The following is a 119,606-nucleotide window of genomic DNA, read 5'->3' as shown; positions in this document are numbered from 1 at the left end:
TACTCAGTTTCAGAGCTTTACAGTGTAGGCTGCTCTTGTCTGTTAATAAATGTTATAATGTGAAATATATGTAATTCCTGAGTTACTGAAAAAGTGGGTAGTTATCGAAAAAAATTATATAATATCAGGATATTTCTATTATTTTTTAAACAGATGTTTCAGTGAACAGAACAAAACTCATATGTTTGCCCATGCTTTTAACATTCAGGTATTTAGATTATAATTAGTCATATAAACTCTCAGGAAATGCTATTCTGTTAATCTGAAATAAGAAAAACATTGCATTCTAATACTTTTCTTTCAATCACTTACAGAGCATTCAAATTTGGAGCAAAATGGCCATGAGGTGCTGGATTTTAAGCACCACTGCCGTTCTTCTGGGCATTCTTGCCATCCCCATCCATGGAGGGCTGCTTTTGAAAGCCACCAGAGTCAGGAGGGACACGACCGAGGCGGAAGGCCGTCTTGCCAATCAAAGCATCTCCATGAAGGAGCAGCCGGTTATTTTTAACCACGTGTACAACATCAACGTGCCTCTGGAGTCCCTGTGCTCGGTGGACCTGGAGTCAGCGCCCAGCCGTGGAGTGAAGGTGGAGGAGCAGGAGGGGGCCTCGCAATACACCGAGCAGACAGGAGATCGAGAGAACCAGGTCACCTTCACCCACCGCATCAACATCCCCAAGCAGGCCTGTGCCTGTCCCGGTGCCTCCGCCGTGCAACAGCTGGCTGACCGCATCGAGATGCTTGAGAGGGAGGTGTCTCTCCTGAGAGCACAGTGCTCCTCAAGTTGTTGTGGAGAGAGTGCAGCTGTAGGTAAGGAAACAGGTCGATGGCAAAAGCAGGAATGATCATTGATGATGTATTATTTATTTTCCTTATTTTATGTTATTATTTTACCTCTACTCTTGGAGGACTCCTGTATCCCATGAATCAGATTGTATCTTAGATCAATGCTACCACCAATAGTTCAGATGTTCTTCTGCATTGTGTGCTTTGAGATTTTCAAAAAGTTAAATTGGGTATCACTTTACATTGTGTCCATAATTACTGTGTATTTACACTGTAATTACTTGGTAACTACCAGTGTAATTATGCCTGTTTACAATGTATTTACACTGTAATTGTGCATGGTTACAATGTTTTTACTGTGCTAGGGTAAGACTTGGTAGTTACCATGTAATTACAATGTAAATACACAGTTATTTGGGACACAATGTAAAGTGTTACCCATTACTTTGTTAGACATTCATTGTTGTGTGCCTGGGAATTAAGTAAATAAATGTGTACTCCTCCTGTAGTGGACTTGGTTATTTGTTTCCCACAGGTCGGCTAGACTATGTGCCACACTGCAGTGGGCATGGAAACTTCAGCATGGATGCCTGCAGCTGTCTCTGTGAGGAGGGCTGGACGGGCAAGAACTGCTCTGAGCTGCGCTGCCCCGGAGACTGCTCTGGCCAGGGTGTGTGCATAGAGGGCGAGTGCGTGTGCGACGGGGACTTCGCCGGCGATGACTGCGCAGAGGCCCGCTGTCCGGGAGATTGCAACGGCCGGGGGCTGTGCATTGACGGGGAGTGCGTGTGCGAGGAGGCCTTCTCTGGGGAGGACTGCTCTGCCACCCGCTGCCTCAATGACTGCTCTGACCAAGGCGTCTGCATCAACGGGTCTTGCCAGTGCCAGCCGGGCTATGTCGGGGAAGACTGCTCTCAGGTCACCTGCCTCAACAACTGCAGCCAGAAGGGAAACTGCAAACAGGGGATGTGTGCGTGTGAAACTGGGTACATGGGTGAGGATTGTTCTGCAGGTAAGAGTCCCTTTTTTTACCATTTCTGCTGAGTGATTCATTTTATTTTGTCTGTTAAAAGAGAGTCTTACTGTGTGAGTAAAATACATCTATTTGCTATAAACAAATGCATAAAGACTTTGATAGAGAAGGTATACGTTGAATTTGACGAATTTCAAGTCTCCTGCTTGTACAGTAGATTTAAGAAATATGTGTTGGCAAGATATGGGTACTATACTTACTGTTTTATATACATATTGACAGTGCTTTTAAGTTCTAGTTAAAGGTTTTTTTCTACAAAACAAACCCACTGAAAGTGCTTTATATAACCTGCTATTCCTAAGAACGCCTTTGAGTTTGTGTATTCATGTAAAGGTCTGTCTTTTCACAAAAAGAGGAAATGGACCAGTTGGTAATGGTCTGAGAATTACAAGAGATAAAGGAATGTACTGTACAATTTCTTTGGAGTGACATTTATTTGATAATATTTCCCTTATGGGTAAAGATGCCTTACATTGGCAGGTAGCATCTTATGTCACATAAGCACAAACTGTAGACAATCCCTGAATCAATCTTCAGTGGGGTCCGTGTGTCATCTTAAAGAGATTCTTTCTTTAGGTTGTTTGGCATGAGAAGGATGAATTGCATTACTACTAAAGCTCACTCACTCTAATTTGAGTGTGCTCCTAGCGGGGCTGGTACTGCTTATGCACTGCAATTATGGCGAAGAGTTCCAAGAAAATGGAGAGTGGAGGAGGCTATCAGAAAAATAAACAATTTTTTTATGCACTTATTTGGCAGTAAACAGTTTTACTATGGCTGTTTTTGAATGAGATCATTTATGACCAGGATATAGAGAAGGGTTATAGGAAGGGCTGTATCCTGCTCAGAAACAGAGGACTCTTTTCATAATATTCTGCATTAACATCTACTTCTTTATTTAAAAAATATCTGCATGGATTTCTCGGTTCTTGGCACTGTCCTGCTTTATGTAGTTCAGTTTTAACCTTATTTGTTGTGATTGAGCTTAAATTGATTATGCTCTGTTCTGAGGTTCCATTAAAACAATGTATCTATGAAAATAATATTATATATGTCTAATGGGCACAGATTCTGGACAAGGCACAGATGTGTATTTATCAGCTTGATCAATACACATTATTCACTGTGCTTCTTGCCTAGAATATAACACTGATAGGAATATTTTATTTTATGTTATTATTTTTTGTAAGGTAAAGTGTTTGCTGTGTTAGTCCATTATGAATCTGAACATTCTTGGCTAGCTCAACTGCATAGGAAGTTAGGGTTGCAATACGACGTATAATAGCTTTATTCACATTTTGTAGCCAATGAATGAACATTTATTTTTTTATTGACATAACTTTTTTCTGTAATATGCTTAAGTTTATTTCTGTAAATTGGGCTCAATTATTTCTGTGCCTGCCATTCACAGTCAGTCTAGACATCAGCTTTCCTTTTCCTACTGCTGTAGTCTGTCAGCTTTGTGTAGTATCATTCTGACAAGAATACATGGCAGAAAGAAAAGCACAGACAGCAGGCACAATTAAGCAAGCATTTTATATATATATAAAAAGATAGATATAGATAGGTGTCTATATATAGAGATAGATAGAAACAAATTGATTCATGTATACCTGACACATACACTTATTGATAAAGATCTAAGGGGATCATAAGAGTTTGTATGGCAAGCCAAATTGCCATTTAAAAATACCTCATAATACAATTTAAGATTTTGTACATTGAATTACAGATATCTCAAACTAAATCCATCTGAAGATATCTCAAATAGGACAGGATGTAAAATCGAGATATCTTGAAATAGACAGGAAGTCCATTCAAAACATACAGCATTTTCACATGATATCTCAAACTGTTTTATCAAATTGAATTTGAGAAAGTTTGAGATATCTGCAATTCAATTTAATATCTCTCTCTCTCTATATATATATATATATATATATATATATATATATATATATATATATATATATACACTCACCTAAATGATTATTAGGAACACCTGTTCAATTTCTCATTAATGCAATTATCTAACCAACCAATCACATGGCAGTTGCTTCAATGCATTTAGGGGTGTGGTCCTGGTCAAGACAATCTCCTGAACTCCAAACTGAATGTCTGAATGGGAAAGAAAGGTGATTTAAGCAATTTTGAGCGTGGCATGGTTGTTGGTGCCAGACGGGCCGGTCTGAGTATTTCACAATCTGCTCAGTTACTGGGATTTTCACGCACAACCATTTCTAGGGTTTACAAAGAATGGTGTGAAAAGGGAAAAACATCCATTATGCGGCAGTCCTGTGGGCGAAAATGCCTTGTTGATGCTAGAGGTCAGAGGAGAATGGGCCGACTGATTCAAGCTGATAGAAGAGCAACTTTGACTGAAATAACCACTCGTTACAACCGAGGTATGCAGCAAAGCATTTGTGAAGCCACAACACGTACAACCTTGAGGCGGATGGGCTACAACAGCAGAAGACCCCACCAGGTACCACTCATCTCCACTACAAATAGGAAAAAGAGGCTACAATTTGCACAAGCTCACCAAAATTGGACAGTTGAAGACTGGAAAAATGTTGCCTGGTCTGATGAGTCTCGATTTCTGTTGAGACATTCAGATGGTAGAGTCAGAATTTGGCGTAAACAGAATGAGAACATGGATCCATCATGCCTTGTTACCACTGTGCAGGCTGGTGGTGGTGGTGTAATGGTGTGGGGGATGTTTTCTTGGCACACTTTAGGCCCCTTAGTGCCAATTGGGCATCGTTTAAATGCCACGGCCTACCTGAGCATTGTTTCTGACCATGTCCATCCCTTTATGACCCTTTATGACTTTATGACCCAGCATCCTCTGGTGGCTACATCCAGCAGGATAATGCACCATGTCACAAAGGTCGAATCATTTCAAATTGGTTTCTTGAACATGACAATGAGTTCACTGTACTAAACTGGCCCCCACAGTCACCAGATCTCAACCCAATAGAGCATCTTTGGGATGTGGTGGAACAGGAGCTTCGTGCCCTGGATGTGCATCCCACAAATCTCCATCAACTGCAAGATGCTATCCTATCAATATGGGCCAACATTTCTAAAGAATGCTTTCAGCACCTTGTTGAATCAATGCCACGTAGAATTAAGGCAGTTCTGAAGGCGAAAGGGGGTCAAACACAGTATTAGTATGGTGTTCCTAATAATAGTGTATATATATATATATATATATATATAGACAGAGACAAATTATATATATAATTTGGCCTGTCTAGAATCTTTAAAAAAGCCTGCAAAGTTTATGTATACAGAAATAAATAAATATATATCATGGAACAGCTAAACCTACCGTGCACATGACACACACAAGTGATCAGTGGAAGAAGTAATTCCCTTGCCCAGAAGAAGATTAAAGCACTGACCCAACACCATGAGGTTGAATTGGCTGAAAATCATTTTACTGTACAGGACCTGATGAAGCACGCCTGCCAGGATTCCTGTCTCCTTGTTTTCTATGGCTGCTTGAGAACGAGATCATGTATGACCTCAGAGGTCAGGATACAGAGAAGGGCTTTAGGAAAACGTATCCTGCTCAGTTTGATTCTGAAACACGTAGAACTCTTTTCATAATATTCTGCATTAACATCTAATTATTTATTTAAAAAATATCTGAATTACTGTGCTTTGAATTATGTATATATTTTGTACATACTTGTATACTAATATCCAGTCACCTTCAAAATCATTGGAATTACATAAACAACACAGGTAATGAGGTTGAGAATTAAAATTTTCCAACATGTATAATATATTGTACTTTATTCATGATTAAAGGGAATCAACCAAAATTACACATTTCCAAAACAATTAAGTGTTACAATTATTTGCACCCTTGTTTTCAGTACTTTGTGCACCCTCCTCTTTCAAGCATTGTTTATGAGATTGTAGAACACAGTGGAAGGGATCTTAGACCCTTCCTTCACACAGAACCTTCCCAGATCCTTCATATCCTTCAGTCTGTGCTAATTCAAGCCACAATGGGATTTAAGTCCAGAGAGTGAGATGGCCATAGCTAAACCCACCACTGGTGTGTGCGGTGAAAGAACTCTATTTTCATGTCATCTGACCATTGCACCCATTTCTGACTGAAGTTCAAATGCTGTTTAGACAGACACACCCATTTGTTGGTTGCTCTCAATAAAGGCATTTTTCCAGAAACCCTTCCATTTAAGCTATTGGCATTGAGGTGGCATCTAATTGTAGATTTAGACACTTGTTGACCCCGAGATTAAGTTCTGAAATTATCCAAGTGTGGCCCTTGAAAAGCAATTTTTTTGTACTGAAGGTCAACAAACATATGTCTCCTTTCAATTGTGAGTAATTTGCTTTTCCCATTGGTGATGGAAAATAAAGGAATTTTACATGTGTGTTATCTCATTTTTATACCCCAGTAAAACAGGAAGCCATGGAAGGCCACAATGCAGTTCCTTAATACTGGGATTAGTTAAAAAAGAGTAGAATGTTAATGCAGATTTAATTTTGTTTTAATTTTATTTATAAAAACCTTTAGGGGTTGCCAATAAATTCGGCACTGTTTTGAGAGAAAACAAAAGTTAAATATAAATGTTTTAGAACAATTGTATTAATATTATAAAAAGAGTTGGCCCATATTTATGAGCATAAAATATATCTCATTGCCTGTGAAGTGCCAATCATTTTGGAGGTGACTGTAATACTTACATTAGAAATATTCATATGACTTTCACACACAGATTTTGATCTATTCTTATGTATGTACCAGGTTATTGTAATTAAATCATATTGTACAAAAGCTATGTTTTCATTCTACTCTTAATGCTTTATTTTAGGTTATAGTCTGAAAAATTGTCTTGTGACCAATATTGTATTCCATATTGTACATATCAGGATTATGATACTGCTATATTACAATTTCCTTGCAGAAAATGTGTCAAATCATGTAACCAAATTTGAAAGATATCCTGTTATTACCATGTAAAATTAGGCTCACTTCTGTTCCCTCTTGTTGCTCAGCAGTAAAAGGTTAACTGCTCTTCAGTTAGCCTCCAATCTCATCAATTCAAAGCATCAGTTTCTTTTAAGTAAACTTTATGTATCCTGATATTCCCTTTTTCTCACTTTAACAACACAATGCCTTCTCTTGGATGTATAGTTTTTGACATTCCATGGACCTTTGAACTGTTTTGGTTTGTCTCATCTGTATAAAATGCAGTCTTTAAACAGTTCAAATCATCTGACTTTTAAATAACGACTTCCGTGACTTGTTAAAATGTACCTTTCTTGGCTCAGAGAGGGTCCTGTTTTGTGACTGCAGCTTCTGGCTGCATGCCTAGATACTGACCCTAAACCTCCAAGTGCATGTGCTTCCAGTTCTTCACTGTTTCATTTATGATTAATGGACAGCAGATACTCTAACTTTGTCCAAGGGCATTTGAGCAGTATGCCTATATCAGAGAAGTATAATTTTGTTCCAGCACTTTAGCCTTCTGTATTTTTCATGTATTTTAAGGCAGTCGTTTTCTTTTTCATAAAATGTTCCTGATATCAATTTCGTTCTGGTGTTGGATGTAACACCTGGTCTGGAAATTGTCTTGCTGTGTAGTCTCACTGGTAGCATCCTGTGGACAATTCCAGAATCAATATACATTCATTCCATTTGCATTGTTGTATGTTGTATTTCCACTTTTAAACACATTTCAATAATTCAAAAGACTTAAACAAAATCGCTTAGACAAAGGCGATAATAAAGTGCATGATAAAATGCAAATTAACTATTTAGACACATTTACAAAGCAATTTTTAATAAAGAGGTATAAATAAACATTTTAGTAAAATAACAAGAACAAGTAAAATATTTATTAAATTTGTATAGGAAATTGTTAAAGAGTTAATCTGAAGTGGGTATTCATTGATAAATATAGTAATTGGAGCTGATTTTACTGTGGGTCTTGTATTGAAACTTGACTATATACCCAATGTGTGGGTATTGTTTTAAAATATATACATCTATGTATTCAGTTTATTGTTCTTTTCTTCTGAATTATGTCAAGAAATGTATTTAGTAGAGCATTTTCTGATTCATAAACTTGATATTATCCCTTGGTTTCCATGTCAGTCTGCAATGTATGCAAAATACTTTTGAAAGCATCTTTGATGTTACTTTCTTTTCATTCAAGTAACTAGGGATGTTTTATGTCTGATAACTTTCTTGTAAAATTAAGTTATTTATAAGATTGTATCAGAGTTTTCACAGTGTAAGCACACACAGTATTACTTTAATCCTCAGAAATGATGCACATGGCTTCACTGATGTCATTTTTCTTTGTTAATTGTCTTGACTGATTCATGCTTTATTAGCTGTCTGCAAACTGAATGGTGTCCTGGCTTTGCTCACTTGGCTGTGCTCAAGTTTGCCCTTGGAAAAAAACAATGTGCATATCTTATGTAACCGTTTCTGTACTTCTAAATGAGTTAACATTTGTCGTTGCAGTTGCCCCACCTACAAACCTCAGAGTAGTGGGAATCACAGAACAAACCATTGATCTGGAATGGGTTGGCTCCTTTATAGTGACTGACTATTTTGTCACCTATGCACCGACCAGCCCCGGGGGGGTCCAGTTGGAGATTAGGGTGCTAGGAAACATCACCAACTGCACCATCAGGGAGCTGGAGCCTGGCATTGAATACAACATCAATGTGTATGCTGTGCTCAACAAAGTTCTCAGTGTCCCAGTCAGTGCCGTGGTCTTGACATGTAAGCAATCACTTCCATTGTAATCTTTCATAGCATTCGCTCGACCTCCACCTTCTCCGTGCAGTTGTATTTTCCAAGATACATTGTTCATTGTGTTGTTGTTGTTTTCCAAGAGAAAGCTATCCTACTTTCTCATGTTACTTTATATTTGCAGAAGCTGTTTAGTTGTTCGATTGTACACCAAATTTTCCTAGATTAGTTTGATCAGTTCTCATTCCCAGCTTTTACAAACATAGAGGAATACCTGTACCCTTGGAATAACATTTAAAACCGCAGAATTCAGCATTTCTGATTAAACATCCTTTATGGATGGTATACTTCAGCTTAGCTAATGTTGTTAGAAAACAGCAGTAGGCACATGACTTCCAAGCTCTAATTATGAAAAAGTTGCAAACTGCATCAGCATACTATAACCTTTGTTAAGTACTGATGTGTTGATTTAATTTCCATGTAACCTAATATTGGTAATTCTTTGTTCTTGCAATATGTGAAATCTAAAAATGTATAAACTAATTTGATTCATTATGAAGAACTGTAGGAATGTTATGAAAATACATACTTCTAGCTTTTTTGATCAAGGTTGAAGCATTTTACCACAAATGTCACACAAATGAACTGTGACGGCACTCTGCACCTCAAAGGGATATGGCCTAGGTCTGCCAACCGTGAAGTGAGGAGACATCAGACACCTGGTGTGTGACATACCAGCTTGGAAATCTGGCACATAGACATCCTTGTGGGCAAGGCTTTCTAAACTAACCCCTCCGCCATTGGCGATATGCAGACGTGATGTACTGGAAAAGGAAATTTTCATTTAACTACAAATGTTTAACTGTTCCATATGGGCCATTTGGGCATTTTGTCAAAATTACACTGCGCCGTCGGCCTCAATTACAAGTCATCAGCAGTCTGATTCCTGAGATTGCAACTAATTGAAAAATAATAAAGAAGAATGGAAACAGATTACAAGTTGCACCAGACGCATTACTTAACAAGTGAAAATGTATGTGTCAAAACATGTACGCAGCTGTCAAACATTTCTGTGAAGTGTACTGCAAAGGCCTTTATACTATCTGCAAAAGGTCCTTACAGAACATCTGAGCAAGACACAATCAATTTGTTTAACTGTCATTACAATTAAATTCTTTGGTGAGTTAATAAGATGAAACTACATGCAGCCAAACTGTGATTAGGAGATCCAGAACCCGAGATAGAGAAAGCTGTTGTATTGACATGTTCACTGGAAATTATCTGAAATTAAAAGCTCTTCGACTTTAGCATGTAATTTAATCCTTTCATAACAGACAACTCAATTAAGTGTTTTGAATATGCCATTTGGAAAGCTTTTAAGAAAACAAAGCTTCTCTTTTTATTTAACACACCCTTTCAGCCTCATTAATAATGTTGAACTTCATTTAAACAGAAAACGAACTTCTTGGTGCCTAGACAACAGATTAAACTGAAAAACTGATCCAAAATACCAGGGCAGCTGATGTAAAACAGCACGTGGTTTGGAATTCTCCTGTTGCTGACGACCTACATCCCCCTGGGAAAATGATGGGCCTAGCAGCCAAGCTGATGATTGATTGAACATATAGAAGATGGAGACCGATGATATATCTCTCGTTGCCTTATAGATCTCTCCACTCCAGAAGGTTTACTTTTCAAATCCATCACTGAGACATCAGTGGAAGTGCAGTGGGAGCCGTTTTCATACTCTTTTGATGGCTGGGAAATTAGCTTCATTCCAAAGGTAAGAATTACTGATGTGGTAAAACAAAGATGTATGTGGCACAACTTAAAACTTCATTACAGGGACAGCATAAATATATATAAAGACACTAATATTATATGTAATGCGTGCGTGCTCTCCCTCCCTGTGTTCACCACATTGTTGCTTTTATTGGCTTTTTGGATTTTTAATTGGATTCCAGAAAGCTTGTTTTTCCTCCCATATCATGCACGCATGTTTTCTTTCTCTGTGGGTTTGTATCTGTTTTAAAATGGAGTTCAAATGTATAGATTATGCTATAATTCCAATAGTCTTGCTAGCTTTATGTTTGATCATTGCTTTACTACTGTATATTTGGAAGTGGCAGCACAATTGATGATATCAATGTGACACCACCAGCCTTGAGAAATTAAATAATTTTCCTATGCATCACACTAAGAAATACTATCTGCTTCTCAAATGACAATTAAAAGCCCTGAGAGAACTGTAAACTACAACTATGGTCATTTATTTGTATTTCAATGTGTTTAATCATACATGTTTATGACTGTATGGAAAGAGATTGTTTCTTTAAATGAATCTATCTAAGGAAATTAATGATTGGGACATACATAGACTGGATTTGATTAAAATCTAATTGTGTTTTTTAAAGATATTTTTGCGAATTAATGTTGGTGTTTCCATGGTATCCAAAATGTTGATCGTATCTATTCTGTTGAATACAATATGAAATCCAGCTTGAGCACGTGATTTGTCTCCATTAAGCTCTTGTTAAAAAGGACATCAAGCCATTATTACCAGACTGTTGTGCTTGAGGCACAATGACTGTTGACAGGTAGCTTTCAGAGCTCAGGTTTAGTTTAATAAAAGTGATTATAAGATGTTTGTAATTTGTTAAAACCAAGGTCATATGTATTGAATCCCCCAAAATATTTGTTCACTCATTAAGTTACACTCCACAGAAAAAACATATTCTGTAATCAAAAAAATCTTAAAATAACTCTTACAGTGAATACCAAATATATAGTAGGTGCCTGTAATGTCTGTAGCAGAAAAACAAAGATAATAAAAGTGGTACCAGCACCTACTAAAGATTTTTACTATAACACAGTAACATAGAAAACATTGAAATATAATTTTGTTTTTATATTATGGAAGGAGTTAAGTAAAAAATGCAATAACTTGATAAACACTAGAAACCTCAGGGGTACGCAAACGTATTTGTCTAATTGTAAAGACTGGAATCCCTGCTTTACCTTAGGGAAGTTCAACAATTTAGTCTTGACTAAGTGTCATTACCTGCCCTATTCATATTTTTAATACATTTTCTATCTGTTTCTCACTGGAATGCTCTCAGGATGAAATGAAACATTAATACCACAGCCCACTGGCTCTCTCTGTTAAGCCACTCGTGCTTCAAAAGGAAACCTTCCAATTTCCACTATCTTTCCCTCTCAGACTGCCATAGTAGCAGCACCCTCTTCAGTCCCTTATAGGGCTGCGCTGCCAGCTGCCTCTTCCTCAGCTGGAATACCTTCCGAGTCTCGAATCACTGAGCTTCCACAGGTTGTTTTTATTAGAAATGATCACAGACATCTTCTGTTCATATAGAGCAATAATATTTGTTTCCCCTTTCTTGATTACCTGAAGATATCATTATTTAGAACCATGTTATTGTATTTATTGATTTTACATTTCTATAAATATGACATTGAATCACACTAGGAATGCAGACCCATAAAATGCATTTTATTGTTGACCCCACTTCAAGAAGTTATGATGAATGGCAATGAATTGCAATGTCCAACTGCAAGAATCTGACAGAGATATATATACATACACATATGTGTGTGTGTGTGTGTGTGTGTGTGTGTGTGTGTGTGTGTGTGTTTACAGTAAAATGCCTGGTCTGTGTGACTTAAAGAAATCCTGTCATGGAATTAATTTACATAAAAGGAACAATGCTTTTCTTTCCTGAAAAATCATTTGAGTGTTTTGCTACAGACATTGATATTGATTCTAGCTGTGTACTCTGTGATCTTTCATGTTAATACGAAGTTGGGTTTCAAGCGCAACTGTTTAACGTACAATGAATAGGTGCACTGTTCTCTGTGAAATTATCCAAAGTGCAGGTGCTTACGTTCTGATAAATAAGGATAATTCATCACTAATTGCCTTGATGCTAAGCACGTGTCTACGCTATAAATAATTGAGTGGAAACAACCTTTAGTGAGAGAACACTTCCCACTTGTCATTACTACATTTTATTTATGTATGTATTTATTTATTTATTTATTTAGCAGAAGATTGTTCATGCAAGCTTAACCTATTTTGTCAATCAGTGCTGAAGTCCTCATATTGTCTTTTAGCTCATTAAAGGTCACAGGAAAGAAGATGATTTAAGTGCAATAAAAACTCAAACCCTTAACTTTCCTGACAAAGGAGGAGTAATGCTTTTGTCCCCTCTATCATTAATATTATAATGTGTGTCTAGGGAGATAGTGGGCCCAATTAAATCAATAATATACACATATCCCTAATTTGAAAGAGTTGCAGCTTTAATTTTAATTTCACTTTCTGTTGGTAACTGTAATCATTCTGTATTTTAAGTGCATACCCAAGAGCCAAGTGTTTGTATGCCTGTATCTCTTGTGAGAGTTTTTGCAGCTTGTTTTCTCGCAAGTATTTTCTTGATTTAATACCTCTACAATGTGACCACTCCCATGGCATTATTGTGCACAACAAGATCTGTGAGAAGGTCATTTGGCACAGCAAATCATTTTAGAACTGACATGGCGAAATCCATTTGCAGTAATGGCGCTTCGCAGTAGGAACATTTTTTATTTCATCGGGCCTGTGTCTAAGTACTCCTTGCTAAATAAGAGATACAAATAACCTTAAAGCTTTTATAAATGCCTTTCTGTTACAAGTGGGGTTTATTACTTGTTCAAAGTCAAATTATGCAAAATGTATACTCTTAATATGGTTAATGTACACTTTGAAAATCCTTGTGAAATATGCCTTTTAGTTTGTATTCATTCTTGTTCTTCAAAATGTAACAATCTATTGAAAGACCTTTGAGGTTAAAAAGGTGATTCATGAAAATAAATGTTATGTAAAAGAAACATAAAAGGTATGTTGAAGTCAAGGTCCAGTTTACCACAGAACAGCAGGATATACAGTAAATGTGAAGCAAACAGAGATGATGTTATAGGGAGAGCGAGGCTAATGTTAAAGGAAATATTGAATATGGTAGGCAATGGATTTACATTGTCTTAGATGTCTTCTGACAACCTTTTAAAGATTAAGATGAATTAAGGAGAAGGCCATGTTCCTCTCATTTTCAAGCTTTCCTGCGCATGTAATTTATGGAAAGATGAAGATGTCAGAAATAATTTTGTACACGATGAAGCGGATGCAGTAGAATGCAAATGCTCCATGTAAAGTGCTTTTTTTTTCTTGCTATTTCAGGATAATGAAGGTGGAATGACTGCCCAGCTGCCGAGCACCATAACCTCATTCAACCAGACTGGTCTAAAGCCAGGGGAAGAGTACACTGTGAATTTGGTGGCTCTGAAGGACCAAGCTAGGAGCCAGCCTGCATCAGCAACTGTGACAACTTGTGAGTGACTCAGAAATCGTCAAATGGCTCATCATTTTGATATAATGAGCATAAACATTTATAGCCTTCATTAATGTAATTATGTAATTATTTCTAACTATTAGAAAACAACAATATGTTATCAAATACTAGCAGCTTTTTGTGTAATTTGTGAGGTTAAATGTTATTTAGCACAGGTCTTTATGAAATTATGAAATTGCTTTTGAAAAACATTATATTTGCGTTTTTCAGTCAACTTTTACAGTTAGAAATGTAGGAATTTTAATGATGCCACAAATGCTTGACAGATATGTCAAGGATTATAAAGAAGGCTGTAGTACAACTATTAAATAGGAAATGTCATAGTGATTAATGGGTCAGTCTTTCCACAATTATGCAATTAATGTAAACTTCATCCAGGTATTTCCTCAGAGTGTCAGAAAAAAAGAGGGATTAGATTTCAATGAACTGTTTTATAACACTTCAAACTAAGTGTGCACAGTGAGAAATGCATTTAAATGAATATGAATCACTGCTGGCTGTAATTAACATAATTGTAATTATTTATAGACAGTAGTTAATATGTAATACACATTCAATAGATAGAGATACTCTGTTTTTAGTTAAAGTCCTGTGTAAGAAGATGTATATGAACAATGGGTCAAAGACCAAGCTCAGAGGTTAAGCAAATAATAATTCAGAAAGGTCCAAAAACTGGTATATTATGTTAGACACTGTTAGTTTTAAGTATCAGGGTTCACACAGAACTAATCCCAGATGAATAAGCAACCATTTCAAAGTAAAATAAAATACCTGCTTGTAAGATAGTTATACAGAAAGAAAGAGTACATTATTTAAATCTGATTCTCCAGCTGTCCGAACTCATGAACTCTGTATTTACACTGACTTGTAACATCAAGTCAAGTCAATATATGGTCCACATAATATCTCTTTTCTTTGGGCAGTTCACTCACAACTGATTAGTAAACATTTTCCACCGGTGTTTCACCCCAAGAGAAGGTTTGTTTTGTAGCCGTAAGCAAAGTACTAATCTTAAAGCAATCCAGCAGACAAATGAAAAGTCAACAAGCTATCCATTATATTAATATATATATATATATATATATATATATATATATATATATATATATATATATATATATATATATGAAGATTTCTACAACTTTACATAATATAAAGTTTTATTTTACCTTGAGAGACACTTGTTCATCTGTGGGTTTCTTAAAAAAGTTTTTGAGGTGGAGCAAAGGTCCTTCCTCATTCTCCCAACCTCCGAACGCCCACACCACCAGACATATTGCATGAGCAGTGGGGAAGAAAACACAAGAAAATAACCCCAGGCTGGTAATTAGGTAGAACTAAAACTTCTGCTGTTTCATAAGTGGGCACTTTTAGGTACCATAGTTTTATATTAGTGACCTCATCGGTTTAAATTCTGTAAAACTCCTGCAGCCACCCTCTATAAAGAACAGATTTCCATCAGGGTACATAAAATAGCTAGATTTACATGTATACCCTTGTCCTGTTCCACAGTGCACCTTCACGAACAAGAAAATAAAAAACTCACTAGTCACCGTTAAGTTTTATATTGCCTATTTCAACAGTGTCCTGTGGCACCAATAGATGGTTATTAAAATGTGCAAATTGTAAATCTTTCTACTTTGAGGACCTAGATTTCTATTTAACCAATATCCTGCTTCTGAGACATTTTCCCCGTTTGTACTTCCTGCAGTCCTTTGAACTCAACCTAATGGTTCTCTGCATAACTGTCTGTAATTCTTATCTTGGAACTGCTAATGTGCATTTTAAAATCACTGTCAGCTCTTGTGTTGGGATCGTGGCTCATTGTTCCATGTGGAGCTCTCTTTGGTAGCAGGCATACAAAACGGAGACAAAAATCATTGATACTTTCATCTCAATAACTGTAGCACAACTAAATGCCTTCACGCATTGTAACCAATCTCATACACATGTGAAATGAAGACATGTTCTATTGAGGGTTAGAATAATGTTCAGTCCTGTTAGATTTCAAATTAATCAAAACGATGCTTGCAATAAAAATGACCTCATAAGAGCCTGTAATTTATTATGATGCTCTTCTTCACAGTGATTGATGGTCCGAGTCAGCTGATGGTCCGAGATGTCTCAGACACGGTGGCCTTTGTTGAGTGGACTCCTCCGAAGGCAAAGGTTGATCAGATTGTGTTGCGGTGCAGGCTGATTAATGGCGAGGGCCCCAGGACCACCTTCAGGCTGCAGCCCACCTTGAGTCAGTACTCTCTGCAGGTCCTGCGGCCAGGCTCTCGCTACGAGGTGTCAGTGAGTGGCGTCCGGAAGGGGAACGAGAGCGATGCCATTTCAGCTGAATTTAATACTGGTAAGGAGGGAGATCTCTACATTTTATTTGGAACGGTGTCCCACTGAATTGAAGAAGTAACGCCAGAAAAGAGACCTCAGGAACAAAGTCAGCTGAAGAATACTTACATGTTTCTAGCTGTTAGTCCACTGCTGAGGTGATGTCTGTAAATTGCACCTTCATTTATGTTTCTTCACAGAAATTGACGCCCCAAAGAATTTGCGTGTTGTCTCCAAGACTTCCAGGGTTCTGGACCTGGAGTGGGACAACAGCGAGGCGGAGGTGGAGAGCTACAAGGTGGTGTACAGCACACTGGCAGGAGACCAGTACCATGAGGTCATTGTGCCAAGGAATGATGGATTGACAACCAAGGCAACCCTAACAGGTGGGCATAGCATGGGATCTACGGTCTTTGTCAACTCAGCAAAGTCTCTGCTGGTGGTGGTGACTGTTCTTCTTCATTTAGTTGAAATGACACCAGTGTTATAGATTTTGACTTGATTAGTGCATGAGCACCTCCCAAAGCATTGCTAGGTGCTTGATTCAGACCAGTTAGAATATAGTTGTTAAAATCAGGTATACAGTGTTAAAATCGAGAATAAAACTGAGAAGAGGTGATTTAAATCATTTGACGTGAATATAGTGCTTTTCATTTTAATGCAATAGGATCTTCATTTCTTCATACTGCATGGTGCTTCCTCCATTTGTAAGAAGCATTTTTGGTATTTCAGCAGTTATATTTGCAATGTTGAAATTTGCAGTGTCTGGTTTTCCTTTATGCAGTTTCGAAAGAAAAAAAAAGATTAATGAAGACCATTCTCTCCTTCTTTTCCATGTAAAGCTTGCTTTCAAAGCTACTGTATTGGAATGTATCCAGGTTTTGAAATGCCCTGTCAACAGAACTGCAGAAATCAATGCCTGCTTTCTCTGTTTCTGTTAACTGATGTGGTCAGATTGATTTTAGTTTTAAATAATAATTGAAAAAATATATACTTTGCTCAACTCTTAACAAAATGCTTCGGACTTGTTGTGTTGCAAGCTTTCATTATTGCGGCGTATTTAACAAATCTTTACCGAAACGTTTCTTGGAATGCAAGCATTTCTTTTACCTTTCATATTACTACTTCAAAGGCTGTAGAAGTCTACTATGTGTGAATTTTTCTCACACCAGCTGAAAAACAAATGTTTGAGTTTGTATCACGATTGACTGATTTTATTGATTATTTCCCTCTCAGATGCCACCTTCACATAGAGTTATGTCTCTTTATTGTGTATGATCTACAGAATGAATACACATTACTTTGCAAATCACATTTGTTTTGAGCAGTGAGGACAAGCATTCATCAGCAGTAGACTAGATGGTTTCATTAGTATTTAATGTTAATTTCTTCTCCAGATTTGGTGCCAGGAACCGAGTATGGCATTGGAATATCAGCCACTCTGGGGGGCAATCAAAGTGATCCAGCAACAATGAATGCCAGAACAGGTTGGATATCTCTTTTATGATCTTTGTGATGCCAGGACTAATTATTTTTCCCCATGTACACAAGGTTCTAGGTCTGTGATGCAGTCTTAAGAAAAATCATTATGACAACAAGCTGGGGCAATACAAGATGTAATACATTTCAATATAAAGTAAAGGCTTTCAATAATTATTGTCTGCAACGTTCTACTTTTTAACTACTTTTTTGATCCTTCTACAAGGACTCGACAGTCCTATGGACTTGGCAGTGACAGCCTCCACAGACAACACCATCTCGCTGCTCTGGGGGAAAGTCCACGGGCCCATCGAAAACTACAGAGTGATGTATACCTCGTCTACAGGCGTGACATCGGAGGTGACTGTCCCCAAAGACAAGTCAGTGGTCACCCTGACTGACCTAGAGCCCGGGACAGAATACTCCATAACACTGACAGCACAGCGGGGCCGCCAGCAGAGCGCAGCCGCAACTATCGATGCTTTCACAGGTACGAGGAACACTCTTTCCCTGTGGGAGCTCACAGGACTCCTAAAGCCAACAGCATTATCTATTGTAATTTGTTTCGGTTAAGCCTCCTATAAACTACTGAAAGCATAATCTTTCAGCTGGATCTTTAAAGAATTGATCTGAATTTTAACTATTACATTATTCTGTGTGTCAAAGACCTGATAAAAGATAACTGAAACAACAGATTGCACATGCTGAATTGTGATACACACAGCTCCCTGCAGGTTACAGTGATGCAAAGCATACTGATGCTTAAACCCACAATTTTATTTGTACTCTGACTGACAGCAATTGCTTTTGGAAGTTTCAGAGCCTTCTCTGTATAGTCCTTCTTTGAGTTGTAAACATACTTTTATGGTAATGATACTCCCAAACGATGTGTTCTCACATAATTAGCTTTTTTTAGGTTAGAAATATATTCAGCATCTGTCACACATTAAAATGAAAAGAAGGTTCTTGATGAGCTCTTCTTTTCGGGGAGGAGTAAGCCATAAAACTGTTAACCTCATCATATACTTTCATTCTGTGTTCTCTTTCACCTGCTCTCAGAAAACCACATTGTTTTATTTCAGTTTTCTTTATTATATTATGTATTATGCAGTAAGTCTGTGTGATATCTTCTGTAATATATATCTAGACATGTTTTCTATACTGTATTACTTGAGCATTGTATGCAAATATCTCAGCTTTAATTTGCATGAATACAAAGTACCTTGATCCACGAATTTCTAGCAAACAGGGATTGCTTTCTACTCCTGAAACATCACAGAATCCCCCTGAAATTGTCATCCTTGCGTGTGGCCTTGGTTTCCATCATCATCCTATCACCATTCGTACTGAAACATTACTCTTTCTCACTAATTCTGGTGCAAGCTGCATTTCATTTCCTGCTCTTCTGCTTCTTGGTGTCGCTGCTCTTCTACATCAAGCCTTTTCCTTCTGCTGATGGACACCCTTTTGCATCTCACTCACTTTTGGCTCTCAGCACATTGCTTACGTCACAGAATTCACCCCCCATGCGCCCAATGCATTCAAAGCTTGGTGTCTGCCCATTTGCTCATCACCTCCATTGCTTTCTGCGACACATTGCGGTGAAATGGCTTGCGAATGGAATGCTGTATCTCCTGAAGTGGTTATCTCTGGGATTATCTGTGCGCGCTGTTCCCAGAGCACTGTCCTTGACCAAACACTTTGGGTTCCAGGCTTCCGACCGGTTACACAGCTCTACTTCTCCGACATCACTTCCTCTACAGTGACAGTGGCCTGGAGTGCCCCCGCCCCACCTGCCGACATGTTTATCTTAAACTACAACCCGCAGGACCACGGCGAGACCCTAGAGGTCACACTGGAAGGCTCTAAGACCCAAGCAACCCTCACCGGCCTACAGCCTTCCACAGAGTATATTGTCACATTGGTGACCGTACAGGGGACTATACCCTTTGAACCAGTAGTGGGGTCGGTTATCACAGGTACACCTTCAATCACAATAGTATATGCAGGATGATTTGGTACGTCTGTGTATTGTACAGTATAAGTAAACATATCTCTTCATTTAGTGCCACAAGAACCAAAGTTATCACATAAAGACTGTTTCATAAAACACAATTGTCCCTAATCCCTCTCTTCATTCAGAAGATGAAGATTAGGTTTTCCTAGGTTGGTTCTAATTGGGGTCTGCAGATGCAGTGATCAGATGAGAGAACACTACATTTTGCAGACTTTTCTTGGCACATTGTTAATTAAGAATTTCATACACAGCTGCATTGCAGTTTTTTTGTCGTCGTCCCCCCACCCCCCCATTTGATGTTTTCATTCTAATGAATACTTTTGTATGTAATCTTCTCTTAATTATTGCTGCTGGAATATAGAAGTGATTAAAATATTTAACCAAGGCAAGCTGTTGTTTGCAGCTGCCACACTAAGAATAACACATATTATCTTAAAGCTTATTCAGATTCCTGCAATACAGAGATCTTTCTTTTGTACAAAACCACCTGCATAGTACTAGTTGTCTAAAGCCTGCCAACAGAGAGACCTATGTCACCATTTTAGAAAGCTGCCAATCACCCAGAAGCATGAGGATTGGGTGTTCTGCATGCAGTGATGCCATACATGTTGTGTATATGTGTGTCTTATTCTTATACCTTTGAAACAAAAGTACGAAATGCCATGATTATTTATGATTTCTCATTATTATATTTGCATTTCAAATCACATTGTCAATAAGGCTGTGATGCACATTTACGCTGAATAATGAAATGAACGTTTCAATTAGTATTGGTCACATTTTAAAGAGATAAAGGTCTACACCAGGAAAGATTATAAAAAAATGTGTTTGTATGATTTATTACCACAGGGAGAACTTTTATGTATTATATTCAAATATGGCACATAAATACTATTTTGTAACAATTCATTGCTGCTATATGTTGTTGCAGTCTATCATCATATTTAACTTTTAAGGAATACTTCAATATTCCGACAAAACTCAGTGCAATCCCTGTGATTGACAGTTACATTGAATAGAAATATTGGAAATATGCATACATGAATAATTACAACTGAATTGCACTGGGATGCTATATTCCATCAGAATTTAAATGAAGCTCAAGACATTACTTTAAATTGTTAGCCTACTTCATAAATTACAGCTGCCATAATGACATTACACAATGGCAGCTGCTTTTTCTTTGTTTATTTTTTTCATTCTCTTTTCCCTAACCTCTGATTCAGATTATCTGGAAATATGACAGATAAACTCAATCTCAAGTGTTGTCTTTAAATTATTATTCTCTGTTCCTCAAATTATTTCATAATTCTTTTGTTTTCTCCCAGATTAAACCATTAACATTTACATAGTTTTTTTTTTTCCTTTATAACCTTCCCTGTCAAGTTGCTTCATTCAATCCTCAGGGAGAGAAGAATAAAAAGCCAGGTTCTGGTCCTAAATATTCCCCAGTGGTCAGAAACACTCAATAACAATGCAAATAGCCAGCTCTTTTTCTCATTGTTTGCTTTAACCCATCGAAATACTAAGCACTCACTTTTAATATGCCTCCACTAATTTAATCATGCCGTTTTTGTACTGGTTCTGAATCATTTGGGAATAAAATGTTTTCGATGTAGATTCTAATCAGGCAAAATTATGGGTTTTCTCTAGCAGCATTTAAAAACTGACAAAAAGGAGGAATCTTTACATACCAATTGTATATTTGTATGCTCCAGTACAAAAGCCATTTATTTGAACTGAATGCATGTGATAATGTTGGTCGATGTGAATTATTCTCTTTTGAAAGCAAGCTCTTCTGTTCCAGTCTGAAAGTAAAAGAACTGCGCTCAAATATTGTTTGTAATTCATATGCATCAGACATAGAGTACTGTGCAATGGTTTTAGGCAGGTGTGAAAAAACGCTGTAAATAAGAATGCTTTCAAAAATAGACATGTTAATAGATTGTATTTATCATTTAACTAAATGCAAAGTGAGTGAACAGAAGAAAAATCTACATCAAATCTATATTTGATGTGACCACCCTTTGCCTTCAAAACAGCATCAATTCTTCCAGGTACACTTGCACACAGTCAGGGATTTTGTAGGCATATAGTCAGGTGTATGATTAAACAATTATACCAAACAGGTGCTAATGATCATCAATTCAATATGTAGGTTGAAACACCATCATTAACTGAAACAGAAACAGCTGTGCAGGAGGAATAAAACTGGGTGAGGAACAGCCAAACTCAGCTAACAAGGTGAGGTTGCTGAAGACAGTTTACTGTCAAAAGTCAAACACCATGGCAAGACTGAGCACAGCAACAAGACACAAGGTAGTTCTACTGCATCAGCAAGGTCTCTCCCAGGCAGTCAGGGGTTTCCAGATGTGCTGCCCAAGCTCTTTTGAAGAAGCACAGAGAAATGGGCAATGTTGAGGATCGTAGACGCAGTGATCGGCCAAGGAAACATACTGCAGCAGATGAAAGACACATCATGCTTACTTCCCTTCACAATCGGAAGATGTCCAGCAGTGCCATCAGCTCAGAATTGGCAGAAAACAGTGGGACCCTGGTACACCCATCTACTGTCCGGAGAAGTCTGGTCAGAAGTGGCCTTCATCGAAGACTTGCAACTTGGCAGCAGGTGCTCTGGACTGATGAGTCAAAAATTGACATATTTGGCTGTAGCAGAAAGCAGTTTGTTCGCCGAGGGGCTGGAGAGCGGTACACGAATGAGTGTCTGCAGGCAACAGTGAAGCATGGTGGAGGTTCCTTGCAAGTTCGGGGCTGCATTTGTGCAAATGGAGTTGGGGATTTGTTCAGAATTAATGGTCTCCTCAATGCTGAGAAGTACAGGCAGATACTTATCCATCATGCAATACCATCAGGGAGGCATCTGATTGGCCCCAAATTTATTCTGCAGCATGACAACGACCCCAAACATACAGCGACAGTCATTAAGAATGATCTTCAGTATAAAGAAGAACAAAGAGTCCTGGAAGTGACGGTATGGCCCCCACAGAGCCCTGATCTCAACATCATCGAGTCTGTCTGGGATTACATGAAGATAGAGAAGCAACTGAGGCACCTAAATCCACAGAAGAACTGTGGTTCGTTCTCCAAGATGTTTGGGCCAACCTACCTGCCGAGTTCCTTCAAAAACTATGTGCAAGTGAACCTAGAAGAATTGATGCTGTTTTGAAGGCAAAGGGTGGTCACTCCAAATACTGATTTGATGTAGATTTTTCTTCTGTTCACTCACTTTGCATTTAGTTAATTGATAAATATAATCTAACATGTCTATTTTTGAAAGCATTCTTACTTTTTTTCACACCTGCCTAAAACGTTTGCACATTACTGTAAATACAACCAGTCTGGGTCTTTTTGGAGAGCTGTTGGTTTATACATTTCAATCACTTGGAAGAAACATTTTCTTCTAATAAATTAAAGCTGAAAATATGATTACAAACAAGATACAAACACTGCAGGGTTTTCCTGTCTTAATGTTGTCTTCTAACTGGCCATTAAAGCTAATTTGTAAGCTTAAAGCAATATAATGGATACCAGCTCGAAGAACATTTTCTGGACTTTCAAATTATGTCATCAAAGGGAATGGTGTCCTCATTACTGTCATCCATTGTTGTCCAGGTATGGATCCTCCCAGAGAGATTGCTGTGTCTTACGTCACTGAGGACTCGGTCACAATTTCTTGGATCCCCCCGATTGCAATATTTGACTACTACAAGATGTCCTACCAGTCATCTCGAGGTGCTTTGTTATTACACAAATCATATTTTATTCTACCTTTCATAGAGTATTACATAAAACAAAAAGACATGAAAGAAAATCTCTTTCTTGCCTCCCACTTAAGATTATTTTTCCGATTTTATGTTAATTAAATAAAAAATGAAGAAAGACTTCTGTAAGAAAAAAAAAAAGTGGGATTATGATGATAATGTGACTAAACGCAATCTGCAAATGTAATGCTTTAATACATATACAGGTAACACTTATTAAGCAGTGATTAATAGTTAATCGTTCATAAACCAGTTAGAAACCATTAATCAATTTATAAATTATCAATAAACCATTGTAAGATATTAAACTGTTTTGGGAGCTTTGTAAACACTATTTTGATTCAAAACTGTATTAATGATAAATTATATCTTATACATGTTTATTGATAATTTATACATTTAATTAATAATGGTTCCTAAGTGTTTTATAAACTATTTACCAAATCATTTATTAATGAGACTGTAATAAGAAGTGTTACCCATATATGTAGAAAGATTTATATATTTTATTAAAGTGATTTACTTAGTATTAGCTTGTGTAAATTTTTGAAACCGTGTTACATTTTAAAGTCTCACTATTGTTTTTGTTGTTAAACATGACAGGGAGAGTGGACAGTCAGGTGATTGACAATGATGTGACCAATTACACCCTGCACAACCTGCACCCAGCCACAGAGTATGAGATCAGCCTGAATGCGATGCGAGGGAGCCAGGAGAGTGAGGTCATGAGCGTCAGCGTGCACACAGGTCTGTCGTCCGCACCGCAGAACCGACTGGGCATTGCTGTGCTGGAGACTCATGCAGATTTATAGAGGTCCGCAGCACTGCAGCATTCTAGAACAGGAGGCTTGAAAGAGACCGTGCATTACTTCTTGGGAGTGAATTATCATTTTCTGGGGGCATTGAACAACATGTTATTCAGTTCAGACCAGTGCAGCAGGTAGGACAGTGACTCCTAGTGCTGCTAACTGTAGTAACATGGAGGTGTTTTCATATAGAAGGTTTAACATATTACAGGGATAACCATTAAGTCACCTTTGTTACATGCCTTCATTCTAGAGTTTAGTGACCTACCCTGCTGTTACACACTTACTCTTCAGGTATTTCTGTAGGGTGGCGAGGTGGCTATGATGCATAGTCCACATATCACATTTTTGTTGAACATAAACTATGTGATGGAGTCATGTTTTCCAGGGTTAATGATTAATAGTTTGAAGCTGAAGAAATAGCACTCCTATTCATGTAGCGTACAATATTATAGTTTATTTGGCCTTTTTAACACATTTGCCCACGTTTGTTCCTTGTTCTCTTTGACCTCTACTGTGCCCTGTTTGCAGCTTTCATGTAGTATTGAACTACAAATTAATGAGTACCACATCAAAAGGGAAAAGGTATTGAAAAAGCACTTATTTTGTAAATATTGACTAGAAATAAAGGCAACTTAATCTCTTTGTTGTTCACATAGTGGGCAGATGGCTTACTGCCATATTACTTGGGCTCAGGAATATTAAATATGATTCTCTGAGTAATTAAACCTTCACCAGAGAATACACAGTTTCCCCAACAATTTTGTTAGAAGGTTCTACATCTGAGCCAGATAATTCTTCTATTGATTTGGATGTTATTTTATACAGTAGAGTGCTCCCATTGAAATTATAGCATTTCAGTGCTGATTTGCCTCTGGGGTGACTTAGTAAGGAGTTTTAAACATCCCAGACAACATTATGTTTTCAACCCATCCACCCCCAAATAAATCACACGAAATGTGGGGGATGTTAAAGTCTGGGTTTATTTTGTAAGGAATAAAAACCCAAGTATCCCTGGTTTTTATGTTCAGTTGGATGAGTCAAGACACTACCAAGAGAAACTGTAGTATAAGTGACTTAAAGTCATAAGGAGTAGTGGGATACACACAGCACGAAAGCACCTAAGCCTGCCAAATTAGAGGATGAATGGGGTAAAAATGTAAAGTGTCATATGGGATGTGATCATTGCAGGAATCCATCTGCTTGGTCCCTCGACTAACCACCGATGATTGCAGCCTGGATAATTAACTATCACACCATCGTTCTCTTGATTGTGAAGTGCAGCACAGGGAACAATGAAGCTTTGGGTATCTTACAGTGATTGTGTAGTGTCTCTATGAAACAGGCCTACTATATACAATACTCAGCAAGATATTAAATAGTAAATAAAAAGCCTTGTCCCACAGCTACTGTTTCAATAACCTTGTGATATTCTAGCTGTTAGATACAGTAAAGAAAAAACAGTTGACTAAGAAAATTAAAAGCAATATTAATTTCAAACTGTACAGTTAATTAACGACTTACCGGCGGCTTATTGGCATCCATACTGTAATTACATTATCAGTGTCTTTTATGTGATAGTTTTAATAAAATACCATGTCATGAAATGTGGCTGTTTAATTGGCAGTAATAAATACTAAGCTCCTCAGCCAATAGAAAGTGACACGGAGGCTAGTAATTAACATAATCTGAGGAATCAGCGGGTGCCTGACAGAACGTGTCACATGGTCAGAGCACTTAAGTAGCTTAGCAATAGAAGATTTAGAGGGAGATTACAATGAGCAAAATACCTACACTGATACAATTGTAAAACTTAAATTCAATGTATAAAAGACTAAGTGTATTGATCTCAATCTCTGTAAATACACACACACACATTATATATTAATTATGCATTCAGCATCTTTTGTTTTGTTGAAATCCTAAAACCAAGAAACTAGGAGCTAGGAGCCCTGCTGTTAGAGTAATGAAGTGTTGAGGCTCGTTCCAAAGTTGGCAATGCAGTAAATGCATCCACATCATCCTTAGTTTCGAAGAACACACTGAGCTGAAAGCATGATGCTTATGCTAATGGTGAATCTAGAAATTGATTTTATCGGAAGGTTGATTTCACCTTTACTAGACCAAAACCGGTGAACCTGATGTGTGTAAGTGTTTTCCTTAGCCTCGTCAGTTTAAGGGCCATTATGCTATGCCCAAGCTTCGGCAGAGTTAGAGTTCAAAGCAGAATTAGACTGCAGACAAATGCCAATAACCATTACAGCAAATTAATCCTGATGCTTTCTTTTTAAATTACCGAAAATACAGTGAAAAGATCATTTCTATTCATGTTTAGTATAATAGTAAGTATACTACACCACCACCCTGATATAACATTATCCGATATTATGCGAATTCGTATATAACGCGGTAAAGCAAAAATGGTTTTGAAAGTCGAAAACACAAAGCAGAGCAGAGCATATTTAAAGCATTTTTAAACTTTCACTCCGATCTCCATTGCATTAAAAATAGCCTTGGTTGCAAGTGTTAATTAAAGTTATAATGTTGACCGTTAAAATCCGTTAATTTCTTAACCTTTTTTAACTTTATTTGAACCTTTTCTATAAGTAAAAACCTCCAAAATGTTTTCAATGTATTTAATAGTTAACAGTTCATATTACTTAACATTCTATGTTTCATGTAGTTTTCTAATTGGCATTTTGTAGGAATGTGTAATTAAAAGCATTTTCAGATATTTTATGTGAATTTAGCATTTTCCTAAGCAATACACACAGATTGATGTTGATGAAACCAAGCCCACATGGTTCCATTTAGCAGTGTTTAGTACCTGTGTTGTTAATACACTATCTTAAGTAAATAAGTAAGAGCGGATTTATTTCCTGCATACACCATGTTAGTTATAACAAAAATGTTTTGCTGACTATTAATAACGGAAATGCTCGAGGCCAAAGCAAGTTCGATGTAAACCGGTTTCACCTATAACACGGGAAAGAAATGTGTCCCCCGCAGACTATTATATCAGGGTAGAGGTGTACAATAAAAAGGACTGGCATTATTAGACTCTTTTGTTGCAAAATGTAGGACAGACACTGAAAGTATTTTTTAATATATTTTATGCTCATCATTGTCAACACAATCTGTTTTACACAGCGGGGCCCACGTTGCCCGTAATATAAGACCTAAAGACTTCTGTGACAGTGTTAGCTATTGTTACATTCTGTGAGTTAAATGCTAATTTAATGTATTAGTTTTGGTTCAATGGGAGGAATTAGGATCAGGTGTGCCCCTGTTAATGTTGCCCACAGGCCATCCTTCCCACAGCTGAGCTCGATGGGGAACTGCATATTAAGCCACAGTGGCAGTTGGAGAGATAGACTACTGCATTCACTTGTCATCTTGAATTGATTGTGTAGCAGCAGACCTATATTTTCTTTGTCTGATTTAAAATGCATATTACAGAATTTGCTTGCGTTCGACGTATCACAATTTTAATATATGGTCAAATTACTTTCACTGTACAATTTCACCTTTTGGGATTAAATGGGAATTACTCTAAAATGAAATATGTCTCACTGTGGCTCAGCTTACTACAGTGAGGTTTAGCAATACATAAATTTGAAAAACGTGGTACAATAAACAACAAAATATAAACAAATGAAATGAAAATAATTTGTGTAAGTTTAAATGCTTTCCCTGTAGACTACAGCCTTGGAGTTGAAACATTATGAAGCTATGTAAAAGTAAAATTTCAGTTGTATCTTAATTATGTATATAATCGATGTCATATATCAATTGCATTGCATGCTGTGGAGGTGGTATTGAATTCAACCAACCCTTAACAGCCAGTGTCATAAATAATGTCTTCAGGGGTAATAAACATTTTATGTAATCTAACAAATTTTGTGAGCATAAAATATCATCTATCCTTTTGTCATATATATTTGCTCGAGAAATTATGAATAATTATTTTTATATGTTTTATAGAGTACACCATCACAAGCCCTGTGATCATATATGGGAAAGTGTATATCATTTGCATATATTTAAACATATTAATGTCTGAAAATTTAAATTAATTGTCAATGCATGGCAAACATTCACATGCATATTTCACTAATGGTCATTTGTGTAATATTTATGACTCAGCCATGGATAGTCCTCTGGACCTGGCGGCCTTGAATGTGACTCCTACAGGAGCTCTGCTCAGGTGGAACCCTCCTCTCTCCAGTGTGGACAACTATGTACTCATCCTCACACACAACCAAGGTATGACACTGCCACAGTTTGGCAGGAAAATGCATGTGTTCCCTGAAGGCATCCACCTGTTGCTTAGCCAACCCAGAGGAGATGCAATTTCATTACAGAACTGTAAATCTGCCTAAAAATGTGTAAGATTAAATATTACAACAGATCATAAAAGTGTGTATCAGCCACTGAACAATGTCTTAAATCTAACGTTATTCTCTTTGTTGATTTATGGTGTTGCTCAAAAGTTAAATTCAGTGTTTATGATACTGAGGGTCCATGACAATTCATTTCCAATTTTTGATAGATCATTTCCAGTCATCTGTTCATCTTTCTTCTTCTTTTAGTAGCTGCTGACACTATCCTGATAGAAGGTGCCAAGCAAGAGTACAAGCTCACCAGACTCATCCCCAGCACAAGTTATTCTGCAGCCTTATATGCCACCAAGGGATCCCTGACTAGTGGAACAGTCACTGCCAACTTCGCTACATGTATGTATCTCTTTTTGTTTTCCAGGACACCACAGAAAAAGATTCCCATTGTTTTAAATAGGTGTAGAGCCCAATTTATTTTTAGAATCTCTTCATGAAAAGTTGCAGTCAGCAAAACAAAAACTCCCTTTGGGAACATAACAGATACCTCCCCAAAGCTGAACTGGAAATGAGGCTGATTCACAAATGGTCCTTGTGCGTTTTCTACAACAGCACATAAAAAAATAACAACCTAGCACTTTTCCACTGCAGTGTTTGAAATGCTGTGACAGTAAAACAAAACAAAAAATAAAGATCACTATTCTACCTTGGATGGTACTAGGATCAGAGATACAGCACATATGTGAGGTCTGTTATCATTGCAGGCCTTGTGATTAAAACATTTGAAAATTGTGAATTGTATTGAGAAATAAATTAATGTGTACATAATAATCTGTCATGGGCCATTTGATCTGCCCGTTCTCTGCCGTTTTTTTTTTTTTTTTTTGAATGAGCTAAACATAGAAAATGCTGAGCCGTGTTTGTTTATAATCTGACAACAATTGTGACTTAATTTCAGAGCGGTTATGCTCTAATAACAGAGCACTTTTGGGTGCCGTTATGCTCTGGTAAAGCATGACAATAATGTTTGTTTGAAGTGCTCTAAACACATAGTAATAAACTTCTGCAAGCAATTCAATCAAAGTATTGACTGCTACTGTCAAGAGGCTTGACTGAGTGACAGATACAATTTTTTGGGGGGGGCTTGTACATATTAGAAGTGTCAAATCTGTTACAAATGGAATTAACTTTACTTCAGTTCTTCAAGTACAAGTTTGGAAATGTTGCAGTGCTATGATCTATTTTACTGTGAAACCGCACGGTGAAAAATGAAGTTTCTCATGAGCTACATCCTCAGAGATTGTGACAGAGCATGTGTTGTAAGGAGTCCTATTTCGAAACTATATAGAGTCAGGAAAGGAGAACAGCAAGTTAGGTCAGCCATTAAAATTGAGAATAATATAATTCCACTGTTATTTTCTGATTAATTTTTTGACTCACTTAAATATGTTTCTAAATAAAAAAATAAAAAACACAGAAAACAGTTGCTAACTACTAATGAGCCAAACAGAAAGGCCTTTGTGACTCAATTCAGAGGTTCAATTAAACACAGAATGAAGTGGGTGATGTGATGGATGCGAAAGAGGTAGAAATAACATCAAACTTAATGGAATGCAGAGAAATGCATAAAAGGCACCAGAAACTCTTTGACAACATGCAAATAAAGAACTTGCTATCGTAATTAATTGCAAAAAGGGAAAAACTAGTTTAATGTGTTTGTGGTATAGACATCCTTTTAAGAAGAATGATGCTTTGTTTGACACTGTCAGATACATGCAGAGGGATCTTAAGAGATTTCCACATGTTATTTCATTAAAACTACAGGAGGCCCATGAAGCAGAAATGCAATTATAAAAATATTATCTTGTGAAAATAATCATTGAGATGTCTACAAAGAAAATAAACAAACAGTTCAATTGTATTACCTTAAAAAAAAATCTTTACAGGAAAACCCTGCCATTGTTTACTTTTTTTTTATTATGTATGTCCTCTGCATGTTACTGAGATGTCAATAAGTCATCGGTAGCTCTGAGTGACTGCTGAAAATGTGCCACAGAAATGGATTGGTCCTGTCACAATGGATCACAGTACAGCCAAGTGACAGATGCTATGCAGAATGTGATGCCTGACACTTTGCGCCCCCCCACCTCCACAGCCATGGACGCACCTCAGAACCTGACAGCCAGCGAGGTCACCCACCGGAGCGCGCTCATTTCCTGGCAGCCACCTATTGCTGACATTGAAAATTACCTGCTCACCTACAAATCCAGGGATGGCAACCGAAAGGCAAGTCTTCCAAGTAGCTCTTTTGCAATGCTGCCACCCCGCAGTACTGACAACCTCCAGCGTTTAGACGAAAGGGGGGGCGGGGGGAAATCAATAAATGATTTAGAACTCGTGTGCTCATTAAGTCCACTTCAATAGTCCATTTTAATTAGACCAACATTTGTATTAGTATGTTTTTTTTTTTGTTGTTTTTTTTTAACTAAAGTGATATACACAATTAATGCAATGTGATAGAATTGAATCCACTTCCCTTGGTAGTTCCTATTTTTTTCATCTGCCAAAAACTGTTGAAAATCTAGAATGTGCATATCAATATTTCATTTTTTTTTTATTGGTGGCTGTTACTTCATAATTATCATACTTTTACTTTGCTTTGCTGGTCTAAGAGTCATGCTTTCTGTAATGCCTTTCACATTCTGTTGAGCCAGAAGGGGGCAGTAGTTTACCAGGATAATGTAAAATAATAAGGAGATGTAATATTGTTGTCGTTTGATTGTTGTTGTTTAGATTTCTAGTTGTGTGCCTGGTGAAATGATCAGTCGCATAAAATACACTAATAATCCAAATTCGGACAGTTTTATCTCCTTCATAAAGAGAAGAATTGTGCAGTGCCAAGATGAACAAACGGGATACGTTTATTACACATTCATTTAAAAATGCCGCATTATTTAAATAACTTATGGCTTAAATATGTGGCTCATTTTTCTCAATCCTTTTTTAGAAACATTAAATATTTGATCAATTCTTTCATATTTTATGTAGCTCATGGTCGTGTTAGACACAGCTGTTCTCTCGGCTGTCATTAGAATCAGTCCCTTGCCTCTCACAGAGAGCACACTGAATGTTCAATTTATTAATTAATTAAAATAAATCCAAGATTGCCAAATGTGATACATCACTAGGGCATACCATGTTAAGGAGGAGAGATTTGTCAAAGAGTATATAGTCAAGTGAGCTGTTTTGCTTAAGAATGTATTCTTAAGGACTAGTCTAAAACATACTGAAAATCAGTCCCCAAAACCGAGATATGTAGTAACTTTCCTTTCAAAAAGCAAAAGTGTTAGGAAAACAAAACTTAAAAGACATTATTTTCTGGTCTAGTTTCCAATCTATCAGAATGTGTAGATTTAATACATTTTTGTAGATTTCAAAATTTGCAGCAGAGGATGTGAATCTATCACTTCTCTATTTAAAGTGTCTATGTAAAGGAGTTGCTTCTCTCAGACTGGATGAATGGTTTTTTGATAGATTTTTTGATTAATTCTAGATTTTTCATGTAAAAATGTACAAAATTGTGGGCTTTATTTTCTTTAAACGTTTCATGGTATTATTTCATATTTCTATATTTCACAAAACATCCCATCCCTCGTTTAAATTAGGAGCTGATCGTAGATGCTGAGGACACGTGGATCCGGTTAGAGGGCCTCTCTGAAACAACAGAGTACACCGTGAGGCTGCAGGCAGCGCGAGGCTCAGAAACCAGCGTCATTGTTTCAACAACCTTTTCCACAGGTAGATCCAAAGTCCTACAGGTTACAGTTACTCATTTCCTTCAAAGGAATGATTTATGTCTCATGGATACCATAGACTTTCTTACAAATGAACTTGTACATTATGAAAAAAGTGGCCCATTCTGGTCCGGACTGTCTCTAGACTATATATGCAAAGTACTGTCCACTTAAGGATTGATCTGTAAGGCGCTTCACATTAAATAATTGCAAGCCTAGACATGCAAACCTCAGACATAGCATTTTTACTTTTGTAAATTCAGACAATACTTGAATAGTAACAACTTCTCATTTTTAAGAATGGAATGTATGTCAGAAGTTCACCCAGACACAAGACTGTAAATTCCCTTCAACAAGGACATTCAATTCCTTCTTTTGCCAGGAAACCGTCTGTTTGCCACCCCTCAGAATTGCGCCCAGCACCTAATGAATGGAGAGACCCTGAGTGGGGTTTACACTATTTATGTGAACAGAGACCCCAACCAAGGAGTGCAGGTGTACTGTGACATGACCACAGACAGTGGGGGCTGGATTGTAAGTGCAAGCTGTACAGTGCAACCACAGCATGACTTCAGATATTTCACAATTGATGGCAAAAACACATTTCCACTTAGTGTTTAACTATGAAATGCCCTTAATTGTTCTCACACCAAATCCTCCAGGGCACAAGTCAAGCAAATGGAAAAATGAAAAACTAAAGTAGCAGTCCTCAACAATGAGAAAACTGCTTTAAATGCACATGTGCAAAATATTCCCCATAGGTATTGTATAGTTTGTCTATAGCGCCAAAATCCTACTTGGCCAAATAATATATTCTTTCTTTTTCTTTTTTTACATCTCTATTGATTCACAAATGCATCGCCTAAAACAAAACAAAAAACATATATTTCAGAATAGTTCTCTTCTTATCTTTACAATTACATCCTAAAGGAGATGTTTTGTACAGTTGCCTCCAAAAGTTAGTTTCATTTAATAAATTGCCACGATGCTGCTGTTTGTTTTTCAGGTTTTCCAAAGGCGTCAGAATGGCCTAACAGATTTCTCCAAGAGATGGAACGACTACAGGACTGGATTTGGCAATCTGGAGGATGAGTTCTGGCTTGGTAAGGAGGGAAAGAGTCTTCTTTGCAGTATCCGCATAAATGATTACGATTTTCCGAATCTTGAGAGTTAAACCCATGAATTAGAAAAGCTTTTTTTTTTTAATCACTAGAAAGGAAAAAGGGAGAGAAAGCAATAATATATGACCTTGGGGTATTTTCGTCTGTATCTGTCCTCCATGTGGATCACAAGGTTCAATCACATTACATGTGTAAATAAACTGACCCTTGCTATTATTGTATTGAAAGGGTGCTTTATATACTCCTCAACTACAAACATGAAACATCTTGCTGCTGTTAGTACTTCATGCTCATTTAGGGAAAACTGGGGTCTATGACACTATTTGATTTGTCTTCTATAGCAGGCGATTTACCCAGAGTTTCATGTTCATTCCACAGTCAGATGTAATATCCTGACTGCTGTCTCACATGTGCTTCATTTTGGCATACACAATGTAGAATAATACTTTAAACATATTTTATTACTTAATCAGTGAGAAAACAATCTGTTTGTACTATGAAATACTTAGCATTTCATGTCAATAATTATAATCCTAAATCATAACATTCTATGTAATGATTATGGGTAATAATTTTAGGTAACTAGGTAAGTGCTATAGACATTTCTGATTCTAGATTATGTACAGTCCATTAACTCTGCCCTCATCTTATGTATATCTTCAGAAGCAAAACAAAATCAGCTTTTTAATAAAAGAGCATTATAGGTTTTTATTCAGTTGTTTTTCTATTTTATTCAACATTACTGTTACAAAATATGTTTCAACATAACAGAATATTTATCACTTACACTTTTACTTATCACTTGCCATCCAAATGCCACTGATTAAATCAAAAAATAAACAAATATAAATAAACAAAAAACTCTGATTTGATAGCTGATTAATTAAAATTAGTCACTCAGTCTGTTTCTTTCATGCTTCAGATGTAAGATTATTATCTCAAGCAGCTTTTTCTTTTTAAACAAATTCTCCTTTACTTTTCAAAAAATGCATCAGTAAGAATAATACAAAAATTAGGGAGAAAATGATTGGAAACGTAAAAGTATGATTATGAAAGTGCATTTTATTTCAAGTGATTTTCAATAAATAAATGCAAAATCCCAAATGTCAGATTAATAACAGATGATTTTACATTGTATCATGTAAACTGAAGCTCATTTGGTGTTTTACAAACCTTATTAAAGCAATTCAAAGTTCCCATGTCTCTGAGGACTGTATTTTATTGCTGATTTTCTTGGAAGCTATCGTGTTAAAGTATTTTCAAATGGGATAATGAAGGAACACTAGTAACATGCAGACTCATACACAAATATATATGTATAGCCTATATCTATAATTAAAAAACATCTCTTGGTTTAAAGGGGACCACCCCTCACTCTCAACGCTTAATTATCAGACTCTGACAGGTTCAATACATTGATTAAGGATTGCTTAGAAATACCAAAGCCCTGGGTGAAATGCTTGTAAAGATCAATAGCAATCTCAGCTCCTCAAAATACACCCCTGGTGGAATTCCATTACATGAGGTTATTATGAAAAGACCCTTAATTATTAAAATAACCATTACCGAGTTAAGAACTATACTCATAAAAAGGCTCTTAATAGAATAAATGAATAGGGACACATGTTTACTAGATTAGAGCTAAGCACTTACACCTTATCAGGGCTGTACTGAAAAGTTAATTTCATGTAGTTCTTTGGGTGCCCTACATTTTATTAGGATTATTATAGGATTCTTAACAAAGAAACTACAGTAAAAAAGCAAAAACTGCAGCCTGTGTGTTGCAGGGCGTGTCAAACAGAGCATTAAATAATTTCCCAGAATGTGCTATTACTGTAAATCCACCTACCTGGAAGGATGTGGTTACTTGATTGTGACTAGTGATACATATTCAGGGTTTTCAAACATCCATTTCCTATCGCAACGCATCAAATCATTGCCAGGATTACAATTCCGTGACTCTCTCTCAACCCAAGTGTAAATGTGTTTGAATGCAATACGTATTATATCTATTTATCCACTCCTGGGGACTCTAATTGCTCATTTGTAAAGGAAGTGACCTCCGTGAACTGAAGGGGTCATTCACCGCGATGTGCCTTGACACTGCCGCTCTCTGTCAGCTCCCTGGCATGTCAAAGTATTATACCATATTGTTTAAATTAAATTGAAACTGCTCCTCGTGCCTAGTAACACTAATCATGATTCTTTCTGTAAAAGGGCTGGATAACATTCACAAGATTGCCTCCCAGGGCCGTTACGAGCTGCGGATCGACATGAGGGATGGGCAAGAATCTGTATATGCCAACTATGATAAATTTGCCATCGGAGATGTACGAAACCTGTACAAGCTCCGAATAGGGGAGTACAATGGCACTGCTGGTGAGTTAAGAATATTTGTTATATTTAATGCATAATGCTGTGGACATAAAACCCAAATTCTTCTGATGCCAAAACAGGACACAAAAATGAAGATAGTGTGAATTTAATAAGGAATATTTAGTAAAGAACCAAATGTGAATTAAAAACAATAGCAAGTCTGTATTTTAACACGCATCTGAAAGGATAAAATATTATTTTGCACTTTTTTTTTGCCATACAGCATATTTTGCAGCCTATCAATAATTAATTATTTCATCCCGTAGGGGACTCTCTGTCCTACCATCAGGGACGTCCCTTCTCCACCAAGGACAAAGATAATGATATTGCAGTGACAAACTGTGCCCTTTCATACAAGGGGGCTTGGTGGTACAAGAACTGTCACAGAGCAAACCTGAACGGCAAATACGGCGAGTCCAGACACAGTCAGGTGAGTGTGGCCTTGGAAACCCATCTTTCATACACTGAGAGACCTGGGCGCTTGGTCTGACTACACTTGGCACCGAGCTGCAGCTCCAGCTCACTTGTCATCCAGGACTGTGGATGTTATTGCGTTAATAGAAATTCATTTTGCGCTCTGCTTATTCTTTTTGCAGATGACCTGCATTGCAAAACTGCTCTAGGGTGACCAGCTGTCCCAGTTTCTCTTTTCACTGCAGTGCATTGAAGGGAAAGAACAGTCCGTGCCCAGGGCTATCCGCCTGACTGGCACGGCTGCTTTACTGCCTGTTCTCTAATTTACCATTAAAACACACTGATTCAACTCTAGTGCTGAAAATATACATGTAGGGTGTATTTAGCCCCTGCTCAGCTGTCCTCAATAAATAACAATAAAGTTACATATTTCTTGCAAATGAATACTGACAACAGTTTAAACATGTAAAGTGAGTATGGAAGTTGGGCACTGCTTGGCATACAGTGCAGAATGTCTAGTGAGGCGCAGCACAATCTTGATTCACTTACCTATTTTAGCCAAGAATCGAGTGGACACGGGCCCCTTTCAAAAGATGCTTCCTGGCTGCATTCTGGGCTTCATCACGAGCTCTAATTGAACCCGAGAGTTTGAGCTAAGTAACTCTGATAGGGCTGAAACGCAACCGGAAACATGGCAGGAAAGCATTCATAAAGACAACACAGGTAAAGCTAAAGCCTGCCATGAAAGCAATGTATGAGAGAATAACTGGAAAGCACCATTTGCTGCGGAAATAATGCAGTATTTTGCATTTAAATTTGACCCCAGGCGACTTGTTACTTCATCGACACAATCAAGATCATACACAGAATGTGATGTAATGCAATCTAAATTGGGTGATATATAAACTAATGTGCCAGAAATTAATGGACAATACAGATAGCGTACTTTTATTGTTCTGCCAACCGCTTCTTATTTTACTTCATTAACTTCTGTCACACACTGATTAAAACTCATAAAGATAATAATATTTATCTTTTTTGGATGGTGCTGATGTCTATGATGTTTATTTTTGTAAATTAGATTAAACTATAGATACTGGCAGATGGGCTATACTTCCCCAGGGAAGTACATTACACGATTATTAATCTTTTATTCATTAATTAACTCTGATTTTGACTTCAGATAATTTCTATAATCCTCTCTTTGATGGGGAAAATAACACTTGGTTGGGGAATACTTCTGAGTGAGGAGACGTTTAATTAAATGTCCAGATTCACCTTTTCTATATTGCACAAATAAACTGTGTTTTGTGCCCTTTGTAAAATATATCTGCTGATAATCACTGGTAAATTAGTACATTTGATTCCTGCACACAATAGTTTTTTTCACCTAGGTTTAAGTTACAGAACAAAACAATGGGCTGTGGCAGTTACGTCATCCCAGATCATTCGATATTGCTGACGTTTCCAGGGCCCGAGTTAAACTCTCCTCTTTCTGTTCCTCCAGGGGATTAACTGGTACCATTGGAAAGGCCACGAATTCTCCATTCCCTTCGTAGAGATGAAGATGCGCCCATACAACTACCGCAGCGTCACGGGGAAAAAGAGGAGGTCCACACAACGATAATCCCAGAAACCCATTAGCTATTCCTATTTTTATGTAGGAGGAAACAGAGTGCTAGAGATATGTAAATTATGAAAACAAAAAATAATTAAGTGATTTGGTCATAAGAATCTGTAGAAAAGGGGAAGTGAACCAAGGTTTTAACTCCATTTTCTTTGTATTCATATTCTCTGTTATGTGGGGGGGTGACACTGGATGGCTTGCAATGAGTATTATGCAGTACATAAGCAGCAGCTGCACTGAGCTTAGTGGAGAATGTCTTTTTAGTTCCTGCCTTTAGCAAATAATTTCAAAACAATGAATGAAAGAAAAGAAAATAGATGTTTCTATTTTTATAATTGAATGAAAAAATGTTTTCCCTTTTGAAGACCATTTAGTTTTAGCTTTTTCCAACCTGATAGGATTGTTTGGATGGCGAAAAATGTGTGCGTTTGTCCTTTTATTTTTAAGAAATTACGTCACAGAATAATATAGGCATCCAGTCTCTCTGCGATTGAGTCCATGCTGAGCCAACTGTCAACTAATATACATCAGTCAAAAAGTAAAAAGCCAGCACAGCAGCTAATTAACCAGATAACACAGTATTATTTATTGATTGATTGATTACATCATTTCTTTCATTTACAGTAGATTTCTCTGATGTTTATTTGTATAGTCCAGAATAGACACATCATTAAAAATGAAAGGGTCAGTATGGTATGGAAACCCCTTTGAACTTCTTATTGAAATAGAGTGAGTGTGGGGTAAAGAGGTGGACACTATAACAAAATTCATCTGTGCCTAATGCACTTCATTGACTTAATAATGCATCATGTACGAGACGATGATCCATTGTGGAAAGCAGGTTTTACTTTTAAATCGATTATATTGATATATATGTAAAACCATCTTGAAATAAATCAACCAGCATGTCAGAAAGAAAATCAGTAGTTATGATGGACTCTTGGGGTGTAACGTTGATATCAGGCAGCGCATTAAGTAAAGGCTTTGGGAACCTTCCCTAGAAGCTGAAGATGTCGAAGTTCACGGTCATCAACATTTATGCGGTTCTTTCACCAGTGCCAGTTCTGAGGTGGTCACTGAAAGCTGCTCTTCAGAAGATTGGATACGCCAACATCAGTTCTATACCAGATCCAGGTTGTTTTGTTCTCCCTATAACAAGATCACCTGAGGACACGTTAAGAGCAGTTTTTCTGTCAATGCTATTTAGTCAACGGAACAATAGGGATGAGTCGCACTACAGCGAGGAAAGCAGTTAGTGATTAAAATATTTTACAGTTTTTTTAATGGAAAATAAGGCTCAGACCCAAAGAGCCAGATGGTCTGCAACTTCCTCTGAGACGACAGTATCAAGAGCGTATCAAGGCCAAAACACAGGATTGCGATCTGAAGCTCGTTAAATTTGTCGGGATTCTCTGGAATAATATAATATGTAATCACAGCCTTAAGAGAAGGGAGGAGAGGAATCCTGGAAGAACTTGTTGACTCCTTTAATTGGAAATGCCACATCATTCGCAGGCCTGTGTGACCTCACGCTGTCCTGTAGTGTGTCTTTATTGGTCTTTAGGCTGGATTGTTAAATTTCACAGTAGGCATGCAGTTTTATTGGCACAGTTTGATTTCCTTGATTGCTGTTGATCATTTTCATATATACTTAAAAACTTTTTGGAAGGGGTTATTCCATCATGCTGAAGTCACCCTTTAATTTTTAGTGTTTATTCATTAATTCATTTTGCTTGTTGTTGATGATGGTGATGTTTTGTGATTATTATTATTATTATTATTATTATTATTATTATTATTATTATTATTATTATTTTCAGATTCTGTGTATTTTCTTTTCAAATATAAGCTTAGGAAATAACCTCTCATCTAACCATGAGTAGAACAACTGTTTATATAGTATTTATGAAGATAAAAAATGAGAACTTTTTCATTTTAATTTCTTCACCACATATTTTTTCTTTTTTAAAGATTATAAGATTGCCACACCGTGGGAGAGAAATACACAGCGAAATATACGTCAAACATTCTAAGATAGAAGCCTTTAATTACAGAAGCTCTCATCTCATCTCAATCATAGTATTGTAAATGGCTACTGAACCGATATAATGTGTTTGTGTTGTTGTTGTCTTATTTTTCATTATTTCTATGGTAATTCTAGCTCAAGAAAATATATTAGTTCTAAAGTGTAATTTGTTGTCTGCTGCAATCCGTTTTATTATTAGCAGCAGTTTTTTTATTATTGTTGTTGCTATTTTGTTTAATCTTATTCCAGTTTTTTGTTGATTGTCTTGAAGTACTTCATGAGTACTGTCAACATTTAATACCCATCATGCATCATATTTGACCCTGAAGTATTGACCTTAATTAGGGTGGCAGTTTAAACAACATGTTTACCAAAGATTAGCAAAATTAACTATTTTTCAAAAAAGGCAAACAATTAGTCATTTCCATGAATTAAAAAAAAAATGAATTTATTGATAATTAGCCCATAATAATTAGAAGGATCTTTTTCAATTTAAATCCATTTGAACAGAATTTGTTAGATATTCACTTGATATGTTGATAAAAGCAGAATAATATTATTTATAAGCTAATATAACTGTTAGGAGAAAATAACAGTAATGTGAACTTGATTTAACACTGGTATTCTGTGATTTCTGTACAGAATGTTGTTTTAGTTTTGTTTTAGTTTTTTATTGTTTGTCCCTGTTATTTCACCTCCAATGCAGCAGGGGGAGTAAACATGGTTTCAATGGTCCTGAAAGAAATTGGCAGTACAAGGGATGGTCAACAGGAATACCTTATTAACACTGTAGTGGCCATTAATATAATCACCCCAGTACTGTTTCCCATCATACTGAGTATATAAACTGGAATATAGGTGCTTTTGACACTTCACATCTGTGTTGATAAACTACATATTTCCATATACTCTACTTCTGTTATTAAGTTTCCATATTATCTTATTTATTTTTAGTATTATATTTGTTGCTGTATTCATGCCTTCAGAATTATGTCTTAGTGTTAAAACAGTATTGGTGTTGCTTGTATAGATATTGGTTTTGCCATTTTTATTTTATTTTATTTTTTTAATTTTGTTTGTTTTTCTTTTGGTTACTGTTATTGTTTTTACAGTGGTAAATTAGTTCAACTTTCCTTATTAGTTTTTAAAACCCCAGACAATCAAGAAATGTGAGACTTCTAAAATCATCTGAACACACTTCCATCACAGAAAAATATTGATGAAAGTCCTTTATAGAGGAATGCAATATTTCAGAATCTGTGGCATTATGTTTTTGCAATATGCTTTTAAATAGAAATTACTTGCGACAATACAACAACCCATGCGAGCTTAAACATAATTATGAAATCTATCCTCGCAAAGCATAAACACCTTATTAGACACAGCTTAGCACAGTCAGTGGATTAAGAGCAAATCATTATTTTGCCAATTAGTTCAAGCCATGACTTACTTTGTAATTTAAATTACATCAGACCGGTAAATCTCAACCTCTTGGAGGTACTGGTATATCATTTACTTCAATGGTGACTTAATAGATCTCCAGAAATAACTTGGACAAATCTTCTACCAATTACATACCAGTATACATAATTAACAACTTTTGAAGACTCTCATAGCTGTTGGACAATGCAATATATACATGAAATAATGGAAGTGACATCTGTGATTTAATGATTTCTGTAAATATGAAAGTCTAAAGCCTATGGAATGATTGTTGTCAATAAGGGGAAATGTAGTAGTTCTATAAAAGAATGTATGTATTTTGAGCCAAATTATATTCATACAAAATAGAACAATATCCCATATATATGTAATGCATAGTTTATTTCTATAACCCTATTCCCTGTAAAAAGAAAAATAAGATTAATTAAATAAATCACCATCATCATAATTAGGCAGATTCAAACTAATTATGCTTTGTTTACTGTTATCTTGAGTCAAAAGGAAAATGATCCAAGCGTATAAATGTAAATACCACTGATAAATAACATTTTTTAATTAGTTTTGTACAGTTGTTAACAATTTATTGGACAAAAGGTATCCAAGGTGGGTTGGAAGTATTTTAACTACAGTTCTTGCGAACTGAAATATACTTCTGACTGACCAAGACTGAATTAACCTCAAAACAAGAAATCAAACCAAAAATCGTACCTGGCCAAAAGAGCGAAATGTGTATTTAACCGCTGATGCAGGAAGGGGGTTGATTTTTGGTTGAGTTGGTTAATCTACACAAATGCATGAATTTTAAAAAAATAATGATTTATTGGGACTTTTGAGTCACCAAGCAGCTTATTTATGGTTATCTTGATTTTGTATTAAGAAGGCATGAAGGCTTGCAATAATTTGTATTATTATGTTCTTTTATGATTTGCCATATACTTAGATTAATAGTTACAGAAGTAAAACCCTGCAGTTTACAACATAGTATTGAACAGGCTTGTTTATCTTAGAACGTTTTCTTCATCCAGAAGCACCAAAGTGGAGTTAATGAATTGCATGTCAGCCAAAAGGTCAACACTTCACAGTCAGAGAAATATATCATGGAAATCAATGTGTAATTTGAATGCTTAATTGGTCCTTTAAACCGCAGCAGTGAGGTTGGCTATCCCACTGGCAAATAAACAGAAACATAGACCTCTAGACCCCTATTCAGCAGCAAGAATAAGCAAACAGGGCCATATGTTTTTCTGGATAAATGTTGGATGAAACAGTGGAGTTCCCCCCCCCCACTCCTGCCATGAGAATAGCAATATTTAGTGGTGACAGTGCTTTGGCTGTCATTTGTTTGCCATCACGTGGAAAGTACCACCTAACATTTTGTATAAGGAGGCAAGGTCCTCCTCGATGATGTAACACATTTATGGTTGGCCGAAGACTTAGGCGGTAAGTGTGATATACACTGTGTTGTACTGAACATTCCCAGGTACGACATCTGCCATGTGGGGGTGCCACTTAAGAAGTATCTCCTGTTTTCCATCTTGAATGCCCAATTTCCATTTGTGTCCCCGGGTGCGTGTGTCCCTACTGATCTGGAAAAGCTCCTCTGGTTTGATGTGGTCGATTTTGAAGACTTGAATCAAGTCCCCTTACCCCTTACACCCTGTAGCAAAACCTGCAAATCCTCACTTCCTAAAAGAATGCACGAATGAGCGTTATAGTTACCCAATACACCTTCTTTTAGTCTTCAGTTGACCTACTCTACTTTAATATTTATAAAATCTTACCTGGTAGACATTTGTCTATTTGTACTCTCATTTTCCTGTGCAAAGCATTATGGTCCTGTCAGGAGCACTCAAGTGTACTCAAGATGTAGGAAAACCCTGAGAAATTGGACAGAAAAGCTGTTCCCTGCAATAACGTCTAGACCACTGAGATACATGAATGACCAATCGTAGTAACACCAAAGTTTAAACTAATAAAATTAAGTAAATAAATGTTATTGCAATAAAACCAGTGCCTAAGATTGTAAAGTGCTATTGTGGTAAACTACAGCTCAAGTATTGTTCTCTCATTTATTTATTTATGTATTTATTTTCCCCTAAAGCATATGTCCCATCAAATTGGTTTCTGAAAACAAACTTTCACTTATTATGGTATTACTATTATTTTTATTATACTATCACTATACTTTATATAAATGACACAAAATGATAATCCAGTTAAGTTTGTTAACAATGGTTTAAATAGAAATAAATGTAGTATTTTGTTTTTTTTCTAATGTGTTGACTGTGATACCAAAACAGAAAATATTTTGTAAGGAGAGCACTGTTATCTAGAATAATTGTATCCCTTTTATTAATAAATATTGTTAGTTCATTCAGATTGTAATTTAGTTCTCTTTATATTTTATTGTTAATCAAACTTAATCGTCAGTTTAACTTTTTTTCACAGTCACAGCACGCCTTTGCAAGAGAAACTGATAGTTACAGGTACTGAAGCCAAAACCAAATTCATCAAAAAAATAAAATCTTGTCTGCATTTACAGTGACCTCGGATTCCTGCTTGTTAAAAGCTGCTCCCTCTGTTCCCACAATGCTTTGCACATCTTTTGATGCAGGTTGAAGGCTGCTGAAAGTGATGTCATTGTTAATGAGCGCAGAGCCATAGAGAGAAATTATGCTTTTAGGAATTCCTTATTATTATACTAAATGTGTACATTCTTCATCAGAAATTTGAATAAAAAAGGAATTACAAAAGGGTGGAAGCTTTCAAAAATTAAGCAGGACAATATTGAAATGGAGGATCTGTCTTGGACTTGAAATCATTTACTGGAAGTGTTAAGCAGCATTTATTTCAAATGTGTAGGCTGCATTTAAAATCCTACCTTCCAACATTTGTCAGTTGCAACCATTACTAATTACGAAATGAGTCAGGTTGTGTAGTTAGACCATATGCTTTTTCCAATCCTGAGGTAATTTAACTTTGCAGTCTACCCGTCCAGTTCAATGAACGCACTAACAGACACCCACTAATGAGATAGTGCTGGTGTGCCTGTCTTTGTCATATTGTGGAGCATGTTTCTGGCCTCACAAACAGCAGAGAATATGTTAGAAGCTTCTCTGTGGAAAGTTGCCATAGCATTTGTAGTTCACATTCAAATGTAAACATCCTAATTGAATATAAATACAATAACCCACATGTTATGCAGTTGTTTTGAGAACCTGGAACTTAAAAAATAAAAATAGACATATTCATATTGAACTTCAGTTATTAATGGCATGGAAAAACAGGAAATATGTAGCGACAGATATTGTTTCCAGTGTTATATCAGCACTGTAAATATGGGGATAGGGTTTCATTCCTCACTGGGCATAATTGATAGACTGGGCTGCTTAGTGTGATTAGCTATCATTGTTTATGGTACATCTTCAAACTAAATGTTGTGTGAACAGAATGCAGCCTCTGAGAAAGTGAGACATAGCAAAGATTCTAGTCATAACTATCTAGAGTTCCTGTTAATTTATCAGAGAATGCAATTGCCCAATTTCCTTTCGCTACATTTTTCCCCTTTTTCTGTGTTTCATATTGTATGTTCCTGGGATAAAAATAGAACTGGCTGTTTTCAAGCATTCAAAAATATTAAACACAAATTCAAGATGACATGCCTCACATATATAATATGTTTAATGGAACACAAAATGAGGAAACTATACTGAGACCATTATTTATGCATTTATTCTTTGCAGTGAAATGTGATATACAATATTGGAATTTGTTCCTGCTAAAGCAAATCTTATAGTAGGTGGTCTTATTTATCTCCATATCTGTATAATTAATGTCTTTTATAGAAAGATAAACCTACACATTTATAAAAGCATGTTTTACCTAAGGTAACTTAGTTCAATCGAACCCTAAGTTTTCTTCTTTATAAAAGCTTTGAGGGGTAAACTATATGTTTGAATAGACACTTAACTGAAACCCTGGCATAAATATGAAGTCATTACTTTCCATTAATTGCATTTCTCTCAGTTTTGGGTGATTCAGTTTTTGCAGTTGTTTAACCCTCTGTATGTAGACTTTGGGGAAATAAAATGAATATGCAGTTTTACTGGATAATCATTTTTTTGTAAGTATTTGATGGCGATAAAACTAGAAGAGATGGGTCGGGGAAAGCATAATTTTACTCTATGGCTCATCTGAATATAAAATCATGTAAACATTGCATGTCATGAAGGTGCTTACTATATAATACTGTAAAAGGAGGCATAGACAGTGGAAACGCTTTTTCAGAGAATGTCCTGATTCTGTTTGATAATGTTGGATATTAATGTTAAACATTGGATTAGCTGAGTTTTTAGCTTGGATTAACACATGTACTGTATAGGCCCTTTTTTATTACATTTTCTACACATTAATAAAATATTCAAATTGACCAATTATGTTCTAATATTTGTATTTTTGTATTATGCGATACCACACCATCCAAAACTCCTGCTACAAGCAAACTGGGTGACTCAAGATCTAAACTAAGTTAACTAGGTCTCTTGCATGCTTGATCTGAGCTGCATTAACAGGAAGTTACAGTGAAGGCCCAGGAGAGTTGTAATATCGAAATATAAAACCTTGGGAAAATGTTTTGGTCTGCAGGATGTGCGTTCAGCGAGTTCACCAAACCAGAATTTTCATGCAAATTACATTTGATGCAGCCAGTGAAATAGTAAAACAGATGTTATGAAAGAGTAGCATATCGGCAGCCATCTGAACTTTAACACTGAAAGCCTCCTGACAGCAATGTGGGTTTTTAAATTATAACTACCTTTGCTTTTTATGTGGTTGTAAATGAAGGAACAAGAAATATATATACATGCACACGCACTCACACACACACACACACACACACACACAAAGCTGGGGTCAACAAGTATAATTACAATGTCGACACCAATTTTCAATTTGTAGCAAATGTCACAGTAATGTCAGTTTCATCCTTTTGTTGTCGTTGTTGTTGTTTGTTCGTCGTAAAGCAGTGTTTACTTGTCTCCGCAGTTACTGCTCATATCATTATAAACTGTGTATGTATTGTAATAACCGTCTGCTAGGCTTAAAGACACAAGTCCAGCACACGATCACTTGCAAACAGCAGTGAGGTTGCCCACACGCCCACCTGACGTACACAACAAACATGAGCAAAATTGTCGCTCCACTGCCCTAACTACATGTGACTACCATGCAGGTCCAACCCCCGCTGCTGGCAGTCACCTATCGCCAAACGTTCTCCCCACATGATACACATCATAACCCCAAAAAATAGTAAGACTAGGAGCATGATTTAATTTAGCAAGAGCTGTCCCACAATTATAATGTAATGTGACCCAGCTTACCCATTGCATACAGCGTATTCTTCTCCCAATATGTAATGGGCATTAGTCCCCAATCAGGTACAGCTCATCCTACAGCACTGTACAGAGTGGTAGATCAGAGGTGTACCCCCTGATAAGATACAGTGAATGGGTATTTGGTTTTCTAATTATTTTACATATTTAGTTTCTTGTACGTGGCTCGAATTCTTGAGAAAAAACAGTGGCATCGGACATTATTTTACTGGTTATTTTCTCCAGATCGGCAGTGTTCATCTGTTTATCAACAACAATAATATAACTGTAATCTGAATATGTACCTATGGGGATGTTTTTATTTAATTTGAAAGACCCCATTGTAGTTTGTTCATTAAATCCTTCAAAGCAGCTTCGGGGGTTACAGGAAAGCTCCTCTGCACTCTTTTTAAAAATGCTCCTAATGCAATGCACATGCACTTAAAAGTGCTGTGTGAAAGCAACATAAGTGCCCCAAATGAAGTTGCAATCTATTATTGAAGATATGTATAGAGATCGCATACACACATTCATTTTCAAAGAGCTCTGTCTTCTTGCTTGGATGAATGCAATTTAATTATTTCTGCTTTTTGTCAAGTGAATGGCAGGGTTTTCTAACCATATATCGAATGTTAAAGGACATTTCACAGAATACCCCATTGTTTAGGACTTGCATTCCAATTTCTTAATTGAAACTCCTCACTTCCACATCAGAACACTTTCTATTCACATGTATGTTAAGCTTTAAGAAATCTACTTCTCTCTATATGTTGTATATAGCTTTTCCATTTATTTTTAAGGAATGCTGTATATAGAAGCTGTTTATGTTTTACATTTCACTTAATAGGTGGGTAATAAATTATTGCGTTTCTTAGTTGTTGTGTTTTTTTCCATAAGCTTTTAAAGAACACCCCCCAGCCCTCCTCTATCCTAAATCTTACGTGTAATGAAAAGGATTCAAAGGGGACGGAGCTGAAATGCAATATACATAAGAGCAGTGCACCGTGCTTCATAAACAGGAATGTCACAGTTTGATTAAATGAACTTTGATAGCTAGAGCAAGAAACAGGAAAGTTGACATCATAACAGCATTAGAGGGGGATAAAAATGCAAGACTGAACAGCAAATGGTTGAAGTCAGAGATACCGTAGCAGCTGCTCTGTCTGGCTCTGTGTGTTTTTAGTTTTTTTCTTCATGACTTTTTAGAATATATTTTTTTATAGATTTTATGCCAGATAATAGTCTGATCAATTATATATATATAGGGCTTTGTGAATTCTACTTTGGATTGAATACAATGGAGGCCACTATATTTCACCTCAACTGTACTTTTGTGACTTCAAAAAATTGCAATGGTTTTAACTTTATGTAGACCTAGAAGATGATATGCTAAATATGTATGTTTACTCTGTTTTTAATACCAATGCACTGTGGTAAGCAGGCATGGTAATTGTTGCTTTCACATTACAGCTTCATGGAGCTCTCCTAGAACCATCCTGAAGAATCTGAATTTATTGTTTTGTTTATTTATTATTTTTTCCAGTTTCCACTTTCTAGCAAACACTGCTAGCATTTTGTAATCAATTTCATTGCAACCGCTGGCCATATTCAAACTTGCTTGGGACTTGACTTGAAGAGGCGCAGCTGAAAAAGACATGGCAACCTTATACAGTGCCAGAAGATATCAAATAATATGTTACAAATGAAACATAGTTACAATTAATTAATTATTTGCAAAGGTCAAATGTAGACTTGAATAAGATGTATTTTAATCTGAATAATGTTAGTGTGTTTTCAGTGTCTTTTACTGGATTGTACAGGAGATAGAAGAAAATAGAAGCCTAGGTATTAATAGCACCAGGTCTAATTGCAGTCCAGTGGTGGAGCTGTGTGGGTGCATGCTTCTTAGAAACATCTTATCCTGTAGACTAAGAACTCTAAGCAAAGAACAGCATTAAACCTGCCAGTCCTAAATGAAATTAAAAGTTAATATTCTTCCACAGCCCTCCATTCAAATTGCAGACAACTGGAGTATATGTGATGCATGGCGGCAAAACAAACAGCCCTGAAACTCAGGCAGTTTCACAAATCAGTGAGCCTTCAAACTAAATTACTACTGACACGTGAATGGACTGCTGTACCATCCCCGTTGGAGGGCTTGCTAATAGCGGCATAAACACGTCGACTTAATGGCAAATTCATTGTGATGGATTCGAAATACAGCATCAACATTTTTGTGTGTGCAAAGATAACAGACGTGCTGAGCTGATCACAGAAGATTTCATTTTAAAGCAATGTTCTCATGGGAAGATCAGGGACATTTTGATATCATACAAAAGGTAAGATGCTTTTTTATAAACATATTATTATTTAGATTGTTCAACAACTAAGTTAATTACTTATGTCAACATATTTGCAACCTAGTGATTAGCTGTCTATGAAGTGCAATATGTGCCTGTCTTTATTAGCAACATAACCTGGAGATTTGCCACTTTCTGAATGGAGAACTGATTACATATTAACCAAGGGTCATTGTACCACATTACATATGGCTATATTTAGTCAAACAAGCTGTTTCTAATACAGACAAGTGTCAATGTGGGTTATTTTAATTAATATGGCATAATATGGAGAATTACTTGATTTCTACTCTGCATGTACCGTGCATAGTTAACTAACACTGAATGAAGGTTTAGCAGTAGGCTATTGAAGAAGTCACAAATATAAAAAGTTAGATCATACTTTGTAAACAAATGCATTAAGTCTAGAACTACATATCAAATTATTTTTTATTTGTCATCATATAACGTGAAGATGCTTGCACTTTCACCCAGATTAAAAATTGTAATTTATGATGTGTTTATTTGCATAATGTTTAACAAATTCCTAACAAAATGTATTACACTCATAATAGTAATTAAAAGTATTAATTCACTATATGTTTTAGTTTTTCATACCAGGGTTTTACAATATTAGAGCAGCCATTCAGTGTAGTGCTTTGTTTCCTCAAAACCACAAAAAGACCTTGGCAAAGAGTACTGCGAACTGAAAGGAAGTTGTCATACATTGAGTGGTTTTGCATGTGACAACGGTGGCAAGAAAAATAGAATGACACCACTTCCTGAAATAACATTGAACCTAAGAAGTTTGATTCCCTTGAGACTTTTAGCCCCGTCTATATTTAGGGCCTGATTAAGGTTGCAAAAAGTTGTGAAAGATCTGCACTTCTGAATTTTGAAGCATCACATCTGGATGTATTAAATGGAAAATATCAAGGGCTACGAACAGAGTGGAGACACACTTTACTGGGCAGGTAGTGATAAGGCCACTACGAGCCGATTAGTTGTTAAGATAAACAGTTCACAATGAGGGAACACAGATTTAAATAAAAATGTTACCAAGTAGTGTTTACTAGAAATATGTCAATGCATAATGGTCTAATTTTTGTTCCAAATAAAGTTGATAATTAAATGAAATAGGCCTACATTCTGTATTTTGTTGTCTCTGACTCACAAAATAAATATTTAGCTTTTATAAATGTTAATGTTAAAACCAAAATTTTCCATATTTTGCATGTTAGTTAAATATTTATTTAAAAGTGAATTGTTTGCAAAGCCCATATTTAGGATTTAACTAATGAATTAGTCAAACAGCAAATATTACATTTTTTTAGGGTAGATTTTGCATTTATTTAAGTACTTATTTTGCAATATTTATAAATGTAGAAAAAAGTCTTAATTCTTGACTAAATCTGGAAAAACACAAAATTTTGGTGAATAAAAGACGTGAAAAAATGTGCGGTGTTTTACATTTGGTACTGTACTTGTATAGTTGTACGGTAGATGAACTGAATATATGCTTACACAAATGTCTCCACAGTGCCTGGATGTAACGCAACACTCAAAGCATATTGCTGTTGTGTTGATATTTTGAAGAAGAATATGTAGACTACCTAACATAAACGGATACGCAGTGGCCTGAATTAAATGTGTCCTTCTGTTGGATATACCCCATCTGGAATTAGCTGAATTTTTTCACTGGTGAGTCTGCATTTTTTTTTCTTTAAAAATTGAAAGGAATGCAGTCAACCTTTTCTGTTACGTGAAATACTTTTAACTAATGCCAAATGTCTTTTGTTTGAAAACATGGTTCTTAATGAGGCTATAAGTTGATTTGTTCCTCTTATGAATATTGGTGTAGTAAGAGTGAGTGAAGCTTAATATTTAATCCATATCACCCCTAGTACACCCCTGCTCTGACTTTTACTCCAGCACCACTTTCTACTCCTTCAAAATGATTTCTGAAAGACCTTTTAAGAAGGAACTAATTTTAAATACATCATAAAAACTCAAAGTTAGGTGTACACTGAAAATTAATTAGTCCAATACACAAACACATACGTAAAACGAACAAATAAAAACAAAAGCAAGATAATAATAAATTGATACATTAATGCAAAAACATAGTTCATATATAATTAAATGCAACATATTTTCACCGTGTACGAGCGATACATTTTGTTTTTATGTTTGGTGCAGAATGTAATTTGTTACGTGCAGTGTACACCTTTACTACAGTTACTATAAACATTCTATATTTGAACAGTATACACAAGGAACCAAGGAGGTGTGTGGATACGAAAGTTTAGCAGGTCGAAATGCATTTGCAGTAATGCCACTAATGCCTCAGTGAGTGATTTGTAGTGCAGACATTTTTTATGTAATCTGGCCCTCAGTTTGTAACAGTGTAAATGACAATACAAGAAAGGAACACTAATGGTATTTTCTCGATTTAATTCTGCTATAATGTCATTCCCATGGTGATGTTGTTCGAAACAAGATCTGCAAGAAGGTCATTTGGCATTGCAAAGCGATATAGATTTGATACCATTTATAAAGTTTAGTAGGACGATATCCATTTGTAGTAATGCCGCTAATGCCTCTGTGAGCAATTTGCAGTGCGGACATTTTTTATTTAGTTGAGTCCTCAGTCTGTATCTGTGTAAAGTGACAAAACACGTATCATCACATATTATATAAGGCACCTGTAAAGACTTCCACATGAACTAATGAAATCATTAGAATTTCCCATATTTTAATGTTTTTAAGTCTATATCGTACATGCTGCTTGTTATTCCCTGGCTTCATAATGACAAGAAAAAGATAGCTAGTAATGAACCTGGAGACCCTTTCCAACCCTGCCATCTATAAAATTCCCAACAATTTCTGAAGTGCTGCTTACAGGCATAGTTGCACTAAAAAGCATGTTAAGGTAGTAACCAGTTGCTATCTGTTGGCAGGACATTAAGAAATTAAAGCATGTAGAAGTGTTTCTGGAGGCTAAAGAAATTGTCCATCTTTGTCCAGGTCCTACTTAAAAGAAACCCCATTCTAAATGTTTATTGCATCGAGCATAAAGTAAATGAAGGGGTTGGATTCTGTGGAGACGCCAAATGCAAACTTTACAACATTATTTGAAAAATGTAAATGGAAGAACACCACATATATCTGACTGTATATGTCTGTACTATTTTCTACCACTTTCAACTTAATGTTTTTCTTTCTCTTTTCCTGTTTGATATGGAAAATTAGAGTCACCCCACACAGCTGGACTGGGTTAAATGTGAAGTCAGCCTTGAACTAAAACAAAATTGCAGAAAGGACCTTATTCTGGGTGAAACATTACAAACAAAATATATTATCATTAACCTCAAGGATTCAAAACACAGAATGTGCAGTTAGAGTATAATATAAAGAGAGAGTAATATTTCCAGTTATTTGTGTAATAGTGTGAAATTGCAGTGTGCATTATTTTATTGTGTTTATTCAGTGAAGGTTATTTATGCTTGACTTTTGGTCAGGCTTTCAATGGTAAGGGTTACTGATGAAGTCTGTGAAGTGTGGAGGGTAGTATTGTGGTTTAGTGGTGAAATTAGAACAAACAGAAAATATGTACAGGTTTCTTTAAAAAAAATATATATATATATATATATATATATATATATATATATATATATATATATATATATATATATACACACTCACCTAAAGGATTATTAGGAACACCTGTTCAATTTCTCATTAATGCAATTATCTAACCAACCAATCACATGGCAGTTGCTTCAATGCATTTAGGGGTGTGGTCCTGGTCAAGACAATCTCCTGAACTCCAAACTGAATGTTGAATGGGAAAGAAAGTTGATTTAAGCAATTTTGAGCGTGGCATGGTTGTTGGTGCCAGACGGGCACCTGAGTATTTCTGAGTATTTCACAATCTGCTCAGTTACTGGGATTTTCACGCACAACCATTTCTAGGGTTTACAAAGAATGGTGTGAAAAGGGAAAAACATCCAGTATGCGGCAGTCCTGTGGGCGAAAATGCCTTGTTGATGCTAGAGGTCAGAGGAGAATGGGCCGACTGATTCAAGCTGATAGAAGAGCAACTTTGACTGAAATAACCACTCGTTACAACCGAGGTATGCAGCAAAGCATCTGTGAAGCCACAACACGTACAACCTTGAGCCGGATGGGCTACAACAGCAGAAGACCCCACCAGGTCCCACTCATCTCCACTACAAATAGGAAAAAGAGGCTACAATTTGCACAAGCTCACCAAATTTGGACAGTTGAAGACTGGAAAAATGTTGCCTGGTCTGATGAGTCTCGATTTCTGTTGAGACATTCAGATGGTAGAGTCAGAATTTGGCGTAAACAGAATGAGAACATGGATCCATCATGCCTTGTTACCACTGTGCAGGCTGGTGGTGGTGGTGTAATGGTGTGGGGGATGTTTTCTTGGCACACTTTAGGCCCCTTAGTGCCAATTGGGCATCGTTTAAATGCCACGGCCTACCTGGGCATTGTTTCTGACCATGTCCATCCCTTTATGACCACCATGTACCCATCCTCTGATGGCTACTTCCAGCAGGATAATGCACCATGTCACAAAGGTCGAATCATTTCAAATTGGTTTCTTGAACATGACAATGAGTTCACTGTACTAAACTGGCCCCCACAGTCACCAGATCTCTACCCAATAGAGCATCTTTGGGATGTGGTGGAACGGGAGCTTCGTGTCCTGGATGTGCATCCCACAAATCTCCATCAATTGCAAGATGCTATCCTATCAATATGGGTCAACATTTCTAAAGAATGCTTTCAGCACCTTGTTGAATCAATGCCACGTAGAATTAAGGCAGTTCTGAAGGCGAAAGGGGGTCAAACACAGTATTAGTATGGTGTTCCTAATAATCCTTTAGGTGAGTGTATATATATATATATATATATATATTGGTAAGAACTTCTAATAAAATGTTGTCTCTGATTAAACTAAGCATACTGTATATAGTTTTTTCACTGAATGTTAATTGCTTATGAAGCTGCATATTTAGCCATAATCTGGTATTTTTTGTCTGAGGTGACAATCCCATCACAATAATTTGTATGGCTGACTGTGCAGAGAAATAACTACACAGCAATGTTTTTGGGAAATGATCTTATGTGATGTTGTTGTTTTTTTAATTTAATTAAAAAAAAATATATATATATATATTTAAATTATATAATGTTTCAAATAACCTTTTTTGGACCCTGTCAAATACAGTGAGGGCATATAAAGTATGTTTCTTGCTTTCTTTGCACTCAGACTCAACATTTTATTAGAGTGACTCACCTTCTCAGTTGCTTTACTAACTGGTTAGCAACGGCAAGATTTATTTTCAGCAACACACTAGAATCCTGTCAACTAAATATTACAGTGAAATTCCCTCTCTGTGTCAGCAAGCCTGATTCAGCTCTCATTGGGAGAAAACATGCTAAAAATGGTAATCCTGTGTTGCCATAATGGAGGTTTGTCCTTTTTTTGTTCAAAATGAATGTACATCTTCAGCTCAATAAGGACAGATGGGAAAATCTACCACTGATGTCAACATTCAGATATGTACAGTGAACTATTGTCAGCATTAGTAAGAATGACACTTAATCTACGTTTAGTTTTTGACTGCTTAGGGAAAGCGGGTGAGAGTTCTTCTGTTCTGCCAGGCATGTCAGAGCACTGTTGCCTTGCCTACGGGCCCCAACACATAAAATAACAGCTTTTCTCACTCGACCGTCTCAGCACAGGGCCCAAAATGGGACGATGTAAAAACACCAGAATCTAATACTGGACTGCACAGCATTAACAGTGCTTCAGTGGCACTCCTATTGTCCCAGCACAAACTTCAGACCACAATGACACTGCATTGAGAATTATTAAGTTTTTTCAGGGGAAGTGACGCAATGCTGAAATACTGGCAGATCTGGATTGCAGGTGGCAAACAGAAAGCTCAGGAAACTGGTACAGAACTCAGTCACATATTTAAGTCATGACTTCAAATCCTTTTACATACCATTCTGTGCTAATGTATTCCTTGCCCACTGAACAATGAACTGGTTACTGATTGTCAGCCTTGGAATAGCTGCCATGTGGACAATACATATTTCCCTAGGCTTTAAAATAGTTTCGAATAGCTGTGTTATTTTGGGAGACCAAGCACGCAACCTTAAGGTTCATCAAACGAAATTGAATACAATTTAAAAAAGATGAAGTAATCAAATTTCTATGATAGAATTTCAAGCACTGTAGTATTCTAGGATGTTATTAGCAATATACTAGTTATGTGCCCTTTTGCTATACTGTAGTACAGGAAAGCACATGTTTAGTTTTTCTGTGATGGCTTGTAATGAGTTTTATCAGGATTTTTATATCATTATTTTATTTGACTATGGAGGTGATCTTATATGTTTACTATTTACTTACATTTGCAACTGTTATCATTTGGTGAAACGGGATTTGGCATTTAAAAGTTGGTGTTGACTTCCGTATGCAGTAGATGTAACTGAAGTTGAATTAATTATGAATCTGTAAACTTTAACAAGACTGAAGGAACCTGTTTTCTAATTCGTATAATGTTATCTGAGCAATCCACTCTGTTAAACGCTGGTTAATGTGCATCAGTAGAGCTGAAGTAATTTTATTTATAATCGTGAAAATGAAACTTCAATCATGTTCTGCTAATTATTTTTAGATATCTGTAAAACTAAACTAAATGCATGATGTTACAAAGAACATCACATGTGTATGGTCTACCCTGCATGCTGAGCTAACTAAACAAAAGAAAAAGGGATTTTGTGAATGTGTAGCAAATACTTTAATATTTAATTTCACAGCGCAATGTAGCATAACACAAGATAAGCTGTAAAATAAAAGCTAGCCCCTACCCCCAATATGTAAGAAACAAGTTTCCTTACCATGCAAGTTATACTGAATATTAAATATTAATCAGTGTTGTCCTTTTTTTAAAGATCCATTTTTTTCTTTTTCAGATAAGTGAAAGAAAAAAAAACTTGGACAGTCAAAAGTTTACTGACCCTCACATTTTAACATGTTCACACATCAAAAGTGGTTAGGGGTTATCTATCAGCTATTTCTTTGTGGTATTCTTTAAAAAGCAAATGTGGTCAAATGCTTAACCCTGCCTGAATATGATTACAAATCTAAGAGGTTTCAAAACAAAGCTCTTTAGGTTGAGAAGATTAAATGTTTCTCCGCAATGCTACAGACGCCAGGATCGTTTGGTAATGTACTGGAAGCCAGATGGCAATATGGAGAAAGTGGCTTCTTTTGATGTCTTCGAGAGCCAAAGGCCTGCGTGTAGAAAGTTCATTTGTCGGAAACCATCTCTAGGCCCACAATTTTCTTTTTCTTTTTTCTTTTTAATGGTTAAGGACTTCACTGACTCTTACTACACTCTGGTTAACGCACCCAGAGGAAGGTTAATCCATTAGTCATGAGTGCCCAAAGCCTTCTGTCTCCTGTTAACTTGCACATGCACTGATATTGAGCTTTGATGCACTTCATTTTATTTTATTCCTTCTCTTTTGTGGCAAAAAGTGATAGTGTTTTAACAGTATTCTGATTGGTTGATTAGGACAAATGAGTAGGTACAAGGTCTGGGCTCTATATGTAGTGTTTGTTGACAAGTGTTTAAATTCAAATTAGCTGAATAACTACTGCAAATATTAATGTCAATTGTTCCTTTATGCAGAGCAAGACCTCGACCTCCCCATGGCAGGTGTAGGGTGTCAGTGGGGGGTTTTACACTGTTGTAAAATTCTTGTGGTGTGGTTTGGGTTTCAAACCCATGTTAAATCACCACTTTTATCAATAATCCACAAAAAGAATTTCTAATATGCTTTTGTATTGAGGATTTAACTAAAATTGGTACACCTTGTTATAGTCCAACAATAAATGGCAAGATCACAGGCTGTTTAAATACCATATGTGTCTCTGTTCCTGCCCTTGAGATACAGCACTGTATATAAACTTTTGTTGCCACTTAGTGCCTTTTCTTGCCACGGGCATATGTTCAGCCAAGGCAAGCGATCACACAACGCACTGCAATGAATGACTCAAACACCCCACATCATTCATAATTTCTGCCTCACTTATTTTCCTAGCAGTGATGCGCCCTCCTCTTACATTTACACATCACTGCCTAAAACTTTAATTTTTATATTTTTTTCTGTGGCAGAAGGGTGTGTTTTGGGCGGGAATCCACAGAAATATGTAGATGCAAGGTGTTGTTTTTATCATCTCTGTAAATGCTTTGATTCACTCATATTATTGCAATGTTCAGAGATGATATCCGATGTCCAATGTAGGCACAATTTATTGCATTTGAAGCTTGGGTATGACACTGAGGGACATCAGTAGTGATGCATTTTTTGTAAGAATTAGGGCAAAAACAAGATTTCGTGTTCATGTCAAAAAAGTGGATGCTTAGAGATGTCAGGTCACATGCCTGAAACATTCCTCTCTGTCTTAGTCAACATGGACCCACAAGTCAGATTCTTTCTGTGTGAAATGATTGTTAATTAAGCCTCCCATAACAAAGAGAACGAATATCTTCAAATTATTCCTTGTTGATCAGCAGAGCATGACAAGTTTACATATCTCTGGCATTGTTTGAAACTATTCGAAAAGGTCACCTGTTTTGTATGTATGTATTCATATCTGTTCTACTAAATTGTTTCTGCAAAACACCAACACAGCCTACAATAAGATACTTAAATACATTTGTTTTCATTTTTGATCTTTTGAATGTAATAAATTGTGTTCTGAAATGCAGTGAAGTGTCATGTTACACAGTAACTTCATAAATGCATTACCAGGTTAATAAAATACAGCTCTTTGTGTTACTATATGATCAAAGTATTGAACGTCTTGGAACTCACTACAAAACACTTGTTGAAATGGTATAAAAAGTATTATACACATATAGGTCAAAGGACTCAGTGTTAGGTACAAGTTACAGTAATGTTATCATTTAACCTTTCTTACTAGATTCACCTCCGTAAACAGAGCTAAAGCCCCACAGGCAGACAGCCCTGAAGAACTGGCAACACCCATTTTCCTCTTTTGTATTCCCGTCAATAACCTGTATTTAACTGTGGCAATTACTAAACACACAAGATACAAACTCAATGTTTGTTCGCATTGAAAGCCACGTTAGCTCAGGATTGTGTGAGCTCTGGCAAGCTGATTTACAGGAAGCCGTGCACTGTGACATCACGGGCAAGTCCTGTGTATAAACTAACCACAAGAATGCAGCGTGTCAGCCAGGGAGTGTGTGCAGAAACAGAGAGGTCCTTCTTAGCTACCAGAAATTAACACACACAGCCTTGTTTGAGTAGCGGGCTGTTTTAACTGAGCAAATCACAACCCAGGTGGAAGAGAAGGGCAGGTCTGTACCCAACAGTGGGAGTGGTGCCTGAAGTGTGTCTTCAAACTGCTGCTTTCACAAGAGTACAGGCTAAAGCATTAGAAATAAAAAGAACAAGCCAATGAAAAGAAAACCTTTTCTCTTCGGGTAAGTTATTTGATTTAATCCTGTTTCTTTTGTGTAGGACTGAACAAGTGTGAAATGTATTTTACCTGTTCTTCTAAGTATGGTATGTTTGCACTGTATTCTTCGACCAGTTCTTCAGTAGCTGAAATGCATTTATAAATAACCAGGTCTAGCAGTCTTCAGTAAACCTTACACATGGTCAAAATAGAGTCAGGTACTTGTACCCTTTTGAACCTTACATAGCCTAAATTAGATTACATTCATGAGCAAATAATTGTATGTGTCAAGTTTTCTTTTACTTTTCCCAGCAGCCATGCCCAGCATACAGACGGTAGTGTCTAATTTAAGTCGGTACACTCTGGATAACATATTCTAATGAGTGAGCTGCTTTGAAGTTACCAAGTTTCAAATAAGGTGTTTATTTAACTCTAATTTAAATATATATTGATAAAGATAATGTGTATAATTCTGACTTTCTAGCAGCAGAGTGAATGTCTATTCGATGTGGTATTACTTCTCTGTGAATGTAACCAAGTGTAACTCTCAATGTTTCAAATCTAGACAAAAATATTAACATTAGTTTTTTTTTTTTTTTAATAAAACAATTAAATGTATTACAGCATTATTTTTATACTTACAGGAAAGTAGGTGCAGAAGAAATATTAATGTAGTCAAATAACCTATGATTGTGGCTTTAAGTTGGCTTGGGGTTTCTTTGCATTACAAAATTAAATACCTTTAACGCCTTTACTTCACTTTTTCTATCTGAGTTTTATCCGGCACTTATGCACAAGGCAAGGCTTGCCTCGATCCTAGTCACAACAACCCGGAGCTGTGTGGCAGCCCAACAGGAAGTAGCAGCCAAGACTGTGTACAGCACACACAGCTCTATATCATTTCTATATTCATTTTCAAATAAGTAATGATAACATATTATAACTGTTGGTATTTAATCATGGACTTCAAAACTGTCAATGTGAGATTAATACAGGAATAAGAAGGTCACATATCTGACTTATACTAGCTCATGTCTTTATATTTAGACATTGGTGTGGGTCCAGAGTTAGTAAGAGTAGGAAGTTGTTTTTGCTCAGGAATTTAACTGTGTAGAAAGAAATACTGTTTCCATTTATCTATAAAAGGGGAACATTCTCCTGAGGATTTATGTAAATTGGATATGCAAGCAGTAATGATTCATTTTGAGTTGTAGGTCTGTAAAGATTAATAGCAACTCTGAACGTAATGGGGCTGGCAGTATTGGTTTTGAAATACGCAGATCTGCAGAAAAAGAAATACACTATAACATATATATGTATGTTTAAGTAATTATAGGGGGAACTTAATGTTAATTGAAGTCATTAAAAATAAAGACTGTAATGCTATACATGATCAGTCTGTTTTAACCACCCTTTCAAGAGGCTGTGAGGAGGCAACTGTAAAGTGACTGTCGATGCTAGGGAAGGTCGAAAGTTCACCCTGGAAGACATGAAGTTGGAGCGCAGACTTATTTATCTCTACCTTGAAATTAACAGAAAGTGATAGCTGCTTTAGATTTAAGCTTTCCATTCGAGCTAAAGCGTTCTATTCTCTCACACTATCGGAGGTTTCCTTTGAAGTTGCAGTAATTCATCTTGACACTGTCCTTTCACATATCGTGGACAAATAATCATGTTATAAATATTTTCCAAAAAGGATATAATGTTGAATTCATTACCAGGGAATCGGAGGCTCATTCTGACTCGATCAAAAGGAATGGAGTGTAGGAAAGGCATGAGGTAGGCCAATACACCTCTGACTAAATGCTTCAGTTGGCATTAGGGTCTCCTCTGCTGGGCTGCATAGCAGATTTGTTCACTTTTTGTATTACAGTTTCTTTGAAAATTAACATTTACTTGAGATGAACAGGAGTTCTTAAAAAACGCAGTGCCATTCATCCTGTGTGTGTGTGTGTGTGTGTGTGTGTGTGAATAACCCACCATTCTTCAGACCTTTCACATCAGAGACTTCAAATCCGTGGAAATTTAAAGGGGTGATTATTTTTTATGTCGGGGAATAAACATTGATTAAAATGCTCTATCTAAAACACTTATATGCTTAGCGTACATGTCAAAAAAGTGAATAACTGCAATGCGGATTTGGAAATACAGAAATGTGCACAACAGATTTCTAGGCCGATAGTAAATCGTGTTCCAGCCATCATCTTCAATATCGTGGAAACCAGGATTGTTACATTAAGTTAAAATATTAAATATTAATTAAGCAAAAGATATAATACATTTTTCTCCATTCACATCCAGAACACTTGAGGTGTATCTTAACAGTGAAATAATCGGACAGATATTTTAGGGTGACTTATATTAAATTGTAGGAGTGTACGCTAATTGAACAACAACAAAGTTCTATGTATGACTATCTGTGACTATTTACAAAACTAAAGTGTTCACTTCTTGACATGCAAGCAGGTGTCATTTTTAACCCACCACCACAACGTTTTCCAGCGGCTGTAGGCTCAGTTTCCTGTTGCTCATATTAAACGGTGACAGACAGGAAGTCAGTGTAATCACAGGCTCATGCAGTTCACACTAAATTGTCTTAAAACAAAATGCAAATGACACAACTTTTCCGTTTCCATAGGTGGGAGGATGATTATGACAAACGCCCTGCAGAATGTTAAAAACACAGGTATCATATTCATTTAAGGGTTCTCAGTTAGAAATGCTATGGCACTCTTTCTTCAACCTCTTTAGTTATTTCTTTCCCCTGGAGTTTCCAAGTTTGTTAGCCTCTCTCTGGTCTAAAGGTGAAGATGTCAGTCTCTAAATATTAACGAATAAGGGCAGTTCTCAACCCCCAAGCATGCTTCAAAGCAATTCAGTCCCCCCATCCTCCTGATCCCCTAAAATACTCTTTAATTTAAGTAGGCTACAAATATGTAGTCAAGTACAACCCTACTATTAGCATAATCCCTTTGCCTTTGAAAAGTTAGGGGGGAATATGGTACCTCTTCTCCCTCAAGCCCGGACCTGGTTACAGCTTAAACTCCTTAGGTATTAAGATTAGCATACGAAGAACCCAGGAAAAGATGTCTGAATTATCCCAGCTCGAGCGGAGCACTGAGGCATGAGTGCTTGTGGGCGGATTGCGAGTTACAGTTATTGCTCTCCCAGTAGTAATGAATGTCAAGAAAAAGTAGCTATTTAACCAGGGAATAAGAGACTGTAAAGGAATGGAAACAAATGTCAATTTTATTTTATTCTTTGTCTCCGCAGAAATTTCCTTTTTTGAGCACATTCTGAAGACCCCCCCCCCGCCCCTGCATCTTGAGCAGAGTGGATTAAAATAGAGCTTGAAAGCAGATGGAGGCTTGCGAAGCACTGTAGCAACACAGGTCTCTGGAGTAAATACACTGGTGGGTTCCTACATTTTTTAGCTCAAAGGACTGACACATTATATACTGTAACCCAGGATCTGAGCTGAAATCAAGCAGACAAACCGCCTACAGCCTCCATCTCCTCAGTCAACTTTAGAGAAGCTGAAGGTGAGAAGAGCAGTAGACCACAAGCTGACACACAGATCTCGTTAGACAAACAAGCTCCTCGTTGCTTGTTTCCTGCACCAGATATTTTATAACCTGATAGGATGTGTCACTTTCCTCCCATCTGGCTCTACTAGCAACCACGAGTATTACAGGAGAGAATTGGAGATTTTAAATAGAAACCATCAACAAATCAAGTGACCCACATAGACATTCGCTGATACGGCAATTGTTTGGGATTTGGGATTTGGTTTTTTAACCCCTTGGAATAAACCTACCACAAGAAACCTGCCTGTGACAAACATCCCAGCGCCCCTGTGCTTGTTCGTCTTTGCCTCGTCTGCAGAGCAGTTCTCCGTCTGTCCATTAATGAGCTGAAGGGGAATAAGTACGACTACGGGCTGAAACATGAGTAAAGAGGTATTGGAGTTTTTCAATGACCTGTGGAGCATCGCCACCGCCAAGCAAGATCAAGGGATTTACAACACCGTGTGTCTGGTGGTCTTGCTAGCCCTGCCCCTGGTGGTCCTCTTCACCTCGCTGGTGGTGTGCTGTCACTGCTGCTGCTGCCGGCGGACTGGCTGTTGCTCGTGCTGCGCCTGCTGTGAAGGGAATGAGAAGCAGGGCAGTGCAAAGACGGACAAAAAGAAGAAGAAGAAACCCCTCAAAAACGAAGACCTTTGGATTTCTGTCAAACCGGGGCCGATGACCCCGGAGAGAATGGCACTCACAATGGTCTAGCACGAGGCCTCGGAGGGACACCTTTGCTTTATTTATTCGTGTTGTATATAATTTTTTTTTTTTAATTATGCAACTGTACAACCTTAAGTGCAGCACTTATAATGTTTTTTTCCGAGAGGAGGCTTTCATCGCGTTTCACGGCACAGCACGATGGGTTGAATGGCCTCCTCTCGTTTGTAAACTTTCTGCTGTTCTTATGTCATGCTGGCAGTTCAGTGCTGCTTTCAGGATATTATTTTGAGGCAATGTACCAATGAGTATTCAGTCAGGTGTGTGATACAGATACAGCACCTGCGTCTGGATACCGACCAGCTTGAGACACTTCTCTTCAGCATCTTTCAGCCTCACTGAGTTGTCTATCCAAGGTGCCTGAGACTGTGCTGTATGCATAGAAAGGGCTCTTTAAAATTTCCGTGCTTCCTAGAAGTGAATGATGCTTAATTAATGAGATATGTTCAACCTTTGGTGAGAATGACATGTTTAAATCACCTCTGTATATGTATATATCTGTTGGTTCAGAATTATGATTTTTGTAGTTTGATTCACTGTTTTCAGTATTTGCTTATTCTTTGTTGTTTGTTAATTAATTAATGTATCAAATTAATTACTCTTACGTTGAAGAGAGTTGCTTTTCCAGTAACTGTGCATTGCTTCAAGTTTGTTCTAAAAAGGAAACAAAGCCTTTTACATCTACTGAAGGTCTTAACGTGTTTTGAATGAGAACAAAAGTAAAAACATAAAAATAGATATATTTTTAAACAGAATACACCCAAGGAGTGAATTAGCTACCAGAAAGAACTCTTGGATTTTATCTGTACGTGTTTTTGTATTCACAATTATGTTTTGCTCTTGTATTTTACTTTGCTATTCTCATACAACTCATAAAAGCTACGAATGATAATTGTTTCTTGGACAGGAAACGGCAACCAGTTAAAGTAGACATTTCTCAGCCAGGCAGATGGTGCAAGTAGAGACTTATTTGTGTCACCATCCACAATAAGTCCCTTACTTTAGATTCACAGTAGCATGGCGTTTTGAAAGAGATCTAAAGAGATTCTATTCACTTTCCAATTCCAGATGTCCTTTATTCAAAGTCTGGAATGTAATTTGACTTGGCATGTAGTTTCCTTATTGGGTAAATTTGCATTACTGACTTGGTTTTATAGCTGCCCGCTTCAGTGTGTTTATCCTTTTGTATCAGCTAAAATGATTTTCTACATTAAATCTTCACAATGTCCAACTTCAAATTCTATCCTTCATGGAGCAATTATAATGAGAGGCAGAGGGTGAACAGTTTGAGCACTGAAATCCTTTTTTTTCCCTTCTTTTTTACTTCCTATGAATTTCACTTGTAACACTTTAAGAATATGGTGCCATCAGACTCTTTGCACCAGCAATTTCTTTAGCTGGGGGAATCAATGTAGTGGGAGCTAAACTATAACTTTTAAAACTCTGAGCAATATTTATTTGTTGTTGAGAACTGTGCACCTTATGTAGTTAAGCTATCTGTAAAATCATGTTTCCCCTGCATGCAGTATGTTGAAAACAAGGCTGTGGCGCAAGCTATTTTTCAGTGACAGAGCATTAGGAGAAAGGTGAATTCTGGAGGTTGCTTGGATTAACTAGGCTGTAGTCTTAAAGGTCACATGTGTAGCTGTACTGCTGAATATTTGAGAAGGACATTTATCTGGCCTAAATACACCTGCAAAGCTTGTGTTTGTACAAGACCATGCAGGTTGTTGTCTCACAGGTACAAATCTCGCTCTTTGAAAAAAAAAAAATATTCTGAACTGAAGCAATCAAAAAGTCCCCTTTACTGACTGTAGTGGCTACTGCATGATATTTAGTGTGATATACTGATACACAGATTTGTACTGTAATTGTTATGTACAGAACACCTACAAAAGATAATATAATGTATTTTTCTATATCTGTTTTGTTTTTGTTTTGCGGGGGGGAGGGGTAAAAGGGATCTATTTGCCTATTTTAAATAAAGTTTTAAAAAAAGCTGAAATCTCCGGATGCCACAATCTTCATATTTTCAATTAAAAGACAGAATACCAAAAGACCTCCAAGCCTCATCAAGCAACAAAACCTCCTCTGGGATCCAACCTGTATTCAGAGATAACCAATTCTGCTACACATATAACAGCAAACCGCAATCTGCACAATAATTAATTCACGTATCATATAGCATTCATATCCAAAATAAATGTCATCACGAAGAATTAACAAATGCCCAAGCAACAACTGAACTAGCAGTTTGCTAATATCCCACATAAGACCAGCTTGTGTCTGGTGATAACATTTCATACCAGTGCTTGCAGCAATACAAACTACTAATGAAATAATGTTGAAACTTTTTCTGCTAAATCTTCATAGACACACCCTGTAAAATCCTTTTCATCGGCTGCAGGTTCTGACTACCTCAAACGTAGACCAGACTTGCTGTGGAAATTCTCTTCAGGCTTTCAGTGAACAGAATGACACATGCACTCTCCCCACCCAGACTCATCACCTTGATGATAGTATGTATTCTGCATTCTTAGCCCTAGAACAATCTAAAGAAACATGTTAAAATTCTCAAATGAAATCTGTTGTAGTTTTCCAGTACAGGGTGTCCATCCACCTCTGCAACAATTCCCAGGTTGCACCCAGTCAAAAGACCTGTCCGCAAAATTGTAATATATCTCCACCATCTTGTTGTTTTATGTCTATGGAAGAGGCTGAGCTATTGTCTTATTCTGCTTGCAATATGAATAAACCCTGAATAAACACTGTATAGAATACGAGCACAAACACTGGAATATAGGTAAAGCTGCATGTCTTTCATGGTATTGTGCACCTTCTCTAAGCTAGTTTCTAGGTCTTTAAAAGCAGAACTTTTGACTTTATGAAACACACTTCTCAAAAATGGAAATAACCTCAGATACAGACCACACAATAGAATTCAACTAACAACTTTAAGTATTAGAACTAAACTAATGAAATGTCCTCTTAATGATTTATTTACATGGCAGATCATATTATACAAGCTTAGAGTGGTGAATTTAAATGGCTTGGCATTATAAAATCATTACAAACCTGGTACAAGACACAATAAGAAAGCAATGTTATTTAAAATGGAGAGATATACAGGGAATAAAGTGGAGTCGCTGAACCAGTGTACCAGTGAACTTTCTCGGACATGCATCCATTGTTTGTGAGGCCCTCAAGAGTATGCAAGTATTTAGAGGCCCTTTCCCCTTTTTTTTGTCTTTTTCAGAGTCTAAACGCTTCTTCAAATGAGTAATTTGATTGTTGCAGTTGTGGACATCATTATGAAAGCTGGTAAAGAGCTCCTTCTTCTACGACACTATAGAGTGTGTCATATTGCTACCGTAACATTACTGCAACAAGATGAGGGGTGTGAAAGATTTGACGCTAAGCTGCACCTGGAATACTCTGTATATTTTAGGCTGTGGACAGTAAAACAACAGCAAAACAACCAAAACAACCAAAAACAAAAAAAGGGGAAATCCTGTGTTACTTTCTCACAAAAGCTAAGGTTATTTTGCAAGTACTTTAACGAGAACTTTGTGTCGTTAATGACAAAAGCATTGATCTGTGTGGTTTTGTTATACGATTCCTAGCGTATCATCCATTCAGTGTGTTAAACAGATAACAATAAAGCTTTGTTTGTATTTTGCTCTTTAACTGCACATATTTAATTCTCATAGATTCAAAAGATCATTCAAAACAAATGTTTTTATTTGAAAGGGGGGAGTGATGTGTGGGTGTGCAAAAATCCACTTAGAACAGAAAATAAAAAAAACTGCTTTCTTAGTTTCTAGAATATTTCAAAAAGATTCCGAAATACATGATATTAAAAGATTATATTTTAAAGATCTCACATAAGGAACAATAAGGACCTTACATGTCGTTATTAAAAAAGGCCAACAACAACACAAAAGAATAGGCTTTAACAGAAATCTCAGACAACACAACAGGAGAACATTGTAATGTTATTTTACAACCATGTGGTCCAGAAAATAATCTAAGCGCTTTGTAATTGTAGCACAGGGTTATGAGTTACAACTGTGTCGTAAAGAAAGGTTTTGACAGTGCAGTTTGCACCTACTGCATTATTCTCTCTTTAACAAACTACCATGGTTGCCTACAGCTTCAGTGGTCCTGCGCTTAATCCTTGCTTGAGTGTCTTGTCTTGTCTTCTGTGTTTCGAGATGAGTATTTCCTTCTGCCTCAGCCCCTAGTTGTTTAATATAAGTGTGTAATTCTGACGATTAAGCATGTTTTTACATCGAAAATATACATGAACAGAATACAAAATACTGTTGAAATTAAATACTTTTAAAGTACATTTTAAAGTTCAAAGGGGGATTATTGACAGGTTTCTGATCTCACTACCATTGACATGTATTTCAGTCTTGATGCTTCTACTTCCTTTTTTACAGTGTTCTGCTTTTTCTTCCTGCAACAGACCTCTTTTTCCTTCCTAGGACTATGGTATCGGAGGCGACGTGGGGTCGGATTTTCATTTCAGCAAATTCGATGGAAAACTCGTGGCCCTTCCACGGCTCCCAATTCACTCCCTGCAAGGGGAGAAAAGAAGACTTGATGTACAAGAGCCAGAACTGGAACCACTCAAACAGACTGTAGGTAGAAGTATTATCCTAAATGTATCCACATGAATAAAACAGAGTTCTGAATGTAGCTAAAACCGGATCTTATTGAAATGAATCGGGGGGATGAATTGTTCCATCCCTTTTCGTTGAGTCTTAATAAATTTCCCTATCTCTTGAGTACTGAGACACAGTTATCTTCTTAGCAAAGACCATACGAAGTCTCTGCTATGATTGAATGTCTTTCATTATCATTTGAACTTATTCACAGTCACTTATTTCAGTGAACTGTGCCTCAGAGTTTGCAGAATTCTCTGCTGCCACCTGCTGTTACATATTAATATTTCTTCAATCACGTTTATGGCAGAATTGGAATATGATACATTGAATAAAAAAGGGCATTCTTCATTTAAAAAGGACCAAAAGTGAAAAATACATTATAAAAGAAGCTTAATAATTAAAATATCTTACCACACTGTGTTTGCTATCGCCATATCTGCCATTCAGGTTGGCTAAATGGCAGTTCTTATACCACCAAGCCCCACGATGAGTCAAGGCACAGTTACTGAGGGCAATGTCGTGGTCCTGGTCCATTGTGGAGAACGGTCTGCCTTGATGGTAGGTCATTGCATCACCTGAAAATCATTGAAAACACTTATCTGAACCTCAGAATTCAGTACTCCTATTCATACTCATTGCCTGATTAGAGGGCCTCTTATCAGCAAACCGTCTAATCTCAATACGGTAATCTCTCTCGGTTCACAGCGGTTTATCTACTCGTATTTTAATGGTGAGTTTCACAGGCCATAATTAACACTAATCTATCTAAAGTTGTTTTACATAAAGAAGGTCAAAACTGGTTGGTGAAATCAGCTAATGCAAAATAAGAACTTACAAATACATATTCCTTAGTTTAGAAACAGCACAATAAATAACTATAGTGCTATGCAGTTATAAGGTTATCAAAGTTTAATTAACTAAGCTAGACGAACACAAACATTCATACACCCCTACAAAAATAATTTAATTATTCAGATTGTTAACAATGGCAGCCTAGTCAGTAATTTCCATGATGTCCCTGAACTGGTTGCTCTATTGAAGTGAAAGAAACCCAGTTAACACTTACCTGCATTGCCTCTGTAGTTGCCAACAGTGAGCTTAAATTTCTGTTTCACTGGCGCAAGTTTGAAATTGTCATAGACCGCGTACACAGACTCGGAGCCTGCCCTCAAATCCACACGCAGCTCATACTGAGTATTGGTGTTTGTCAGCTCATATATCTTTTCCAGCCCTGGGGATGGAAGAAAAAAGATATATCAATTAATAAAGCAGCCCAGTTCACCGAGCAAAATGAGCTTACAAACCGGCCTTGAAGGTTCTGACCTGTCGGGAAGAGATCGTTAGTGGCACATCGAGGTAAAAATAGGTGGTCTAAAACTGTTTGAATGATTGTGTTTATATTCATGTGGAAAAGTACAGTACTGTGCCAAAGTTTTAGGCATGCTTTCAAAAGTAAACGTTAATAGATTGTATTCATCAATTAACTAAATGCAAAGTGAGTGAACAGAAGAAAAATCTGACCACCCTTTGCCATCAAAATAGCATCAATTTTTCTAGGTACACTTGCACACAGGGATTTTGTAGGCATATAGTCAGGTGTATGATCACCTTGTCAGCTGAGTTTGGCTGTTCCTCACCCAGTTTTATTTCCTCCTACACAGCTGTTTCTGTTTCAGTTAATGATTGTGTTTCTACCTACATATTGAATTGATGATCATTAGCACCTGGTTGGTATACTTGTTTAATCATACACCTGACTATATGTCTACAAAATCCCTGACTTTGTGCAAGTGTACCTAGAAGAATTGATGTTGTTTTGAAGACAAAAGGTAGTCACACCAAATATTGATTTGATGTAGATTTTTCTTCTGTTCACTCACTTTGCATTTAGTTAATTGATAAATACAATCTATTAACATGTCTATTTTTGAAAGCATTCTTATTTTGCAGCATTTTTTCACACCTGCCTAAATCTTTTGCACAGTACTGTATATCTGATAAATTCTCACACATGTGATATGTAAGTATTCTCAGTACTGTGAACTGAACAAAACATGGAAGAGAAATCAGAAATGGCTGATGAAATCATGTAGTTCATGGTTACCAAACATTTCTCTATATCACAGCACATCTGCAGAAAAGCATTGAAAACATCTTGTCTCTTTATCCACAATAAGAGCTTCACTAACCCAACCAGAACTCCTCAGTCAGATTCCCGAAGCCTTGGAGGTATTGCTTCCAGCGCTTGAAGAAATCAACTTTTCCACTGTTGCGTCTTTGGAAGACCTGTTTGACAAGACACACAGGGAAGTTCATTTCTAAGCTCGTGTTCCCTTTCTGCAGTGGTGCAACCCGGCTGATTACAATCAGTACATCTGTGGTTGTGCGGTGAACTTACAATCCAGCCACCGCCGTCCGTGGTCATGTCACAGTAAACCTGCATCGGCTTCGAGACGTCACTGTTGAGGTAGATAGTGTAGACTCCATTGGACTGGATCCCATTCTGCATGATCTGACTGCAGTCCATGGGGAAGGGGAAACGAACTCCAACTGCCAGTAAGGGGAGAAAGTAATAAACATGGTGGCCATGGGAGAACTCGAAAACAATGATTCTGTTTTCAGCGGCTTCTCTCCTGATCTGAAACACATGGGCCTGTATTGACAGACAGTTTAGTGTGCTAATGTCCGGCTGAGAACACGCCAATTCTTGCTCATTCTGTTAGGTGGTGATTCACCACAGCATACAGTCATATAATTAGTAACATTTCAGAGAGAGCCACGTGGGTTACAGTATGTCACAGAGGTAACATCATGCCGTACCTGTTGAGAAGGTGGTCTTAATGACTTTGCTCCTCTGTGTTCCTCTGAAGGCCAGTAGATTGACAATGTACTTCTTGCCCATATCCAAACCATCCAGAGTAAAGCGGGTCTCTCCTGAGCCCACCTGTTTTTCTATGACCTACATAAAAGACAGAGCCTCACACCTCAACAATAGAGCAAAATTGACCCATAAATACAGCAGTGTTAGGATACTATGTGTATCATACCTAGGTATGGAAGAAACAGAGAGACAGATCTTCAAAATCGCATGCAAATTATGAATTGTTCTTAGGCTAAAGCACGATTGTAAGTCCTGACAATATGGTTTGCGAGTTTATTTTCTATGTTTGGTCGCTAGGTGGCAGACTTTTGCTTCAAATTCCTTAAAAAAGCTCTAGCTTTTCTTTTCGGTTTTGCCTTTTTCAGGTAAGTAAAATACAGGATATTGCAGAATTTATGCTTTTGATAATGCTTGATCTTATACGGTGCTTTACGGTGTTCAAACAATACATTAGAAGCTTCCAGCAAACAGAATTATAATGTGACTGGAGTTCTTTTCAAACAAAGGCTACTGCTGAATTCAAGGAAAGAAGTTGAACAATAATGATGACACCAGTTACATTTTATACCAAATGACATTACATTATAAAATGTGGCACAAGTAGTATTAAGAAAGAAGGAATCTGAAAATGCCTGTTAGTCAGTTCTGCATGTATTCTTTCAGATAGAATACACCTATTAGTATGGGTGTACAGATATTTGAACTGATGTAGTGGCTTCGGTGGGAAACTTCAGTGACTAATATCTGTAGACAAATATCTGTAAATATCAGACTACCTGCCCACTGCCGTCTTCTCTCTGGTATGTGAGGATGTATCCATCAATGGCAGCCTGTGGTGGCCTCCAGCTCAGCACCCCACCGCTCAGCTGAACGTTACTCGCCTTCAGATTACTGGGAGGATCAATCACTGAAGAGGGAGGGAGAATATGAGAGGAACCCAGATAATTTTATATGTGTGCACTACAGTACAGTACACTACAGTATGTGAAAGTGGGATGCAAAACTGAATCTTAAGTGAAAGGGTGTGCTAATACATATTCAAGGATACAGACACAGAAAAATTGTACTTCATAAATGACTAATTACTGATGAGCAAATTCTATACATTACACCATGAATGTTGACATGATGACACCATGAATCCATGACTGAATACAGTACAGGACACAGAGAAGGTTACCTGTCACAGCCTCTGTAGATGTTTTCTTGCTGACACGTTTTCCCTTGACAGCCCAAATGTAGACTGTGTACTCCACTCCGGGCTTCAGGCCGGTCAGCTGATAAGAGCTCCTGTCTGCCCCCACAGGGATGTCCTGGCTCTGGCCGTCAGCAGATCTGTAGCTGAGCATGTAGCCGTCAATGGGCGCCTGCACTCTGTTCCAGGACATGGTCGCAGTGTCCTCTGTTACCGTCCGGGTCGCCAGGTTAGTGGGAGCATCAATGTCTGAGAGGCAATGTCAGTGTTAGAGGTCATGTCTTAGATCTGGTGTGTGTTAGTGGTTGATATTTGGAGCTCTGTTTATCAGTGTCAGGATATATTGGACAGATTAAGAGCATGTTTTGTAATTTATTTTCCATCTTTTTGGACATTTTTACTTTATGTTTTATGTTAAAAAAGGCAGGTTTCATTCTGCTCAGAATGTTTTAGTTTATTGAAGCAATATAACCATGATTCATGGTACAGGGGGTCCTCGCAATTCGTTGACTCGTTTCGCAGAGTCGTCACTAATGAATCTAGGACGTTTTCTTCGTTAATCATCATTTTTCATCACCTGTCCTAGCAGAGTTATTGTCGGCCTTTGACATTGGCGCTACAAAGTCACTTAGTATCTTAGTATCGGCCCAGTATAGTGTTCAGCAGATATTATAAACTGATGTGATTACAGTATGAAAATAATACAAAATTGAGCAGTCAAGAGCAAGCTGCTCCTCACTACTCCTCCATCTTTGAACTCCTCTTACTTTGTCTCTTCCCATTCCTATTACTTTCTCCATCTACGGGGACTGTGATCTTAATATTGTAACTGTTGCTAGACTCACAGTCCCATCATCCCATAAAGTTGTGTGTTCTCAGCCTGTGAACAGTCATCCCGTGCGGTTAGTGAACTATTTTCTTTTTTTTTTTACTCTCTCTCTCTTGCTCCCTCTCTCTCTCTCAAATTCATGCTCAATTTTATGAATAATAATCTCTCTAATTTTACTAACAATACAAATGAATACTTTGGAGATGGGCTAAGTATAAATTGTTGGTGTTTAGAAACGGTACAATGCTATGTTAGGTTCATTCACTGAGGTCATACAGTAATGGTCATATATTTATTTTAATGTAAAATTATCCATCCATCCATCCATTCATTTTCAAAACCGCTTATCCTGGTGAGGGTCGCTTGGACGCCGGAGTCGATCCCGGCAGGCATAGGGCGCAAGGCAGGAATACACCCAGGACGGGACGCCAGGCCATGGCTGGGCAACACACAGACACATACATACCTACAGGGCAATTTAACATGGCCAATTAACCTAACCTGCATGTCTTTGGACAGTGGGAGGAAACCGGAGTACCCGGAGGAAACCAACGCGGACACGGGGAGAACATGCAAACTCCATGTAAAATTATCTTTCTAATGAATTATAAGAGTGGTTTATGGTGTTGGAAAGACATTTGGATGGGTAATTTTATTTTATTTTCGGGTGTCAGAACACATCTAGGGGCTATTCCCATTATTTCTTATAGATATTAATTCCCATTAATTCATCGTTTCCCAATTCGTTGTGACTTCAAGAACGCATCCCCTACGATTTTCAATGACCCCCTCTATTACACATGCGAGAACAATAGGCCTCCTCGAGACGCTAACTTTACCAAATCCATGGCTGTCATGTGACAGTGTGTTCAAATTAAACAGTGTATAGTCATGACTTGTGCCTTGAGTCTAGTTCTAGGTCACTGATAGAGCTGCAAAACATGAATAGAAGTGTTTTATAAAGTTAGGATTACAACATGATGTAACATACTGAACAGTGCACAACAGACCCACAACAATATAGAGAGTTTACTGATATTAGAAAAAAAAAAAAAAAAAAAAGCTTTCAGCTTTGCCACAAACCTGATTCTCCCGAGTTTTCAGGACTTCACGAGTTAAAAACACTGCATGTAAACTCCCCCCATCAGACTCTTTATCCAGGTTCCTAATATAAATTAATGTTGTTAAAATATTTAAATAAGAAGAAAATGGATGACCTGTCACAGCCTCTGTAGATGTTTTCTTGCTGACACGTTTTCCTTTGACAGCCCAAATGTAGACTGTGTACTCCACTCCAGGCTTCAGGCCGGTCAGCTGATAGGAGCTCCTGTCTGCCCCCACAGGGATGTCCTGGCTCTGGCCATCAGCAGATCTGTAGCTGAGCATGTAGCCGTCAATGGGCGCCTGCACTCTGTTCCAGGACATGGTCGCAGTGTCCTCTGTCACCGTCCGGGTCGCCAGGTTAGTGGGAGCATCAATGTCTGAGAGGCAATGTCAGTGTTAGAGGTCATGTCTTAGATCAGTCCGGGTAACCTAAGTTCTTATCGCTTTATGGTAGCCTAGTACCAAAAGTTTTAGCTCTGGTGTGTGTTAGTAGTTGATATTTGGAGCTCTGTTTATCAGTGTCAGGATATATTGGACGGATTAAGAGCATGTTTTATAATTTATTTTCCATCTTTGTGGACATTTTCACGCTATGTTTTATGTTAGAAAAAGCAGGTTTCATTCTGCTCAGAATGTTTTAGTTTATTGTTAAGTCAAGTTTTTACACATTTATTTTACAGTATTAGAAGCAATATAACCATGATTCATGGTACAGGGGGTCCTCGCAATTTGTCGACTCGTTTGTCGTTTTGCAAAGTCATCACTAAGAATAAAGGACGATTTTTTGTAAAACATCGTTTTTCATCACCTGTCCTAGCAGAGTTGTTGTTGACCTTTGACGTTGGCGCTACAAAGTCACTCCGTGGTCTTAGTATAGACCCAGGATAGTGTTCAGCAGATATTATAAAATGATGTGATTACAGTATGAAAATAATAAAAGAAAAAACGGAGCAGTCGTAACTGTTTACCGAACACCATGCAAATTAAGGGCAAAGTTGGGAATGTATATGTAAATTAGCTCTACATACAGCTCTTGTGTTGTGTTTGCAGGAGAATATCAGAAAGGGCAGTTTACATGCACAAGAACAATAGGCCTACTAGAGATGCTAACATCAATGAATCCATGGCTGTCATGTGACAATGTGTTCAAATTAAACAGTGTACAGTCATGACTTGTGCCCCGTGTCAAGTTGTTTAGTACTTTGTTTTACTGATCTTACCCGAGTGGTTTTTCATGCCACTGATGGAACTGCAAGCCGTGAATAGAAGTGTTTTATAAAGTTAGGATTACATCACGACGTACAGCACTGAACAGTGCACAACAGACCCACAACAATATAGAGAGCATCATGATAATAGGAAAAAAAACAGCTTTCTGCATTACCATTAACCTGAAATACAGCATTGTTAACTGTAATGGGTTGCAATTTGTATTCCGATTAAGTAGCATTGATTTGTATAGAAAAGGCACATGCGCATTGGATGGGCAAGAAGGAAGAACAAAATAAGAAAGAGTGTGCGTTGAATCTATGGCTGCTTGACTCTGCGTATGTTTCATGACCACAACCACACAATAATCATGAAACGTCCATCAGCAACTAACTTTACCCTGAAACCCACAATAAACTGACCAGTTATCTTGCAGTTTTATAATGCGGTCATTGAGGATATATACAACTATCTCAGTAGCATTTACATGTGAAATGAGGGTATAAATGTGGAAATGGGCGTGTTTTCCCCGTGTTAACGTAATTTTTACGTCTTTTACTCAAGTATTTGGAATTGATCCTGTCTTTCTCTTTGGTCATTTTATTTCTTGCCACAAACCTGATTCTCCCGAGTTTTCAGGCCAAACGTGCACAAGCATCATCACTTCATGAGTTAAAATCACTGCATGTAAACTCCCCCCATTAGACTCTTTATCCAGGTTCCTAATATAAATTAATGTTGTTAAAATATTTAAATAAGAAGAAAATGGATGACCTGTCACGGCCTCTGCAGTCGTCTTCTTGCTGACACGTTTTCCCTTGACAGCCCAAATGTAGACTGTGTACTCCACTCCGGGCTTCAGGCCGGTCAGCTGATAGGAGCTCCTGTCTGCCCCCACAGGGATGTCCTGGCTCTGGCCATCAGCAGATCTGTAGCTGAGCATGTAGCCGTCAATGGGCGCCTGCACTCTGTTCCAGGACATGGTCGCAGTGTCCTCTGTCACTGTCCGGGTCGCCAGGTTAGTGGGAGCATCAATGTCTGAGAGGCAATGTCAGTGCTAGAGGTCATGTCTTAGATCAGTCCGGGTAACCTAAGTTCTTATCACTTTATGGTAGCCTAGTACCAAAAGTTTTAGCTCTGGTGTGTGTTAGTGGTTGATATTTGGAGCTCTGTTTATCAGTGTCAGGATATATTGGACGGATTAAGAGCTTGTTTTGTAATTTATTTTCCATCTTTGTGGACGTTTTCACATTATGTTTTATGTTAGAAAAAGCAGGTTTCATTCTGCTCAGATTATTTTGTTTATTGCTAAGTCAAGTTTTTACACATTCTTCTTACAATATTAAAGGCAATATAACCATGATTCATGGTACAGGATGTCCTTGCAATTTGGCGACTCATTGTTCGTTGTTTCGCAGAGTTGTCGCTAATGAATATATGACGATTTTTCATTATTCATAGTTTTTCGACACCTGTCCTAGCAGAGTTGTTTTCGACCTTTGACATCGGTGCTAGAAAGTCGCTCTGTGGTCTTAGTATCGGCCCAGGATAGTGTTCAGTAGATATTATAAACTGATGTGACTACAGTATTAAAATAATAAAAGAAAAACCAGAGCAGTCGAGATCAAGCTGCTCCTCACTACCCCTCCAGCTTTGAACTCCTCCTACTTTGTCTCTATCTATTATTGTTACTTTCTCCAACTGCGGGGACTGTGAAGGTACAATATAAGTATTTTAGCACTAAATCTTAATATCGTAACTGTTGCTAGACTCACACTCCCATCATCCCACAACATTGTGTGTTCTCAGCCTGTGAACAGTGATCCCGTGCGGTTAGTGTTCATTTTTATTTTTTCCTCTCTCTCTGTCTTTCTCTCTCTCAAATTCACACTCAATGTTATGAATAGTAATTTCTCTCTAATTTTACTAACTACAAATTACTTAATTTTGAATGTCTGGATTTTACATATTGTGATTTAATGCTTTGGAGATGGGCTAAGGTAAAAGTGTTGGTGTTTAGAAACAGTACAATGCTATGTTAGGTTCATTCACTGAGGTCATACAGTAATGGTCATACATTTATTTGTATGTAAAATCATCATTGTGATGAATTATAAGAATTGCTTATGGTGTTTGAAAGATGTTTGCATGAGTACATTTGTTTTATTTTGGGGTGTTGGAATGCATCTAGGGGCTATTCACATAATTTCTTATGGTTATTAATTCCCCTTAATTTATCATTTCTCAATTTGTTGCGATCTTCAAGAACGCATCCCCTATGATTTTGAAGGAACCCCTGTATTTGTTGCATTAAGTTTCAGTGCTGGAAGAAAAGATTAACTGATCTATGGCAGAGTTTACATAGTGTTTTAACCTTACTTGAGACAATATGCTTGAATCAAAGATTAAATTATCCTCTCCCTCTCAGGTTTATATAGGCTAAGTTTATTGCACTCGGGATGAGCTGCTGTTTTACCCAGCGCCATGCAAATGAAGCATCATCATCATCATTTTCGGGCCAAACGTGCACAAGCATCATCACTTCATGAGTTAAAATCACTGCATGTAAACTCCCCCTATCAAAATCTTTATCCAGGTTCCTAATATAAATTATTGTTGTTAAAAAAAAATAATATGAAGAAAATGGATGACCTGTCACAGTCTCTGCAGTCGTCTTCTTGCTGACACGTTTTCCTTTGACAGCCCAAATGTAGACTGTGTACTCCACTCCGGGCTTCAGGCCGGTCAGCTGATAGGAGCTCCTGTCTGCCCCCACAGGGATGTCCTGGCTCTGGCCATCAGCAGATCTGTAGCTGAGCATGTAGCCGTCAATGGGCGCCTGCACTTTGTTCCAGGACATGGTCGCAGTGTCCTCTGTTACCGTCCGGGTCGCCAGGTTAGTGGGAGCATCAATGTCTGAGAGGCAATGTCAGTGTTAGAGGTCATGTCTTAGATCAGTCCGGGTAACCTAAGTTCTTATTGCTTTATGGTAGCCTAGTACAAAAAGTTTTAGCTCTGTTGTGTGTTAGTAGTTGATATTTGGAGCTCTGTTTATCAGTGTCAGGATATATTGGATGGATTAAGAACTTGTCTTGTAATTTATTTTCCACATTTGTGGAAACTTTTACGCTACGTTTTATGTTAGAAAAAGCAGGTTTCATTCTACTCAATATGTTTTAGTTTATTTTTAAGTCAAGTTTTTACACATTTTTCTTAGCCTTAGAAGCAATAGAATCATGATTCATGATATCTGTTGCATTAAGTTTCAGTGCTGAAACTAAGGATGAGTTGATCTATGGTGGAGTTTACGTGTGTGTTTTGACTTTACTCGAGACAATACGCTCGAATCAAAGATTAAATGCCCCTCTCGTTCTTGGGGTTTACATAGTCTTAATTTATTGCACTCAGGATGAGCTGCCGTTTACCTTTTGCCATGCAAATTAAGGGCAATCGAGGGATTCATTTGTAAATTAGCTCTACGTACAGCTCTTGTGCAGTTTTTGCAGGAAAATGCCAGAAAGGGCGGCTTACATGCTCGAGAGCAATACTTGAGACACTTACATCACTCAGTCCATGGCTGTCATGTGACAACTTGTTCAAATTAAAGAGGTTCCAAATATAAATTAATGGCGTAAATGTTTTAAAAAAAATAAGAAAATGGATGACCTGTCACAGTCTCTGCAGTCGTCTTCTTGCTGACACGTTTTCCCTTGACAGCCCAAATGTAGACTGTGTACTCCACTCCGGGCTTCAGGCCGGTCAGCTGATAGGAGCTCCTGTCTGCCCCCACAGGGATGTCCTGGCTCTGGCCGTCAGCAGATCTGTAGCTGAGCATGTAGCCGTCAATGGGCGCCTGCACTCTGTTCCAGGACATGGTCGCAGTGTCCTCTGTTACCGTCCGGGTCACCAGGTTAGTGGGTGCATCAATGTCTGAGAGGCAATGTCAGTGTTAGAGGTCATGTCTTAGATCTGTCTGGGTAACCTAAGTTATCTTTCAACTTGAGAATACTGGGACATTGCACATTACCATGGGGAACTCATTAAAGTTTTCTCTAACAGACTCTCCCTCTGCCTGCTTTAACTGGTACAGCACACAGCGACTCAACCTCTTTTCGCCATTGACATAGAACTCCCGTCGGATTTTTGAGCAAAAAGTGATTTGTATCCTGTTTTAACATTAATTTTAAATCAATTATAAAAAGTTTCGAAACGATTATGTTCCAGCATGAATTGCTCATGTTTAAGTCATTTGTTTTACCCTTTTTCCATGGTAACAACCTTCAGCGAATATTGGCACTCGCTGTGGAAAGCAGGTGTGGGACTATTGACGCAAGGCCTCATACGTGAAGCACATTTACATTTATTTTACAGGTGTATAGTAGCTTTGATGCTACAGCCAATTTGGACATGAAGCTGCAGTTAAATAAAAAAGATTATGTTGCTACAACAAAGAAAGGTAAACAGCAAACTCTTGGATTAAGTCGGTGTCGGGAGATTCCCAGAAAGCAGGATGCAACACCTGCCACAGACTCTTTACTATCACACATGGTGGAATGTAAAACGGCATGGCACAGGTGAGTCTCACAGAAGAAATGCATTACAGTGAGAGAAAACAAAAATTACCTATTTCTCCATGAAGGCAGAATTGTTTAACATCGCTAAACGGATTGTTGTTTTACTCATTTACAGCTTGTCGAAATGTCACGCTGCTATTTTGTAGGGGCTGAAAATGTAGTGCGATCTCGGTTTTATAGTTAAAGTAAGACTTTTTTTAATTATTATTATTGTGTTTGCAGTGTCCAGCAATGTCCCACAAACTAGATATTTTATGCTGTCCTGAAATTGGACTCATGGCAGATGGTCACCCTACACCCAGTGAATCGTGCTTGTCTGTTAAATATGAAGAAAATGGATGACCTGTCACAGCCTCTGCAGACGTCTTCTTGCTGACACGTTTTCCCTTGACAGCCCAAATGTAGACTGTGTACTCCACTCCGGGCCTCAGGCCGGTCAGCTGATAGGAGCTCCTATCTGCCCCTACATGGATTTCCTTCCTCTGGCCGTCAGCAGAGCTGTAGCTGAGCATGTAGCCATCAATGGGTGCCTGCACTCTATCCCAGGACACGGTCGCAGTGTCCTCAGTGACCGTCTGGGTCACCAGGTTAGTGGGAGCATCAATGTCTGAGAGTTCAAATAAAGAAGAAACAACTCACAATGGTAGAAAGTCCTGAGACACATGCTAGATGTATAATATAGATATTGCAAATATAAATCACATTAAATAACAAGGACTCTAGATTATTGGATCCAAGTCATTGATTGCCTGACTCCTGTGGGCTGAACTGTGACTTTGGATAAATGTACAAGGTGGCAACATTAACTAACAAATTGCAGTGCTTGTCACACGTGTCAAGCTTTCTAAAAAAAAGAAAAAACAGATGAAATTCAGTCTGAAGGTTTCCAAATTGTGGTTTCTAAGGCTTTCACATTTACAAGTTTTGGATTTCTGTAGACGCAGGGCAATGCTTGAGGAGGCCTTTACCTTTTCATTATGAGGCTTTGTGGATTAATGATAGTCTGGCTGTTCATTGCTGTTCAGAAAATGTTCAGAATGAAGCTGAAAGTTATCTGATTCTTATGTGGAAAATAAAATGATCTAGTAGACTCCATAGGTTAATTAAATAAAGGTGTGGTTCTTCAAGTTATAATGCAGAAAAGTGGTTGCAACAGGTCTTTTTGAATCCTCCCCACTGTCTAGAAATGTAGATCATGAAAAAGTGTCATCAAATTACTGATGTTTTCCAGGAAGCACATTTACCATTGCCCAGTCATAACAAATTAGCCATGTCATAACTCCTCATCAATATCTCTATTAAGAATAGAAAGCTTAACAAAAGTAGCCTTCAGGTGTAGACTGCAATGCTATACTTCATTTACAAAGACTGCCTTCATCAATGGTCTAAAAAGACTTTGAGTATTGTAAGAATTGGGGGATAACTGTTTTAAGTAGATGTATTTTTCTCTCAGCTGCTTTCAATTATGCTAAATTCGGCAAACATATTGAATCCGAATCAACTGCATCAGCAACTAATGTGTGATGTAAATGAATCTTATAATCCTTTGGCAGGGTGCAGTGGAACAGTAACTAATTCGATCTGGAAAGCTGAAATTGCACAATATCCTGCAAATGTTTGTTATACCTCACTACTGTCTTGGCAGTGGAAGTAGCGACCTTACCGAGACTGGATTTGGTCTTCATCACGAATCAAAAAGGTTTATAGTACAATTAATGTAATTGTCTGACCACGAAGGAGAATAAGGTTTCACAAAAGCATATAATCATGTGAAGATATAATATGTGCTAATGCCTATGTTATGAACCAATCTTATGTCCTTGAATAGTCAATAGGAATTTAATACACATTTGCTGTGCTTTTATTTAGATTACATATGTTACTTTGTCTCACTTCACTTTACTGGGTCATAGATGTAGCTGTATTTGTATACAATCGAGTGGCCTAATCAAAAAAATATATATAATTTTGTTTCACTTCAAATAAATTAACTCTTGTAGGAATTAGCAAGTAGGGAGTTTCTCACATTTTATTTTATTTATTTTTAATTCAATATAAATGGATGCCAGTGACCATTTCTTTACAAAAGAGCCATTGCTTGCATGAAACACCAGCAGCAAAAAATTACAAAAGTGAAAAACCTTTTAAGAAATATGATTCCATCAACACCTTTTACATCAATTTGAAAATAAAAATGAAAAGTAATCTAATCTCTGTTGATTGCTGTGAAGCTCGTCCTGTCAACTGACACTCACAAATGTAATTGTACACCGTGATTTGTGACAGAATGCTACCATTTATTTTGTCTGTGAGGCAGCCGCCAGTTTGACGGTTTGTTTTGGGTACTTGCTTAATGTGTTAGGACAGAGCTCATAACAGCTTTCGGTAATATATAAACCATTCCTTTATATCTGCTGCAGTTATTCTCTCAGGAAGCTGGAAAATTAATTTGTGTTTGCACGAAGAAATATACAGAATATAACGGAAACATTTGTACTCTTTAAAACTTTATTTAGTCTAGGTTCTTGAAATCTCAACACATTCTGATATTAAAAGTATGGGCCAAGGCATCAACCAACAATGTTTGGAAACATGTATGTGCTTCACAATCATAACTTTGTACAATTCTGTTCTGAAGCAGCATGTTTCTGTAGTGTTTTTTTGATTTCTTATAATCAGTAAAATGAACATTTCATGTGACATGTGACATTGCAATGATCTCACCTGTTTCTCCATAAACGGACGATGGATTCCCCTCTGAATTTCCTTTAATGGCTATGACTTTTGTTAGGTACTTAGTCCCAGGGAGAAGGCCTGCAAAACAGTTAACCCAGCATGAATTGCCTATTAGGTATGAACTGAGATATCTTATAGAATATGCAAATTGTCATGGCTGTAAACAGCTACCTGTATAAATAGAGTAAACATTAAATAATGTTTTATAATTGCAGTGAAACTGCTGACAAATTACATAGCCTGAATAATGAACACAGAGTATGTGTTTCCCTGAGTTAACAAACCAAGAATGGCACCTGTGATGGTGTAACTGGTTTTGGCTTCAAAACTCTGTGGAACTGTGACCTCCTCTTCCTGGCCCTCAGGATTGACATAGGTCAGTCGGAAGTAGTCCACCTCATAGGCGGGGTTCTGCCACTCCACCTGGAGCGAGCCCTCGGTCTGAGTCACCACCCTGATACCCTGAATCCCAGACAGCTCTGCCAGGAATAACAAGAAACAACATGGATCTGATTTTCCAACTTTCTACGACAATTAACTCTATTCTAACTACTAATTGCAGACCACTAAATCACAAATGAGCTCATTTGTACTTTCTTATTAATAGGACAAACACATAACACAGTTACTTTATCATGGAAGAGTCCAAAATCAAGTCATCAAGCACTGCAAGCTTCTGCTTTCTGTTCCACCTTATGTGCTCAACACCAGACTACTTGATATCATTATTTACTTAATGTATACTTTCCTAGGTGTTTAACAGACATTGATAGATTAGCTATATCTAGAAGATACCTATAGAACATGAAGAATCTTTGCCTCCAGGACTCTTTATTCAGCATAGTGTTTAAACTTAAATTGACTTTACAAACATGGCAGACAGTTGGAACCACACACCTAAAAGAGGCTTTATTTAAAATATTCATACCAGTGGTGGCCTCCAGGCTTTCAGGTTCACTAAAAATCTCCTTGATCACAGCGTACACATCTACAATATATTTAACTCCAGGTGTGAGGCCAGTTATCAGATAGGAGTTTTTGTTGTTTGGCACTTTGATTTGCTGGATGGAGCCCTTCTCTCCCTCCGGGTAATACGTTAGGACATAGTACTCAGCACCGGGCACGTGGTCCCATTCCACCAGAAGAGATTCTTCAGAGGATTTCAGCAAACGTATACTTTTAGGACCCATGACTGAAATCAAGAAAAATAAGAAGGTTAAGGAAAGCTTGAAATAAACATAATTCATAGACTATATGCATAAAAGTGGTCATTTTACCAAAAATACTCCATACATATTTATGTAACTGAACACTAATTAATGCTAGGTCATTAAGGGGAAAATTGCAGGAAAGTATTACCTTTCTCTGGTTGTATAAAAAGTGGTTATGCCCTAGGTTATTTCAATTAACATAGTGGAAAACAGACCGAAACCTCAGAAATGGGGTCTTTTGAAAAACAAAAAATGTAATTTAGTAGACAGACAGTCAGCAATGTTGGGAGAAAATTTCCACTTCAAAATTATTCTGCGGGTTCGGGGAAAAAAGCATAGTTGAGAAGAGGAGAATTCTAGGAATTGAAGTAAAGGAAAACCAGATATGTGCATGGGGGGAAACTGAAACTGGGGAGACCACAGTAACAAGTCTGTGCAACAGGTTAAGACATTGTTCCACACTGCTAAGACATGAAGATATGGGTCTTTCCCACTATTCAGCAGGGTGATTTCCGTTCAGTGATAGTGAATAGGTCTGTTTCTGTATTTTTCTTTGGTTTCTGCCAATAACACATTGTAGCCTAAAGAATATTTCAGATGGCGAGCCTAGAATAATTCCATATCCGGTTATATGAAGAGGCAAAAGAAAAGCTCATAACCCTCAACTGATTGCTTTTGAAGAAAACCAAAAATGTAAGATTAAAATGTCTCTACTTGGAAACACAAAATACCAGTGTAACCCTTTCATGTATCTGAGTGCAGTTTTACAAGTAAATCCACAGACCCTCCTAAAGGTAGTGCCAAGTAATTTAAGCACAAAACAATTTCCTATAGCTAACAGATTCTACATAATAGTTTAACTATTTCTAGTAGAACATCGTTTTCAAGACCTAAACAGAGGTTTCTTATGTAACAATGGAATAAATATAGTAATATTATGGTTACGAATAGTGAGCAGTAATGTCCAGTCATCTTAAGGTCATCTTGGTTTTTAAATAGTTTCCTTGATATCACATTTTCATAGCTTTTAAAAGTGTTTAAAACTACACTGTAAGATATGCAAATCACTATGCAAAAATTGGACCATTGTTAAAATACAATTTGACATAAAATGGGCTTTTAGGCATGAAAATACAGTTTCCCTTGTCTCATGTGTTTACCATTAACACTGAAGAACCCCACATAAGAGAGTGTTTTATGTTGTCGTCTTTTTATCTTGTGAAAGCAATACATGCTTTTCCCGCTGTGCCGGTTACTCTACAAAGAACATATTCAAGTCTTTGACAGGCTGCTGGTGGTAATGAAGTGGCATCTCTAGCAGCTGTATGGATTGATCTGGAGTTGTGAAAACCCACTGGAGGCATCTGACCCCTTTGTGGAGAAAACACTAGCTCACAGATCTATCCCACTTTTTATACTTTGTTGTATAGTATGTGAGCTTATTTATGTTGTCATTTCAGATTTCAGCATGGTCCCAGTTTTGCCCTTCTTCTGGCACATTGTGTATGGAGGTCAGGAAAGGAAAGACCTGGCCAAGACTTGAATGTTTCAACAGAACATCCTTTTCACACCTGGAACTGAAATGAACACTAAGCAGGTGATACTGGATGCTTTACTTTGCTATCAGATTTTTTATTTTTAAAGAATATTTTTTATGAACATTACAAAGCTCTAGCCCCTTTCTGAGCCTCCATGCAAAAGGGAGGCTTTATTGATAGAAGTATTGAATACAATGGTATTACACAGAAATAAGAGCACAGTTGCTATCACAGCAGCTTTGAATTATACATAAATTCCGCTCCACATTTTTCCGTCTTCTTTTTTAATCATATTCAAAGAAGTCTGGGACCTTGTTTTCTGCCAAGGTAAAAGTAATTACTTACAGCCTTTTCATGTGTGATACCACCGGTCTTGTGCTTCTCTGAGAATGGTTCAATATTACATATGAAAAGATCTGCACTGACACTTTTATCATTATGTTTTGGAATTAGTTTACATTTTTGAGGCACTGTCATTTCCCATCAGTCCATTGAATCAATTTTAAAAATATATAGGCATTGATTTAACCCAATATGAAATTCTTAATTAATATTAAAGGCTAAAACCCTCTTGGGTTTTTAATTCAGTTTTCTGATTTGATATTAATAACAGTTCCATTTATTTCACATAGATTATTTCTAACCTTTGAAAACACTGTATAATTTCCTTACTTTCAAAGAGTACTGAAAGCATATTTAGAGAAAATGGGAGAAAATGTTGAAAACAGTATTGTGGTAGAAAATATCATCTTCATGTAGTGTGTATAAGGATGAGATCCTATGATTAAATAATATTGAGTGCCTAAGGTATGTCATAACAACTCAGTAGACTACAGTATTAAATAGTAATAACAATAAGTAATAACCAGTAATAAGATGTACAATTGAATTACATTTTACATTAAACAGGACTCATTTTGCATTTATTGCTTTAAAGATCATACTGTTGCCTATGGAAATAATTTCACTCAATAGCAATGCAATGCAATGCATAGAACAGTTCCAACACAACTGATTTCAACTGGATAACAAATGCAATTTTCCAGTGTATTATAGGTGTGGTTATATTTATATCAGATCTTTCTAGGTTTACAATCGATGAAAGTTCACAATCGTGGTATTAATCTGAAGTGAAGTGAGACGAAACAGTCTGCATCTCTACCCATGTTAACATTTAAAATCCCCGAGAAAAGCCTAGCACTCATGTCATACAGTAACCATAGTTGTACTCCAGAGCTAGATCAGTCACGAAACCCGCTGGTTGATTTATGATATGCAGCAAAACTTTCTTAAGATTAACATGATTAGAAACCTGACTCTCTGGAACCTAATCCACCTTACCTGATCTAAAATAATCATTGTATATCAGTTGATCCAGATTGCATGACGAAGCTTGTTACAGCTGAGATCTCAGTCACATAATAATTAAATATAATGCACTTTTTTAGACCTTTTTAATTTGGTTTTAGCTGTAGATGTTAAATCAATATTTGTTTCATTTAGCAGAATGTGCTCTTTACTTCCTCATTCAATTGTTTCATGTCTTATGTGGGCAAATGTAATAACATTTCCCAATCCTTAAATTACAGAGAAAACACAGGATTATGCCTCTCCAGGACCGAAATGATGCACCGTGCTCTGAAACCTCTTTCCTTACCTTTGGAGCAGTCATTCCCGTTAAATCCCTCCTGACACACGCATACACCGTCATCGCACTCTCCGTTGCCGCTGCAGTCGTTTGGGCACCTCCGCTGGCTGCAGTCCTCACCCATGTAGTGGCTGAAGCACTGGCACACACCGTCCACACACCGCCCTTTGTCGTTGCACTCATTGGGGCAGAGCAACTCACTGCAGTCCACTCCGGCAAAGCCCTCGTAACAGACGCACTGGCCGTCCACGCAGTGGCCATTGTCATTGCAGTTGTTTGGACAGGCCCTCTTGGAACAGTCCTCCCCTTCCCAGCCCTCGTCGCAGATGCAGCCACAGCTCTCCTGCTTGAAGGTCCCATGCCCGCTGCACATGTCGTTCAAGCCTAGGAAACAACAGGGAGATATATAAATATACCCTTCACCATGGCACTGTTCTGAGATGAATCACTCAACCTCATGAGCAGTGATGTTAGCTGGTTAATGGCTAATATCAGGAATTAAGAGTTAGTTCTGAAATATTTGAGCTGGGTAAATGTGCTTTGCAAAACTCCTCCTATAATTGATGATGCAGTCTAATTGGGAAGCTAATTTATAAATCTAAATCTATTCAGTATTGAGAATCAGTACCCCCTCCTCCTCCACAGCATCCCTGGGTGCACTGGGTCTTGAGATAGGTGACTTCCTCCTCCAGGCCGTTGACCCTGTACAGCAGCTCCTTGAAGCTCTCCGACGACTCGCAGTCGCACTTCGGCGTCTGCAGGCGGATGTTGTGTCTGAAGACAATGTTGTTGTCTCCGTCCACGTTCTCCAGAGGAGACATCTGCTCTCCCATCTGGTCTTGTACAGGGAGAGAGTCCATCTCCACCTTGCAGTCAGACGTCTTGGGCAGGTCGATCTTATAGACATGACTGAAGGTGACTCCATTATTAGGCATGGCTGGGTCATCAGCAGCAATGAAGTCAACGAAGAGCACCCCAAACAGGAGGAAGGTCCAGCCTCTTCGAGGTATTAGGAGGAACTGCAGCATTGCTTAGGATGGAAGAAAATAAATATTAAAATTCTGGATAAGCCTCTTCCTAAACAATCTAGCCACTGATGTACAGTATGATTTGTTAGCTATGCACAGTTGACTGATTTCCTCAGCTCCAAAGCACCTCCTGTGTTCAGTGATCATTTTCTCTGCAAACCACTTTGTCACACAAATGATCCATTCTACTCACTGAGAAGTGTACCCTCCATTGGAGACAACTGCAAACTAATCATCATTTCCCAATGCTTTAATATAGCAGAATATTACCTGCAATGAGTATATTATAGGGATTTATAAATATGCAAATACATTTGTCTTCATAACTACAATCAAGCGTGTCCATACTGATCTACTCTGGCTGCATTGTCATAGTGAGAGCCATTACGTAAATTCATAATGAAATTTGTAACATGCTTGATTGTGGTTATTGAGATGAGTGCATTTGCATATTTATACAACCCTCAAAATTGCAATTTCGAGTGCAATATGTTGGACAAGCTACATAGAATATGAAAATGCCATGGAAAGTATTTGAATTTAAACTTTTAGTAAAGATCATTTTCAAACATTTGTCATTAAAATAAAATAAGTACTCTGCTTTTTGAATAAGCAATATTTGTTGGTAAGTGTAAAGAAAGTAACTGTATAAGTAGTATATGGTTAATACCTTTTGGGGTAAATTAAAAAAAGGAAAAAATTACTGTATATAGAAATCGCATGTTCAGACTATCATCCAGAAGAACCCCAGCAATTAGAGGAAACCTCAGAGACGTGCACATACGTGTTCCCTTGCCAAACACGATCCTGCCAGGCCCAAAATTGTGCAGAGCTGCCCGCAGGGCTAGCGTGGAGCATGGAACACGTTCGAATAAAATGATGTAACTCGCTGCTTAATGACAGTGATGTCATCCGAGCTCTCTTCTTCAGAGGGAGGTGAAATTATATATGTATGGGGAATTATTTAATAAAAGGCCAAACAAATCCCAGAAATCTGTGTTTTAATAGAGCTTTCATTTTGGGCAAACCTCAGAATGTAGGAAGATCATATTTTTCTCAGGGTGTGTCAAATACTCTGAGGCTTCCTGTCACTTTTATTAATCTTTGGTGATGTGCACAGTGTTGATGTGGCACTTTTTGGTAGAACACCACCAAAAACCGCTGACCGTATAGTACACATGGGTAAAATAACTTGCATGGGGAAGGTTTCTCTTAGTATCAGTCCAATGGGTAAAAAAGATTAGGTACAGTTTTGCCCTTTTTCCAAAGTACACACTAAAAATACATTCTATACTAAAAGCCAGCAAAAATTATACTAAACAGCCAACCATTAGGTCCAAAAAACCCTGTGGCTGGCATTTAATCCCAGAGACTGCATCTAAAAAAGTGAACATGACATCACTCTTCCTGCTCCTCTGCTATCACAGTTCTGACAATAATTACAGAAGACATCTCTTCATCAGCCGTTTAGCAGCACTGAGATTATTCCAGTGGATAGTTGGGAGGCTCAATGACAGTGTGCTGATAAACCACATCAGGAGCAATATACGCTCATAGAAAAGCGCCACACACCACTGTGCAGCGATCCGTAGCGCTCTGTTTTTAGTTCCCCTCAAACATTATATTGACACTCAGTTGTATAAACTTGTTTATTTTTCGCTGGGATCAAACTGAGCATTATGCAGCCAAGCTATGTCACTGCTACTGATTCACATCTGCTTTCACTAGGAGAGAACATGTCTATTTTTACAAGCCACATAATCAGGGTGTAGTGCGTTCAGCATGGGGTTGTGTAGGACAAGAGTATCCCACAGCACAATGGCTGAACCTAGAGGAAAAGTGCTTCCAGTATTTGAAGTTATGGGAAGAGGTGGGGTTATGGATTTTATGTGTCTCATGTCACTCTCTATATATAGGCCAGCAGTGGATTGATATAGGCTGATGGTGATGGTAATGATATATATTATAGTCTTTTTACTTCTTATTTTAATTTTGAATAGCCATTGGTAGGGATTGCTAGTCCTTGAGAAAACGCAGTAGAAGAAGTTGATATAGGTTTGGTCACAAATTACATATTTTATTGCTTCATCGTTTAAAAAATTTAAGCCTTAAGTCATCATGCTTCAAAGATAATGTGATTAACAATTGTACTGTTTAACTCAGGCACATGCATTTTTCCCAAAAGGTGTGAACCTGTATAATGGGATTGCAATGCACGAAAGCGTTAATACAGCACCATTGCAGAAAGCAATTGGCAGGGGCCCTGAAAGCAACCACCATGGAGATCAAGGAGATTCATTGGCAAAGCAATGCATTAGCAGCTGCTGTACTCATGGCAAGATCCTCATTAATGGGATAAGACAAGATACCAGCAACAAGACCTGAATAAGTAATTACCAGTGCAGACAGTCCAGACAGTGATGCATTACAAAGATTAAACGATTTTAAAAATGAAGAGAAGAGAGTTTTAAGGGCAATACAAGACCTCAGTGTGCAAGTGAACTTCTCATCCGTGTGATAGCAGAGACGTGCCAGGACTTGATGGAGTCCCCAAAGGGACATACAAAATTGCCTGTGAATATAATTCGTTTAATTTGCTTACAGAGATGACCATTTGGAATATGAAGTCCATTTACTACGGATGGCTTGGGGAGATGAAGGGAAGTTAGAACAATTTAGAAAAAGAAGAAAATAGACAGAAAAGAAAAACATCCGGCCATTTTGAAGTTCAAATGGAATGATTTGGGCCTGACATGAATAATAATAAAAACACCAACATTATGGAACCCCTGTCTGAAATGTCATTCTGTTTTTTAGTTTGGTTTTAAGATTAAATTCTCTTTTCACAGCCAAAAGACGCTGAAACAATTAAAATCCAGTCACTGCAGCAGATTAAAATAACCATCTCTTCCCCAGTCTGTCTCTCTAAACCACTTAACCTTGATAAAGTTTACATTGTAAGAAGAGTCTTATTGTCACTTGTTCCATCGCTAACTTAATTTTGCCTGTGGAACTTTATATTATTCATAATGAGTCAAAAACACTTGAGAGTAATATTTCACATTTTAGAGCTTCCTATAAGACACTAGACCATTGGCATTTTTCCAGTGCTGAACTGGACACAGAATGAATACCTCTGAGAGTCCATTATGTCCAATTAAAGTATTTAAAATGAAAGCTGCAAATTAGAAAAGGGTGTGTATAATTATAGAAAACTAAATTGAATTGATAATGACACACAAATCCAGCACTTGACATGTCAAATACAAGACAATGTTACATTTCAAAATACCATTTTGTTTTATTTGCCAAAAAGTCTGTTGATAATTTATTTTGATATTATGAATACATAATTCTGGTTCATATAGCAAATACATAAGTAGGATATAATGCATTTTCAGGTTCAGTATATTTAAGATTTATATGTATTTTCCTAAAATCTATTTGTGAATTTAATTAAGTAATTAATTAAGCAAGTCCAAATTGTTTCCTTAATAACTGAATAAATCTGTGATTGTTGTGCAGTATAAACCAACCTCAGTGATTAAACTTTTGGTTTGTGGCTTCAGGTCATTTTTCTAGGTTGTCACTCTTTCATTTTTTAAGATATATAATCTATAACCAATAATTATGACAAATATAGAGATCAAGTCCATTTAAATTCTCTTGTGATGGCTGCATTGTAGAACATCCAATTGTTTTTGACAATCACTTCAGTTTATATTGGTGAATAAAAATGTGTTTTAAGATCTAAATGCAAAAAGCAGAAGTTTTTTTAATTATTATTACTTTGTTATAGACGAATCCAGACAAAAGTACCTTGACAAGTTAATTTTACAATTCAAGGAAAGCAATCAATTAAGAAACTTAACAATGAATACTGCATTAGTACCAATAGATTTCTACTATATTAAACAGTTTTTTTTCCTGAAACCTGCTATAAATAGATTATTTCCCTTTTCTCATAATATGTATCTTAAAAAACTTTAAATGTGTAATTGTAAGCAAATACAAGCTGCCTTGTACGATAACATGCTAAAAATGCAACATAGTGCACCAGTTTCTGTAGCTAGGAAATAATTAGAAGACATGCATGAATGCCTTTCTTACCGTTGTGATTGTCTGTGACAAGTTAATCTCCTGCTGCTTCAAGCGTCTGAAGCCAACTTTCCTTAGGATTCCTGACACCTGTTGACAAGCCCAGGACTGTGGGTTACAGGCAAAGTTTTGACCAGTCTCTGTGTCTCTTCTAGCAGCTTCCTCTGAAGTGTTTAAATCTCCTTCTCTCCAACCCCCGGCAACCAATCGGTACTCTGGGTGTGTCCTCTACCCCTATAATGAAGGAATGAAAATAAGGACAGATAATGAGAAATTCCTCTCCTTCAGTCTGGAACTAATCAGACACTCAGATGTGAGCCTGTCAGTCCCTTTCTCTATCTCTTTTTACCAATTTTGTTTCATGCTTTATTTAATTGTTTTTCTGTAGAGGTAAGCATCTTGTGGTGCTCTTTCATTTTATTTTGTATTTAGCATTCCAATGTTAGTGGCAGGCAGGCAGGCGAACAGTGCCTTTTCGGTCATAATTAAACCATTTGAAAGAGAATCACGTACTACAGCCAAAGAAAGCTAAGATCAAGTCTGGAAGCAGTAGCCAATAAAAGCTTACACCAAGTGAACATAAACTCACAGTTACTTGAGGAAACAGTAATTCATGCCTCTATAAAGCCATGAACTTCAAATTATTTAATCTCTAGAAGTGTAATTAAATAATAAAAGTTTATTGTAATTCATACATTTGAGGACCCAAAGTGCCATGGTTAATTTTATTGATCGCATTTTTGCATTTTATTTTTTAAATCTGAATCAAATAATTTCTTTTTCTGATTTTTCTACTGTGGTGTTTCTAGTTGTATGGCTACTTGTATTACAGATGTCTATTGCATTACTGATGTGTATCAGGAAAATATATATAATTTTACTTTGAAAGATGGAATCACTGAATGCCAAATATGTGATTTAAATAACAAGGGCTGAGTGGTTTTCTTTTTTTTTTTTTTTGTTGTTGGGTGGAAGCTGATAGGGGTGACCTGTATTAACTTGTACACATGCTGAGAGCCCAAAAATGCATTAAAAATTTACCACAGTGTTGGCAAAAATGTAAAAATGAAAGACATTGAAAAAAAAATCATATTGGATTGGATTGGATATATCACATAGTAAACATTTTCCAGTCTAATTATATACACCGATCAGCCATAACATTATGACCACTGAGAGGTGAAGTGAATAACACTGATAATCTCATTATCATGGCCCTGTCAGTGGGTGGGATATATTAGTCAGCAAGTGAACATTTTGTCCTCAAAGTTGATGTGTTAGAAGCAGGACAAATGGGCAAGCGTAAGGATCTGAGCGACTTTGACAAGGGCCAAATTGTGATGGCTAGACGACTGGGTCAGAGCATCTCCAAAACTGCAGCTCTTGTGCGGTGTTCCCGGTATGCAGTGGTCAGTACCTATCAAAAATGGTCCAAGGAAGGAAAAGCAGTGAACCGGCGATGCACATGGGGAGCAAAGGCTGGCCCGTGTGGTCCGATCCAACAGACGAGCTACTGTAGCTCAAATTGCTGAAAAAGTGAATGCTGGTTCTGATAGAAAGGTGTCAGAACACACAGTGCATCGCAGTTTGTTGCGTATGGGGCTGCGTAGCCGCAGACCAGTCAGGGTGCCCATGCTGACCCCTGTCCACTGCCGAAAGCGCCTACAATGAGTGCGTACAGTGAGCATCAGAACTGGACCACGGAGCAATGGAAGAAGGTGGCCTGGTCTGATGAATCACGAGTTCAAGGTGTTGACTTGGCCTCCAAATTCCCCAGATCTCAATCCAATGGAGCATCTGTGGGATGTGCTGGACAAACAAGTCCAATCCATGGAGGCCCCACCTCACAGCTTACAGGATTTAAAGGATCTGCTGCTAACGTCTTGGTGCCAGATACCACAGCACACCTTCAGAGGTCTAGTGGAGTCCATGCCTCGACGGGTCAGGGCTGTTTTGGCAGCAAAAGGGGGACCTACACAATATTAGGCAGGTGGTCATAATGTTATGGCTGATTGGTGTGTATACACTGCTCAAAAAAAATTAAGGGAACAATCCAAGTTCAGAAATCAATGTTAAGTGTTCCCTTAATTTTTTTGAGCAGTATATATACAGTATATCCATTGACATTAAACTGTGTTGCGCTATAAATACTGTCTGCAAATATGTTTGGTAGCGGGCATCTGTTTTGGTGGAAACCTTTCTTTTTTTTCAGTATTTATACTTGAGGCTGCTAACACTTAAAACAATTAAAAATAAATAAATAAATACAAATATAATATGAATTATAATACTGATTATTTGAGCCTTTGTACACAGTTCGACACAGTTATTGTGCTTTTAATTGTTTTTGAAATCCAGAGTAAATCACCGTTGAATTTGATTGGCATGAGAGCTCAGTAACGGCTTGCTGTCAACTGTCTGGCATGTGTTTGCTATAAGTATCTGTGCTATCTAAAATATACAGGGTTTCATGTTACTTAATGCATTGAAGGTAGTCTGTTTACCTGAAAAGGAATCTGCGTAAACTCCAGGTGTGTTGGTTCTTAATGGGAGATTTGGAAGCCACTCAATTATCAGTGCTGGCTAAATCTTGATGGTCTGCAATTGTTTTTTCTTACAAATGTGTTTAAAGTAAGAGTTTTGAAAATGTCCTTTTGGGAATAAGTTTAGGAACGCACAGGATGCAGCAATTATGAGGAGAAAGACTTAGGGCAATAAACATTTCCTTGTGTATTTAAAAGAAAAACAAACACAATAACAACCACATCTACATGTTGTAGAATATTTTGTCTGCAGTCTGTGTTATGCTTCCTTTAAAGGGATTATATAAACACATACAACAAAGTTAAAATAAATTAACACTGAAGGCAGCACTCTCTTTAATATTGAAATGCAAAGTGTGTTGTGACTCCCTGACTTTGAGTTTTATTTCTTCTGAGACATGCAAACGTCTGACACCTGGGTGGCTTAGAGTTAAAAAAGAGTAAAGAATGCAACAATGCAACGTATTTATCTTCCTGTCATGGCCATTTACAGTTCTGTAAATGGATGGATGTTGTGAGGAAAGTGTTGTGAAAGAGCCTTCAGATGGAGCACATGCACGTAGAGCTGCTAACCCAAAGGGAAAATGTGTGTTGGTCATCAATTATTTTTGGATGGTCCAATGGAAAAAAAAAAGTATTTGAGTATTGGAAGAATTATGATCAAATGATTGCAGGAACTCTGAAGAATAACACGGAAACATTTTGGAATACACTGAATTCTTCATTACTGAAGTATGAGTACTGAATAACTATCAACATCCCAAAAGTAAATCACCTTAAAACTCCCTTATCCATGTTCTTGGGGATTGGAAGTTGTTTGTGCTCCCTTGTGCTCTATAAGTTTGCATTGGATAGTTTGTAGACTTCAGATCGGGTATCTTCCAATCCAACTTGGTACAGCACAGCAGGAACTTGTTATTTATATGCGGAAAATGTCAAAATCAACATCACTGTCCTGTCATTCAAACAATAACGCGAATGTCTTTTTTTCTGCTTAGGTTCTTGTGACTCAGCTGTTTGTGGACAGTGAAAGTGGACAGTCCATTTTTGATGTCATCTACTCAGGTCTTGGATATATTACTGGATCTGAAACATGAAAACTGCTCACTTTTTATTTCTTCTTTGAAAAAAAAAGACTGGGTTATGCGGTTGGGCAAATGCAACATAAAATTGATGAACTTAACACGTACCTCTCTGTGTCTGACCTCAGAGGAATGCTGCTGACAGTCTCTCAGTGTGAGTTAATGCCCTCAGCCATTGTGTACGCTAAACTAAACAAGACAAAAGAAACAATGAAGCTTTTTTTTATTTTTTGCCTTGGGTAACAAAATCAAATTAGAATTAATTTTGTTGTGGCTTCCAAAAAGGAAGTCAAATAATAGGGATTTCGATGTATGCAATGATTTATATTATAACGTGACAAGGAATGTATGTTATAAACTACAAAGTAGCCTAGAATTACTGCTTTATTTCTTCCCTTGAGGTTCTGTTCTGCATTAATGAAACCCAGTTGATCGCCATTGTGAATCTGAATGTAATTTTAATGTCTTGATACAAAAGCTGTATCTTCTACATCTAGAGTTTTGTTGGGAAATTCACATTGTCTGTGATTTGATTGAACTGTCATGTTTGTACATTTACATTTTTGTAAACTTAAGTTAGAGCACAGTTTAAAATAAAACAGTGATTTAACAAGCTTAGCTGGATAAAATAAAACCTTGACGATTATGTGTGTGCTGCAGCAGGGGAAAGAAAGTATGGGTCGTTTTCTACACATTAATTTAGCACAGCTACTATTTCCTCAGGAAGAACAACAAAACATGAGCCCGAGAAGGGAAAATGGACCAAAAGACAAACAAAAGGGAGGGAGCACTGTGCACACAGAAAGTGCCAAGAGCACTTTGTAAGAATGAAACCGTTGTCTGAGCTTTCTGAACAAAATCTGTTTTCGGCATCTCTCTCTGGATTAATTACCTAGATTAGTCAACTATGTTAAGAGGTTGGCCAGTCTTCCTTAAAGAATCCCATATGTGATTATTTTAAACGTGCTCTTGAGGTCAGCCATGCTGGCCACATTGTAGTCACATCTGTGTCTTTACTAACCACTATTAAATTACAAGTGTTTTGAATATTTTCCAGTTTCCTGCAACCTGTCTGTTCTTCTTTGGTTGTTGTTTGTTTTTTAAATGGTTAGTTCGTAATGTATTTGTGTTGTGCACATACAGAATAGATGAGTGAGAATTTGATATTTGATATTTATTTATGTATAGGTTAGCTTTATTGTTCCCCATTTAGAAAACACAGCAGCTATTTATAAAAGTGATCCAACAAACAGTTGTCAGATGCAAAGGTCAAACAGTATACTTTTCATCTTAACCCTATCTAAATGTTTAACTTTCTGTCCAAATTGTACTGCCGCTGCTTTGACTAAACAGATTATATACAGATGCCCTATTTACCACAAGGCAGACAACCTCTGACATTATTAAACTCATGCAGTAGGTGATGAAAACTGATAACATCCACTTTTTGGTTAAGTGCAACATTTAAAATTAAAATGACAATCTTTGGTTCCTGGAGTGTGATTTCATTAAACACCAGCTATGCATTATCTAACCTTTGTGTGACTTTCTCTTGGAGTTTTTGAAAGGGTAAAAAGGGTAACAAAGGAAGGTTGTGCATGCAGTTTATAACATATAGTAAAAATATCCTCTACACTGTCATATATTAATATATTTCTATGCTTGCTTGTAATGTGTTACATTTCATTAAAACAGTTATGGAACTCCTATTTTGTTTCAGTTTTGCATTCCTGTCAGGAATGAAAACGGAGACTCTTGGTTAAATACAATATGATTTGTTATTCTCATCATTCTTTATTAACTTTCATTCCTTATTAGATGGAAATAAAAGGCTGTATTAAAGGCTGTATTAAAACCTTCTTGGCAGGAACCTCAAAAGGAAGCAGAAGCTCTATATTTAAAATAAGATCTAAACTGGCTGAGGAAAACCAAATTGTGTTAATCAAAATGGCATAGTGCATCGAAACTAAACAATTTCTATACCTACAAGACAGGAACAAATTGTATTATTTTCATAGGATTCTACATTCCAGAAGTAATTACTCTACTTCCACAAATGAAGGCTGAAAAGGGAAAACTGTTACACTCTTAAGTTAAGAATAGTTTGCTATAAAAATAGAGGTTGTGATTTTTCCTTGTATTGTGAAGCTAATAAATACTTACATTCATGTTCCTTTAAATTGAGGATGTCTGTATACCATTACTTTACAGTTCTGTGGAGAAATTCAGAATCCAATAAATGAGATCGCACATTTCATTCTGGAAGCAGTCCTGATTGAAACCAGCTGAATGCATTTTGGGGAATAAAGCTCTGATGAGCATTATGGAAATATAAACTGACACAGGTCTAAACAGTGTCAGAAACAATTAATGTAAAATCATTGGTTCTAAGGATTATTCACAGGAGATGAAAAAAACTGTAAGTGGTTTCCAATTACGATAATATATTAAAGCCAAACATGGACCTCATGTCCTTTTCCTTTAATCTCCCTTGGCTGTTAACCTTCCTTGTTGAACTCGTCAGCAAAGACTGTAACAAACGAATGCTGGTTGTCAGGAGGTTTTAAGTGAAATGAATTTAAAGATGCAGGTGTACAGCTTACTTGACAGCTATACGACTTGTAATGCACTTCATAAAACTCTGAACTATCTCCTGTTTTAATTTTCTGTTTGACTGTTTCTTTTTATTTGAGATCAGTGCTGTGTAAGAGACTACCTCAGCAATTTCCAACCTTATATTTTTGAAAACGTTTACTTAAATTCTTGAGATTCTGGGGTAAACCCATTTCAACCACTTTTAAAGGAAGTTTGACTTATTCCAGAGCAGTAGTTTGAAATGTGTTTGATGTGCAGTATGTGTAATTGTGGAGAAACATGCAACATTCTGTGTTAATGAGGAAACAGAAGGACTATGGAGTTGGATTGATGTGGCTTCTCTCCTGCTGCATCCTACAGAGAAGCCACTTACTCTTACTTGCATATATTCAAACACATCTGCTGCTCACATTGTCAAGCTCTCAACAAGGCAGCTGAAGCTAATGACAAACTGGGTGGCAAGGCTTTGGTGGCTGCTTCATCACATTTTGTCTACATATTGGGTTTATGTGAAATGGTAACTGGTCATTTTTTACAAGAACACTTTAGTAAGTAATTCGTTGGTTTGACGATAATAATTGATAAATAATGTACTTTACCTTTGAGCACCTTTAAGTCATTACCTGCATTGTTATGTGTAGAGTATGCTAATGATGAACAATAATGTGTGTGACTGTCCTGACTTGTCGAGGCGAGGAGCTGCCGTGATCTGTCCTGACGCTGGAATGGAGAGGTGCAGGGGTGTGTCAGCTGGTGTCAGGAGGTTGTGCCCAGAGCTACAGCCTGCAGGGTGTCCCAAGAAAGGTCCTGAGCTTCTGTGCTCACCTGACAATCAGTCCCGCTTCATAATAGATCGCCGTAAGGTATTTTGTAATCATTTGTTCATAGCCAATAAGTACATTAGCTGTGGTGGAGCCACTCGGTCAGAATCCAGAATAAAGATGTTCTATGTTGTTGTTTTTGGGGCTTCTTTATTTTCTATTATTATTATTATTATTATTATTATTATTATTATTATTATTATTATTATTATTATTATTATGTTCACAGATGGAACAGGTACACTTGAGTACACAGTTTAGTACCTGATCATTTTCCATATTTGAAAGAAAGCATGTAGATATAAATTGAACCATTGTGATCTAGTCTCTGTGGATGCATTCATTATAATTGTTCTGTTCTACAAGGATAAAAATCTACTTTGTATAGTTTTAGTTGTTGTATTATTTAATCTGTATTTGTATATGGCATATCTTGCTTATAAAAATAATGTTTGTGTTATGATTTCATTCTAACTCAAATATTATGTGTTTTATGTAGAAGATTACATTCAATTTCAAGTACAATTTCCCAAGAGCTCCAAAAAGAATAACGCTATAATGAAACCAGGACATAAATAAAAATAAATAGTGGTTAAACCAAAGTCATGCAGTATTAATACAAGGGTTGATGTATTTAAATTTGTGGAAGTTTTCATTTTAAATAAAATGTTCATGCAGTGATTATTATTCAAGAAGTCTTGTCTTTGAGCATAAGCTAAAACAGAAGTGTAATATTTCTTTGAAGATGCCTTTCATGTGAAGAAGAAAAAATTAGATTATACCATGGCATGGAGCTAATGTATCAAAAGGAAAGCTCAAGTTTCTTTTCAGGGGTGTTCTGCAATGACTAAAGCTCAATATGTCTATTACTCTTTCTAATACAGGGACCAATGTACAGGAGTATATGCTGTGGTGTATCATACAGTATAAGAATAAGCCATGTTAATAAGAAAAACATTCATAAGGCAACTCAAATATGTTTTTTAAAAATACTGGTTAAAAAAAAGACCAGATAAATTCGACAATTACTTTGTTGTTGCTGTTGTTGTTGTTGAACACTGAATTTACTAAAATAAATTCACCAATTTGTATTCAAATTAATGGTATATTTCAATAAAAAAGTTAATTGATTTTAATATAAAATATTTAACACTAATATGATTATATAGGATAAAAAGAATGATGCATTACAAGCATCCATAATCAGATACAATACAAATACATATAAAGCTGAATTTCATAAACCCAATAAATAATATATTTCTGAAACTTGGAAAAAATGCAATAAAATATTAAGTAAATTAAAAAAACATAAAAGCGATGAGACCATAAAATTCCTAATCACCAGCAGACAACAACTGTTGTTTATGTTCAGGGGGGTTTTGGTTTGTTTTTTTTGGTTTTGTTTTGTTGTTGTTTTTTTTCTAAAACCACAAGTGTTTTATATTCAACACAGTAAGTTAGTTTGGATTTGTGGAAACTAGACTTTTTTAAGAAAACCAAGCATTTCAAGTATCTCAGAATTGTTTTTCCATCCAGACCTTGACACTCTGCAAAAAGACACAATGAATAAGAAACAGGGTGAATGAACCAAAAAACACCAAAGGCAAAATTAACATTCTTATTGAAATTCTTCAAGGAAAAGGAACACAGAGTTCTCAGTTATTCATGGTCTTCAAGCTCACCCTTGATGGAATTAAGGTCCATCTTGAACTGAGATGAAAATCAAAACAAAAATAAAATACCAAAGACTTTACAGAAAACAAAAACAGGTTTGTAACATTTACAACAAATACAGCTTCCCTTATTGTCTTCTCCCTCACAATTCATACATCAGGAAAAGGGTCGTCTGAACACATATAGCACGCATAGATTGAATCTGTAATTTCAAATGTTCCCTGGTAAAATCATAATATAAATAAAATAAATTAATAGTTTTAATTCTAAGGTTGTGCCTCTGTTTCAAGAGTTGTGAAATAATCTTCCAAATACAGCGGTATTTGTTCAGTATTCAGAAATGATATTGGGTTTGAGAAAAAAGTAGGGTCACGCAGCCAGGGTTAGGTCTAACAAAAGTGACAAAGGTCAATCAGTTAGACTCGTCAGCATCCATCATATGACTGATTCCTGGCACTGGTTTTCATTAAGTTTCAAATAAAGGCATTGGGGTGGTGCCACTATAACCCCCTGCATCAGCTACTGTGGTCCAACCCTATCCCATCACTGCTGGAACCCATAGTAACAGTCTATAAAGAAGAGTGTATAAAGAAGACCATGTGTTGACCTCTGGCACTATACAACTTCCTTTGTAAAGTTATTAATAATAAGACAACAAGTAAGAATAATCTGCTAAGTAGCCTTGAATGGCATTTGATTTAATTGTACAAACAAATACTGCATATGTTTAATTACAGCCGATAATGATGAAGATTTTTTTTAAAGACAGATAAGCACAATTGAGCAGATTGTATTTCATTTGTTGTGTTTTCTTTTTAATGAAAGCTGTACAAAGTTGCTGATAACATTTAATTCACATTTGCTAGTTAAAGGCAGGTTTGGGTGTTTATACAGTAATTATTGGGAATATCAATTAGGCTTGCATCTGCCTTGCATTATCTCATAAGATATCATAGCTTGAATGATCTGAATATAATATTTGAAAGGGCATTAAGTGGACAGAAACCCTATTTTACAGAATGTTCGACACCTTTTTTCAGCTGATAGTGATGGACAGATTTCTGTCTGGTTGTAACATCTATTTTCAGTTTGGGAAATATATATATATATATATTTCAGTTTTAAGATTTACCATGTGATGGCCAACAGCTACTGTAACGTGCCAGATTATTACTTTTATCTGCATCACTGAGCTGACTGAGCCCAAACAATATTTAAGCAGGGTGTGCACTTGTGTTTGATCTACCCATAGATCATTGGTTTTAATCACCCCTTTTAACAACCACTTGTTAAATGTGAATCTAAAGCATTTTATTTGTTTTTGTCTCTCAGGTATTAGCAGCCAATCCCACCTTTGAAATAATGGCATTTTTTCTCTTGTGCTTTTTAAATTAGTTTTTAATTAAATAGAACATGGGAAATTTAAATAAAGCATTAATGAATAAGCTGCTGCCTACAACAAGTAGGTAGAACATGAAATGTACCCGTTCACAAATATTCACTACTCATTTGAAGTCTAGACTGTTTTGTATAATGTGTAGCGGGACATAGGAATATTTCTACATAAAATTAAAATATTTTTCATGTGGATGTTTGATGATACATTTATGTAATTTGGCATATATTTTCATTTAACCAGAAACAGCCACTTGCAAATCCCTCCAGCTTGTGAAAGTCTGCAGGAGGAATTTTCTTGGATATTTCTTTGAGATTTCAAAACCACAAGTTTAGGAAGAATGGAAGATGAATGAAACAGACAACAGAACATAAACCATGTCTTGTTTTCTTAGTACACATCATTGTAGCACCATTCAAGTATTGAAGAGCTGATTCCTATTATATTATAGCATGTGACCTTTAGGAAAGTTTTTTTCTCAAAATGAATTTGCATTGCATCTTTCACAAAATTGATTTTCCATTAATCACAGGAATGGCAAGTGTTGAAACCATCCAAAATGCAAAGATTGTTTTAATTGTCTTGACGTTTTGCGAACTGCATTATCAGTATGCTTTTACATAGCAATCTTTCCCATTTAAGTATCTTTAGGGCAGGAAATATTTAATTGTTTCCCAACCCCACCCCCTCATTGCACACACAGTAAGAATGTTTAGCAATTATATCACAATATTTAAGGTATTTGTATGAGTTCATTTTTTTTCTTTTCCTTTGTATTATTGAAAGAATTTCAAATACAGACCATAATGAACAGAAAACTGAAGTAGATAATAATTGATACAACCAATACAAATGATAAATGTAAGAAGATATTTCATAACTGTTATCTAGAATATCTGTATCAGTTCAACACCCTATTGTTTCTTATGTTACTGCTCGATTATTCATTGGTAGCATAATCTCTAAGGTGTTTTATTCAACAGCATTACAATCCTGTCTCACAGATGGATAGCATCTACATTAAACAGAATTTCTAGATCAACTCCCACTTGAGGTGTTGATATCCACAAACTTCAGGCTTGATATTATTTTTCAGCACACTTGTCAGGAAGAGGCTATCTGCTGTACAACTAAAGTGAACATCTATTGAATACAATTTTGAAGATCAAAACAGAAAGAGGTGTTAGTTTGACAGTTTTTGTGCTTTGTTAATGCACAATAGCATCTGTTGAGCTTTCGGGACATGAGAAAGTAATAATATACATGGTTTGTTGATTACTCTAACAAACACAATACTGGTACTATATACTAATAACTACATGTTATTTATATTAAAACATGAGGCTTAATGTATTATTTTAAATCACACAGCATTGTAGAATACGTAATTAAATTAAGCACTTTACCTGATTCATTGCAACTATAGCACAAATTCAAATAATACATTCACTTCGTGTTCAGAGTAAAAAAAAAAATTTTTTTCAGATTGATTGCCACACAGTAGGAGGCAGCGCAGTCTAGTCAGAGCTATGGTGCCAAAACCTAACCCCCTTTTGGATCGTATCTCCCAGTGGACCTCCGCTCCAGACGGCAACAAGAGCAGGCTATCCCATTTTCTGCTTCCAATGCCAAAGCCAGCCCACCTTTCCAACTACAGTCAGTAGTTCTCACTCCTGTTTCCTCACCACAAGTGAGACGGCCAGGAATTCCAGGGATAATGTGGTTCCAATTCTAATTACAGAGAACAAGCCCCTTGCAGTGGAAAAACATTTTACCACAGCGCGAGCTTTTTCCCCCTCATAACGTGAATATTTCTGAAGGTTCTATTACACTGTGCTTTCTTTCATTTTGATGTATCGACAAAAGACAATATATACAGTTGTAGGTGCTTTCAAAGGCACACTGAGCTCTCTAAACTACTTCACCATGGCAGAGACCAGGGCACACCTATACATCTCCTTGCCCCCTGTGACCGGCTCCCCCACTCATTATTCCCCAGCCCCCAACACACAGAACTGACAGACAGACACGAAACATACTGCATTCCCTCCAAATAACAGTCACAGACCATACAGTATATTTTTCAAATTCATAACAGTATATCTTCTTAAACATAACATTTTAGACCTAAATTATGTGCCAACATTAATCATGATGGTTATTTAAACAACACTGACAAATAAGTACTATTACCATTGACTGTACTACATTAGGCCAATGAGCAAAATTTTCTTTGTCAAATGCTGGTATACAATATAGGCCCAACATACCATAGTTTTGGACCAACATTGTAGTGCATCTGGGGACTGTGTGGATGTTCTTTGTGCAATGACTTAACCAAGTGTGGTATTAACTCATATCAGCTTCAGATTTTTGTTAATTGTAATTGGCATTGTGTTTATCAATCAAGGTCACCTTTTATAAAATGTATTTTTCAATGTATGAGACACTACACCCATAAGAAAAGGTGAAGCAATTAAGAAACATTACACAATGTTTTTGAAGAGAAGAGACATTTCAATGTTTGTCTCAGAGAACTACAGTGAAATGCTGCCACCTAATGTTAACAAACGGCCAAAGACGTACATAATCCTTAAAAAAAAAAAAAAAAAATCTCACTTGATTTAAACAATAATTCCAATAAATCACTCAAGAAAGCACCCGATAAATACAGTAAAGCAACATAAGGAGACAGCACTGACCTACACTATCTTACCCCATCCTACAGCTAAGCTTCGACACTTCGACACAGGAAGGTTATCGCTGTGGCTGTAGGTGCAATGGTCTGCAATGCCACTTCCTCCTGTCAGGCACTATGAAACACGTACATTAGACAAAGACCTTCCTGTTTTTTTTATAATGTTCTTCTCACTCAGAGATGTGCCAGAAACACTGCTTTCCCCAGAAAGCCTTCTCAGACTTACCCTACTCCTCTTGTCTTCCCCTGACCCAGAATGTGTCTAGCGACTTGCAGCAGGTGACATTCTGGTGGCCATAGGATGCAAGTTTCCGGGGCAGGTCGTGAAGACCCTGGAGTTTGTATTCAGGACAGATGTGGAACCAAACCCCATGTGGTTCAAAACCTTGGCCAGGTTATCACGAGCCAACAGTAAGTCTGGCTACTCATTCGATTCCTGTAGCCACTGTGCTTTGTCAAAGGGGGTTTCACCCTATCCTTGCATAGTATCTGTACACTGTAAAGGAACTGATATGTCGCATGTTTTTTAATGTACTGAAGTGAAGACTGTTGTCTGTGTTTGCAGTGTCTGGCATGGCACCCCGCCTCAATGCCATTCTCAGCAGTATTGTGCTCAAGGTGTAAAGGCACCCCAGGGTTGAACTGAAGATGGCGTTCTGCTCAGGTGAGTGAAGGTCACAGCTGACTCCTGGAATAACAGATCTCCCTAAGGCGACATTGATCCTATTTTTGTTTAATGCTGAGTTCAATGAAGCTGAGCCGTGAATTGTGTGTAAATAATGGTGAATGATCCCTGCGTCTGTTTATCATCTCCCAGTGCTCACCAACTTCTGTGGGAGTATCCTGGAATACGTTTCTGGTCCTAGAGTGAGCACTGAGCCAAGAGTGAGGAAGGAGGACTTCATTGCAGTTATGGACCTCTCCTTCGTAGACGACTTTAAAGTCCTTTTTAGTGCTAGATGACAGGAACCTGCAGGTACGGGCCGCTGTGAAAATCTCCAGAGGAGTAGGTGATTGTTAAATGTGGACTGCTAAATTTTCCAGTTACACACATGACCAGTCAGGCTTTATGGCCCAGTGATCCTCTGCCAGCTTTTCTGAGGCACACAGTGTTGGGGAGGGTGATTTATCTACAGGGAGAGGATTGCCACAGTATAAATCACTGTAATTCTCACCCTTTATGCTGATAATCCTATTATGGTGCCATTGCGGACAATGCTGGGGTGACAGAAAGTCATCTAGTAACACTTGTTCCGAGTTCTGTAATTGCACTTTTGTCCTCTTGGCATTCCCCACACTAACAGTGTAACTGTCTCTGTGTGTGTGCTGAAGCTGCGGGAGGTGATAGTCAGTGCTTCTACTGTCATGACCTCCCTGGTGTCCTCTAAGACACTCCAGGCACATCTGACCCAGCTGATGGACGCTGCAGTGGCGCTGTACAAAGACAGCTCCAATAGTGACACCCTTGTCCAGGTAGAGCTTTCTCTGCTAACTGGTGTAATGGGGGTGGGATAGATGTGAGACCATCTCAAGATTAAAGGCTTGGTTTTATGTTTAACATCAGGGAAAGGGTTTGGGTTGGTTTGGTTTAGTTTCATATATTTTAGGTTGTTTTGGAATTAATGATAAAAGCTCATAGCCGGATTCCCAAACATACATTGAGGAACCCATGAGTTGTGCTAATTGGGGTCTGTGAAGCCAGCCCATAGTGTCATATGTGTTAGCGGTTGTTTTTCTTTATTGTTTAGATCGTGCATCAGTTTGTCTGCAATCTTCTTAGATTTTACCTTTTAAATTGTGTAATAAAAGAGTTGGTTCTTTAATAAGTTATTTGTACAATTGTATATTTAACTTAATACCCCTACTGTTTAAACTAATTAAAAGGCTCTGATTTAGGAAATGATTAGTTCAATTAACAGTTCAATTAAGTAATTAGGAGCTCAGTTGGAACAAAAACCAGCAGAGTAGTTGGATGATGAGCTGTTCTTTGCTGATGCTGTCACTCCCTCAGGGCTCTGTGGCCCCAGGAGAGAGTCCTGGTTCTGATCCGTTGGCCTGTGTAGTGAGCTCACTGCTCTGTGCTGCCTGCCTTTTTTCCAATAGAAAACTCCTTCCCAAAGAAAGTTGCCATGTTTGTCATTCGGCATCTGAAGAGCAGCAGTAAGCCGGTCCGGGCCGCATCTACGCTGATTGTGGACCACCTCCTCAGAGCTGCAGGTACTGTCCTCTCACCCCTCGCAGCGCTTCAGTACTCTCAGTGCTGTTTAACCTCCTGTTGTCATTGTCAACACATCGAAACACACAGACACTCTCAGCCTGTAACCATACTGTTTCTCCTGATCATTGTGATTTAGTTGTTTTCCTGTCCTTTCCCAAGCAAGCCCAGTCCTTCGCATCACCTGTGCCCGGTGAGCCCTCCTTCTCCCGTGGCTGCAGCTCCATCTTCTGCAATCTCCTGGAGGCCAGACGAGCTGAGCTGAAGAAGCTGGTAAGGGCCACAGGGCCAGACTGCAGCAACAACCAGTCTGTGCACTTGACTTCCGGTGCTGAAGTCTGAAGGCATGTCTCTTTCCTTCAGGTCCCTGACATCCTGGGTGCACTGCAGCCCTGCCTGCCCCACCTGACTGACCAGCAGCTCAGAATGGTCATCCTCCTGGTCTCCCAGTGCCCGGAGCAGGCTGCCGAGATGTTCCTGAGCTGGGCCCTGCCGCTGGACCAGTGAGCTGGACACAGGGGCCTGTCTTTCACAATGACTGGCTGCTGTAGAGTCATCGAGTGGCTGTAGTGCTGAGGGACAAGCTGTCCCACAGGCTGCTGGGGTTCCTTATGGGGAAACTGACTGCCTCACTGCGCAGGGACCTGGCTACGGACAGTGTGTCCACTGGGCACCTGACCCTGGCTGTGAGTACCAAGAGACGGCCACTGCTTGTTCACAGTTTAAACCATGTGACTCTTTCAGAGATATATTGCTCAAAATAGGGTTCCTTCTCTCGTGGTGAGTGTGACCCTGTGTGTCTCTCCCGGTGTCAGGTGATCTGTGCTGTGTGGGAGCTGCTGGATGCCTGGGGGGTCGGAGCAATTTCAGAGGGTCTTTCCCCAGCTCTTTGGAACCCTCCTTATCCACATGGGCTGCAGTGAGAGGATCCCACACTGGGGTGCAGGTGAGCAGGGTCCCTGGACAGAAGCTCCACAGTGTGAGACGCAGTTGATTCTGCTGAGTATTGGTGCTCTACTGGAGCTGTAGCAGTCCTCGGCCGAGCACTGTCCTCTCCTTTTCCCACAGAGAGACCGTGCTGGCCGTGAGGGCCATTCTGGTTCGGGCCAAGCTGAAGAAGGTGACTAGGCAGCTGAAGCAGGAGGCAGCCTGGGCAAAGCTACAGAGCCCTAAGAGCTACTGGCCAGGTACCTCATCACAGACAGTGCTGACAGGAATATTTATTGTCTCCTTACCGGCTGTACCTTCGTTCACCAGGGCCCGCAGCTCCATGGCATTCGGGAGGTCCTCGGGTATGTGGCTATGTGCTGCTCTCATAGCACCTCGTTCTCCCATCTTCAAGCTGCTGGGCGGCTCAGAGCAGAAGCTGAGGGCCGTGCTGCTGAAGAGCCTGAAGTACAGAGCCCAGGACCCCTCGTGTGTGTCATGCGAGAGCCACTGCCGCCCAGGTAAGAACAGCACAGAACCGCCTGCCTTTGGACATGACATGGATACATGTGCTGGATCTGGCAACCAGTGTGGATGGGGATGTGGGGATAAAGTAGCTCCCTGTCTCTCTTCATGTTGCGCTAGAGAAACCTGTCATCTGAGAGAAATGCATGTTTCAATTCAAAAGTCACTACTTTGGGAGTGTCTGTGCTGACGGGTTGCTCTGGGTGTCTCTGGGCAGATGGAAGTCCACGGCCTGGAGCTGCTGCCCATCCTCGGCTCGGGCCTGAAGGACGCGGATGTGGCTGACAGGCAGGCGGTCCTGGGAGCTCAGTCTGCCCTCTCACAGGTCCTGCCCCACCTGAGACAGGAAAGTGTTGGCCAGGATGTCATTGCAGACATCTGACAGAGGGTCACTCTCCTCTTGAGTCATTGTTCTGCTCTTGTTACTGCCCCCCTGCAGTGGTTATGCCAGATCCCCAATCCACTTAGTCTTACAGGTCACCCTGAACCACACATTCCTAAATACAGTCAACACATGCAGTTCTGGCAGAATTGTGTGAGGTTCGAGTTTTGTTCTGTTTTGGTTGTGACAAAGATGATGTGTGAGAAATTACTTTTAAAAAGATGATGTGAAAACAATTTGCTCTTGTACATCTTTTCAGTACTGAGAAAAGTATTGTATAATTAAAAACAGTAGTTATCTACACTAGAAGTAGTACTAATAATAAGGACACAAATACACAGTGCTATGATGTATATTATTAAACTGATGTGGGACAGTGCCCTGTTTAGATGCCAAATATATTCTATTTGCCTGTGTAACCCATGTATGAATTTAAGCTTTGTGTATTGCTCCGGAGAGGCCAGCTGCAGTAGCTCTGTGTAGCGTGTTTTTAGAGAAAAGGCCATAGAGAGAACAGAAGAAAAAGGAGAAGTGTGTGATAAAGCACTTTGCTATATCTGAATAACCTATTTGTTATTATTCTAATTAAACTGGGCCTTGAGTATTTCTTGTCCGCATATCTATTGAGGGAGTCAATTTTTCCCTATCATTTAGTGCCGAAGCCGACATACTGTCTGCACAGAAATCAACAAAGCAAGATAAGAAGTATTCTTTTTCTGCCTTTTTAGGGATTGTGAGAGTGATTTGTATTCAGACAGTTGATGGCCAGGGGCGGCTTTAGAAAATTTCACTAGTGTGGCTGGCGTCTGTTATTTTCGTATCTCAAAAGTGGCAACCCTAGTGGCAATCAAGATGCAGGGGGCATGACTCCAGCATGGGACCTTAAGTCCATGGCAACCAACTTTCGAACAAACTAAAGTTAGGAAATTTCAGATAACAGATGGCTGTAAAATGAGGTGAAATTAGGCAGATGGAGAATTTGGTTGAAATTAAATCATTTGGAGATACTTAAAGGTGTTAAAATTGACTTTCCTTCTTTTGCAAGTGGTTTACGAGAGATGTGCCCTGAGATTAAAGAATCCCTTCTTGAACTGAGAAAGTGAAAGTGTCATAGAATTACAATTAATTTAAAGTAATGTATTCTGTTCTAATAACTGGAGTGAGATCTGATCTTATTTTATATCCCCCAACACACAATAATGCCTATGAAGTTACATATTTTGTTAATTCAAGAAAACTGGACTGAATATATGGGAGAGTTTAATGGAGGGGCAAGAGAATGCACGGCCAACCCTAATATATAGGCAAGTTCACAGAGCCACCAACAGAGGGAGGCAAAAAGCAAGGCTAGGCAAGAGAACCGTACTTTCCTGAATCCGCAGTCTGGCTCCAACCAAGGGACAGAGATATGAACCAAGTCAGTCTCAACATGTGAATCACGACAGCCACCAAACTCAGGCTCTCAGTAATCACAGAAATACAACCTTGGTTAACAAGAGAGTCAAAAACCTCAACTGTTGCTCTGCAATCCATGAATTAACGTCAGCAGCAGCCTCAACTTGGTCAAGCCAGTCGAACCAATCGCCTCTTTCACCTGAGAAGGTCTCCAGCTTATACACAGGCCTACGCACCTGACCACACAAACCAGGGGGTTGTGCTACATTAGCCTTCTGTCAAATTTCAATCTACAAATTTACCAATTATTTAACCTAATCCCACCATGGACACCAGAAATACCCCACAATAACGACTCTGAATATGATACGATACGATTCCTTTATTGTCACTCAACCTTATACACAACTGCAACAGTGGGTGGACATCTTGGGTGCAGCTCCAAGCAACATAGCAGTATGACAATTTCCCTAAACATCTGATTTACACATAACACAATTACACATCTGCTACACAACACAATATACAATATACACCTAATTTCCAATATACAGTATACACAAATTAAGGAGACTGTATACAATAAAAATACACTGTACCCCCCCATAAAATCATTGGAAAAAAATATAAAGTGTCGTGTTCACATTCAACTGTCGATTAATAGTCAGTTGCCAATGTTATTAAAAAAGTATAAAATGTATAAAAAAGTATAAAATGAACGCTCTCTCAATATTACACCTACGCCAATATCTCCACTATATATATACAGGGAGATAGACATTTAATTTAAAGAATATATTATTATTATTATTATTATTATTATTATTATTATTATTATTATTATTATTATTATTGCACTGTTCATACTTATCTTTCAATGTTGTAATGAGATTAAAGAGGTTGTTTAGTTAGATATCAGTGTAAACATTTACCAGAATAACTGCAGTGATACTTTTCATCTCACTTTATAAATGAAATTATACATGCATTTCTGCAAAATATACTTTTTCTGTAATTATCTTAATTTTGTGAAGTATTTGATGTAATTAAACTTGATGGCGGAGTTTATTATATATTCTGTATTATATATGTAACTAACCTTAGGTCGTTCACCACTGCTTGCCCTGTGGTGGGATTTGCTTTAGTTTTAAATAAAGTTGTCTTCTTCAATATTTCAACATGGCGGCCTCCATGCTGGGTCGGATTGTCAGTTCGGGGTTTGGGATTTTACACTCTTCGTTTGGGAGAACGACTCAGGTGGCATTTCAAATTTGTTTGTATTATTATTATAATTACGGTTTTATATTGTGTAGGAAAATACTATTATTTACCTTTCATTTATTTGATCCAGACAACGTGACATTATTCAAGGACGAGCTCCGATAAGAAGGAAACAGCATCTTGAGAATAAAATATTCTACAATTGGCTAAAAATAAATACAGTACGACTGCAGTTACTAGTATTGTTCATGTCACGTAATTCTTGCATTTCTTGTTTTTATATGAAACGAATCAACAGGTCAGTTTTACATTGAGACGAGAGCATCTGAATGCAGTGGGTACCTAAAATAAAAAAATAGTGATTTCGTCTTCTTCATCTTTTCAGTAAATCCATAAAGTTGATCGCAAGAATTAAATGAACCGGTCAGCCTAGTATAATAGGTTGTATCCGCCCCTGATCGGGATGCCAAAAAGCAAATGTCCCGAGTAATTTGACACAGGAGTTGTTTATAAAGTTGCTTTATTTGAATTAATAAATCCTTTACACTAGCCACTATATCTTTTTTGAATTGATTCGCCAGCTGTATTGAGTACCAACACAGAAATGTAATCCAGATTTGATTTCTTTGAATATTTTATTTATTGCAGTTATCATTTAACACCTTATTGTTATTGTATTATATTATAAAGTTAGTATAAAATTATATTATGCATTACTTTACTACAGTGGTCTAATTGATTTAATTATAAGAATGTGAATGAAATCAATGAGATCCTATTGATGCTCAGGACCAAGAAAAGGGACCAAAAAAGCTACAACAGACCTCTGAAAATGTCTATGATCAGTAACTTTTAAATACCAATTTGCAGTTTTGTACCTGGAGTATATTTCACCAATTGCAGTTTAATAAATCATAATTATTATTGTATTTCAGGCCTTGAGGAGTGCCACCGCGAATGCGGAGCAGGTCAGAGGTTACTATGTTAACTGGAGGATGGTCCGAGATGTGAAGAGAAGGCAGATGGCATTTGAATATGCCAACGAGAGACTCCGGATTAATGCTATCAGGAAAAACAACATCTTACCAAAAGAGCTGCAGGTAGTGAATGGATAAATACTGTTTTCCTGTGTGGAGTAGAATGATGGGACAGTGCTTTGTTATCTTTTAGGTTTACGATCAAAACTTACATTATTTAGTCTGGGTCTTCACAGAGTAAGCGCACACACAGAGAAAAAGATTTCCCTCTTTTGCTGGAACATGACCAGCTTTTACATTGGCCACGGATGGCTGGTCGTTTCTGTACAGTCTCTGTTTGCTGTGAAGGCTGAATTTGGATGAGTGTTATGATATCTAAACTATTAACAGCCCTATGAATGGTCAGACCCCCAGCCTAAGCCAGTACCAACATTAGAACTAATCCTCATTTTGCCTATAAATCAATTTTAGTTAATTAAGCAGAAGTTCAACCCTAATGGACAGAATTATGTGATCCTAACCCAACTCAGTCTAATCCCCAAGTGATGTCAGTAAGATTGGCAGAGAGGAGGTTTAAACAATGTTACACTTGAGATACCTATATGTAAACAGTCTATTCACAGGATTGATATAAATCACTATTAATTAGACATTCAGATTACTCATCCTTATTCTTCTTCTCCTTGAGATTGGTTTACTCAAAACCAAACTCAAGGATGCTGGTTTCTGTTAACAATTTAACAGAATTTGTAATTATGAAGTGTGATCACACCAGGTAAGAATCAGTTAAGTTAATAAAAGCTTAAAGTAGTTAAGACCTTGACAATACACCCTAAAAGTGGACATTTTATAAATACATTTGAGAAAGTTTGGTAACACTTGGTTGTGAATAATGATAGTCAAACAAGATTATAATTTTTTATCCTTTAAATTGAATGTGCCCAACATGTGTGATGGTACTGTTTTGGTTCCTTGTATATTGATATTGATACAATTGTTTTTGAATGTGAATAGTATTATAATATATTGTATTAACATTTTTGCAGGAGGTTGCTGATAAAGAAATCGCCGCTCTGCCGCGGGACAGCTGCCCTGTGCGAATTCGGAACAGGTGTGTGATGACATCACGGCCACGGGGGGTGAAACGCAGGTGGCGTCTGAGTCGTATTGTTTTCCGCCACCTCGCCGACCACAATCACATGTCCGGTGTCCAGAGGGCAATGTGGTAACGGACTTCACGTGGAGGGGGTCACACAAATATTGGACTAATGGAATCGCCGGACCCCTTCCTTCTTGACTTTTCAACTGTGCTGCATCGCCTATTACTGCTTCAATAAATACATGTATCAAAAGTATTGTGTGTGTACTTGTTTATTCCATTTCATATGTATTTGTATATATTAAAAGTCTAGTTTTTATGTGTTTTAATGTATAGCTTAGAGTTAGGAGAAAGAAGAAAAGATGAACAAAAAAGATTAACTAGAACACATCATCTATATGGTCTTGAGATGTTACAGATATAGACCATGTGGGTTAATTGCGACAACAACAACAAATCTTGAGTACTTCAGGTCTAGACTAATTTAGTGATTTGATTACACCGTGTAACACTTTTTTTTTTTTTTTTTTTTATGTTCCTGGGTAGTAAATGTTATTTCCTATTTGCTTATGCCTGAAAATTATAAAAAAATGGCTATTATTCCCCACAAACTGCTTTTGTGACCAGGACAGTGACAGTGACAGTTTTCGTTCACATGTAAGTTAACGGTATAATCGTAAATCTCGAAAAACGACTCCTAAATCTTTTGTAGTCATTTTTGTATTACTTTAGTATAAATACGTGTTAATTTGGATTCATATGTGAACGAAAAGACACAAACGCACCCGTTTTCTCATTGGAAATAGGTATATTTCAAAATATCACTGTCCTGGTCACAAAAGCAAAGTTTGTGACGATTAATATCCATTTTCTATACTTTTGAGGCATAAGCGATTGGGAAATAAGACTTACTACCCAGGAACAAAAATAGTGTTACATATATACTACATTGTATGTAATTACGGTATTTATTTTGGTCACTTGTGTATTTGCAGTATTACGGTAAAGTAACATGTGACGTGCGTACGCTCAACGTTCTGTGCGTAAACGGAAATGTTCTAGAATACTACTGAACCGAAAGTAGAGAAGGAGAGTGCGTTAGCAGCAGCTTTCAGAAGGGTCAATTTTAATTTTTAAGCTCTAGATATTGAGCACAGGCTTTAATTCACACTTTGAAACAACAGGCAGCGGTTTGTAAAGTCCTAGTATCAGCTGGTATATTTATTAACCACGCCGCTGCAATGGACCTCGATGAGCAGGCAAGTGCACAGTGCTGCTTAAAACTATCCCAACTACTACAGTAATCACGTTGTAGCTGTGTATACACTACTGCTTTATTCAATTATAGTATGATATATAATATGATGCATGCTATGTCACTAGTCCAATGCTGCTTCTTAACGCAGTATGTGATACAGTGATTAGAAACGTCTGAAGCACGTTTTCCGTTTCTGAGCTAGGCAAATACATGTTTTTATGTTATTTAATCTTTCAAATAACTTGCATTTAACTGTCAGATGCCTTCATTGTACACCCAACCATCCCAGTCTGTTTTGGTTAGACGTGTTCTTTCACATTTTGCAGGTAGATCTGCTTAGGTATTGTCAATACTTCAAATTGACTCCAATACTACTAATCATCCCTATCATAGTTGTATTGTATTACTTATTTTAGGCATTATTCTCTTGCTTATTTTAATATACACTTGTTTTTGCAGAGAATAATTCTGGGTCATAGATTAGACTGGAGAGTGACTAGGAAGATAAATCGCTCATTTGACTGACTTTAAGAATAATTTGAATATTTGTTTCTTGGTTTTGGTGTTATTTCTTATTCTCACCACTGATTAAAGTTAGCAGTCGGGTTGGTGTGGGGAGAGGTTGATCTTTCACAAAGCTTAAGCCATTGTTATTTTCATGGACAAGTTACTTGCACTTTAAAAAGCTGGTTTGGTTTGGCTGTAACCTAATTGTAACCATGTCTTTTGAGAAGGGTATGTGTATAATTTACACTTGGAATCCAATACACTCCACTGTAACTGATCTTCCTCATCTTTTTTTCCAGATCAGTCAACTGCAGGCAGATTTAACTGAAATCAAGTCCTTGCTGGAGAAGGCAGAGAGAAAGCGGGTCCAGGATGTCCTCACGGTGGAGCAGAAGAAGATCGAGAGAGAGATCACTCTGAAACAGCAGCAGAAGGAGCAGCTGTTGAACAAGGACGCTGGGGAGGCGAACAGGACATCAGCAACCAAGGGATATACAGTCAAAATCAACAACTACGGTAGCTTACCTTTCACGCATCCAGCCAATCTGTTGAGATGCCAACCAGCCGTTCCATCTGGAGCTTTCTGTCCCCTGTGCCAGCTTTGCGCGTCAGACCGGTATCATCTCGGGGCGCTCGGCTGACGGATGCAAGGCTGGCGATGGCAAACAACTTCCCATGTTGTTCCCCCGGCTAAATCTGTTGGGGAAACCTCAATTGAATTAAATAAAATAATTGAAGAGTGTGCAGACTGACACCACAATCGAATCACACTGTAATACAAAACTGCTAACGGCAAGTGTTTCTCTTCAAAACAACAATAACATGTTCTGTTCGTTGCACACTGAAAAATGTCCCTTCATTTACACAAGCATTGCAGTTGTTTCCTTCTGGTCGGACACAGAAAGATGTGCGTAATCAAAATCACGTCAGTCGTTTATTTAATTTATTTCCACTCTTTCCCATTGCAAATCACAGGGGGCCATTTTGTTTTTTTAGAAAACGCTCCACAAAGGTACATTTCATTATTGATCTCATTGAATGGGCTCAAAGTCTCTTTACACGGGTGCTTTTTCTTTTACTATTTAGGATGGGATCAATCGGATAAATTTGTAAAGATCTATATTACCCTGAAAGGAGTGCACAAGATCTCATTGGAGAACATCGAGGCAAGCTTTACAGAGAGGTAAGAACACACTTGAAGTTAGCATTATTATAAGTTGAATGTTAATAATACAAGACAGAAAACAGGAGACACTTCTTCACACACAGAGGCGTCACAATCTGAACAAACTCCCCAGCGAAGCACAAGGTTGAAGCTGAAAATTTGGGAACATTTAAATATAGACTGGATAGCATCTTTGGATCACTCAGTTATTAATGGACACCAGACGAGCACGATGGGGCGAATGGCCTCCTCTCATTTGTAAACTTTCTTATTGTAAACACTGTTGCTTTTTGTATGATCTGCAATTGTGGATCAGCTCTAGAACTGTTTGCTTGTGAAAATAGCTTTGACGATAAACCTAGAATTTAAAAATTGATGTTGCACAGAAAGATCGGCTTGATTTGTAAGTAGTCTGACTTGATGATAAAATAAGTGTGGCATTAAATATACATTTTCCTATACAGGTCTTTCGTAGTCCTGGTTAAAGATCTCGACGGAAAGAACTACCAAATGACTGTAAATAACCTCCTGTGTTCGATTGATGCAAAAGAGAGCTGTCGAAAGGTCAGTACCGTTTCTTTCTAACTATCAATAGGTATTTGAATAGTAACTTCTCTTTTTAATGTCATGTTGAATGTAGTTGCTGGAATGTGGGATAGTCGTGCCTTTTTAATAACTGTAGAAAAATGCTGACTATCTTGTTTGCCAGCCTTTCGTTTTCTTGTTTCAGCAGCGATTGATGTATGTATTTATTGTTTCAGGTGAAAACAGATATGGTCTTACTCATGTGCAAAAAGAAGACCCCTAAAAAATGGGAATGCTTGACACAGGTGGAAAAACAGACTAAAGATAAAGAGTGGGTATCGATTTACGATTTACATTGTGCTTTGTTCTACGTATGAATATACACTACCAGTCAAAGGTTTAAGAACAGCCCCATTTTTCCAGTTTGTATTGAAATGTAAGCAGTTCAAGTCCAGTGAATAACCTGAAACAGTACAAAGGTAAGTGGTAAACTGCCAGAGGTTTAAAAAAAAGTTTAGGTTACTAAAAACTGAAACATAATGTGCATTTCAGAGTTACTACACCCTCTTAAGCATTATTTGTCAGTGTTACACAGCTCCTGTGCATAGAAGTTACACTGTATTCCCACAATGCGCACATCGTTTGAAAGCTTATTCTCTTGGCTACCAGCGCGTTTCATTCTCAAACACATCCGATTTACAGTTTCCATGTCACCCGCCTTCATTCAGGGCCCAGTGGGGAAGGCGCAGTTTGCTCCACGGGTGGGGGGGTTACTCATTCAGACGATCACAGATCACTCAGTTTCCATCAGATTTATTTGCAGATAGCAACCTAATGTTCTATCAAACACAGAGCAGTTCAGATCTAGTTATGTACAATAGTTGTGTATTAGTACACTGTAAACAGAGTTTTCCATCTTGACATTTTTCTCTCTCTATGGGTGTATGTTGCTTCTTCCAAAACGTGGATGTCTGTCTGGTTCCAGAATATGTCATAATTGTCAATATTTTCTGAGATTTTGTATTCCTACTCAGATCAAGTATCCCCCATCACCCCCATTTCAGAATGGGGGGTATAAATGTGTGTGGGGGGGGGGTATAAAAAACATTTTTTTTCACTCCAGAGAATGCTTCACAGTCTCAGCTTTCATGGGATACCACGGATTTGGTGCCCTTTTAAGGGCACATTGAGATTAAACTGTGTACATTTCAGTAAAAAATGGAAAAAATGAAGTGTTCTAAAACTTTGGACTGGTAATGTACAATGTAATCTCTAGATAAACTGGCTAGGCTCCTAAACGTGACTCATATCGCTGTCTGAACACTGATTTGAATCTTAAGCACACTCCTATGAGATGCAGCATTGAAGTCACAAACCTCAGAATCTATATTCTTCAAGCTGTTTGTTCATTCATGTTTAATATTGATTTGTCTGTGGCTTAATTTAGTGCAAATTGAACTGATGAATAAATACTTTGATCTGGACTTTCAGTCTGGCAGTAAAAGATGGTCGAATTTCACTGATGACTCATATTATGTGGAACGCCGGGTTGCATTTTGAATTCAAAGTCGTTCTATTCCAAAACACGGAAAAGAGTTTTGGAAAATGAATTTGATGATGATGATGATAACCAGCTACCCACCGATCCCTTCTAGAAAGCCCAGTATGGACGAGAGCGCGGACCCCAGCGAGGGCCTCATGAGCATGCTGAAGAAGATCTACTCCGAAGGCGATGACGAAATGAAGCGCACCATCAACAAAGCCTGGGCCGAGTCCCAAGAGAAAAAAGCCAAGGGGGGCGAGATGGATTTCTGAACCAAGACATTCAATACTCCTCCCATTCTTCTTGTTGTTGTCGTCATTGCTGTGATTGGAGCACTCGGCCGTGTCCTCTGGCGTCACGTACAGTGCAGTGCCCTGCTCCAGCGACGGGCCGAAGAAGCAAGTCATTTTTTATTTTACCTTCTGTTGCACGCTGTTTTTTGACGAATCTGTTGAAACCAATGTATCCAGTTCAGTTCTGTGTTTAAATAAATTGAGAAGAAAAAATAAACTTAATTGCAGGTTATTTGTAATTGGAATGGCTGTCAGGAGCGATCTGTGACGTTTGTTTCCTTGCACTGGCGACCAGACCAGCTGGGAGAAAGTAAACGAGTTGTTCAGTTTGAGTTATAAAGAAATAATCTTATAAAACTAGTGATTGATGCATGTTGACCGAGGGATTAAAACCAAAATGTTCTTTAGCTCATCAATACTACATGTGCACAGAACAAAAACTTAACTACAAAATGCAGGGGAAGTATGAATGTGGTACCAGGATTATTTAAGCATGTTGGAAATCAATCTATAAATAAAAGTCAAATCAAGCTTTACTGTTTACTGATTACTTCTTTACAAGCCACAGAACAAAAGAAAGACTCATGTTGTTAAAATATGCTTGTGCTATTTTTTGCTGGAAACACCAAAACGCAAACAAAAGACTGAACCAGACGATAATGTATATTGTTATGCTTCTTGTACAACATAATAATTACAGTTGTGTGGGACTTCCACCAGAGCATGACTGAAATATTACAATTTAGTACTTTTAAAAATGTTACTGCTATGTTATGCTTAGCGATCTATAGATCTTCTGTTCTATTGTGGTCAAAACCCAAAAAATTCAGCTCTGGTTTTAGTTTGAACTTCAGCTGAACTTGATTTCTGAGAGGTAGGCAAAAATATGTCGTTCCCCTGCTGCTGACCTGAATAATTGATATAAACAAATGTGAGTTTGAACATGTAGAGCAAGCAGTCTATTTA

At 37.5% G+C, this 119,606-nt stretch overlaps 5 protein-coding genes and 1 long non-coding RNA gene across 7 annotated transcripts; 5 read left to right on the top strand and 1 right to left on the bottom strand.

Annotated features, from left to right (window-relative positions):
- The first annotated feature begins 321 nt into the window (after positions 1-321).
- On the top strand, positions 322-39,809 carry tnr (tenascin R (restrictin, janusin)). The gene is made up of 21 exons (XM_066692357.1): positions 322-813; positions 1,325-1,801; positions 8,337-8,600; positions 10,238-10,353; positions 13,804-13,954; positions 16,062-16,331; positions 16,510-16,695; positions 17,707-17,796; positions 18,015-18,278; positions 19,501-19,767; positions 23,439-23,558; positions 24,191-24,334; positions 28,540-28,659; positions 28,986-29,129; positions 30,886-31,016; positions 32,396-32,528; positions 32,907-33,058; positions 33,531-33,627; positions 35,863-36,024; positions 36,288-36,451; positions 37,943-39,809. Exons 1-21 carry the CDS (start codon positions 336-338, stop codon positions 38,060-38,062), a joined length of 4,050 nt encoding a protein of 1,349 aa, XP_066548454.1. The 5' UTR covers positions 322-335; the 3' UTR covers positions 38,063-39,809.
- Positions 39,810-58,429: 18,620 nt separating this feature from the next.
- On the top strand, positions 58,430-63,756 carry kiaa0040 (KIAA0040 ortholog). 2 transcript variants are annotated; one of them, XM_066692294.1, is made up of 3 exons: positions 58,430-58,808; positions 61,422-61,469; positions 62,057-63,756. In XM_066692294.1, exon 3 carries the CDS (start codon positions 62,731-62,733, stop codon positions 63,061-63,063), a length of 333 nt encoding a protein of 110 aa, XP_066548391.1. In that variant the 5' UTR covers positions 58,430-58,808; positions 61,422-61,469; positions 62,057-62,730; the 3' UTR covers positions 63,064-63,756. The 2 variants fall into 2 exon arrangements, with proteins under 2 accessions (XP_066548391.1, XP_066548390.1); XM_066692293.1 differs by lacking the exon at positions 61,422-61,469.
- A 3,035-nt stretch (positions 63,757-66,791) lies between these two features.
- tnn (tenascin N) lies at positions 66,792-92,007 on the bottom strand. Its single transcript, XM_066692179.1, has 19 exons — positions 91,809-92,007; positions 87,299-87,700; positions 86,680-87,054; positions 83,202-83,465; positions 82,570-82,752; positions 82,262-82,351; positions 79,881-80,144; positions 78,630-78,893; positions 77,616-77,879; positions 75,738-76,001; positions 73,868-74,131; positions 71,807-72,070; positions 71,403-71,533; positions 70,566-70,704; positions 70,144-70,295; positions 69,935-70,031; positions 68,812-68,976; positions 68,157-68,320; positions 66,792-67,655 (listed from the first exon to the last, which is right to left on the bottom strand). Exons 2-19 carry the CDS (start codon positions 87,696-87,698, stop codon positions 67,512-67,514), a joined length of 3,888 nt encoding a protein of 1,295 aa, XP_066548276.1. The 5' UTR covers positions 87,699-87,700; positions 91,809-92,007; the 3' UTR covers positions 66,792-67,511.
- On the top strand, positions 67,642-86,705 carry LOC136714605 (uncharacterized). Its single transcript, XR_010805036.1, has 3 exons — positions 67,642-67,718; positions 84,945-85,081; positions 86,612-86,705. It is a non-coding gene; the product is annotated as an uncharacterized LOC136714605 (long non-coding RNA).
- Positions 92,008-111,199: 19,192 nt separating the features above from the next.
- mrps14 (mitochondrial ribosomal protein S14) lies at positions 111,200-113,605 on the top strand. Its single transcript, XM_066692376.1, has 3 exons — positions 111,200-111,309; positions 112,209-112,373; positions 113,297-113,605. The coding sequence occupies exons 1-3, from the start codon at positions 111,232-111,234 to the stop codon at positions 113,477-113,479; spliced, it is 426 nt and encodes a 141-aa protein (XP_066548473.1). The 5' UTR covers positions 111,200-111,231; the 3' UTR covers positions 113,480-113,605.
- Positions 113,606-114,350: 745 nt separating this feature from the next.
- Positions 114,351-119,176, top strand: cacybp (calcyclin binding protein). The gene is made up of 6 exons (XM_066692236.1): positions 114,351-114,608; positions 115,414-115,630; positions 116,201-116,297; positions 116,744-116,843; positions 117,041-117,135; positions 118,460-119,176. The coding sequence occupies exons 1-6, from the start codon at positions 114,591-114,593 to the stop codon at positions 118,617-118,619; spliced, it is 687 nt and encodes a 228-aa protein (XP_066548333.1). The 5' UTR covers positions 114,351-114,590; the 3' UTR covers positions 118,620-119,176.
- Positions 119,177-119,606: the final 430 nt, after the last annotated feature.

This window comes from Amia ocellicauda, chromosome 19, assembly GCF_036373705.1.
Source record: "Amia ocellicauda isolate fAmiCal2 chromosome 19, fAmiCal2.hap1, whole genome shotgun sequence".
Taxonomy (NCBI): domain Eukaryota; kingdom Metazoa; phylum Chordata; class Actinopteri; order Amiiformes; family Amiidae; genus Amia; species Amia ocellicauda.
The sequence above is the reverse complement of the archived record's forward strand: the minus strand, read 5'-3'. Positions and strand labels throughout refer to the sequence as shown.

Excerpts from the sequence above, each read along its gene's own strand:
- tnn (XM_066692179.1), bottom strand. The coding sequence starts at position 87,698 with ATGCTGCAGTTCCTCCTAATACCTCGAAGAGGCTGGACCTTCCTCCTG. Across the intron at positions 76,002-77,615 it reads GACTGCAGAGACTGTGACAG|ACATTGATGCTCCCACTAAC; the intron begins GTCATCCATTTT and ends ATTGCCTCTCAG. Across the intron at positions 68,321-68,811 it reads CAACTACAGAGGCAATGCAG|GTGATGCAATGACCTACCAT; the intron begins GTAAGTGTTAAC and ends AATGATTTTCAG.
- kiaa0040 (XM_066692293.1), top strand. The coding sequence starts at position 62,731 with ATGAGTAAAGAGGTATTGGAGTTTTTCAATGACCTGTGGAGCATCGCC.
- mrps14 (XM_066692376.1), top strand. The coding sequence starts at position 111,232 with ATGGCGGCCTCCATGCTGGGTCGGATTGTCAGTTCGGGGTTTGGGATT. Across the intron at positions 111,310-112,208 it reads CGTTTGGGAGAACGACTCAG|GCCTTGAGGAGTGCCACCGC; the intron begins GTGGCATTTCAA and ends ATTGTATTTCAG. Across the intron at positions 112,374-113,296 it reads TCTTACCAAAAGAGCTGCAG|GAGGTTGCTGATAAAGAAAT; the intron begins GTAGTGAATGGA and ends ACATTTTTGCAG.
- cacybp (XM_066692236.1), top strand. Across the intron at positions 116,298-116,743 it reads GAGGCAAGCTTTACAGAGAG|GTCTTTCGTAGTCCTGGTTA; the intron begins GTAAGAACACAC and ends TTTCCTATACAG. Across the intron at positions 117,136-118,459 it reads AAACAGACTAAAGATAAAGA|AAAGCCCAGTATGGACGAGA; the intron begins GTGGGTATCGAT and ends GATCCCTTCTAG.
- tnr (XM_066692357.1), top strand. The coding sequence starts at position 336 with ATGGCCATGAGGTGCTGGATTTTAAGCACCACTGCCGTTCTTCTGGGC. Across the intron at positions 13,955-16,061 it reads ATCAGCAACTGTGACAACTT|TGATTGATGGTCCGAGTCAG; the intron begins GTGAGTGACTCA and ends TCTTCTTCACAG. Across the intron at positions 32,529-32,906 it reads TTCAACAACCTTTTCCACAG|GAAACCGTCTGTTTGCCACC; the intron begins GTAGATCCAAAG and ends TTCTTTTGCCAG.